General features: G+C 35.8%; 6 protein-coding genes, 1 long non-coding RNA gene and 3 pseudogenes across 8 annotated transcripts; 6 read left to right on the top strand and 4 right to left on the bottom strand.

Moving 5' to 3' along the window:
- The first annotated feature begins 15,475 nt into the window (after positions 1-15,475).
- On the top strand, positions 15,476-18,738 carry LOC143632781 (nifU-like protein 4, mitochondrial). Its single transcript, XM_077101207.1, has 6 exons — positions 15,476-15,672; positions 17,508-17,669; positions 17,750-17,925; positions 18,005-18,108; positions 18,196-18,307; positions 18,388-18,738. Exons 1-6 carry the CDS (start codon positions 15,498-15,500, stop codon positions 18,454-18,456), a joined length of 798 nt encoding a protein of 265 aa, XP_076957322.1. The 5' UTR covers positions 15,476-15,497; the 3' UTR covers positions 18,457-18,738.
- Positions 18,739-55,995: 37,257 nt separating this feature from the next.
- Positions 55,996-57,494, top strand: LOC143632780 (UDP-glycosyltransferase 88B1 pseudogene; annotated as a pseudogene).
- An 885-nt stretch (positions 57,495-58,379) lies between these two features.
- Positions 58,380-59,840, top strand: LOC143632856 (UDP-glycosyltransferase 88B1 pseudogene; annotated as a pseudogene).
- Positions 59,841-72,175: 12,335 nt separating this feature from the next.
- Positions 72,176-73,895, top strand: LOC143632779 (uncharacterized). Its single transcript, XM_077101206.1, has 3 exons — positions 72,176-72,283; positions 72,395-72,470; positions 73,408-73,895. The coding sequence occupies exons 1-3, from the start codon at positions 72,275-72,277 to the stop codon at positions 73,797-73,799; spliced, it is 477 nt and encodes a 158-aa protein (XP_076957321.1). The 5' UTR covers positions 72,176-72,274; the 3' UTR covers positions 73,800-73,895.
- Positions 73,896-85,635: 11,740 nt separating this feature from the next.
- On the bottom strand, positions 85,636-90,067 carry LOC143632811 (putative expansin-B14). The gene is made up of 5 exons (XM_077101231.1): positions 90,059-90,067; positions 89,680-89,771; positions 89,503-89,584; positions 86,776-86,919; positions 85,636-86,690 (listed from the first exon to the last, which is right to left on the bottom strand). Exons 1-5 carry the CDS (start codon positions 90,065-90,067, stop codon positions 86,445-86,447), a joined length of 573 nt encoding a protein of 190 aa, XP_076957346.1. The 3' UTR covers positions 85,636-86,444.
- A 1,770-nt stretch (positions 90,068-91,837) lies between these two features.
- LOC143632778 (uncharacterized) lies at positions 91,838-93,061 on the top strand. The gene is made up of 3 exons (XR_013153575.1): positions 91,838-91,943; positions 92,026-92,147; positions 92,887-93,061. It is a non-coding gene; the product is annotated as an uncharacterized LOC143632778 (long non-coding RNA).
- A 4,733-nt stretch (positions 93,062-97,794) lies between these two features.
- On the bottom strand, positions 97,795-100,273 carry LOC143632777 (expansin-B15-like). The gene is made up of 5 exons (XM_077101205.1): positions 99,942-100,273; positions 99,597-99,714; positions 99,318-99,508; positions 98,926-98,986; positions 97,795-98,082 (listed from the first exon to the last, which is right to left on the bottom strand). The coding sequence occupies exons 1-5, from the start codon at positions 100,073-100,075 to the stop codon at positions 97,795-97,797; spliced, it is 792 nt and encodes a 263-aa protein (XP_076957320.1). The 5' UTR covers positions 100,076-100,273.
- A 5,273-nt stretch (positions 100,274-105,546) lies between these two features.
- On the bottom strand, positions 105,547-106,586 carry LOC143632776 (ras-related protein RABA6a-like). The gene is made up of 2 exons (XM_077101204.1): positions 106,147-106,586; positions 105,547-106,065 (listed from the first exon to the last, which is right to left on the bottom strand). Exons 1-2 carry the CDS (start codon positions 106,368-106,370, stop codon positions 105,627-105,629), a joined length of 663 nt encoding a protein of 220 aa, XP_076957319.1. The 5' UTR covers positions 106,371-106,586; the 3' UTR covers positions 105,547-105,626.
- Positions 106,587-129,194: 22,608 nt separating this feature from the next.
- LOC143632855 (RING-H2 finger protein ATL10-like) lies at positions 129,195-132,761 on the top strand (annotated as a pseudogene). The gene is made up of 3 exons (XR_013153585.1): positions 129,195-129,690; positions 131,873-131,970; positions 132,242-132,761. The product of XR_013153585.1 is annotated as an RING-H2 finger protein ATL10-like (transcript).
- Positions 132,762-138,637: 5,876 nt separating this feature from the next.
- On the bottom strand, positions 138,638-140,367 carry LOC143632854 (cytochrome P450 77A2-like). The gene has a single exon (XM_077101278.1). The coding sequence runs from the start codon at positions 140,350-140,352 to the stop codon at positions 138,847-138,849; it is 1,506 nt and encodes a 501-aa protein (XP_076957393.1). The 5' UTR covers positions 140,353-140,367; the 3' UTR covers positions 138,638-138,846.
- Between the last annotated feature and the right edge of the window lie 3,812 nt (positions 140,368-144,179).

Raw genomic sequence — 144,179 nt, 5'->3', positions numbered from 1 at the left:
CACAACAGGAGCAGCAGGCAATGCTTGCTGTACCACAGATGGTGGTTGGGAACCAACAGCCTGTTGCGGTGCCGGATCCCGAAACTCGTCCCCACGAGGAGCAACATACGCCGGGTTGATCAAATAACCAAAAAGCGGAGTATGTCGTGGACGAAGCTCTGGTTTACTTCGAGCACTCGACGCTCTGCACTGTGCGAATATCCTCTTGCTAACGCTCTCTACATATCGAATGGGACGGCGCTGAGGTAGCGTAGGTGCCACATGATTCAAGATCATTTGTAAGAATCTTGGATACATCAAGAATCTTTCACGAGCTACCGCACGTCTCTGACGGTCTATCTCATAAAACACCATCTGACTGAAGCTGTAACGCTTGTTGTAAGTCAGTGCTGTCATTGCCGACTGCATCGTCGCACCCATCCCGTCCGTACCAGCCTTACGACCCGACATGCATACGATCATCACATTCATAAGAAAACGCCATTGATCCAACAAAAATCCCTTACGTCTCTGAGTGTCACCCAATGGACCAGAATAGCCCATTCTTAAAAAAGCGCCATCTCTGAATGGAGCAACAAAGTCTGTAGGATCATCTCTTGTCTCATTCCCAAACTGCAAGGCGACCCTTATCTGTTCCGATGAGAACTGCACCTCTTGATTGTTAACTGTGGCGCGCATGACTGGCGGTTCGACTCTACAATCGTATTCAACCGTCTGCCAGAAGTCTTCTATGTTCGGTAGAGAAATGGGCAGAGTTGTAGTAATAGCATGGAAGATACGCGAGCGAATGAGAAAAGTGATGATCTCGCGATAATCATCAACACCGCTAGCATCCGGGTCCAGTGTTATGTACATATTGTGCCCCGGAAAGAACTGACGGTCGTTATTACCACCTTCGTCACCACCAGCACCACCGGCTCCTGCTACAGCTGCCATATCTGCATAACAAACGGACTAAGTTAGAAAATCGTCAAAGCAAATCATAACTTCGCCTATTACCATGAGCGAAGTTACGAGAAAATTTAGTGTGCAGGCGAAGTTAGACATAGGGCGAAGTTGAGCACAACTTCGCCTATACAATAACTTCGCCTGACAACAGATTAACTTTAAAATAATATGAAAAGCACAAGGCGAAGTTAAGTCTAAGGCGAAGTTAAGGATAACTTCGCCTAACCATAACTTCGCCCCTTGAACAACTTCGCCCCTGATTAGTTAAAATTAAAGCAGCAGGCGAAGTTAAGCCTAAGGCGAAGTTGTTCTCAACTTCGCCTAAACTATAACTTCGCCTGAACTGAAACGGCGACAGTTTAATAGGCCACTCGATGCTTGTTTGGTGAATTTGGTGATTGTGGACAATAAAAACATGTAACTAAAGAGATCTCGACGACCACATTAGTTACGAACACGTTAAAAAGGGTTTGCAAAGTGGGTGTTTAAAGGTTTGCATGAACGAGATCTCGAATCGGACCGAAACGGCATCTAACTAATGTGATCGACATGAATTATAAGTCATCCGGACCCTACACACCTTTAACAAGGATTGAAACTGAGATTAACAAAACGAATTGATTCGAGAGGTAACTTCGCCGAGGGTTAGTATGATAACTTCGCTGGGTTTTGAAAAATTATGTAAAAGGTTTGACTAAGTTGACCCTTATATAGGGCTGAACATTACACAGGCAAAGTTAGGGTTAACTTCGCTTACACTTAACTTCGCCCTGTAACAAGTTCGCTTAGTATTAAACTTACAAAACAGACCCTTATAAATTTGAACAAAGTGCAACTGTCTTTCAAAAACTTCCGTTAAAGATTTAACGTTACGTTCAACTACCAAGTAACCAAGTTTTATACCATAAAATGACATGTGCAGTGAAAATTTTCGAAATAAAGTACACGGGATCAAATTTCAGTCTTGACAGGGACTAGCATGTTTTAGAAAAGATCCGAACAGGAATCATACTAGTTAAGTGACTGTCACATAGATCCATGTTCAGCGGTATTATGACTTAAAGAAACAGGTTGTAAGCAGGTAAACGACTTAGTATGGTTTTCATTGCTTCTGTGATACGGATTAGGTTCAATTAAGCTCAAAATTTAAATGGACAACACATCAGAGATTGTGATGCCTCCCATCTATTCTCAAAGCTTATTTGACTTTCCCCGAGTCACCCCGAGTTGACCTCGACCCGTAGTGTCTGATTAAACAGTAAGTACATCTTGATCTTTAGAGTCTTTTTCCCATTCTCTTTCTTGCCTCTTGATTGATAAGTATAACATAATAGGCTTTAGAAGGCTTAACATCATCATTTTTTTTTCAAATAATAAAGATTTACATAGCTTCAAACAGTAGACTACTGCAAGTCCCGAATCTGGATCACTGCAGGTACTTGACACACTATCTTCTTGGGAATCAGAACACTCATGGGCTCGTGTATGACTGGGTAATCGCTTTTCTGCCTATCATTCGGAAAGATGTATATGGAGACATACACAACTCTTAATGAGTCTTCCCTTTAAATCGAGAAGATTTAGTTAGTATCACCTTAACTTTTAATCACTATAAAAAGCTACCATAACATACAATGACTGTTCTAGAGTCTTTTAGGCCTAATAACTTCACTAGTTAAGCACACAGAATTAGTTTGTGTATCACTTTCCAAGGTTGGATCAATTTTCTTAGAAACATTGTATTGAAACTTCTTACGAAATTGTAGACTTGAAAAATTATATCATCTCCCTAAAAAAATTTTAAATTCTATCACCCCGATCACGTCAAAGTCTTCAGGTAAACGGCTATCCTGAAGATCCAATGGATCAGCTGGACCGACCACATATGAATATGTGTCCTTCTAACTAAGTATGAATGACTATTTTTCAGCGAAAGAATAAAAACCCATCATAAACCGCCCCGGTCACTTTCAGTCATCTGGTTAATGGCTATCCTCATAATCTACTGGTAGAAGTGAGGACCAAACACATCCGAAGATATGTCCTTCAAACTGAAGCAACCGACATAATTTTAAGCGATAGTGACGTTTTTTTTTAAGTAAAAACGAAAAATATGGTTACTCGGGATTGATCATCCCATTAAACTCAACAAGATTTTGAAAACGAGTTCTGTCAAACGCTTTAGTAAAAAGATCAGCGAAATTATCTAACGAATCAACCTTTTCGAGCACTATTAATTTCTTCTCAGCACAATCCCGTATAAAATGATGACGAATGTCAATGTGTTTGGTTTTGCTATGTTTTACAGGATTGTTAGTTACTGAGATGGCAGCAGTGTTATCAATACAAATAGGAGTTTGAGTGAAATTCATACCATAATCGCGCAATTGCTGTTTTATCCAAAGAACCTGGGAGCAGCAGTTCGATGCTGCCATGTACTCTGCTTCGAAGGTGGAAATGGCTACATAGGTCTGCTTCTTGCACTGCCATGAAACCAATCTTCCTCCCAGAAACTGACATCCACCGGTTGTCGATTTCCTGTTCTGATTGCAAGCTCCATAGTCAGAATCTGTGTAAGCGACCAAATCCAAGTCTCCCCCTTTCGTGTACCACAATCCCAGCTTAGGCTTGCCTTTGAGATACCGCAGAATTCTCTTCACTCCCTTCATGTGAGATTCCTTTGGGCTTGCCTGAAATCGAGCACAGAGACAAACAGCAAACATAATATCAGGTCTAGATGCAGTTAAATACATTAAAGAACCTATGATTGCCCGATATTGGGTGGGGTCCACGTCTGCATCACTGTCTGAGTCAGCACCCAGTTTGTGGTTGACGCAAACTGGAGTATCAAATGGAGTGTTGTCCTCCATCTTGAAGCGTTTGAGAACGTCTTGGACATATTTAGTTTGATGGATGAACATCCCATCTTTCTTCTGATCAACCTGCAATCCTAAAAAGAAAGTTAATTTACCCATTGCACTCATTTCAAACCTCTTTTTCATGACTTCTTCAAACTCCTGACACATGACGACTTTTGATGCAGCAAATATGATGTCGTCTACGTAGACTTGAACTAGTAGAAAATCTCGCCCTTTTCTCTTGACAAACAGTGTGCTGTCGATCTTTCCTCTTTCGAACCCATTCTCAAGTAAGTAATTTGATAAGGTTGCGTACCAGGCACGAGGGGCCTGATGTAGTCCATATAGCGCTTTACTCAGCTTGTATACATGATCAAGAAAGTCAGGGTCAGGAAAACCTGGAGGCTGTTCAACGTATACTACCTCATTGACTTTACCATTAAGAAAGGCACTCTTCATGTCTAATTGGAACACCTTCATTTCATTGTGTGCAGCAAATGCCAAAAATAGTCGAATCGCTTCCAATCTTGCCACAGGAGCAAACACTTCATTGTAGTCGATCCCTTTTTGCTGATTAAACCCTTTTACTACCAGCCTTGCCTTGTTCCTTATGATTATCCCTTTCTCATCTCTCTTAGATTTGAAAACCCATTTGGTGCCAATAGCATGAACATTTTTCGGTTTTGCAACCAATTTTCATACTTCCATCTTCTCGAACTGGGCTAACTCTTCTTGCATGGCGTCGACCCACGAGCTGTCCTTTAGAGCCATTTGATAGTTCTTTGGTTCAATCTGGCTGATGAAGCAGGTGTACAAGCATTCATTTAAGATACCCGTTTCTTTAATGCTTGCGTAAACACAAGTGTGCTCATTCAAGCTTCGTCTTGTTTGTACACCGTCAGACAGATCACCTATCAAGTTCTCCAAAGGGTGATTTTTGTGAACTCCAGTAGTCGGAACCGAACTGACTTGCAGATTGTCTTCCAGGTTCGAAGAGAGTTCATCAATGGGCGATTGTTGTTGAGAGTGAAATGGATTGAAAAATTCGTCTTCAGTAGGGGCAGCAGGGGTATCAGCAGCAGTTGACGAGGAAGGTTGACATTCATTGTACTGCGGACGTTGCACAAAATTTTCTTCCTCATCATAGAGAATCTGTGTAGCAATTTTCTCATCAACTTCTGCAAAATCCAAATAAGGCATATTAAAGGATTTGAATAGTTTATCATAGTCAAAAGCTTCAGCGGGTCCCGTGCTAGGCATTGGTGGTTTGTAACTCGTGATGTCGGTGTTACATACCACTTCAACCTTGCTGCTCGATAAATTAAAGACTCTTCTGTTGGGTGTCCCAACAACATATCCGACTAAAATACCTTCGTCGGCTTTCTCACCAAATTTTGAGTTTGTCTTTAATATCGTACATGGGGACCCGAATGGTTCGAGACCATTCAAGTTTGGCTTTCGACCATGCATAAGTTCATAACAAGTTTTATTTAGCCTTTTAACAGTTAAAACAAGATTAAGGATATAACAGGCTGTGGCAACTGCTTCATCCCAGAACACCACGGGAAGTTTAGCATCAGCCAGTATGGTTCTGGCTCCTTCAATTAGCGTCCTGTTCTTCCTCTCAGCCACTCCATTTTGTTGCGGAGTATACGGGGCGCTGTACTGGTGGTCTATCCCTTTCTGTAAGCAGAACATCTCCATCTGGTAGTTCTTGAACTCTGTCCCATTGTCACTCCTGATGTACTTAACCTTTCTTCCCACAATATTTTCAACCTTGGTAATCAGGTTAATTACTAACTGAACCGTCTCATCTTTTGCCTTAAGAAAGTATACCCAAGAGTATCGAGAGTAATCGTCAGTTATTACCAAGCAATATGATGTTCCACCTAGACTTTTTACATTCACGGGACCGAAGAGATCCATGTGAAGTAGGTCTAGGGTACTGACTATTGAATTAACCTTCTTGGAGAGATGGGGTTTCTTGTGTTGCTTTCCCTTCTTGCACGATAAGCATTGGTCTTCAAAGTTGAAATTCTTCAAGGGAACACCAAGCACCAGCCCATTCTTGACAATGTAGTTCATTTTTCTAAGATGTATATGCCCCATTCTTCGATGCCATAACTCAGACTCTGATTCAATTGCTTTTGACAGAAGACATGATTCTTCTGTTGCCATCTCAGTTGACCTCATATCCATTACATATGTGTTCTTTTCTCTTGGAACTTTCATCACCACCCATGCCTCTGGTATCTTAAAACCAGGATACAGAACTATTGCTTCTTTTTTAGTAAAGTGCACCGTGTACTCTTTGTCACAAATTTGAGATACACTCAATAGATTATGCTTCAACTCCTCAACAAAATTCACCTTTTCCAATTTCATTTTTCCATTTGTCACAGTCCCATTACCAGTAATTCTACCACCACTCTCTCCAGCAAAACTTACCCTACCTCCTTGAACAGGTTTCCATTCGTGTAACAAATTTTTGTTACCAGTCATGTGCCGGGAACAGCCGCTGTCTACAACCCACAGATTGTTTACAACCCTGTTCAACTGTTCCTGCACAGTTAAAGAAAGAGATTAAAATCTAGGGACCCAAGACCTACTGGTCTTGGGTCGATTAAATCTGTTAAACGGCATCCTGTACTTTGGTTGCCCAAAGTCAGTTTGAGAATGATTTCTGTAAGTTCTGAAAGGATACCTTCTTGAGAATTGACTATGAGGCCATCCAAACCTTAGTGGATTAACTGAGTTATGATGGTAGGTTTGGTTGTTAACTGGGAAAAACTGAGATTGATATCTTTGAAATCTTGGTTTAGTCCAATGTCTTAACTTTGGTGAGTTTGCATTTTTACCATTATAGTAATTACTATTCGTTTTATTCTCAGTTTTCGGAGGCCACATGCCTCTGAATCTCTTATTAAGAGGGCAATCAGCAATCAAGTGTCCTATTTGATTGCATCTGAAACAACTCCTATGTTCAACTTTCGTCTCAACAGTTGTTTCAGATGTTGAGGTTGCATTACTACCCGTTTGTCTAACATATGATGGGACAAACGGGTTTAGGGGAGAGTTCTTTTCAATTGGCTTATATTCCTCCCCACGTTTTAGTAACACTACCTCTTCCTTTATCTCACTTGATTCGGATGTCTTGTCCGAATTTGATGAGACAGAACTAGGAGCAGAAATCTTAACATTTGAAACAGGCTTACATGTTTCGCTTTTACTAACTTCAGGTTCTTTAATCGAAACTTTGACAGGAACTGTTTGACTAATTTCAACATCAACAGATTTCTGATTACTAGGATCATACGTATAGATATGGTTATATGGTGGTGGAACTTCAGAAAATCCAATTCCCCCTTTGTTAACTGGGGAACGTTGAACACTTACGATGTGATCAAGCATTGCTGAGGAGTTTCTAAACTGTTCAAATTTTCTGTTTAATTCCACCACTTTTACCTGGTAATCAGCTATCTGTTTATCCCTTTCAGCAATTAGTTTGGTTTTTTCCTCTAACACTTCATAACTAAGATCAATAACTTGTATTTTCTCAGCTAGACTGGCTTTAAGACTTCTGATATCCTTTTTACTAGCTTTTATTTTTACTGAGTAACTGTTTTCTCTAGTTTTAGTATAGTGATGATCTTCTTTTAACGTTTTAAATTGAGCGTCCAAACTAACAAACTGATCAGTTATTGTTTTCAATTGTTCAGACAGATTTTCACATTGCATACAAGGGAGTTCAGAACTTACCTCAGAAAGCTGATCGTTCACTTCTGCCATATAAGCTTTATTTTCTGCCGTCTCTTTCTCACTCCCTCCAGTTTCGATGTTTACCAAGTTAGCCTGTTCGAACACTTCCTCAACTTGCATATTCCAGTTGTATCCCCCATGGTGTCTAGATACCATAGCCCTATTCTCACTACCTCCCCCATTTTGTTGTGCATGCCTGTTCTGACTACGTTCAACTCTCTCATTTGTACATTCCTTGGCAAAGTGACCATTTTGTTGACAGTTGTAACATCTAACCTTTGATTTGTCAAAACCTGGTCTTTCGCCAACGAACTTTCTACCCTTTTCTTCATGAATCTTTTAACCCATCTTACTATCATAGCCATCTGCCACTGCAGATCCATCTCTTCTAGATCATCAGCGTCAATCTGATCATAGTCTTCATCCAAAGTTGCGGGATCGACTATTTTACCTTCGATGTAATTCTCATAAGATGCAATAAAAGATGCATAGAGAGCCAACTGTTGTTCAGCTGATTTAACACTCATGGGCATCTGTGAGTAGTTGTTGGTTGGAACATTTGATGAACAGTTACCAGTTGTGGCTTGAGGTTTTGAAGAATTATTTCATGCAGCTACGAAACATACATCACCATCCATGTTGAGAGTCACATGACCATCCTGAGTTGAATTTGAGTGTGAGTCTCCCTTTGAGTAATAAGCAGAGGATTCTGACTTTGAACTTGAACTTGAAGTAGCTTTCGCACCATACATTCCCGGATCCTGAACCTGATCAGTTGGTGTCTCTTTCCGAACCATGTTAAGTTCAAAAGTTCTTAATTTATTGACTGTTGTTTCCAAATCGATATTGGCAAACTTTTTATCTTCTCTCATCAAAACCGTGTACATTTCCCATTTCGGTGGAAGAGCATCAAGAAGTTTCTCTACTATCTCCTCTTCTTTGTATACAATGGAGTAATTGCTTAGTTCGGTCATCAGGTGATAATATCTTGTGATGATATCATCAAGTGATTCATTTTTCAAATATTTGAACACTGAGAATTGGGTTTTTAGTAGCTTAATTTTGGATGCACGTATCCCCACATTACCTTCATATCGATTTTCTAGCGCTTCCCATAGCTCTCTAGCGGTTTTGTATTTCCTGAAGGTGTGAAGAATCTTTTGTGGAAGAGCCATGGTGATCGCCGCATGAGCTTTACTCTCTGCCTCATACATTTTCCTCTCCTCCTCATCCATCTTACTGTACTTCTTTATTTGATCACGACCCTCAAACAAGGCCGTTGGTGGAATGTATCCTTCTTGTATGCACACCCACATCTTAGCATCTTGATATTTAACATACTGTTCAAACCGATCTTTCCAAGCAACGAAATCGGTACCCTTAAGCATTTTTGGGAGCCTTAGTTGCTGAACCGGCCTCAACTTCCATTTTCACCAGTTCCGTAATGTTTATCGAAGTCATCTCTGAAAGAAACGCGACTTGAAAACACACAAAAAGTTTTTTTTTTATTTCTGAACAGTGACCAGTAGGCGAAGTTATGCTTAACTTCGCTTAAGCTTAACTTCGCTTCCTAACTTCGCTTCTTTCTTAACTTCGCCTGATGTTAACTTCGCTTAATTCAAGCGAACTTGTGAGACAAGCGAAGTTAATGATAACTTCGCTTAAACTAATATCTTCGCCTAAACCCTACGAACAGTGACGGCAACTTCGCCTGAAGAACACAAGGTTTTTGCAGGTTTTAATTTGACGTATTGCGAGGTATGCGAAGGTGTAATGGGTTATATTTGATAGTGGGAGATGGGTAGGACACAAAAACTCGGTATTTCAACGTAAACTCGTCCCGCGAAAAGTCGAACAGAACGATTTCTACACTCGTGTGATAATCCCGAACCACACAATCACGAGCAAACGCTCTGAAACCAATTGTAGGTTTCCAGCCGGATCTACACGAAAGTATCTCGTACTACGTAGGTGCGGAATCCCTACGTAAGACGATACGAGTGTTCGATGCGATATACGTTAAAACCAAGCACAAATACACGTTACAATACTCAAAAGACACGTTGTATTGCAACTCTTTAACACGTGATATTCAAAATCACAATTACACGTACAGGTCAAAAACTTATCAAACATAAGCCGTAGCCAAACATATATAGTTATCGACAACTTCGCCTAACAGACTAGGCGAAGTTGTCAATAACTTCGCTTGTCCACAAGTTCGCTTATATCAGGCGAACTTGTGAGACACCTTAACTAAAACACAAAAACAAAACAAACTAACACGATTACAGACACTAGATACTGAACTACTGACATCATGTACCAACAGAGTTTAGTGTTGATGCAATTGTTTGTATTTTATCTTGAACAAGTTGTATTTGTGATTATTGAATGAAATAAACGAGTTGAGTAAATAGTCACTTTAATAGTGTCATAGTGTTTTTGAGCAATCCGTTGCACCCCGGCATGTTCCGCCGCCTTTGGTCGGAGTGTGACATCAATGTATTTGTTTTAAAAGTCATCAATTTATATCATGTTCAATGATTTATAGTTCATAGTCGTTTACTTTCTATTCATATTGTTCAGTTAACGAATCTTCGAGCCTTAAAAGTTAATAAAATAATCAAGTTTCAAACTATTCGAGTATAAAACGTAAACAATTTAAAAATAGTAAAGTATATCAAGTTTTGTATATTTTCAAAGTTCAAGGTTCAAAGAATAAATAAAGTTTAAAATAACAACTCATTAAGGCTTTAATAGTTAAAGGGCCAAAAGTGTGACACTTAATTTAAATAAAATATAACAGCCCAACCCTTCCCGTCTCCTCCCTCGTGTGTTTTTTCAGCAACCCTTCGGCGGCCGGAAATCGACGTCGGAGGTAAACCAAACATTGTTTTACGCTTTGTTTGATCCGGTAAACCATACCAAACGATTTCTCCAATAATTATGAACATTATTACTTGATTAATTATCATAATTTAACACCTAATTAACACCCATTAATCTCCAAACCGTTCGGATTATAATCAACACTCTAATAACTCGTATTAAACATCAAACGATTCAATTGAATGTATTTATGACCCTAATCGTCATCTAAACATGCTTCAAACATAATATTACACAAACAAACTCTCTAATATCCCCAAATTGTTCATCCAAGTTTCATTCCGGCCAAGTTTCGTTTACCATCATTACGGCACCAAATCAGGTAAGTAAAATATGGATTCTCATTGTTTTTAAGCGTCTAATAAAAACCCTAACTTTGATTTAACAAACATGGAACGGATTAATGGAATTGCAATCTAGGGTTTATGAGGAAGATGAAGATAATTATAATTTGATATTTAACTTTTGTTTTGTTACATAAACACAAATCAAGCTTGGTCTATTGGTTAGCACATGAGTGTTTCATAGAAAAGACCCGGGTTCGAACCCGGGTCAGAACATATCATTTGAAGCATCTCCTTTCAGGTTATCGATTTAATAGTCATACATGTGTCATATTCTTAGCTAATTTATTACTAATACGATTTGTTCAAAGAAATATAATGTTAATATTAAAACTTTGAAAAAGTTTTGTTTAAAGGTTACCTTCGTAAGAATTCTAAGTGGATTTTGTGTGAATATGATTTGTCATACTTCGGATTTAACATACTATATTCATACTCTTTCGAAATTAAACGAAAGTTGACTTCGTGCCGGTAAAGGATGAAGTAGTTTTATATAAATATTAACTCAAAGAAACGCTTTGATTTGAAATATATATATTTAGAAACACGTTGGTTTCAAATATGGTTTTATAGACTGAGAACCCACCAACCTTTTTGTTGACAAAATTTTTAAACGTGTTTTTCAGTTAACTAAGACGGAAGCTTCGTTAAGGAATATGGCAAAAATGGGTGTTGTTTTCGAACCCAAAAGGTTGGACAAAAATGTGCTTTTAATAAATGTGTACTAAACTCATGTATAATGATTTTATATTATTAATAAATGTCCAACTTGTGTAAATATTCATGTTTGAATATATTTGGCTAAACAATGTTTGTCACCATCCAAATTAATGTTAAGTTTTCCGTTGTTATATTAACGATTTTGGGATGTGACAGTGCTAGCATGACTGGCGTTAGCATGACTGGTGTTGGCTCTAAGCTCACAGATTCAGCCCATGACTGGCCCTTTTGTCAAATGGAATTTGTTGTCTTTATTTTCCAAGCCCTCAATTATTAAGATTATTTCAAATGATCTTAGTATTCCTTCTTTTTGTATTTTAGCTCTGTCAAATGATAATAGATTAGAAGGAACCTTTTGAAAAAAAAAAGTTGTTGCTTATTAATTTAATTAGATGTATTTATATTTTCATTGTTAGATTGTTTTAAAACATACCTTTCTCTCCCTTCTAATAGTTTTTAGAGGCATTTCTTCCGCGAGTCATATTTTCATCTTATAATTTGTTATTACTTTGTGTTGATCGTCATACTTTATTGGTTTTCTTCTTGGTGATTTAGGTTGGACTTGTACCACGTCTTCATAAGGAGATCCATCATCATCTGCAGTATGCGACCTAGCAGGATGCACACCATTGCCCATCCCTTCATTGTTTATTGGAGAGGAATGCATGTCATTTTTGATCTCATCATTGTCCATTGGATCGTGAGGCATATAATCCTTGATCCTGTCTGATCTTCATTAGTGTCCATTGGATCAAAAAGGTTCTAAAATCAGCATTTCATGTGCTCGTCAATTATTATTAGGATTGTATATGTCTTTCTATTTGCTTCTAGTCAGTTTATTACGTACTTAGTACGTTTATTTTGTACGGTAAAGCCCATCGGTAAGCCCACTTGGGCCCATGAAATGAAAACCTAGAAGAAATGGAGACGGTCACTTTCACCCATTTCACCTAACAACACACTTTTCAAAAGTTCATCTTTCTCAAAAAGGTTCTTTGTCACTTATAGAGCACATGAAATTTTGATATAGAGAAGTGCAAAGATTTTTGTCTATCTCCACACCCGTCACCTCGAACTGCGCTTATGTGAAAGTGTTTAGACTTTAGAGGATATGATGTCATGGAAGCCGTTAAAAACTCTCTCTTAACCAACGTATACCACTTTAACATGAAGGCTTCCTTTTTTTTGAAAAGATAATAACCCAAATATCAATAAAGTCTAAAAGACTTTAGTCTAAAACCAATAGATCGGCCTAAATCTGAGTTTTTCAACCGAATCTAAGCTAGGACATAAAAACCAAAAACACTAAAAACTTAGAATCGATTATTTTCAGGTATATGTAGGATGTAAAGCACTTCAAAAGTAGTGGGTAACATGAAGAACAAACTCAAATCTACCAAAAACTAAAATCAAAACCCGAAAAGTTTGATCCAAAAACCACAAAAGTTGAGCCGAAAGCTCTGATACCACTTGTAGGTCCTCTTTGGATGGATCTAGCAACTTTACTCGGATCAATCCGTGTTGTTAGCTAGCGAAAATCACTAACAACACTCGGATCTTAGTTTTGTAAACAAAAGAAAGAAAAGATAGAAAAGGTGAAGTGTGTGAGAGAGAAAGTTCTCTTTATTTCCTTGGAAGTGTGTAGAGTTGTTGGAGAAATGGGTTAATTGTTAATTTATATGGTCCTTATTTCTCCAACTTTTACATTTCTTCTTACAAAATAAACGTCTTGAGTACGAATACACCGACTAAAAGCTAATATAAAGAAATACACAATCCTAATACTAATATAGAATATTAGCCCTACACTTGGATATCTCAGATTATGACGAACTCCATGGTGTGGGAGCTTGTGCTCCACCGCGTAAGTTCCTTGACCGAAAATTATTTGGAAACTTAAAGAAAGGTCCTTCGATGAGGGGGCCTTCATCATGCACGTTATGATTTCCAATTTCAAGTTTACATCACTTTGCTAACTTTGTTTAAAAGTCGTTTCACCAAACTTCATCGAGTAAGCCTATGGAAATAATCAGAGTTTGTGCTAGTGGCTCGTTTGGCTGGTGAGGTCCCATCCTCCTCATTTGTTGATGAAAGTGTTATCTTAAAGAAGATCAAGCTGATCCTATTGGAAGGCTTTAACATCATGAAATCTCAAGATACACACATATCTCAAAGAGGATATAGAATTTGCTAATAGCTCCTCATCTCAATTCACAAGCCTATGTTTTCTTGCTTTTGTTGACAAATTTTGAAGAATCTAGAGGAGTCGATGATGAGGCAGGTTATGCTGTGTTGTTGGGTTTTTCCTATCTTTTATATTACTATCATGCTTTCAACTCTTCCATGTGTGTTTTTATCATTTGACGTGCTATGTAAAGACTTTTGAATGCTTCTTAGAGCTGAGGGCTCTGTTTAGACGATCTTATGGTTTAGTGTCGCTAAACTTTATATATGGAATGCTTGGATTTTATTTTTTAGATAAATTTGTATTTTTTGACCTTTACGTTTGTAGAATATGTTTTAATCTTTAACAGTGCCAACACAAAATAGACGTCGTCTTATTGAAGAAAAGGAAGATGTTGCTAGCAGAGCAACATTACTATTTATATATCACAATTCACAAACTTTAACCGTAGGAAATTTTAAAAAGTAACCCTATCCCTATACTTCTATAAGTTGCCACTAAGGTTTACACAGAAGCAAATTTAACTGAGAGTGTGTTGCTTTTACAAAATTAAATTTTAATGTATAACATATTTTAATTTCTTTCACATATCTTAACTCACTAAAATCTATTTACGGAGTGTTTGAGATTGCTTATTTATGTTCCTTATAACTTAGACTAAAAAGGTAAAAGTAGTTTGGACCGAGTTGTTTCAAAACCCCCTATTTTGCTGTTGGTTAGTTTTTATATGAGATTGCTTATGGGGTGTTTAATTATGTCTTTTGTGGCTGGTTAGTTTTTTTCTAACCAACATCTTTTATAAAGCCACTTTTTGTTTAAAAAACACTTTTTAAAAAAGTTAATAAGTTGATAATGTGTTTAGCAAAGTCATAAGACATTTTTTGTTTTAACTTATAAATAGTGTAAATAAAGAGTTTTTGATAAGTTACAGGATTGTGACTTTTTGGAAGGTTAATAAGTAATTTTGTCAAAACTGCGTTTGGACAAAATAAGAAATCCCAAACACACCCTTAGTTTAAAAAAGGAATATCTCATAGAATAGTAATCAACTTTCAAAAGTGTTCCAATTAGGTCACTCATGCATATTTTTCTCAAATCAGGCCACTAAATTTTCAAATCGAGTCTCACCGATTTTTTTGTTTGTTAAGAAAGAAATGGAGGATAAGATGTGGGGGTCGGAATTTGCAATATAGGTAGTTATATTTTAAAAAAATTAAAAAAACGTTAATTATATTAAAATTCAAAAATAAAAAAATCCACGCCGCCATTGCCGGTCTAACTTGTAATCCGATTTCCAGGTCAAACCGCAAATCCTAAAAAACCCAGGCCGGTCACATAAACACAACATTGGTTTGAAATTAGATTACGACACCGCTAAGGCCGAGCATAAACTATGTAAGACCCGCAAGACCCCACACAGATCAGACCCAATTATTTACAATAAAGCCAGATCCTGAGTCTTGAGAATATTACTAAACGGGTCAGGTCCGAGTCAATTTTCATGAGCCTGATCATTCTCTCTTTACATAAACCGAGTAAGACCCGTGAGATCTAAACTAATCAGACCCGATTAGATAGTTATTTATAATTGGGTCAGGTCCCGGGTTATGAGAATACCACCATACGGTTCCGGATCAGGTTTCGTGGGTCTGACCCGTTTCCTCACCCCCTAGCCACGCCATCACTGGCATCAACCAATTATCAAAGAAAAACATAATAATATTCTTCTGTTGACAACCAAACCAAAACAAACCATTTCTAACTGTTTGAAAGATATTATTCGCGGCGGTGATGAGGGGATTACGGAGATTGGTAGCCGCGCATAGACTCAATCCTCGACCGAGATTGGAAGCTGCACGCCGTCTGTTATATGTTTCTTCTTCTTCGAATAATATTATCTCTCGTTTCACTTCTCCAATTTCCACACCTTCGTCGTACACGTCATCTGGATTAACCAGTTTTCTAGGTTAGTTAGTAACGTTTTTTTCTATATGCTAATGTTGAAATTGATTTTATATTTAATGATTAATTGTGGTAACTTTGACCTAGAATTTGATAATTGAAGTGAAATGATTGGGATATGATTAATAAGATGCATATTATTTGATGCTGTAGTAGTTTTAGGGGTTTAACTGAATTTAGTTGCTGAAATTGGATATGTAGAAGCTAAATAAACGCCAATTCAATACCGGTTTTTAATGGAACTGTGTGGTTTAGCTATGAGATTAGGCTTGAATCACTAGCTTAAACGTTTGAGATTAGATAACGGTCCGTTTTGAGATTGGACATGTTTAAAATAATTATTGGTTTCATATAGTGTTAGTTATGTGTACACATGCTAATTGAATGCTTGGTGGAATGTATATTGAGCTTTGGACTTGTGAGTAACTAGTTTAGGGAAGGAAAAGGATATAACTATGTAAAAAGGAATTTTTGAAAGTGGAACTCACTTCTAGGTGTGTAAACGTGCCGAGCCGAGCCCGAGTTCAACTAGGCTCAAGATCGGCTCGTTTTGACTTACGAGAGCTCAGCCCGTGAGTTGTTTTTTCAAGCCTGGGCTCGTTTATTATGTCTTAGTTAGTTCATATACGTTTTAAATATTTTTATATAATTTGAAATAAACGTTTACAAGCTTAAGCCCGGCTCGAGCTTGGTTATGCAGTGTAAAATTAATACATACAAGTCAAAAAGAGGATAACAATAAAAATACACAAGGCGTTAAGGCTTGACAAACCTAAATGAGCTTTCCTTACAAGGCTCGAGCTCGGGCTCGATAACTAAACAACCTTTATTTGAGGCTTGAGCTCAAAAAATTTCCGCTCGTTTCAAGTTTTTTATCAATCCGAGCTCGAGTAGCTCACGAGCGGCTCAGCTCGTTTGCACTCTCGCTTCACTAGTTCACTTGCCTTACCTTTAAAACTAAGATCATTTGATGATTCTCATGATATAGATTGCATACTTCTTTGTTAATAGTTATATATTGATCTATTATGAGAAAATAACCTTACTTTTCTCAAGAATAGAAGCCAATGAAAAAATGATCTTTTTCTTTTTTTTACAATTGGATTATTACCATAACTTTATATGGATATAGATTGTGCTTTGGTGCATGTAGTGATAAGTCATGCTTTACGTATTGGTTGTGTTGATATGGTAGATTCATGGCGTATATAAAATGGAAAGCATGATGCCACCTTCAAGGCAGATTTTAAGTTAATCAACAAAACTTTCGTAATATGTCATGCTATGTGAAGCTATAACTAATGGGGATAAATACTTTTTCAATGGTTGTTATAACTTATAATGGCTCGTGGTAGTGGTCTCTAGTGCAGTTACTATTGGGTAGGTGATATATTTTTATCTTTTTGAATTTTACATGCTTTATTTTTTCTGTTAGCTATCTTGAGGCTTTAATGATTAGTTCCCCATTGTTATTTGAAGTACATGCTCACTTTTATACGTGTAAATAGTGTCGTTGTCTATAATGACCGATGTATTAGGTATTGATCACAAGGTTTATTTTCAAGCTGGACTGGTTATATAAGTTTTAACTGATAGTTGGATACTTGGATCTATATATATAATGCAAGTTACACAACATACTTTATAATTAGGGATGGGCTTGATTCAATGTCTTAGAGAAGAATGCCGGTACAAGGAAATACAGTAGTTGATTTTTTCATTGAATCTCACAATAATTAGGAATATATTGATGATTGGTTGCAGATAATTTTATTTTGGTTAGTTAAATAAAAGGTCATCTACTCTTGCAAATTGATGCATTCTGACATCGATTGACAGGTCAGAAGAGGACGATGTTTATTCAAACACAATCCACTCCTAATCCTTTATCATTAATGTTTTATCCCGGGAAGCCAGTGATGGAAATTGGGAGTGCAGACTTCCCAAATGCCCGTACAGCTATGAATTCACCATTAGCAAAGGCCCTTTATGGAATTGATGGTGAGGTCATCTTGCTATACTATTATTCATGGTTATATAGATGACCTAATGACATTAACATTATTATGCTGGTGGTGCAGGAATTACTCGTGTGTTCTTTGGTTCAGATTTTGTAACTGTAACAAAGTCAGAAGATGCTTCGTGGGATTTTCTAAAACCTGAAATATTTGCAGCAATTATGGACTTTTACTCATCTGGGCAGCCACTCTTTCTGGATGCAGCCACTTCAGCTTCTATGGATACAGCCATCCATGAAGTAACTGTTTTTCTGTTGCAGTTATCAAGTGTATATTTGATCTTTAAAGTTACCAATCATTTGTCACATGATGTTACAGGATGACTCAGAAACTGTTGCGATGATTAAAGAGTTATTGGAAACTCGGATACGACCTGCTGTGCAGGACGATGGCGGGGACATCGAGTACATAGGATTTGATCCGTATGCTTCTTTGATGATACTCTGGTTATTGTATATTTAACTTAAATATATATGATATCGTCTATTTAACACTTTTAAGTTTGACAGAGAATCTGGAGTTGTGAAGCTAAAAATGCAAGGAGCATGTAGCGGTTGCCCAAGCTCATCTGTCACTTTGAAATCAGGAATCGAAAATATGCTTATGCATTATGTGCCAGAGGTAACTGTTATTAATATCTGCTGCTTGTTTTCTTGTTTTGCTTTTGGCCCGTTTGACCGTTTGACACACTTTTTTTGCAGGTTAAAGCAGTGGAACAGGAATTTGATGCTGAAGATGAAAATGGAGAATTAAGGAGCCAATTGGACTGAGGTAACTGTAGTTTGCTTGTTGATCAAGTGAACACCCAATACGAGTAAGAAACACAAAAATTTGGAACCAAGTTTTTCAAAGTTGGTTTTGTGACCATTTTATGCAACTTTGTTTTGATCGATAGATGTAACTTTTAATAATTGTTCACATATAGGCTATAGTAGCAGCTGGTCCATGGGCGTTTTAGGTTTATTATTTGACTTTTTTTCATTTGGACTTTGAAATTTTTTCTCTCCTTGAATAAGCCTTTGATCATAAAACGCAAGGGCCCGTTTGTATCTTATTGCTGTGTTTTGAGTTGTGTTCTATTTGGAGCCCTGAAATTGTTGAAAAAACTTGATACTAATTCCTTTAGAACCAGCATATTAGGTTGCAGGTAGAGGCGATTGTTTCAACTAGTGATATATGAATGAGTCCATTCACGTTGTGACTGTGTTCTGGCAAAAAAATAAAATAAAATAAATTGTGTGGTTTGTTAAACGCTTAAACCATTACCTGTTTTTACGGAGAAGTTAGCGAGTCTCATACTTATATGACAGTTCCGTTTTCACTTTTTATTTAAACTACTGCACTCAGTCTTAAAGAAATGAGTTATAGTCATTTAAAGTTTATTTTTAGCATGTAAACCTAAATAATAGTCCTAGTGGCACTGGAATAATTTGAACTCTTGTAATCTCATGTTACATCAATTGTGTATAAGATAAGAAAAGCTAAGATGGTGTTTTGGTAAAAGTCAAACGTGTACAAATATTACTCGTTTTGACCTGTTACATAACCCACTTAAGCGCGCCTGTTTTCATTCCTCTGGTACCAGGATTTTAGTAAATGAAGCAGAAAGAAGTGCGTAAATGTTGTAGGGTGTAGAAAATATCCGGGTTAAACTTGTTTATCCAATAACAACATATAATGTTTGAACCTAAACCCTGCGGGTAACCTGACCTGTATAACAATATTGCTGAATCATTTGAGAGGGACTTCACACTTTACATGCTTAGTACTTTGTCCGGCTCTATAGTTAAGCTTCTTCTTTTTTTTTTTCTTTTTAATTATTTTTTTTATTTTCATACATGTTGCATGTCTTATAGAATATATTTTTACCAAGGACAAAGGTATCCATTTGATTCTTGTTTTATTATGGTTGAGAAGTCACAATCATGTCAGTATTTTGGGAACTTTTGTAGTTTTATTTGGTGAATATATTTTAGGAACTTTTGTAGTTTTATTTGGTGAATATATTTTAGCAGAATGATTCTCTTTAAAGGGATGTGATATTGACTTTACATGATTATACGACACCATAGGTTATGCGTGGTTGACAAGTGTATGAAGTGAATAAGAAAACAACTTTTTGCGGTCTATACGAGTCGTATAGGGCTTCAATAACTCGTTTAGAGCCTAACATAAGTAACATAAAATCTATACGAAACGTATAGGGTCTATACGACCGTATATAATCCTTTTGCAGAACACGTTAGAATGCACTTTGATTGATTGGTACGCGTAGCATGATGAGGGCTATATGAGCCAATACCAGCTGCATAGCCTTATACGACTCGGCCCGTATTGGCAGATTTTTCAAATTTCTAAGCTTAAAACATGAAAGATTTATGTGATGGTTTATATTTTTTAATGTTATGCCGAAAGTAGTTTGACTGAATATAATATTTGGATTTGAGCTTAAAATGTGAAAATTTTGTTTGACGGTTTATAAGATTCTACCGACAGTTATTTGACTTAATGTAATGAGTAAAGTGCCATTTTCGTCCTTGTGGTTAGGCAAATAATGCGAATTTAGTCCAAAAAGTTTATTTTTTGCATATGGATCTTCCACGTTTCCCAGTTCCTGCCAATTACATCCAAATCACTAACCCCGTTAAATTTTATCGTTAAGTCAGGGGTAGACATGCCTTTTCACTCTTTCTTTATTATAATACTTATTTAGTGAACCGCGGTTTTCGTCCCTTTGGTTTGTCCAAATCTGCAGTTTAGTCCAGTAGTTTCAAAATTGCAATTTTATTTTCTATGGTTTTATTTCACTTGCAATTAAACATGAATTCCCTAATCTCGTTAAGTCTGGTCATTAACCCATTTGCGTGCCCCTCATGTGACGGTCAGTTTTGTCGTTTTTCTCCACAAATAAACTTCAGTCCTAATTCGCAACCCCCTTCACGTGAGGGGCTGTGGTGTATTTGGGGAAAAAGGAACAAAACTGCCCCTCGCGTGAAGGGCACACTAATGGTTTAATGACCAGACTAAACGAGATTATGGAATTTGAGTTTAATTGCAAGTGAAATAAAACCATAGGAAAGAAAATTGCAAATTTGAAACTACTTGACTAAAACTACATATTTGGATAAACTACATATTTGGACAAACCAGAAGGACGAAAACCGCAGTTCACTGAAATAAGTAATATAATAAAGAAAGAGTGAAAAAACATGTATACCCATGACTTAACGATAAAATTTAACGGGGTTAGTGATTTGGATGTAACTAGCAGGAACTGGTAAACGTGAAGGGTTCATATGCAAAAAAATAAACTTTTTGGACTAAAATCGCATTACTTGTGAAACCACAAGGACGACAATGGCACTTTACTCTAATGAAATATTGGGATTTAAGATTTACTGAAAATATATAAATAGTTGTATGCGTTAGTTAACTTTTATCGTTCTTGTTCTCGGTTCTCTTATTATCTAGATTAATGTATTAGTATTATAAGTTTTAAACGAATGGAGTATTTTACGTTGATCTTTGACGAATATTATCAAGAAAGTAACTTTGGTGAAAGTTGTGGGTTGATGGTGAAAATTGTGGAGTTAATGGCGGGGAAAATTCTGGACTTGTCGTTAGTGAAAATTTAAGCAACATATCCGTTTTTTCAACCGATAAGGCAACGATAGGATGTTTCGTGCTATATGATGTTTTTCAATATACCAGTGCCATTGAGGATTTGGGGATGGATTGAACAAATTTAAATTTAAATTTAAATTTTTAACATTCTATTAATCTTAAGTCTTGAGTAGAAAAGAAACTGCTTGCAAGCCGCAAAAATCCCGATAGTAACAGAAAAGAAAAGAAAGAAACCAGCACAACATGAAAGATACTCCAAGTGCAAAACAAACAAACACCCAAACAACAAAGGAATAAGAAAATAAAACTTGCACCAATTTTTTCCACTCTATGTGTCTACGGCTCCCTTTCATGATACAAAGAAAAGACTTCGTCTGGATATCTATCACCGTCTTGTCCACCGACACCAGTTTATTATTGCATGAATTTGCACGATCTCTTCTTCGTTGCATTTGCACTCCTTTGGGTAATCCAGTAGCTTTTTGACTTCATCTATACGAGAGGGCACAATTAGTTTAATCCAAGAATGGACTATGCCACACAAAATGTTTAAATTATTTTACTAGTTACTTATAATTATACTCCTTTGGCGCCACTCTCCCTCTACGCATAATGGTGATTGGCGCCGGCTTGTGGTGATGTGGAAGCGGGCTAACACCTACATGGTCTTAATTGGTAGACCGTTGCAGGTGAGGCTCGGAGGGTGCGCGAGCCGCACCATCGGCCGGTGCACATAAGTTTTATGGGCACAAACTTTTTTATACATATTACATGTATATGTTTTTTTGGTGTTAAAAATAAGGTTATTTGCAATGGTTTATGAAATAATTACATTCAGCTTATAATTAATTGGTCGATAAAAATTTTATCCATGTACATTAGCGAATAAAAAATTTTCATTAAGGCCTACAGGCTTTTTTATTTTGGCTCGGCCGATGTATTTAAATTCTCGGAGATGACCCTTGACCGTTGTTACTATAAAGTAAATGATTAAGAAGAGTTAATTTTGACAAATGACCAAGTAAAAAAAATGTATTCTGTATAATTTATTTTTCTCGTTGAATCTCGAAATAGCTAGAAATATATTGGTTGCAAATAATGTGATTTTGGTTTGTTATCTAGAAGGTTATCTAGCATGATTGAAATTTGAAATTTCTATATCATAACATTTCAAATTTGTGAACAGTATTTTAATTGTGATGGGGTTTGTTTGTTTCACACGTCTTCATCTAGATATTTTTCGGGTAGTCTTCATCTAGGTATTGTCGCTTTTAATCTTGGGTTTGTGTTGCTTTTGATTCGTTATCGGTTATCCTATCGCACACGAGAAGTAGAATTGAGATAAGTCGTTTGTGTGCATTTATTTGATACGTAAATAGGTTTTTAAGCAATAAAATAAATAAAAATGCGGTTACGTAAGTAGTGACACATTACACAAATTGATTATTTTAACCACATATATTACTCTGATTTCTAAGTTTTCCATTTTCTTTATTACTCGCATATTTTTTTAACAATTTAATTAGTTTCATCTAGCAATCATCTTTCTATTTCTAATCATGAAACTCACTACTAATTTGACTTTGCTTGAATAATGCAATTTAGTGACTCATCACATACGATGATTCAAAACAATAATATATTTCCTTAAAAGAAACAAACAATTTTTATCAGGTCATATAAAATAGATGTTCATTTGAGAAGATTGATAAAAGAATTTTTTTTATATCCCTTTTAAACGTTCTATTTTATATGGTATTTTGCAGGACTAAAAAATACAGGGTTGACTACAAAATATATTTTCTCTCGTCGTTTTTTTTTCTATAAAAAAGACTATTAAAACTAATAAGAAAGGCTTCGAATCATTATGAATATTTCAAAATTCTTAGTAAATAGCTAAAACATATGACCACCATTCGATGGCTGCAAAGTCGGGAGTAAGAAGGATACTCAGAAAGCAAAGGTAATTCAATAAAGTGTGCGATTATAAAGAAAAAGGTATCCCTTTTACAAAGTTATTCCTTTTAAAGAAATAAGCTAGGTTTCGGGGACGAAACCTCTTTAAGGAGGGAAGACTTGTAACATCCCAAAATTTCTAAAGTAATATTTATTATATTATTTTGTCGGGTGAAATAAACGAGTTAGTGGAACGATAATAATAATAGCAAAATATGAAGACTTAGTAGGATAATTAGATGGGATTAGATATGGACCAAAAGGAAATATGGGCCTTCGGTCCATGGGCTTAAGGGAGTATAAATACCCCCTTAAACCCCAATCCTTTCCATTCCATCCATTTATCCATCCTAATCTCTACACACTCCAAAACACACACAACCCGAACCAAGATCCAAAGGCGAGGACCCGAGCTCGTTGGTGCTAGATCGTCGTGACGAACCAAAGCAACAAGACCAGCTCGTGTTCGTAGTTCGACTCATTTACGGTACGTTTATATCGAGAACTTGTTCGTTTAGGTTTGGATTAGTATAGAAATGATAGATCTGTGTTTGTATGGTAAAAACGAATCCAACAAAGCTAAACTTACTGAAAATGGATTTGATTTGATGGGTTAATCGATTGATAAAAGAACCCGTAACCTATATGCCTAAATCGCACCCTTTAAACATCGATGTTAGGTCGATTTGATGGTTGGGGTTTGTAGGCGCTGGTCAGACGATTCCGTGGATACCTAAATCGAGTTATTTGGTTAAGAAACGAAGATGATTAAGGGATTTAGGGACGAACAGTACCTGCAGCTGGACAACTTCGCCTGCAAGCTAAGTTCGCTTGATGAACTTCGCCTGCAAAGCTAAGTTCGCCTGATGACAACTTCGCTGCAAAGCTAAGTTCGCCTGATGACAACTTCGCCTGCAGGCGAAGTTCATCAGGCCTGCAAGCTAAGTTCGCCTGATGAACTTCGCCTGCAAAGCTAAGTTCGCCTGATGACAACTTCGCTGCAAAGCTAAGTTCGCCTGATGACAACTTCGCCTGCAAAGCTAAGTTCGCCTGATGAACTTCGCCTGCAAAGCTAAGTTCGCCTGATGACAACTTCGCCTGCAAAGCTAAGTTCGCCTAAGGTTTAACTTCGCCTAAAGCTAAGTTCGCCTAAGGTTTAACTTCGTCTAAAGCTAAGTTCGCCTAAGGTTTAACTTCGCCTAAAGCTAAGTTCGCCTAAGGTTTAACTTCGCCTAAAGTCAAGTTCGATTAGAAAATAAATTAAAAACGATAAGTAAAAGTAAGCTAATACTAGGCCACCAGATTAAATCAGGCGAGTATTGATACGTGTAACTTATACAGTCAGCCGAGCTCAGTTAAAGAAGGGATTTACAACTATCGGAGGAAGAAGCAGAGTTCAGGTGAGTTCTAGCCTCATTTATGTGTTATGTTTTCGGGGCTGTGTGCATACTCGATATGTTTGTTAATACGCTTATCATAAGAGATAAGTGTATGCCTTATGTGAATGATGTGATATGTATGAATGATTGCTTGATGGTACGTGAACGATCTTCGGATATTGCATGTACTGTCAGGTTGTAACGCTATGTATAAGGTAAGTATGATATGTATGCTTATGTGTATGAACGTGATAAAGTTAATAAAAGAAGGCAATGATGGTTGTATGGTTGTATGGTTACGAAAAGGGTACCTGTAACACCCCGACCAAAGGCGGATTATACATCGGGGCGCCACATATTGTTTCATTACTCGTGACACTATTGGGTGTCAATATTTAATAAATATATTCATTCGCGCACGCGCAACGTAAACACAAGATAACATAAATCAACATAAATCAATATATTATAAGGCAAAATATACGAACAACAATAACTTGTCTTGATACATTTTAATCTAGGTCCAAAAGTAAAAACGTCCTACGTGTCCACAAGCTCCAAATGTAGCTACAGCAAACCTGAACATGTGTTAAAATAAAACGTCAAACACTTGCGTGTTGGTGAGAAATCAAGTTTAATAGATAATAGGTAACAATAAATCTGCGCGCAACATGTGTATGTCTGGTTTTCAACAAGGGTGTAATCAGATCGGGACCAAGTCTAAGATTCATAGCTCATAGTCAATCCGTGCTCCCAATTGAGCACAAAAACAAGAAAACTGTGCAAGTGTAAACAAAAGAGAAAATCATAAACGATAGTTCTCCCGTGTTCATCTAATGGTACCATGACGGCAGACAATCTCCTTGACATAAAGCTGCGCAAGTTGCTCAACACGGTAGGTTTCACGAATGGGCAGAAAGTGAGCAGACTTAGTCAAACGGTCCACTATTACCCAAATGCTATCATGTTTGCTTGCTGTCAAAGGTAACTTGGTAATAAAGTCCATCGCTATACCTTCCCATTTCCACGTAGGAATTTCAGGTTGTTCGAGCAAACCAGATGGGCGTTGGTGTTCAGCTTTTACCTTAGAACAAGTCAGGCATTTGGCTACGAACACAGCAATATCCTTTTTCATACCGGGCCACCAATAAGTAATGCGCAAATCTTTGTACATTTTATCAGCGCCGGGATGAATAGAATACCGAGATTTATGCGCTTCACTCAGGATATCAGCTCGAAGATTCTCATCAAAGGGAATCCAGATGCGATTTAGATAGCAGAGAATTCCACTCAGATTAGGGACAAAGTGAGCTTCCGCGCCACACGCTAACTCGGCGCGAAGGTTACCATTACTGATGGATGCGCGCTGCGCGTCACAAATGCGTGATTCAAGATTGCTTTGAATCGGCGCGAAGTGAAGCTGCGTGCGCGGCAAGATACAGTTAAGCTGGCAGGGTTTGCGGCTGAGCGCATCGGCTACCACATTAGCCTTACCAGGATGATACCGGATCTCACAATCGTAATCGCTGATGAGTTCGTTCCATCGGCGTTGTCTCATGTTGAGTTCCTTTTGATCAAAGATATGCTGAAGGCTTTTATGGTCAGTGTAGAGGATACACTTAGTAGTGTCTCCAGATCTTCAAGGCAAATACCACTGCGCCTAGTTCGAGGTCGTGAGTTGTATAATTCTTTTCATGAATCTTGAGTTGCCTTGATGCGTAAGCGATAAGCTTGCCTCGTTGCATAAGAACACAACCAAGACCTTGGTTGGATGCATCGCAATACACGACAAAATCTTCATTACCCTCAGGTAGCGCAAGAACAGGAGCTTCACACAACAATCGCTTGAGCGTCAGAAAGGCTTCTTCTTGCTTCGAGCCCCAAATATACGGTTTGCCTTTGTGCGTTAAAGCTGTTAAAGGCAAAGCGATCTTTGAGAAGTTCGAAATAAATCGCCGGTAGTAACCAGCTAAGCCCAAGAAGGAACGGTTTTCGGTAGGAGTGGTTGGCGTAATCCAGTTCTTGATTGCTTCAATCTTGGATGGGTCGACATGGATGCCCATCTTGTTAACAACATGACCAAGAAACTGTACTTCATCAGACCAGAATTCACACTTGGAGAGCTTGGCAAATAGCTGCTCGGCTCTAAGCTTTTGCAACACCAACCGAAGATGTTGCCCATGCTCGGCCTTGGTCTTAGAATACACCAGAACATCATCAATAAACACAATCACAAATTTATCCAAGAAAGGCCTACACACCCGATTCATTAGATCCATGAAAACGGCGGGTGCGTTGGTTAAACCGAAGGACATGACCAAGAATTAAAAGTGGCCATAGCGAGTACGAAAAGCAGTCTTGGGAATATCTTCATCGCGGATGCGCAACTGGTGATAGCCAGAACGGAGATCGATCTTGGAGAAACAAGAGGCACCTTGGAGTTGATCAAAGAGGTCGTCAATGCGCGGTAAGGGATACCGGTTCTTAATGGTGAGTTTGTTCAACTCGCGGTAATCAATACACATGCGAAACGAACCATCTTTCTTTTTAACGAACAACACCGGAGCACCCCAAGGCGAAGAGCTAGGGCGAATGAATCCTTTATCGGTCAACTCTTGAAGTTGACTTGCCAATTCTTGCATTTCAGCGGGTGCAAGACGATAAGGAGATTTGGCTACGGGGGAAGCACCAGGGACAAGATCAATACGAAACTCGACTTCACGAGCGGGAGGGATACCAGGAAGATCATCGGGAAAAACTTCAGGGAAGTCACGCACAACGGGGATATCGCGAAGCTTCTTCTTTCCTTCATCAGGTTTAACCACATGGGTTAAAAATGCAATACACTTCTTCCGCATGAGTCTTTGGGCTTCGGCGCAAGACATAAGTTTAAGACCACTGGAGGGTTTCTCGCCGTAGATATGAAGATCACCATTTTCTCGAGGAATGCGAATCAACTTCCTGGCGCAAATAACTTCGGCGCGATTATGCGAAAGCCAATCCATACCAATGATAACATCAAAACTTCCAAGAGGCATGGGGATGAGGTCGATTAGAAAATCGTTTTCATTAAGGTTAAGCGTGCAATTCTTAATCACGGAGTTAATTAAAACAGTTTCGCCATTAGCCAATTCAACTGAAAAATTTTCTTTTAAGTTATCGCGCGGTCGCGCAAGCTTCTGCTCAAACGCGCGAGAAATAAAACTTCTATCGGCGCCAGTATCAAAAAGTACGGAAGCATAATGTCCGTTAAGCAAAAATGTACCATTAACTACGTCATTATTCGCTTGCGCTTGGTGCGCGGTTATGTTAAAAGCTCGTCCGCGCGTCACTTGGTTCGAAATTTGGTTCACCGGATTCGCTTGTGTGATTTGCACTTGTAGTCTCGGGCACGCGTTCCGGAAATGACTGGGATCACCGCAGTTGTAGCACGACCTGGGTCGTGGGTTTGGGTATGCTGGTTGCGGGTTCTGCAGGTAGGCTGGTGGTGTTTGCGCGATTGGGTTGGCGGGAAGAACTCTACAGTTTTCCGCCATGTGACCAGCGCGGCCACATCGGTGACAAAGTCTACATGGGACTTGAGGTGGGTGGTGAAGTCTACAGGTTGGGCAGAAGGGGTGGTTTCCTGTGTAAGGTTTCTTAGTTGGCGGGGCAGGGAGTGCGGGACTGGTTAGGGCATAGTTATGGACTATAGGGGGAGTTGGGTAGGCTGACAGTGGGTTATGAGCGTATACTGGAGGTTGGTAGGTGGGTTGCTGGACAATGGGCGGGTTGGTAAGCGCATAAACTTGTCTGCGCCTACGCTTCGGGTTGTTATGGTGTGAGGGTTCAGGTTTGGTTTCTGTTGGTTCAGGGACAGTCTTGGTGAGTTTGGTCTTTTCTGTTCCCCGCAGGAACAGGGTTCCTGCTCTGACATGATTGTCGCTGAGCACAGCGGCCAACTCAATGGCGTCAGAGAGGGTTACTGGGTTTCTGGCCCATACAGAATCTTGAATTTCCATGGGGAGACCCCCAAGGAATTTCTCGATGGCTCGGCGGGAAGGGGTAACAAGGTGAGGGACAAGCAGGCTTAGTTCATGGAAGCGCGTCGCGTACTCGCGCACTTCGCCACTGTATTGCTTCAAGTTCCAAAATTCTTCCTCCAGGCGCTTAACTTCGTTGGGAGGGCAGAATTCTCGCGTCAGAATTTCTTTGAATTCCTCCCAGGGCATGCTAGAAGCAGCTTCTGCGCCACGCGCATGAGCTACTCCATTCCACCATGTAAGCGCTCTAGATTCCAGGACACTGGAATCATATAGGGTTCGTCTGTCAGGAGGGCATTGGGTATGGAGGAAAGTGTTTTCAATCTTCTCGAGCCATTGGAGCATCACGGTGGCTCCTTCAAGCCCTGTGAATTTCGGAGGGTTACCCGCATTAAAGGACTTAATGTTGTAACCGGAGGTATTGTTTTGGCTCAAAGCTTGGGCTATTGCGGCGGCCATTTCCTGGGAACGTTGCAGCGAACGTCTGAGCGAGGCTTCTCTCCTCTGATGACGGCGAGATAGCGGAGGCATTCTATAAAAGTTTTAATTTTGTTAATATCTTAGCGCAAAGTATAATCTTATAAAGCTTGGTTTCGCGGGGTTAGATACCATCAACAGTTAAAGTAAAACATGAATTTGAATGCAAACTTAATACAGATAACAAATTCGAATCGAGAATCGACAATTCATGTATCACCATGACTTTCCGAATTCTCAATTTAAAATGACGAGTAAACGAGTATTGGAGATTGACGATTCATGTATCACCATGACTTTTCAATCCTCAATATAAAATATACAAGAAAATGAGTATTGGAGGTTGACAATTCATGTATCACCATGACTTTTCAAGTCTCCAACCTCAGAACATAATCGTAAATGGAATTTGGAAATCAACTATTCATGTATCACCATGACTTTTCGGATTTTCAATCCCAACAAACGAATATGTAAGTAAAATCAATAAAAATCGAAGTTCAGCAAAAATCGAAATATCGCGAAATAAAACATAAAACCATACGCTGCGTCTGCGCAAGCATATTTATAAATAACGAGTAATTAACAATAAGCGCGCAAACATGAGATTTCTCTCATGCGCGAGAAGGGACTCTTAGGTATTCTAGGCCGTTACGTCTAACCACCTATCCTAAAGTCAACGAGCTCTGATACCAATCTGTAACACCCCGACCAAAGGCGGATTATACATCGGGGCGCCACATATTGTTTCATTACTCGTGACACTATTGGGTGTCAATATTTAATAAATATATTCATTCGCGCACGCGCAATGTAAACACAAGATAACATAAATCAATATATTATAAGGCAAAATATACGAACAACAATAACTTGTCTTGATACATTTTAATCTAGGTCCAAAAGTAAAAACGTCCTACGTGTCCACAAGCTCCAAATGTAGCTACAGCAAACCTGAACATGTGTTAAAATAAAACGTCAAACACTTGCGTGTTGGTGAGAAATCAAGTTTAATAGATAATAGGTAACAATAAATCTGCGCGCAACATGTGTATGTCTGGTTTTCAACAAGGGTGTAATCAGATCGGGACCAAGTCTAAGATTCATAGCTCATAGTCAATCCGTGCTCCCAATTGAGCACAAAAACAAGAAAACTGTGCAAGTGTAAACAAAAGAGAAAATCATAAACGATAGTTCTCCCGTGTTCATCTAATGGTACCATGAGAACTGCGGAATAGACCGATAAGACGGTTAATGATCCACACATACAAATAAACAGCCAAGTCTACGTCCTCAACACATGGGATACTGCGCGACTAAAGTTCATAAACAAGTTTAAGACTCTAAGTTTGTATGAACACATGAACATCCCAAAACATTAAAAATAAAAAGGGATTAGGTACGAGATTACTCACTTGATAAACGGTGCGGTGTAAGATAAAGCAAGAACCAACTCTTAACAAGCAAAGTTATCCTATAATTAAAGATTATCGTTTTAACGATTGGTTTTAAGTCTTGATTATAAGTTAGCATAATTAATAAGTAAATTATTATATATAATATATATTACCGGAAAAGCAGGGCAGAACAGGGAGGAAGACGGAGGCAGAGAGGGAGGCGGCTGAGGAAGAACAACGGCAAGAGAGAACAGGCGGCTGTGTAGTGTTAGGAAATTAACATTATTATTTATAGGGAAACCCTAGGGAACACAATCCCTAGAAAAGGGGAAAAGATCTTCAACAGGATCAAGCAAAAGATAACAAAAGCAAAAAGGTTCCAAAAGCAAAAGATATCAAAAGATATGGCAGCTACAGGGAACAAGGAAAAGCTGACAGGTAACAGTAAAAGCATGGGCGGGTCAGATAAAGGTACTGGTCAAGCATGGAAAAGCAGATCTCAAAAGATAATGTCAGTCACTTTTTCTGTCAACCAATGGGGTTGGTGCGCATGCTGCGCCAAAAGTGGCTTTTCAGACATAAGATAGGTCAGGTCAACAGTACAAAAGATAAGATATCAAAAGCAAACAAGCAAGACAAAACAGAAGAAAGGACACAAGACAGCGCGAGAAAGCTGCGCGCGCGAGAGGCTGCGCACACGAGAAGATTGAGCGCGCGAGGGCGAAGGCAGACAGAACAAACCTTAGCGCGCGCCGCGGGAAGAACTACAAATTCACAGCGAGTCGCGGGAGGATCTACAATCCTTAGCGCGCCGCGCGAAGAACTATAGTTCTTAGCGCGCCGCGGGAAGAACTACAGTCCCTAGCGCGTAACGCAGGAACAGTCAATCTTCGCGCAGGCTTCCTTGTAAGGAGTCTGGCGCGTGGAGCTGCGCAGACAACCTTAGGCGGGAAGAAACAAAGGACAAACAAAGAGAGAAGGGGGGGGGGGTTCAAGGCTTAAGGGCGGAACGACGACAAGAGAGAGAAAGAGGCGGGACGGAAAATATTATTAGTAATATATATATTTTAAATGTCAAGTTTTAAAAGAAAATAATTAAATTTTAAATCATAAAAAGAATCGGATCAGAAAACGGGTACCTGGGTCGGGTCGGATTCGGGCAGATGCCACAGTACCGAGCCCTAATAATACTCGAGGTATGATGTATGGTTGTATGGTAACGAGGAGGGAATCGAACCCTACTAATATTCGAGAACTAGGGAACCGAACCCTACTAATATTCGAGGAAAGAGGGTACCGAGCCCTAATAATACTCGAGGAAGGAGGGTACCGAGCCCTAATAATACTCGAGGTATGATGTATGGTTGTAGGGTAACGAAGAGGGAATCGAACCCTACTAATATTCGAGAACTAGGGAACCGAACCCTACTAATATTCGAGGAAAGAGGGTACCGAGCCCTAATAATACTCGAGGAAAGAGGGTACCGAGCCCTAATAATACTCAAGGAAGGAGGGTACCGAGCCCTAATAATACTCGAGGTATGATGTATGGTTGTATGGTAACGAAGAGGGAATCGAACCCTACTAATATTCGAGAACTAGGGAACCGAACCCTACTAATATTCGAGGAAAGAGGGTACCGAGCCCTAATAATACTCGAGGAAAGAGGGTACCGAGCCCTAATAATACTCGAGGAAGGAGGGTACCGAGCCCTAATAATACTCGAGGAATGAGGGTACCGAGCCCTAATAATACTCGAGGAATGTAGGGCGTAATGCTCTTTATAACGTAAGATATGAAAGTAAATTAATACAAAAGAAAGTATGAAAGTATGAAAGTATGAATGAAAGAATATAAGTTTATGTGTATTGTATAGTGTATGATTAACTAGAACTCACTCAGCGTAGCTGACTTTTAGTATGCACGCAAGTGAGTAGAATGAGACAGCTAGCTTGAGCGGGCACATGGTGGGCGAATAGGAGACTGGCATCTGAAGACTCAAGATGTTTTAATGTAATTGACGTTTATTTTGAAAGACAAGAATGTTTAAATAAGGCAAGTTTTGGATTGTTGTAACGTTTCATGAAAGTTTTTATATTTCGCGAAAGTTTTAATGAACTCTGATTTGTAAGAACTGTGTTTATGAGTAAATCCGACGCTAAAGTAAGGCTACCGGGTTCGGGGCCTTACAAGTTGGTATCAGAGCATAAGTTCGAGAGATTTAAGCATTCTACATGCTTAGACTCGAACAGAGAATGAGATTTATAATGAGAAAGAAAGATGATGCCAGTTCAAGATAGCCATGTGTCACTCAAGCAAGCTCAGTAAAGGTAAAGTGTATGGTAAATGGTGTATGTTAATGTTGGCTTATTTGCTAAATGAAGAATGAGTGCAGGTTAGGGATAGGATTAATTGATCTTAACTGATTAACTGTTTAAGAGTATAAACAAGCACAAGTGAAATCATGAAGGGAAGTATGTAGAACCTGAGGAGTAACGCAAATAGTTAATTACACTTGATCAACGTCATTAACTACTTACTTTACAAATCATGTGCTAAATAATTCCTAGAGTGATGACGTTTGTGTTTTCCCTTTTAGAATACTAATGGCTGGAACTGGAGAAATTATTGGAACTGGAGGTCGCGCTGGACGTCGTGGCAGGCCTCGTCTTGTCCGGCAACCCTCGGTAGAAGAAGCTTCCAACACCGGAGACGAAGGAGGCGCAGCTGGAGGAAACTCGAGCAACAACGAAGGACATCAACTTGACCCTGCTGTTCTAGCTGCCATTGCCCAAGCTGTGGCAACTGCCATGAAGACTGGGAATCCCGAAGGATCTGCTGGAAGAATTGCTGAAGGATCAAGAGAGAATGGTAGGAAGGATGGTGAGGGAGGGAAGGGTGACTCGAGTGAAGCTGGATCTGTCAAGGTTAGTGATGGAAAGAGAGGTCGAGGTGGGTGTAACTACAAGTCCTTCAAAGGATGCGACCCGCCGAAGCTGACTGGTTTGGGAGACGCAATCGCTACTCTCCAATGGATAACCACTATGGACAAGATTATCCGCATTAGCGAATGCCGTCCCGACCAAGCTGTGGGTTATGCTACTCAGTCATTTGAGGAAGAAGCTATGTATTGGTGGGAAAGTGTGGAGCAGAGAAAGACTAGGGATGAGATCAAGGCGTTGAGATGGGACGATCTGAAAGAGTTGGTGATGAAGAAGTTTTGTGCAGATGCCGAGGTTGAAAGGACGGAGATGAAGTTCCTGAATTTAAAGGCCGGTATGATGACGCATCGTGAGTATACTACTGAATTCAACCGACTATCTAGGTTGGTACCTGATATGGTTGACACTGAGGTCAAGAGAATCAAATGTTATGTGAGGGGATTGCCACAAAAAGTCCGCATGTTAGTCAGGGCAAATAAACCTGCTACTTTTGACTCTGCTGTTGAACTTGCAGAAGTGGTTTATGCTGACCTGGCTGAGGACGATGTGGTGGTGGAGGAAAAGAAGGAGAAGAAATGGGCTACCTCTGCTAAGCGGTCTAGCGAGATGGTGACAACAACTGATGGGAGGAAGGCCAAGGTTGGGAACAAGGATGCATGTAAGACGTGTGGGCAAGTGCACCAGGGAGAATGCAGGACTGGGACAGACAGGTGCTACCGGTGTGGAAAGAGTGGGCATTACTCTCGAGAATGCCCTGATCGTCCAAAGTGCTTCAAATGCGGAAAAGCTGACCACATGGCTAGGGATTGCAAGGAATCAGGGGCGGGAGGTGCGAAAGGATAAAGACTTGGGGAAACTGCAGAGAGGAACACTTGATGAAGGAATAATTGCTCATGCAATGGTTTTATTAAATTACATTTGCTTAAGAACTTGTTTTGTGTTAAGGTTTAAAACTTATGTTTATCAGTGACGTGTAATATATTGAGTTTGGTTATGAATTATTATTATGTTATGATGAAATATTGTTTTAGACAATAGTGTTAAAAGTACTAATCGAAGCCTTGGAAGGATGAGATGAGTCTTGGTACATCGAGGGTCTCATGGACAAGCTACCTTAAATAGCTAAAACACATGACCACCATTCGATGGCTGCAAAGTCGGGAGTAAGAAGGATAACTCAGAAAGCAAAGGTGATTCAATAAAGTGTGCGATTATAAAGAAAAAGGTATTCCTTTTACAAAGGTATTCCTTTTAAAGAAATAAGCTAGGTTTCGGGGACGAAACCTCTTTAAGGAGGGAAGACTTGTAACATCCCAAAATTTCTAAAGTAATATTTATTATATTATTTTGTCGGGTGAAATAAACGAGTTAGTGGAACGATAATAATAATAGCAAAATATGAAGACTTAGTAGGATAATTAGATGGGATTAGATATGGACCAAAAGGAAATATGGGCCTTCGGTCCATGGGCTTAAGGGAGTATAAATACCCCCTTAAACCCCAATCCTTTCCATTCCATCCATTTATCCATCCTAATCTCTACACACTCCAAAACACACACAACCCGAACCAAGATCCAAAGGCGAGGACCCGAGCTCGTTGGTGCTAGATCGTCGTGACGAACCAAAGCAACAAGACCAGCTCGTGTTCGTAGTTCGACTCATTTACGGTACGTTTATATCGAGAACTTGTTCGTTTAGGTTTGGATTAGTATAGAAATGATAGATCTGTGTTTGTATGGTAAAAACGAATCCAACAAAGCTAAACTTACTGAAAATGGATATGATTTGATGGGTTAATCGATTGATAAAAGAACCCGTAACCTATATGCCTAAATCGCACCCTTTAAACATCGATGTTAGGTCGATTTGATGGTTGGGGTTTGTAGGCGCTGGTCAGACGATTCCGTGGATACCTAAATCGAGTTATTTGGTTAAGAAACGAAGATGATTAAGGGATTTAGGGACGAACAGTACCTGCAGCTGGACAACTTCGCCTGCAAGCTAAGTTCGCCTGATGAACTTCGCCTGCAAAGCTAAGTTCGCCTGATGACAACTTCGCTGCAAAGCTAAGTTCGCCTGATGACAACTTCGCCTGCAAGCTAAGTTCGCCTGATGAACTTCGCCTGCAAAGCTAAGTTCGCCTGATGACAACTTCGCTGCAAAGCTAAGTTCACCTGATGACAACTTCGCCTGCAAAGCTAAGTTCGCCTGATAACTTCGCCTGCAAAGCTAAGTTCGCCTGATGACAACTTCGCCTGCAAAGCTAAGTTCGCCTAAGGTTTAACTTCGCCTAAAGCTAAGTTCGCCTAAGGTTTAACTTCGCCTAAAGCTAAGTTCGCCTAAGGTTTAACTTCGCCTAAAGTCAAATTCGATTAGAAATTAAATTTAAAACGATAAGTAAAAGTAAGCTAATACTAGGCCACCAGATTAAATCAGGCGAGTATTGATACGTGTAACTTATACAGTCAGCCGAGCTCAGTTAAAGAAGGGATTTACAACTATCGGAGGAAGAAGCAGAGTTCAGGTGAGTTCTAGCCCCATTTATGTGTTATGTTTTCGGGGCTGTGTGCATACTCGATATGTTTGTTAATACGCTTATCCTAAGAGATAAGTGTATGCCTTATGTGAATGATGTGATATGTATGAATGATTGCTTGATGGTACGTGAATGATCTTCGGATATTGCATGTACTGTCAGGTTGTAACGCTATGTATAAGGTAAGTATGATATGTATGCTTATGTGTATGAACGTGATAAAGTTAATAAAAGAAGGAAATGATGGTTGTATGGTTACGAAAAGGGTACCGAGCCCTAATAATACTCGAGGTATGATGTATGGTTGTATGGTAACGAAGAGGGAAGCGAACCCTACTAATATTCGAGAACTAGGGAACCGAACCCTACTAATATTCGAGGAAAGAGGGTACCGAGCCCTAATAATACTCGAGGAAAGAGGGTACCGAGCCCTAATAATACTCGAGGAAGGAGGGTACCGAGGCCTAATAATACTCAAGGTATGATGTATGGTTGTATGGTAACGAAGAGGGAATCGAACCCTACTAATATTCGAGAACTAGGGAACCGAATCCTACTAATATTCGAGGAAAGAGGGTACCGAGCCCTAATAATACTCGAGGTATGATGTATGGTTGTATGGTAACGAAGAGGGAATCGAACCCTACTAATATTCGAGAACTAGGGAACCGAACCCTACTAATATTCGAGGAAAGAGGGTACCGAGCCCTAATAATACTCGAGGTATGATGTATGGTTGTATGGTAACGAAGAGGGAATCGAACCCCACTAATATTCGAGAACTAGGGAACCGAACCCTACTAATATTCGAGGAAAGAGGGTACCGAGCCCTAATAATACTCGAGGAAAGAGGGTACCAAGCCCTAATAATACTCAAGGAAGGAGGGTACCGAGCCCTAATAATACTCGAGGTATGATGTATGGTTGTATGGTAACGAAGAGGGAATCGAACCCTACTAATATTCGAGAACTAGGGAACTGAACCCTACTAATATTCGAGGAAAGAGGGTACCGAGCCCTAATAATACTCGAGGAAAGAGGGTACCGAGCCCTAATAATACTCGAGGAAGGAGGGTACCGAGCCCTAATAATACTCGAGGAAGGAGGATACCGAGCCCTAATAATACTCGAGGAATGTAGGGCGTAATGCTCTTTATAACGTAAGATATGAAAGTAAATTAATACAAAAGAAAGTATGAAAGTATGAATGAAATAATATAAGTTTATGTGTATTGTATAGTGTATGATTAACTAGAACTCACTCAGCGTAGCTGACTTTTAGTATGCAAGCAGGTGAGTAGAATGAGACAGCTAGCTTGAGCGGGCACATGGTGGGCGAATAGGAGACTGGCATCTGAAGACTCAAGATGTTTTAATGTAATTGACGTTTATTTTGAAAGACAAGAATGTTTAAATAATGCAAGTTTTGGATTGTTGCAACGTTTCATGAAAGTTTTTATATTCCGCGAAAGTTTTAATGAACTCTGATTTGTAAGAACTGTGTTTATGAGTAAATCCGACGCTAAAGTAAGGCTACCGGGTTCGGGGCCTTACAACCTGCCACCGTGTTAGATGACACAGTGGTGGATGAGCCAGACCAGGAGGTGGTTGTGAAACCGCAGCTGAAGAACAGGTGCGGGTCGTGCAGGAGGCGCGTGGGGCTCACCGGGTTCACGTGTAGGTGTGGGTCCACGTTCTGTGAGACCCACAGGTACCCGGAGCAACACGCGTGCACGTTTGATTTCAAGACAATGGGGAAAGAAGCGATCGCTAAGGCGAATCCGGTGATCAAGGGTGAAAAACTGGAGAAGATTTGAGATGATATCAGCCGTTGATTTGGGTGCAGGGTGGGGGATTGAGGGAACTGGTCTGATTGAATGAATGAATGTTTATAAGAATATTTCTATATTATTGTTATTGTTAAATGTTATATATATATTATTGTTGTGTAGTATTAGTATTCTTATCTCCGTTCATCTTCAACTAAAGAATTGTGAACATCATCATTATAATTAAGTATGATATAATGTAACCTTAGACGTATTCACAAAGTGCAACAAAAGTTTGTTTACAAGTTAGCTATGCGCTTTTAATACCCTATACCTTTCTTGGCGCGTGCTACATCATTTATGTCTTTTGCTAGGTTTCTCGTCTTTTGCATCATACCTTTGTTCCTCATAAGGAGGAGGTAAAGTTTTCTTGTTGCACCAATTGTAGGACCGATCGTTACGATTTGCTTTGGGAATAACCGGTTAAGCGACATGGTTTTTTTAATCATTCATTTTTTTCTAGTTTGCAAAGAATACCTTGTTTTATTGTTCATATACATGATGCCTAACGTTGTTATACATGAGACCACTTTATTTATTATTTCATAAACTTAGTGATTATTTCTTGGACATGGGAAAAGTTTTGTGTGTGTGCTTTGTTCTCATACATCTCTTAAATATAATCCTAAATGCTAAAAACAACAAGAGCAGATGTATATATAACACTGCATGTGAAGTAACTAATATACATGTGAATTAATGTTTGTATGAACCAACATTGATTATAATGAAAAACAAATAATAGGTTACATGTGAATTTGCATTGAGTTTTAACTAAGGCTGTCACTCATGTCAGGTTAATGAGTTGAAGAATTCGGCTTTACTAATTGAATAAGTGATCAGAAAATACATCTATGTTAGTCATGTAATAAACATCAACATAACACATACAAATTTAAAATCGTGTCGTATTTGAAAAGAAAGTTTATGAGTTTTGCTTAGATGGTAACCTTGGTTTTCAAATAAGCTACATGGTGGAGCCGATACTCCTGTAGCCGGCCGATATATCATCGTCTTGGGTAAGATTCATCATCACCATGTCATATCTTTTACCTTTCAACGAGCCATAGTCTTTTTTAAGCTCGATATCCGGTTGACTTAAGCTAGTGGCCAAGTCTGCAACAACTTCCCGCGGGTTTGACCCTATAATTATTTTCAGGCCATCGAAGTTATCCACAAGCGCCGACGTGGAAAATCAAACTATGATATCCCAAAATCCAAGTCTTCCACCACTCTTAACACGTTAGTGCCAAAGTGTTTTTGCAAAACCCTTTCCAGCACGCAAGCGCTAGCAATGACTCAAATAGACAAAACTTGAATATCGGTATCCGGTTTTACAAACTTTGCGGTTAAATGGGGGTTGATCACCTTCAGCCTTCGTAGCCTTCGTATGACACTCTGCCAACTTATCTATGTTTACCACTTAGTTCAAGTCAAGTTCAGATTTTAGACTTTGTAACTCTCCAACAACACGAACACCGTTTCTTTCAGCTACTATTGGGCATTCAGCAAGAAATTTTTTTTGGGATATCTCAACTCTTACTCTCATGCGGGTATCAAGCTCCATTGTACCATCTTTTTGTTGGAGTTAGAGATCCTCAACAACAACATTATCACTTGATGTGGTGCCAGCTAAAACTGCACGCTTAGCATATAGAAGATGGTCTTCATGGGTAATCAATACTGGATTGTGTATTCCAAGACAAAGAAACCTAATTTCCCGAGGTGCTGCTAATCCCATCTTGGCATTATTACGCTCAATAGTGATGATGCACTCTCGAACATAATCTTCGCGTGTTTCACCCACGTTTGACAACACTATAAGTCATGAACTTGGGTATCTCAATATAACTCTTCGAACACCTTGGGATGTCGCATACCTCCAATGTCCTTCACTACCCCTTGGAACAAAAAGAATTGCAAGCAAGGAGTCTTTCCCGACTGCGAGAGAAAAATGATGAATCAATGACACAAACGTCGATCAGGTCAGTGTCAAGCAAAAACGGGTCCCTTGCTGGATTTTGGATTGTGAAGTATTCCACATTTGTCCGATCAAATATTTGAAGCTTTTCGTATATCTCTATGAGGTGATCTGCAAGAAAACAAATGTAATATCAACAATACGCTAACTTATATAACTACGTAGTTTGAAAAAAAATAATTATTAAAAGACAAACAAGTTTAGACTTGAGACCTTAGTCATCTTTATACAAACAACAAAGTTGTAACAAACATAATCAAGATTAAGACAAAATAACCTAAGTTTTAAAACATAATTCACATTTAAGCAAACTGAACTAACAAAATACAAACAAGTTTAGAGATTAATCATCTTCATACAAACAACAAAGATTTAACAAACATGATGAAGATTAAGACAAAACAACCTAGATTTAAAAATATAATTCTAATTTAAGCAAACACAACTTAGTTTGGAACATTCACATGTAACCAGTCACTATGGTAATGAATACTACATGTATATTATTGGCCAAAAAGTATAGGAGGCTACAAAGAAAAAATGAAAATTAAATATCAAACATAATTCATTATGTAGTTATATTGGCCAAAAACTATCTTTTTACCATCCAAAAAAGGGTAGATTCGTCATTTCGCATCCAGGTCTTTGTAAAACCAGGTTTGAGCCCTAGGGTGAGCTTAATATCGATTGCACCTTACCGATTCTTCAAGAATTTTGCATCGGTGGACCTTGAGGTATCGATTTCTATTCTGTATCTTCTAATCAGAGGTTGTTTGCTTGTAATGGACGGTGTATTGTGGAGGGTACGTCTACCCAAGTAGGAGCGTATTTCACTGTTCGACCCTTACTCTATGTATGGTAAGTAGATTTTGATTTAGTGTAGAGGTTAATTGTTTAAAATGATCATATCACCCACAGTAGAGGTTAATTGTAATTTTATTGAAACTACAGGTGATTAGCATAAGACGCTGTTACAGTTAAGGTTTTTCACAGAGGTAATTTTAATGCGTATCATAGTAGGGAATATATAGATGATAAGGTATCCTACATTGATAGTGTTGATACTGATGAATTTGGAACTAATGTATTGCAAGAAATAGTTAATTAAGGCTTTAGGATATGCAAATGATGGTGTTTTGTACTTTCACCCTTTGCAAAAATTGATAAATGGCAAACGAGCCAAACCAAGCTCAAGCTTGAAAATCTACTCACGATCCCAACTTGAGCTTTATAAATAGAGCTCGAAACGAGCCGAACTCGAGCTCTGTGTAATATAAACGAGTCGATTTGCACCCCTATTTCCATTATCACCCAACGAACACCTTGGGATTTCGCGTACCCCCAATGTCCCTCCATGCCCCTTGAAATAACTAACACTGCGACCAACATACATGCCAAGGGGATCTTCCGCCTGCGAGAGAAAAGGAGGAACCAACAACAAACACATCGATTGGGTTAGTGGCCACCAAAAAAGGGGTTCCGGGCTGGATTATGGATAGTAAAGTGCTCCACATTTACCTGATCAAATGTTTGAAGCTTTGCATAGATTGCTTGAAGCTTATCAATGATAGAACATGTATAAGAAAAAGGTTAGAACTAATTAAGTTGCATCTCTCTCTCTCTCTCATAAGGAGTGAGTTTCTATCTCTCTCACATATAGGTTAATAGTTATTTATGATTAAAGTTTAAACTAGGTCTATAGTAAGAAAGAGACCCTGGTACGGATAAATATAGTTTTACGGTTTTCATATACCTTCAATAGAAAAAGAAAGAAATTTTGTTTTCATCATAAGCACACAAGTATGTATCTATACTATATATAATAATGAATGAAACAAAAACACATTAAGACATTTGATTTTGATTTTAAATGTATACATAATTTAATGTATAAGGTACATGTATATAAGGGAGGCAAACTTGTATTTTAAACACATTTCACACATGAACTCAAATCTTCAAAAAAAAAATATTTACAATTTTTCAACTTTAACTTTAGCCAACTTTTGTTAAAATAAATAATATTTACAAGTCCCCCCCCCCCTCTTGAACCACATTTTATTTTATTTTCAATTTTTAACCAACATCCAACATGATTCTTAAACAGACATAACTTTTTCATACTCTAAATTTTTTGCAAAAAGGTTGCACAATGAAAACGAGAATTTTATTCTCTTTAATTTGAGTATGATATTGCTATAGTTTTTCAACAACAAAAAATTAATATGTTTCGTATGGGTATTCACGGTTGGTTTTAGTAGTTTTTAAGTTAAGCTTGTGAGCTCAACCATTACTAACAATTATTTAAACCGTTGAAAATTGAAACATAATTGTTACTAACATGTTGATTCTGGTTTGGTTTAATATGTTTTAAACAATGTTTAAAACGAACAACACTCATAATTGTTATGTGATTAGCAATGTCTATTAAAATACCCGTTGCATCGCGCGGGCATTTGTCTAGTTGTTCCTAAAAGAAGGTGTATCGAACCACAACCCCTAAATGCCATATAAAATTAAATCAATTAAACACTAGCTTATATAACTACATAGTTAAAACACATTTATTTAACAAAAGACAAGCATGTTTAAACATTAATCATCTTTATACAAACATCAAGGTTTTATGTATATGGATTTGGGTATGGTGAGACCATAGATGACTTAAAATGATCATATTGGAACATCAAAGTGATCGATGGTATTAGTATGATGTCTTTGATCTTAAAACACGCAACCGCAAACCCTCAAAAGAGATTTTAGTTTTGGGGTAATACAGACATGTTTCTAAATGGCTTTATGTATTAGACAACATTATCTTGTTTTGGGTTTTAGGCTTTTAATGTTAAGGATATGGTATTTTCACACAGAAAACCACTCGGCATGTCAATATATGTCAACAATGTTTTGGGATCGCTTGACGGCCGATGCCTTTACATACTTAACAGACATGGTTGTAAAAGTCCCGACTAAGCGCTGATTAATCCCTAGTCCTTACCCCACCGTCTGACTAGCGACTACCGATTACTACAACACTGTAATAATAGTCTAGAGATTCGATTTGTGGGTGAACAAAGAGGAAGGCTTTGAGATGTGATGGTTGAAAGCTCGCTCATTCACATATTCCGTTGTTCTTTAAACGATTTCAGCATGTTTGTATTTTGGGAAACGGAAAAATTCTTTTCACAACACAATGCAGGTATTTATGTACGATACATCTTATATAAGATACTTAATGAGTTGGAACCTCTTGTTGGAGTTAAGCGTATGTAAACCGTTCCATTGTGTCAATAATATACACGCCATCAAGTACGTGGAGAGTTTGGTTTAGCCTTATGATATACGTTCTTACTAATATCTTTACATCTTTTATGTGTTGCTGGGATTCTATAATTCCCTTTTTGCTATTTGAATATGAAAACACATGATCGTCTTATGATTTGAGTAGCTATTAGATAATTTACCACGTTGATGCTTATGCCAAGCCAGTTTACCCTTTGGATTATTCATTAGTATTATTGTTCTCATAAGTAGTTATTAGGGTTGTAGCTTGTAAACAAACCGAATGTTCATTGAATTCTTTGATAACTGCTCAGAGAGAAGTTTGTTTATTTTCGTTCGTTTAACAAATGAACGAACTTAAACAATGAATTTCGTTCGATTGGATAAATAAATGAACACCAACATATGCCATGTTCGTTCAATTGCGCTTATGTTGGCTAATTTTGTTCATTATTTTATTTTATTTTATTTTACCTTTTTTATCTTATCATATAGATTTAAACAAAATAATTAACTACAATACAAAAAAATACATATGAGTATTATGTGATTAATCTATATGTAAGTTAACATATGAATAAAAATGTTAAAAAAAACACCAACACAAATTTGGTAGTTGGGCCGAACCATTGACACTGACAATTATCGGTTAGGAAAATTGAATGAACAAGGTTATGTTCATTTGTGTTGTGATTCGTTCATGAACAAGTTTATTTCCTTAATTAAGGGACACGAACAATAAATTTTGTTCGTTAAGGTGTTCGTGAACCGTCTATTTGTCCGATAAAATCTTCACGTATGAAAATAAACAAAGCCTTGTCTGGGTCGGTTTGGTTCGTTGATAACCTTGGTAGTTATCTTATAGTTTTTGCATTTCAAATAGATTGTCAATCGTTTGATTAAATGCATTCGCATGGAATTGTTGGTCCATTCCCATCAAATGCTAAGCGACAACACACTCTGGATCAGCCTACCCAAGTCAGTCCAACGGGCTTGGGCCTAGTACGTGATGATAATCATGATATACAAATAGGTGATAGCCATAGGACACATTGCATGTACACTTCCATCACACTCAACAGCTCCACTACATGAAGTGTCATTTTCTTCACGTACCATTATAAAGTTGGACATTTTTTTATGTAACATTACAATACAAATCAATGACATTCAATACCAATAACATCTTACTTTGTTTAGAGACAATATTATAACTTGGACCAAAAGATAGTGCAAGACAATATTATAATCTTAAATAAAAAAAACAGGTACAAACTGAATTTCTAAAAGAATTTTTACATATATTCCTCCTTATGAAGACCACGAATTACATATTTTTCTATACCTAAAATTTATTATATATTTTCTCTTTTCATATCCAATTACTAATTTACCCTCTGATAAATTTGCAAGATCAACATACCCATCCAATTGAAATCAACCATTGTAGTTTTTCTTTTAGTTAAAGTTAACTAAATAAATACACTATAATACAACTCAAAATCAACCATCTTTTACACCAAAAATTTCTTTCGTTTGATTCAAAAAAATCAAAAGCGCTTTGTACTAGAAAAATGAATGTTGCTAAAACGAGGAGTAGTCATTGGCCCTTGCTTTGGTATATGTTAGGGCCAAATGTACAAGTGTTCAAGAACCACCTCATGATATTTGGATCACGTTAAGGATAGATTTGACAAGGAAATGTGTTCATCCGAGCATACGTGGGATCAAATATCATTAGAATGGAGTGTATCGGTAGCACTTGAAAGGTTTCAGACAATCTACTGCAAATGATGGTCAATTTGGGAGATTATCAAAACGGTGAGAATGTTGTTGAAGAATCATGTGTTGAATATGCACGAGTTCATAGAAGACCATTTGCCACGTTAGCAATTTGGGAGATTTTAATTTAATTAATACACTTTTAAGTTACAATTTCAAATTATTAATTTATTTTTTAAAGTTAAAATTTGTTTACTTTAAAGTTAAAAAGGTTGTTTAATTTTAAGTTAGGATTTTTTTTAAATAATAACATTAAATAAACATAAAATTCTTTTATTTATTTATTATTAATTACACTGAAACATGAACTTCGCCAACGATCATGAACCGCATTTACGTCGTAATGATATATACCACTATCACCACCCGATTTTGCTTTTCCAGAATATGAAGTTTCTTTTAGCATCTTAAAAAATATCATCATGGTATTATTATCTACCAATCGTGCTGTTGTTTTTTACTGTTTGAAATTCGATATTTGCTTGGTTACATTTGCAAGACCAGAATGTGATGAACCCACGGTTTACCAAAGAACAAAAAACTAATTGTAGAAGGCATTGTATCCTATGCCAAGTTTTTCGCCTTTCAATTGGACAATTTGGATTTGGTGTTATCAATTAGCGGATTCCAATTTTCACGTTTGCCCCTATCAACAAGCCCAATAACAAAATGATAATCAAAACACAAACGGACACATAATTTAAGAGAAACACTCTTATTAAAATAATCAAGAAATTATGTGGTGGGGGGGGGGGGGGGGGGGGGGGGGGCACTTACATATTTCCTCCTCCATAAACTTTTAAAAACATATATATCCAACTCATAAATTCAATTGCATATTCTCCCCATGCTTAATTATAAAATTGACAAATTTACCTATTTTGATTTATTTTAATTAGTAATAGTTTATGTAATGACTATTTTACCCTTACTTTAGTGTGATTTCAACCAAAAAAAAAAACAAAAAACAAAAGGCCTACCCCCCCCCCCCCCGTTTATAAAAAAACCTAAAGTCCTAAAAAATCTAACCCTAAAAGTTAAATTAAACCCAAAAACTAAACCTGAAGTCTAACCCGAGTTTTTTTAGAACGAGAGATAACAGATAAACATTTTGGATTTTTTTTTTTAAATTTTGCATATCTTTGTTTGTTTTTTTTTTTGTGATGGGTTTCCTGAATTGTTCGAAATTAGAGGTTTTTAAGGTATGAAAGAGAAATTTTGTCAATATTAATTTTCATTAAAAGAAAAGGAAATATGCAATTAAATTTATGAGTTAGATAAATATGCATTTAAAAATTTAAGAAGAGGAGAATATTCAATTGATCGTATAATGAGTATAACACTTTTTCATTAAAAAAAGGAAATCAACTTAGACCATAAAATAAACATGTCAAATATAAGCTAAGTGCAAATATTCTACTAAAACCGTAACCTTTTGCTGATCCATCCAAATGATCAACGATCCATCAGACCCACGGAAAAGAAAACCGAATAACCCAACATAAATATCCAAATCAAACAATATAAAAAAACATAAATGTTCAGAACCAGACTCAAAAAACCCGAGGGTGTCTTAGATAAAACACATAGCAAAAGGTGAAACGAAACTTTCCACATACTCGATGGAGCGTATATCCTTGAAATAAAAGGTCCAGTATAGGCACTCGAACTCAAAAATCCTAGATATCCTTTCGAAATGATCAAGAGTTTTGAAACTGTTGAGCATTATAAATGAATTTTTTGATATGTCATAGATTACAAGTTGGACAGAGCTATTTGTCATAAGAATTTTATCGGTGTCCAAGATACAAACAGGGAGGAACTCGTTGCGGAAACGTTTGTCTTTCCAACCAAATGTGAATGAATGTAGTTTCACCCTCGAGTTGTCATCAAAACTGTTGTTTCATCAGCCACATATCAAATGTAGTGGTATCGACTTTAGTAATCATGCAAAGGCATTCACCTGCGGATTCCAATAGAAGCCACGCGTCATCAAGTCTTTTGGGTACTTGTTTTAAGATCAAAGACATCCCGTTTAAAACATAAGGCCGGCATGGGAAATAAATTTGAATCTAACAATCTTAAAGTCTTCATGGCCAAACCCAAACACATAGGAGTACTTATATACGGAAAAATGTCGCAAGTACCCTGGATGCACATGGTAAAGGATTGTATATGATTAAGTCACAACTAAAGGACTCATAAGAGCCAAAAGCACAATGTCGTTGAATGTTTCAACTATGGAAAGTTGTAGGCCTTCATGGTGTTGTCGAGGAGAAGCTATTCTGACCATGGAATGATCGACTGATGGGTCTATAACAACAAGAGGCTTTAGGAGAGGGAAAGGGACCATTCGACGTGATCTAGACTTCATAAAACAGCGATATGAAACTAGACCATTCCAATGCTTTGACACACATTTGAACCGTAGTAACGACTTTCCCGGGAGTCGAGCAAGTATGTTGTAAAGAACGTCACCTCCTATATGGACATTCGCCATAGATCCAATATTGTTAATTTTATGGCATGCAACGGAGGGAGGTCCCAAAGCTTCGCCTTTTGTCCGGTGGTCTGCCTCTTTATTGTAATCGTTTTGAGTTTAGTGAGATGCCACATAGTGAATTTAAAATAAAAAAGAAATGTTATTGTACATACCATACCTTATTTCGAATGGAGATCAGACGATAATCACAACCAGCGTGCTCTCAATCCTCGCAGATTGATGATGAAAACGAACCATGCGGTGAGTGAGTTTATAAATCACTCTTCCACAATAGCATCATGTCATTAACCCAAAAGGGTGAGGGAATGCCCATTTATAATTCAATCATTGAAATATATTAGTCACTATGTTAGATCCAGTATAATACATGGGTTGATAAAAAAATAATATACCAATTTACATAAGTACAAATGATTGACATTCATGTGTACTACATGAGCTAAACAACCAAATTGATCAACTTAATATGACTTTACAAATTTTGAATGAATGAAATTATACACACAATTTTAATTGAATGAAATTAAAGATGTGTGTGGGATTTAAAATTCTTTAAATATAAATGGTAAAAATCAAGGCACATAATCGATCAAACACTTTATTACTTTTACAAGAAAAATCTGACTCAAAAACTCATTACAAACTTACAATAATGCTCTATCGATCTCATATCTAAAGGCTCTAATCAAACCTTATATTTATAATCTAACCCTAACTTAGTTAACAAAACATTACCATAATAATCATATTACAATTAGGAAACTAAACCAACTTGTTATATTAGGTCCTTTCATTTTTACGAACGTGTGAACACGGTCCGGAATTACCAACAAAAAAAGTTATTATTTTAATAAATAAATATATTTTTTGTTGCAAAGAGAATTTGTTTCAAATATGTCATACAAGACAGTTTCTCAAGCATCACCTACAACTTTAATCCTAAACATGAAATTATTAAACCCGACCCAAATCACTAAACCATTTAACCAACTACGGAGTAATATTCAAACTAAACATATTATCTCAGAAAAAAAAAAAGAGTAAACAGTTAACTGATCGCTTCATATTGCAAATTCTTTAATGTGAAACATATTCTGAAAAAACTCCAATCAAGATGAATAATAATGCTTTCAAAATCAACTCTTTTGACTCCACTGCATAAGTAACTCGTTTTACAGAAAACTACATTACCGTATGGGTTTGATATTTTGACCACATACTGACATACAGATTCGGCTCAATTGTAAAAATAACAAGTTTTTAAGTAATTACAGTTTCAAGCATGGTAACAGTTATATATAATTGATTAATTTTACTCTTGAAGCAAATGACATATGATGCAAAGATAATGAAACTTCCTGAAATAAAATGGCTTGGAGTATGTCCTTCAGATGTTGCAAAATTTTGTATTCCACAAGTACTCCTTCCTACAACAACCGAAGGTGTACTCGAGTACTTCCACATGCCTAAAGTTATGCATGTAAACGAATCAAACGTTTAGTAATAAATGCACGAGCAAGAACAAATTATTTCGTTCGAACGAACATAAGCACATGTCTCGTTCATTCATTTATGTTTAGAACTTTATGTTTGTTTAAGTTCTTTATTTATATATTAATTCACTTAAAATATTTGGTCCCATTACAATTTATTTCAGTTATATGAAATTAAAATATCACCTCTTACAATTAAGTCTAGTTTCATTAAAGTTGTATGCATAATGTATAGGTTTTCACGTTCCCTTTTTAAATTGGTGTTTTGTTGGTCATGCTCGTCATCTATGTTCAAATATCTTTGTCTGTTTATGTTCGTGAATTGTTTGTTCATACCATTAATTAAAAAACTTACATAAACGAGCACGAACATGCTTTTTTCTAAGTGAACAAACACGAACGAGAAAACTCCATTCGTTTAGTTGTTCGATCATTTGTTCGGTTATATACGAACATGCTCGATTCGTGTTCGTTTGGTTCCTTTACAAGCCTACCTAAAGTTATATTCCTGTAATATTAAATTAGCTCAATCTTTGAAGTGTTATCGGTGCACTTGCTTACCTTCTTGTGAAAACAATATCTACCGTCTTAAGGTTGATGGTAACACTCTAAATATATTATTTAAAGTTTAAAATATTGGAAACGACATTATTTTAGAAGAATATTGTTACATTGATTATTTATTTTAGAAGTATATTGTTACATTGATTATTTAGTTTTTATTCTGGGAGTTGATAACACCTTCCTTGTTGGTAATAAAATGCATGATCTTGGAAAACTAATATAATAACTAATTTCCCAAATTAAAAGATATCGTCTCTGCATATATATATATATATATATATATATATATATTGGAGTTCCTCTTATTATTATTATTATTATTATTATTATTATTATTATTATTATTATTATTGTTTGTTTCATCGTCTGAGATATAAAATTTTCACCATGGCTTGTGCAGATACGGTATAACCTTTTGATCCATATGTATATACTGATAGTAATAATTATGCACCATATATATGAACTTTATTTTATTTATATTTGAAGGAATGTACAATGAGAGTCCACTCCAAATGCGAGTGCTGTGTGATGAAGGTGCATGACGTTTTGCGTTCGGTTCGTGGTAAGCTTTTATTTTATAAGTATGTGTGTGTATATATATATTATTATGTTTATTCTAGTCACATAGTAAACGAGTACTTCGTATTGGATCGTTTTGTTCACATTCGCCAAGAGATCGATATGGCAAACGTATTAGGTTTGATTCTGTTAGCGGAAGCTTTCAATTTAATAGATCCGATCAAGTTAGCGATTGTTTTTGTTAGGGTTCAATTTAAACCCGACCTTCCCATTCACCTTGTGGTTTTCAAATACATCAAATCAATTAAAAGTAATAGAATCAATTTATAATTTTGAGCATTTACGTTTATATTAAAGCAAATTAATATATTTTAGAGATTTTTCTTATAATTTATTTACAACATTTATGTTTGCTTTTTCTATTTTGTTCTTTATTAGAATTTGGATTTTGAAATTGGTAAATTATGGTTTGAATTGGGAGCATCGAACTGAACTGTACCAAACCCCTACGTACTGAATACGCCCCCCCCCCCCCCAACCCACTAGGGAATTGCGTTCCATGAGCGAACCACAATCTAGGGGCCTATAGAGTTTATTCCATTAGTGTTTGATGTAATGATTCAAATGTTTAGGTGTTTATTCGGTTGCATGGGATCTTGAAAAACAGTTGTTTACAATATCGGGAGAAGTGGACCCGAGTATATTATTAAAGGCGGCTTTACGAACCGGTGAGCATGCAAAGATGGTAACAGTTACAATCATGGTCCATACGGTCCCATCAATGCTGGTTATAGCATGCCTTATCATAGGTCAACGGCTAACTATCCTTATTATGAAGCTAATGGCCCTTATAACCCTTATATCATGCCACGCGTTCGTTATGATCCGCCTCTAGTTGAATACCCGTCTTCTTATGGCTATAATCACGGTTATAGTCACAATAATGCCACCACCAGTGACCACATACATCCTCTGCCACGGGCCAGTTACGTGCCATCTTACCCGTACAAAGAATATGGCACGTATGATAATTTTGATAGCATTAGTCCTTGCACTATTATGTGAAATACGTTGTTTTTGGTTTAAGTGAAAGTCGAACATGAACTGAGTTCTTGTTTGGTTGTTTTGAGGTTTTCCAAACATGTGTTGATTATTATGAGATGATGTTGGTTGGTTTGTGGAATATATTCTTCTTTTTTTACTAGTTTTTTTAATCCACATGCTTCACCTAATGTCTCAAATAATATTATAGCGTATAATTATTTGTTTGTAAGACACATATCCTTGCCACTAGTAGTGGCGAATCTTGAAAATTTTTTACAGTGGTTGGAAAAGTTTTTAGTCGGTATTCAGGTGGTCATCGCTACATAATTTTTTTCTGATCCGTTTCGGCCGCCTGTGTCAAGTAATCGGTATATAATTTTTAGGTCCGGTTGGGCCCTCCTATCGGCTAGAATTGGGTCGGCTCGAGTAATATAGAAAAAAGATAATCAAACAAAAAATTACGTGAAACTTCATTATAAATGCATAAATAAAATGTCATGTCTAAAATTGTTCTTTACGGGTTTTCATTTTTTGAAGCTTAACAAAAATATTATATAGTACACATGTCTTTTTCAATAAAACAAATACAACTATTGTTTAAATTCTTGTCACCCATATTATTACGCAAATCAGATTTCACATAAACGTATTTTCAACGTTTGCGGTTGAGACAGGTAATACGAGAGCTAGCTTCGATAAACGATAAACCAATAGAAATGAAGTTTGGTGAGCAAACCTACGTATGTAGGAATTCGAAACATTTTCTTTGAAGATTAAAGCACTTATAATCCGTTGAACTCACTTAACAAATTACTTGCGTCATTGTAACATTTTTTAATAAGTTAGATGTATATTGGGTTGAGAGTTTGGGGCTTGGACTTAAAACTTAGGAATAGGTTGATTAAGTATTTGGGCTTAAATTTGTTTCAATTAAACTCAAATTTAGTTATTTATATACATTTATATAGTTATAAATGTAAATTTGTAAGTTTATTTTTTATTATGGCCGGTCTCGAAATTTCATGGGAGTCGTTCTCAAACTTTCACAGGGTCCTTTTGTCGTTCACGAAATTCCACAGGAGTTGATGTCAAAATTTTACAGAGTCGGTCGATATTTTAACACATATATACCACTAAAAAAATTTCTCACAGGGGTCGGCCGACCCCCGGCTCTAAATGTAGATACGCCCCTGGCCACTCGATCAAATAAACTAGTGGTTGTAGTTATTGGTGGAATACTGAGAGATGAGACTAATTAGTTTACCTCGCATGTTATACCTAGACTAAAAAAGGATAACGATCATCCATCGTATATGTTTATTAGGTTTTAAATGTCATAGCATAAATGCAACCACCACATAACCATTCAATTATATCACATTACCATGTACAATTATCTTTCTATTAATTACAACTATTAATTACAACTATCAACTAAAAGTTTAAAATATTTATGCCTACCTACTTGTAAAGAATAGAGGTTGGTTTACGAAGGAAGGTATTGACATTAATCGTTGCCCTCTTCTCATTGTCAAATCAAGATATTACTCTCAAATTTATTAGAGAGAAATAAAGTAAAAAACAAAATAATTTATTTTTAGCATTTCGAGGGTGTTAGTTCCATTGTTGAGGATGTCACGTGGTTATTGAGGACTATACGGACACGTCACTGTTGGGTTGGTGCTCTAAAACATGGACACAATTGCTCTAAAATAATATTGGTAAGGGATGTGTTATTCATACACCCCTCCTTATAGGGTGTATATATATAAATATGGTGTGTGTTAAGAGGGTGTGAATAACTAAAAAATGATGTATGAATAACCATTACCTATTGGTAAACATTTGCTATATATAATGTGACAAATAGCCAGAGTACATGTGATGTACACTTTTATGAATTTCGAAAGTATCACCAATCTATACGTCTCGCTCTGTATAGAGTTATACGAGGGAATATATGTCATGTATAAAGCTATAGGAGCATTCTCATTCGGTCCTTTATCTCCATCTGTATAATTACACTAAAATACACTATATTTTTTTCTCATGTTCAATTAAATAATATTTTTTATACTTTTATCATTACAGTTTTCTCTCTCCTCTACTCACAACCAATTCAACAAACATTAAAAAATTTAAATAGAGGCAAACTTTTTTCACTAAATTTACAAAAAATCACTACATTTTCTCTCTTCACTCTATAATTTACACTCATAATCACACAAAGCCCCGCCTTATAATTTACGAACTTTCACATAAATTTAGGGGATGGGTTGGGAATGCTCTAAGGGGCATATAGGGCCCCTGTATAGCTTATATATATATAGGGACGTATAAAGGGTATTTGGTTTCCCTAAAATTTTCAAGATCAAATGGCAAAAGAAAAAACCAAAACCAAAATGAAAACCGAAGAACAAAAACCGAAACCGAACAGTTTTAAATACTCCAAAAACCGAAGTTTTGGTTTTCGGTTCGGTTGTAACAAAAACCGCACCGAACCGCATCACGCACGCCCTTAGCCTAGATAGTAATCGTAAATTTTTATTTGTTGTTATTATTATGTTTCTTAATTTTCAGTATTAATGAACCTTTCTGTATATAAGCATTCGTTAGCATCAACATATAAATAATAATTTTATAAATTGGATGTGGCTCAATGGTAGAACACTCACTTTACTAGTGAGAGGTAGGGGGTTCAAACATCACTATCACCAATTTATATGGGAGATATGAGGGTTGACCCTGCCTTGCTAGGGTTCGAGTTCTGATCTCACCCGATTTTAACGGCTCCTCGCTGTCGTGCTGTTTGGCGGGCGTGAGATTCGGGTTTTACCTGGGGAATCTCTCAATAGGTGGACCGCTAGCGGCTCTGTCCGTCCGGACTCGTGGCCGACTCGGGCTACCTTTTAGCCAATGGGGGGGGGGCGTACAAAATACCCAACGTTACTTTTTTTTTGCAAGGTAAATTTCATTAAAACAACCACGAGCGTCCTCAAAGAAAGGACCCCCGGGCCACAAACCGAAAATTACACCATGTCTAACGGATATTTACACCAATCAACCCAAAGTAAAATTTTCAACTTAGATCTATGTTTAAACCAAAAATACGATGACATCTTGATACTCTCAACCACTTCAATCGGCCGCCGCCGTTTGCCTTTGAAAATTCGATCGTTACGCTCAATCCAAATGGCCCATATAACGGCATAGATAATGCCACGAAGAATATATTTAGCTGTTTTAGAGAAAGGCTGAGAGCTTGTGATCTGCAACAAAACAGCAACACCAAAGATAACCAGAGGTTGCAAACGACACCAAGCCTCCACCCGGTTCCAAACTTCAGCGGTAAAAAAAGCACCATGTGAATAAGTGTGTATTCGTTTCAACATCCATATCACACAGCTCGCATAAATGGTTTTGCAAGATCACCCCACGTTTAGACAACTCATCTTTGGTCGGCAACCGATTAATAATAGATCTCCACACCAACAGCTTACATTTCATAGGAGTCCAAACCTTCCAATGCATCTTAACCTGACTGATAGGACTAGGGGCAGCAGCGAGCAGCTTTTTAACATTGGAGACAGAGAACTCACCGGTTGAACAAGCTTTCCATTTCCATTTATCTATACCACCTTTCCATTCGAACTCATAAATGGCGTCCATAAGATTGAATAATTCTGCAACTTCTGCAACGGTTGTTGGGTTCGAACGCCACTGCCAATGCATATTTTTAACGCCATCCACAACCTTCAGTCTATCCGCAATCAGAACCCACTTATGCTTTTCAAGTCTATATAACTGTGGGTACAAAGATCGAAGAGGGTCTTCAAAAAGCCACGAATCAACCCAAAATCTGATCGAAGAACCATCTCCTACAATACCTTCGAAATAACTCTCCAAAGTATTACCATTCCAAATCTTTTTCCCACAAATTTTAGTTATTTGTTTCCAGCACCCACTAGCAGAAGTGGTACAAGGAAGCGAAAACCAAGATCTACCAAGACCATGACATCCAATAATAACTTTCTTCCATAAACAATTCCCCCCGACTTAAATCGCCACGCCCATTTAAGGAGGAGCGCATCATTAACGTCTTCCAATTTTGATAAGCCAAGACCGCCCGTTTTCTTAGATGTCGTTATAATGTCCCAAGCCACCCAATTGATCTTTTTATCCACACTACAACCAGCCCAAAGAAAACGTCTCATAATCGCCTCAATACTCTCTATGACCGCCTTAGGGGCTTTATATAGAGAAAGGTAATAAATGGGTAAGTTCTCTAAAACGGACTTAATAAGAATCAAACGACCACCCATGGAAAGGTGTTTCGTTTGCCAACCGGTTAAACGGCTCTTGATGACATCCAACACCAAACTCCAATTGTTGATTCTAGTCATTTTTGTTCCAACTTTAATCCCCAAATACACAAAAGGAAAAACCCCTCTTCGACAACCCAAAACATCCAGCATACTATCCACTTCCCCATCTTCCGTACCAATCCCGAATAAGTTAGACTTATGAATATTGATACGGAGGCCCGAGCAGAGATAGAAAATTCTAAGGATTGTTGAAAGTGAGTCTCATAAATGTTCTAATTTTTATAAATTTCAGTGTCAAAAAAACGTCTTAGACGGCTTCTCTTACTTAACAAATGTTTATTAGACCAAAAAGCTGCAGTGTTATGAAGTCGAGGGGCTAAATTAAACATGCCTATTTTATAAAAATTATGGTCAAACTTATTTGTTTTTGGTAATTTTCTCTAACTTTTTAAGAGTTTTTGAAAATAAGAATTCGACGTAAGTCAATAACCATTAGGTTGGTGCTCTTCAGTCTTCACACATGCATACCGTTGCTCTAACCCAATTTTGTACTTTTCATACACAATATAATATAACAAAGAGCTAAAGGACACGTCAAGTACACTTCTATGACTTTTTATCTCCTTATTTATGTGCCCAATCTTTAACTGTTATTTCCATCAACCAGGAAATGGAATCCTCTACAGTGATTCTGTATCCGTCTCCGATAATCGGCCATCTAGTTTCGATGGTCGAGATTGGTAAACTCATTAACACCCACCACCTGTCACTCAGCGTTAACATTTTAATAATCCCGGCACCATACGAAACAGACTCCACTGATAAATACATCAGTACTGTCAATGCCACCACCCCGTCCATAAAGTTCCACTACCTCCCCCATACCCCTATTCCCCAAGGCTTCTCTACTGATATCCTAGACCTTGCTTTCGGGATCCCCGAGCTTTACAACCCGGTCGTGCATGATACCCTCGTAACCATCTCCCAAAAATCAACCATCAAAGGTGTCATCTTTGATAACTTTACACACGCAGCGTTTCAAGTCACTAAAAGTCTTGATTTACCCACTTATTACTTCCACACGAGTGCTGCTTCTGACCTTTGTGTGTTGTTACATTTTACTACTATCCATAAAACAACATCTGAAAGCATTAAAGATCTAAACATCATGTTTAATATTCCTGGGACGCCTCAGATACATTCTTCCTACATGCCCGAGGCTATGTTTGATCGCGAAAGTAACCATTACAAATATTTTTTAAAAGCTTCTAGTAACATAGCAAAATGTTCGGGCATTATCGTAAACAGCTTCTCCGAGTTGGAGGAAAGGGCTGTCCAAGCTCTCCAGGATGGTAAATCCATCACTGACGGTCCAAGTCCGCCTGTATATCTTGTCGGGCCTTTGATCGCCAGTAGCAATGAACTGAATGCTGATGAAAACGAGTGTTTTAAATGGCTTAATACACAGCCTAGTAAAAGTGTGGTATTTTTATGCTTTGGGAGTTTGGGCGTGTTTAAAAAGGAACAATTGGTGGAAATAGCTGTCGGATTAGAGAAAAGCGGGCAAAGATTTTTGTGGGTGGTGCATAAGAGTTTAGGTAGTAAAGAGTTTGATCTTGATGAGATTCTTCCGGAAGGGTTTTTAACCCGGACTAAGGATAAGGGTCTGGTGGTGAAGAACTGGGCGCCTCAGCCGGCGATACTTGGTCACAAGTCTGTGGGTGGATTTGTGAGTCATTGTGGGTGGAACTCGTCTCTTGAGGCAGTGGTTAGTGGGGTGCCAATGGTGGCATGGCCGTTGTACGCAGAGCAGAAGATGAATAGAGTGTTTATGGTTGAGGAAATGAAGGTGGCGCTATGGTTGGCTATGTCGGTGGATGGGTTTGTGAGTGCCAAGGCCGTTGAGGAGACGGTTAGGCAGTTAATGGATGGTGAGGAAGGGAAAGTGGTGAGAGAACGAGTTTCAAAGATGAGTGAAAGGGCAAAGGCTGTAGTGGAGGACAGCGGTTGCTCTCGTGTTGATTTCTTGAAATTAACTCGACCATGGACCGACCTGTGACTCGGTGACCGATACTGTTGATCATTGCGTAACTTTAAATAATAATGTATTCTTTTCGTACCTTTAAATTAGATGTTTGGTCTGTTGCGGAAGTAGAAGTTATCCTTGATCAATGATATTGTATTATTTTTTTAACGTTCTGAATTATTTAACATTGGAGACTGTTAAATATTCCATTGATGAGGAAAACACATAATTATGCTCGTGAGATCAGTGGCGAAGGTTGGACTAAGACACCGAGGTGGGCAGACTCAAAATGTATAAAAAATTTCACAAACGAAGGTGGCCGGGCTCAAATTTTCGGGGAAAAACAGCTAAATTTACACTACATATTAAAATTTTGCCCGAAAACGGCTAAATTTTACACTACGTATAAAAAATTTCGACATAACACGGCTAAATTTTACACTACGTATAAAAAATTGCGGCCGAAAACGACTAAATTTACACTACGTATAAAATTTTTCGGACGAAAACGAGTAAATTTACACTGCTGCGTCAAAAAATGGGGGGGGGGGGCCTTGGGAACCTTCGCCAGATAGTTAATAACCTAAAACTATGACCGCTAGGTTCTTTTCAGTTAAGTCAGTTGTGTTACCGAACCCCAACTAAAAGTATTATATAACAAAAAATCAAAAAAAGAAACATATGTTAATCAATCATATGGTTTGGATTTGTTGATACTCCGTTCTGATTCACTAAACCGGTTTTTGTAATGGTCCTTATTTAAAAATATTAATAATTCAAATAGTATAACTAAAAAAGCCCATTATTTATTTGTGAGATACAGAAGTGACGGGAGAGAGGGTGTTAAGATTTGGTAGCCTGTGTGCTCTAAAACATGGACACAATTGCTCTGCAACAAAATCGTGTACTTTAGCTCGTGTCACGCACAACTTTTATGACTTTTGAATTTTTGATCACCTTATTTATTGGACAACTCTGTAAGCAGCTATTTTCATTAAACACAACCACTAGTAATGGCCCCCTCTACGGTGATTTTGTATCCGTCTCCGATAGTCGGCCATCTAGTTTCGATGGTCGAGATTGGTAAACTCATCCACACCCACCACCCGTCACTCTCCGTTATTATTCTAATAATCCCTGCACCATATGAAACAGGCTCCCCTGATAAATATATCAGCACCGTCAGCAGCACCACGTCCATCAAGTTCCAACACCTACCCCGCACCCCTATTCCCCCCAACATCTCTCCTACTGGTCATTACTTAAGACCTTGCTTTCGGTATCCCCGAGCTTTACAACCCGGTCTTGCATGACACCCTCGTAACCATCTCCCACAAATCAACCATCAAAGGTTTCATCTTTGATAACTTCACAAACGCAGCGTTTCAAGTCGCTAAAAGTCTTGATTTACCCACTTATTACTTCAACACGAGTGCGGCTTCTGACCTTTGTGTGTTGTTACATTTTACTACCATCCATAAAACAACAACTGAAAGCATTAAAGATTTAAACATCATGTTTGATATTCCTGGGACGCCTCAGATACATTCTTCCTACATGCCCACGGCTATGTTTGATCGCGAAAGTAACCATTACAAAAATTTCTTAAAAGCTTCTAGTTACGCTGCGAAATGTTCGGGCATTATCGTAAACAGCTTCTCCGAATTGGAGGAAAGGGCTGTCCAAGCTCTTCGGGATGGTAAATGCATCACTGACGGTCCAAGTCCGCCTGTTTATCTTAGCGGGCCTTTGATCGCTGGTGGCAATGCTAACGATGCGGATGAAAACGAGTATTTAAAATGGCTGAATACACAGCCTAGTAAAAGTGTAGTGTTTTTATGCTTTGGGAGTTTGGGCGTGTTTAAAAAGGAACAATTGGTGGAAATAGCGGTTGGATTAGAGAAAAGCGGGCAAAGATTTTTGTGGGTGGTGCGTAAGAGTTTAGACGGTAAAGAGTTTGATCTTGATGAGATTCTTCCGGAGGGGTTTTTAACTCGGACTAAGGATAAGGGTCTGGTGGTAAAGAATTGGGCGCCTCAGCCGGAGATACTTCGTCACGAGTCTGTGGGTGGATTTGTGAGTCATTGTGGGTGGAACTCTTCGCTTGAGTCAGTGGTTTGTGGTGTGCCGATGGTGGCATGGCCACTGTACGCGGAGCAGAAGATGAATAGGGTGTATTTGGTTGAGGAAATAAAGGTGGCGCTATGGTTGCCTATGTCGGCGGATGGGTTTGTGAGTGCCAAGGCGGTGGAGGAGACGGCTAGGCAGTTAATGGACGGTGAGGAAGGGAAAGTAGTGAGAGAACAAGTTTCGAAGATGAGTAGAAGGGCAAAGGCTGCAGTGGAAGACGGTGGTAGCTCTCGTGTTGAATTTTTGAAATTAACTCGATTGTGGATCAACATGTGACTCGATGATCGGTATTGTTGATCATTGCGTAACTTTAAATAATAATGTATTCTTTTCGTAACTTAAAATAAGAATAGAAATTTGGCAATCTTTAAAAGAAGAAGGGTATCGATTAATCAACTCAAAGAAGACATCAAAAGACATAGTTTTCTTTGGATAAAAAATAGAGGGGAAATGATGGAGTTAGATTGGGAGAAATGGTGTTTGTTTTCTTTTTAAAAAATGTAATGTAATGATGTAAAAGTTATGGGTGTGTAGGTTATATCTTGTCTAGCTTCTTGCTAGCTTTGTTCACATTCATTCAATAAAATTAGCTGTTAAAAAAAAAGTTAGGCAGCTCATGTGGTCTTAAAGAAACATGGACACAATTGGTCAACAACAAATCGTAAACATTGGCTCGTGTCACGTACATCTTTAATGACTTTTTGAGTTTTGGTCCCCTTGTTTATTGGACAGCTCAATTCATTAAGCTGCTATTTTCATCAAACACAGTTACTAAAAATGAAATCAGGAAGACAAGGCTGATTGATTATTTCATAATAATGCATTAAAGTATCCAGAGAATGAAATACATCCGTTAGAACCTTAAGGTAAACTCATGGACTCACACTAATAATATTCATGGGCGGCTCCACCTACTAAATGGGTGGTTCCTATCTAAGCTTGGAAATAATGATATATTATTATATAGTATAAAGAACAACTTTGGTGCCGCCATGACCCTATTGGGTCACTTGATGGCACCTTAGTGGTCGACAACTTTTTTTTTTTCTTGTTTTTTAGTTCTAGTACAGTAACGAATGTAACGTAAAAATCAATCAAATGTCGGTTTTGTGTGTGTGTGTATTTTGTTTGTTTCAATACCATAAAGATTGTGAAAGAAAGCAACTGAATTCGTGTAGACTCGCCACATTTTTTTAGTTCCAGTATTGTAACAAACGAAACAAAACCCGACCGAATGCAAAATTTGTTTTAGTTCCGATATCATAACAAACATGGTGGAGACCGACCGAAATTGCATACACACACCGCCTCAACGGATGGGATCAACAACACTCGGGTTTTATCAACACCCGAATTTTACAGGCTGACGCCACCCCATTAGTCCACCTCAATTTTGTATATTTTTTTGTTTTATTTTTAGTTTAGTTCCGATACCACAATGCACGTAACTGAAACCGACGGAATTCGTGTCGACTTACTGCTTCAACGCTTGCGTTTTAACATTACACGTGTTTTACCGACCTGCTCCGACGCAACACGTTGGACGAAACACTAGTTATTATATAAAAAATAATAGAGTGAATCGTTTTATAAATTAGAAAGAAACCATCCTAACTAGAATATAAGCTATTGGTTTGTTTATAAGTCTCTAAGTTAGTTAATTGAATGTCATGGGTTTAAATATGTTTAACACTACTTTTTTTTACAGTCTTTTATAGTTTAAATCCGTTTTACATTACTTTTATTTATTTTTCTTTTCTATGCAGTTTTTTATGATTTCATAAACCAAAACTCTTAAACAAAGATCCTAGGAGTGTTCTTCGTGCTCGTTTTTCGGGTTTCGGGTTTTTCGGGTAGGGTTCTTCGGGTTTCAAAGTTTTAAATCTTGACCCGAAACCCAACCCAAATCTTTCACGGGTTTTTCGGGTTTTTTCGGGTTGGGTTAATTGGGTTCCAAGTATCCCAGTCCTAGGAAAAAAAACACAAAACCAAATTTTTTTTAAAACTACAATCCTAAAATTAAAACAACATATTCTTCTTTGCTTATAACATAAATAATCAGATAATAAACTAACCTAACTTGATACAACAATTCAAAAGAAGATTAAAACTAACTCGAACCATAATCGTATTCAATATGGCATGTTTGGTTGTTCGATTACGGTTGCTATTAGTAATAAACGGAAAACAGAAATTAAATAAGCAATCGATCCATAATAGTTATAATGACAATAGTCGATTAGAGTCAAATTCTGATAGCTTTAGTGGCTAAGACTTAGCTTATTATACATATATATATATATATATATATATATATATATAATTTCAAAACTAAAAGTTGATTCGGGTTTTTCGGGTTGACCCAAATCTTAAAAATCAAACCCAAGAACCAAGCCAAGTTACTTCGGCTCGGGTTCGGGTTAGTCTTTTCTCGAGTTCGGGTTCTTCGAGTCGGGTTAGTTCGGGTTCGAGTTCTCCCTCTCCACCATGATTACGCAGGCACCACACATCCTTCCTTCGATAGTCTGGGTATCCGGTGAACGATCGTATTTATATAATGCAACGATTTCAAAAGTTTTAGACTCGTAGAGAAAAAAACTATATATATATATATATATATTTAAGGAAAATTGGATTTTAATAATCCCAACTTAATGCAGTTGGCCGACAATAATCCCAACTTTGAAAATAGCCGTCACTGGTCCCAACTTTCACGCTATTTGTTTTCATTGGACCACCGTTAAAAAAAATTAATGACGTTAAGTTTTTTCCAAGTTTTAAATTGATGTTTTAGGGCTTTTGATTGGAATGAGAATACGAGACGATTGATGTAAAACTTAACTCGAAACGACGCTTCAAACAACTTGATTTTTGCTAATTAATAGTTTAAACACCGGAACTGAAGCATCCTTTAGTCGTTTGGACCACTGATTGGAGGTAAGCTTTACATCAATCGACTCGTATCCTCATTCCGATCAAAAGCCCTAAAATATCAGTTTGAAATTTGAAAAAAACTAAACGTCCGTTAAGTTTTTTTTAACGGAGGTTCAATGAAAACAAATAGTGTGAAAGTTGGGACCATTGACAGCTATATTCAAAGTTGGGATTATTATCGGCCAACTGCATTAATTGGGATTATTAAAATCCAATTTGCCTATTTTTAATTCGTAAAGACCATTGTATTTATATTATGTGTTTTTAATTTTGAATGACAGTGTCATTTTTATTATTTTATCTTGTTTGTATTATGTGATGAACCAACCTGTAATATTTATATCTGATTCCAAATCGGTATCGGTACCGAATACGATCATCCCTATCCCTATTATGTAACCATCTCCCACAATCGACCACCCTGTTTCGCTGGTAGAGATCGGAAAACTCATCCACACCTACCACCCTTCACTCTCCGTTATTATTATAATAATCCCTGCACCATAAGGGTGTTCAGTATTCGAATATGACTCGAATAACTTAATATTCGATTCGACTCGCATTCGAATTTGACGGTTCAAATTCGATTTTCTCATTCAAATTTGACGGTTCGAATTCGATTTTCTTATTCGAATTTTCGAATTCGATTCGATTCGAACTCGATTCTAGTAATCAAATTTCAAATCAAACACGGATTTATGATTATAAATTCGTATTCCATACTAAATTCGATTCAAATTATACATTTTACTTTTATTATATATACATACATAAGTATGGAAAGATAAACTATACAAATCTTTTGAGTTATAGAGATTTAAATAGAAAGTCCATTATTTTGGTTGTTAATTAATGTAATTAGACATTGATAACTTCAAATGATTTATTTATTTTATAGACTTTTGTTATTAAAAAACTCAAATTTAGAGTGGTTTTGAAATTGAAATATATTTTTTAACTGAATTCGAATTGATTTGAACTTCAATTTCGAATCGAATCGAATTTCGAATAAGTTATTCTGAATTCGAATCGAATTTGTCGAACCTATTTCGTATTCGAATCCAACTTCAAAATTTCAAAATTCGAATAATTCGATTTGAATATTCGAAATTCGATTCGTTGAACACCACTACCGCACCATACGAAAGTGGCTCCACTGATAAATACATATCATTGTGTACACCACCACCAACACCACCACCACCACCACCACCACGTCCATCATGTTCCAACACCTCCCATGCACCCCTCTTCCCCGGGCTTCTTGACTGAATTCATAGATCTTGCTTTCGAGATCCCTAAGCATTACAGCCCATCTTTCATGAGACCATCGTAACCATCACCCAACAATCAACCATCAAAGCGGTGATCCTTGATTTGATTTCTTTTCAAATGCAGCTTTTCAAGTTTTGTTTTGAAAAGTCTAGTATACCCACTCACTATTTCCAGATGGGTGCCGCTTTCAACCTCTGCGTGATGTTGTATTTTGCCGACTATCCACACCACAACCTCTAAAACCATTAAAGATCTAAATATGTTCTTTGATATTCCATGAGTGCCTCAGATTCGTACTTCCTGCATGCCCACGACTGCCTTTGAACACGAAAGTAACTCGTACAAAAACCTATTCAAAACTTCTTAGTAACATGGCGAAATCTTTAGGCGTCTGTTAAACAACTTTTTAGAGTTAGAGGAAAGGGCAGCTCAACCTCTGAGGGATTGTCATGTTAAACAAATTTAGGCGAAAGTAATTTTATGCTTTGGGAGTTTGGGCGTGTTTAAAAAGGAACAATTGGTGGAAATAGCTGTGAGATTAGAGAAAAGCGGGCAAAGATTTTTGTGGGTGGTGCGTAACCCGATTTTAGGCGGGAAAGAGTTCGATCTTGATGAGATTCTTCTGGAAGGGTTTTTAGCCCGGACGAAGGATAAGGGTCTGGTGAGGAAGAACTGGGCACCTCAGAGCTTTCTCATCAGTCGGTGGGTGGATTTGTGAGTCATTGTGGGTGGAACTCATCTCTTGAGGCGGTGGTTAGTGGCGTGCCAATGGTGGCATGGCCGTTGCACGCTGAACAAAAGTTGAATAGGGTGTTTTTGGTTGAGGAAATAAAGGTGGCATTATGGTTGGCAATGTCCGAGGATGGGTTTGTGACCAGAGAGGCGATGGAGGAGACGGTTAGGCAGTTAATGGATGGTGAGGAAAGGAGGTTGGTCAGAGAACGGATTTTGGAGATGAGTGAAAAGGCAAAGGTTACGACGGAGGACCACGGTTCCTCTCGAGTTGATTTCTTGAAATTAACTCGAACATGGACTGACCTCTTACTCAAGGACTCATGTTTCCATATGAGCGTTGCTCGTTGTGTAATTTTTTATTATTATAATAAATTATTATGTATCTTTTTTGTAATTTTATACGAACTATTTACACCTCTGGTGAGATTATTTTAACCTTGACCTTTTTACGTTATTGTTATTAGGTTACGTGTACATAAACCTTGCAATTTACTTTTGTGCAAAAGGAGTTTTGACTAAGCAACATCTTTTAAATGGCTAAGTGTTATATTTTATACGGATTAAACCCTGATCTTATATTCTATTGACCACCTTACATGTATTAGGGTGTGTTAGTTAATTTGTAAATGAATTAATATTTTAGAGTAAAACCTTTTCTTTTTCTAATTGGAAATCACCTCTAATTTAGTTTTCAATGGTCCACTATTTTTTAGGGGCAATTTCATAAAATAGTAACCAAGTTTTAAAAGTGTTTCAATTAGGTCACTCAACTTTCAAAAAGTGTTTCAATTAAGTCACTCAAATTTCATATTTTGTTAAATTAAAGGATTTAACATGTTTTTTAGCGTTTTTCTTTTTTGTTTCACATTGGAAATCTTTTTATCTTTTTTTTATGTTAACGTTGAGTGGCGACGTGGATTTTATTTTTTATTTTTGAATTTTAATATAATTAACGTTTTTTTAATTTTTTTAAAATATAATTACATATATTGCAAATTCCGACCCCCACATCTTATCCTCCATTTCTTTCTTGACGCACAATTGAGTTTAGAACTGCCCACTCCCATTAATCAAATTTTAAGCCCCCAATGTTTCATAGATATGTGACTATGGTCACCCAACGTTACTCACTTCTTGGTCACTTGTGCGATGGTGGAAGGCTTAATTTAATGGTGGGCTGGTGGCATCACCAAACACCACTTTAGATAGTCACTTGGTGATGAAGCCCCATTACACATGATGTTAGCTTCTCGGAGTTAGAAGAAAGGGTTGCTCAATCTCTCAGGGATGGTAAATTCATCACTGACTGTCCAAGTCTGTCTGTTTATCTCATTGCCTTTGAAGTACGCTAGTGGCAATGATGGGGATGCGATGTAAACGAGTGTTTAAAATGGTTGAAAACATAACATAGTAAAAGTGTAGTGTTTTTTTGCTTTGGCAGTTTGGGCGTGTTTAAAAAAGAACAATTGGCGGAAATAGTTGTCGGATTATAGAAAAGCGAGCAAAGATTTTTGTGGGTAACCCGAGTTTAGGTGGTAAAGAGTTTGATCTTGATGAGATTCTTCCGGAAGGGTTTTTATTATGTCCAGAGGATAAGGGTTTTGTGATGAAGAATAAGGTATCTCAGCTAGCAGTGCTTTCTCATGAGCTGGTAGGTGAATTTGTAAGTCATTGTGGGTGTAACTCGCCTCTTGAGGCAAGTTTGTGGTGTGCCAATGGTGGCAAAAGCTAAATAGGGTGTTTTTGGTTGTGGAAATAAATGTGGCATAATGGTTGGCAATGTCGGTGGATGGGTTTGTGACTTGAGAGGTAATGGACTAATGGAGGAGACGGTTAGGTAGTTAATGGACAATGAGGAAGGGAGATTGGTGAGAGAACGGGTTTTGGAGATATGTGGAAAGACAAAGGTTGCGGTGGAGGACCATGGTCCCTCTCGAGTTGATTTCTTGAAACTAACTCGACCATGGATCAACCTCTAACTTAGTAACTCATGTTTTTCTTGTGAGCATTGCTTGTTGTGTACTTTTTTATTATTATGTATCTTTTCCGTAACTTTATATTAACTATTTAATTGTTTGGTGGGATTTTTTAACCTAGACTTTTTACATTACTGTTATTAGTTTATGTGTAGCTAAACCTTGCAATATACTTGTGGAGTTGTCAGAAAGAACTTGACTTTGCAATGTTAAGATAAGCAAAAACTTGTGTAAGAGGTTCAAAGATACTATGTCGCAATAATTGATCATCACTAGATTTTCTTTGATTTATGAATAGACGAATTCCTATAGAATATTGCTTCATAGTTATTCTATCTTTGTGAATATTGAACCCATGACTAAGATATGATATTTTAATGGGAATCAAGGAATTCTTGAAGAGAAAAGATGGGGAATAATTTGATTCTTCTTTTATGGTTTAAATGAGTTCACAACAAAATTCCACATTTTGCCAATTTGAATGGTCGATCATACACCAAATTAAAATCGTTATCTTATGAACCCTATGAAGTAAAGAAATGTATATTCTTATAATGGTAATACTTTTTTTCCATGGCTCTTTTAACATTATGACTTTCATGTCAACTAGCCTAATGTATCGGTGTATATACATGGTGGCGTTTTCTCTTCTAAATTGAGTTTTGGTTCTAGTTTTAATGAGGATAAAGATGTACATATATGGGCATAATTAGTGGGTGTGTGTATTAGCTATTTTGAAAACAAATAAATCAAAAATGATTGTTAAGATGTTTCCTACATTACTCATAATATGTAGAAGTATCAACGTAATGTCATTCTTTATAGAGTAATTCGGTTTGAATGCTATGTGATAAAGAACATAATCCAGATTATGGAACTGGAAGACATGTAGAAGATCATAGCATGAGTAATTCGACAGATTTTGATTTTACCGTTTGTTTTGTCAACGAAAGCTTACAACTTTACATTATTACTTACATAGAGAATTCTCATTAGGCACTACTTCCGCCAATCAAACTTTAATGCCCAAAACGCGCTTGTGGCATTTAAGTTTACACGAACGTCGTAACATCTTTCATGTCCATGGTCGATGCGATATATCTTATGCTTTTACAAATGGTCAACACAACAGTTGGTTTAATTCCTTTTACTGATAAGTTCAAACCCATTACAAAAATCAGGCACCAGATTCTTAGACCATGCTTTTACCAAATATAATGTGGGAAGATGTTCAAGAAAGCGAATTCAGAATCAATTCGGCAATTTGTTGAATAATATGAAGAAGGACCCAAGTGGGCATGCTTTATCCTTATAAATTGTGCCTATCAGGTGTTTGTTATCATTCAAGATAAAGCTTGTATAGTATACACAGCCAAAAGTAAGCAAGCAATGTCTAGGCAGCTCATTTCCGGTGGTAGTCGGCAAACAATTGAGGCTGCACCACCGAGACTGATTCGCTTAGAGCGACGGCCAACCATGGAAAATAAGTTACCTACCATTAAAGAAGATGAGTGCATAAGTGGTGATCAAGGCAACCAGCTTCAAAACTTCCATGGAAATCGCCCTTCGAAACCCTTTATAGTACCAAACACTCTGCTTGTAATTAGTCGAGTTGTTAACTATCAATAAGGATGACAAACCTTTTTCCGCTCATAGTTTCTACTCGTTCGTCTTGAAGTATATGATCGTGTTTGTTTTTTCTTTCGTTATACGTTGCTTCTGTTGGAAGTAATTTCCGACTTAATAGGCCTGTCACGTGTTGGTGACCGGGTTGGATCTATTGGGCCTATGAGATTCATTAATATGTAATGGGTTTATGTGGTTACAATTAGGGTTTTATTATATTTGGTAATGTCTTGACTAGCAAGTTAGGTTAGTCTATATAAACCGGGTAATTGTTAGACATTAGAGAGGTGAGTTTGGTGTAACCGAGTTAGGGTTCATCAAGAGTCAAACCGAGTTAGGGTTTGAGGGTTTGTAATCAGTTTTTAGAGTGATATTTTCTAATTAATATAAACGAGAGTTATTCGTTTAGTTCGTGTGTTGATAATCGATACGGGACTTGAGCTTCAAAGCCTAAACTTTTCATAGTCGAAGTCATGACAATTTCGTAACACACTTTGGTAATTCATACATGCTGATTAGTGACGAAAAAACATGAGAAAAAGGGGTTTGTTCCTTTAATGCTTTTGTTTTGATTGTTTCATTTTGGCAGTTTAAAAATGGGTCAAGCATAGTCGTCTTCTATTTATTCGGTATAAGTCTCATAGGAATTCTGGTCTATTTCAAGTCGTTTCCTATAAATTACGTTTTAATTAGGAGGTGTCGAAACAAACATTTTTTTTATAGGCAAGAAGAAATTCATTCCATCAATAAAAACTAGCAAGAAGCTAGAAAACACATCAAAACATTAGTTTCTTTGTTATGATAAATATAAAAATTTGTAAACTTTAACTTTAGCTTTAACAAACCAATTCAACAAGCAATACGTGCATGTGCCTAGTCGTTTTATTTCACCTTTGTTGTAAGAGAAAAGCATTAGTAAAAGTTATGGCACACTTCCTTGTCTTACCAAAAGAAAAAGGAAGTGATAAATAAACTAGCGAGTTTACTTTTTAATTCATACATATAATCAAGCCTTTTATACTACTAAACACAAAGTGCCTATATTGCTATACCTTAACAAAATATACAACAAACGTAACCAGTGAATCTCCCCCCCCCCCCACCACCACCACACACACACACACAAATATTGGTAGAATTTGAAGAGCATGTGACGTAGGCAAGCTTTATCTCTATCTATGAGGATATAGATACTGCTTCGAGAGACACCCCCAACCTCAAAGCAAGCAACATACAAAAATACGTGTACCAATAACAAAGCAATATAAACAAGTCAAATCATTAATTATTTCTATCGTATAATTTGAAAATATATACACTTGAATCTGGTCAACGCTTTTGACCCGTCCCGACTGCTATAAAAATACTTAGATTATTTGTTTCTTAAACCAGACATGCATATTTTATAAATTTTTAAAAGCATATGTTTTATTTTCGATGAGACAACCATTCATTCGTTTATATACTTCTATACTTGTGTTAAATATTGGATTTTTGTATACCAAATCAAATTATTATTATTATTTCGAATTTATATAACTTATTATAAAAAAATAATTAGTAAAATAATATTTTATACAAATTAAAGTGTTGTATAAAAGACTAAAAGAGTGAGATTCGTATTGGTGTGGTGTATCTTATCGTCCACGCATAGAGCACAAGTTAGTTTAGTGGGACGTGGGTCCAAAAATAACCACATGGATGTATCTTGCGTGCATTGTACGACAAGGGATATAGAAAGCCATTGTACATATGTATTTTGTACTGCTAAAACCAATGTACGTTGTTCTGTGTAAAAACCAATGTACGTTGTTCTGTGTTCTTTAAGTTCGTTATTATTTATGTTTACTTCCTCAACCCTTCAACTTGTATTTATGTTTACAAATTGATTTCAAGTCTATATTGGTGATATGAAATTGATGAGTTTAATCTCCGGATTAAAACCCAGGGGCCAGTGGTATATCTTAATACTCAGGGAGTTAAAGTTGGGTTGACAATGATTAACGCGTGACATACCGCTTCCTTTGTGGATTAAGGGGCGTTAAATGCAATGTGGATTAAAATGTTAACTAGCTTTAAAAACCTCTACACACACATACACACAATAATTTAAGAATCAATTTTACATTGAATAACTAGAGGTAAAGGGGGTTAAACAATTTTCTTGGGGTGAGACGGAGTGAAATGAGTTAAAGTATGTGATGTGACGCCTACGTGGAGTTAAAAAAGAGGAATGTATACATCATGGCCTAATAAAAAGTAATCTAACTTAATAGAAATTAATTGTGTGATAGATACTTATGTGCCACGAAAGCACAAAATATAATAGAGAAGATTTCTTATAAAATTTTGATTAAAAACCGAATGAGATAAACAATACACAAGGTACCCCTTTAATGGTTTTTAAAATTTAACCGGTTTTGCCAATTTTTCAAAATTACAAACTGACTCGTAAATATTTAAACTATGACTGTAAGTAAAGACGTAAATTATTATTTGTGTGTTTATGTTGAATATGGAAAGGAGATAAAGCATGCGGAATTTGAGGACAACTTTTTATCAACAAATTTGGACCTCTAAATGGCACGTAAAGGCTTTTCGGTCAACTGCAATGCCCATTGAAAGTTTGGGTATTTTTTTGCTCTGTTTTCCTTTGTCTGGCATATCAAAATAAAAATCCGTCAACTCTTGAATCAACACCCCATCGGTTCATCTTGAGCTGAGTTGGTTTAACATGTATTGTCAATTTGTCATATATAATTCAACTTTTAAGGATTAACAAATTTATGTTACTTCAAAACTCCATTAGAATTTTGATGATATATAAACGGTGAATGACAAGGATTTCTTACTTTCTTACTGTATAGTGTATATAATAATCATATTCCATTAGATATGTGATAATGTGTGGCTGTATATGTCACATTCTATTATATTACCATCAGTTAATTTTACTTTATTTAATAAGTACTGATATTTTTTTATTATTTACGTCCTTTTGGGTTTATCGCCATTTTATTTTAATTAATATATATATTTGATGTCAGTTTTTTATAAGCTTTACAAAATCAAATTTTTTTTGCTTAAATGCTGGTATAATTATTCCCAATTACCGGCTTGGTTCAATGGCATCAAAACATTTGTTATAATGAAGTCCCTCTAAAATGATGAGGTTTAATGTTTGTGACATTGTGTAGATGAAATCCCTCTAAAAGAGTGAGAAGATGGTCACGGGCCTTGTAACTCTAAAATGTTTGGTTTGATGCCGGTACCATAAGTAAAAATTTGGTAAATACTGGTATTGATCTTGAATTTCTCAAACTTAATTTTTCTTTTCAAATATTTGATACCAGTACTGGTTTGAAATGCTCGTTTCAATACCAATTTTGCTCATCCTTATAGGGCTATTAGGGGGGCAGTTGGTGTAATAATCCCGCTTGGGCCCATTCAACTATTGTGTTAGTTATATAGCATTATAGCTGATTCCACCTAACGGCCTTTTGATTTCCTTAACGAATCTCAAGCAAATTTTCATATAATTTTGTTATAGAATTAGACTTGGAAAAGGTTAGTTATCTTTTTTTTATTGTCTAATACAATCAAATGAACAATTTATATGATTTACCTTAATTCCTATATAAGTTTCACCAAACAAAATTTACCTTAAAGTGTCACCCCTTGTAAACAATTTTTATAATTAGATAGCTTAAATATTCGTAATTTTATTAAATTCCGCTACCGTTTTACAACATTTCCAAAAGTACATATGTGTTTTCAATATAAATGAAAGTATAACGCTCAAAAGAAAAGAATATCTCTCTTTTTTGAACGGCAAACTAACATATTTCTATTAATTAACGATATCTTATACTATACAGGATTTAAAGTCTTCACCTCTAGGATAGAGAAGAGACACCTTAAAACCACACTATGTCCTTCGGGCCAACTTATATGTCTAAAAGACTAAAACACATGTCCCCTTAACTTTATAAATAGAAAAATTTATAAATTATTTGTAAAATTAATTAAAATTGCTTTTATTATATTAATTAAAAAAAAGAGTTATCACATCTTCAAAGTTTGTGGGATCTGACACCACCAAACAAAAACGCTGATTCAGACTCCAAACTAAAACGTAAAATCGAATCCTCCTTTTTCCCACTATTTCAACCCATAAATTTGCCCCAAGTTTTGTAAATCATAAACTCAACATACAAACTCAACAATGTCTCAGGTACTTACTTCTCTCAATATCATAATTATTATTTCTTTTTGTTACTTATACTAATATTTTTGTGGAGACAAATATAACTTACAAAATGATTTGTGTCACGATATAACTTAGACCGTTGTTCTCAAAGTGGCCATGTCATGTGGAGGTTGCGCGGGTGCTGTCAAGCGGGTTCTTACTAACATGGAAGGTTTGTGATTTGTACTTTATCTTTCTATGATTTTAGAGTTTTAGAAAATCTCATGTAACAATGAATTAAGTCATGTAGATAACTAAGTTAATTTGTTTAAAATGCTTGAAGAGTAATTATGCATCTAATATTATATAACAATGAATTTAGTCATGTCGATAAGTAATTTAATATCTTAAAATGATTAGAAAATAACTATGCATATAACAATGAATTTAGTCATGTTGATAACTAATTTAATATGCTAAAAATGATTAATAGAATAATTATGCATCTTTAGACTTAGATTAATTAGTAGCATCAGTACTCATGTTTTAGCTTATTTTGGAATGTTTAGACCTTTAAGTCTAGATTTAAAACAAGAACTAGAAAGTATATGTTTTAGGGACTAGTATGACATTGCTTTTTGAGTGCATGGAGTCGTTTTTCGATCCAAAATTCGTTAACATATGAATATGATACCGTTTACTGATCGAGTAGAATCGAATCGTGTTATGTTTTCCAACACAAAAGTTCTGAGTTGGATGAACCACAAAAGTTTAGCTTTTTTATTGGAATAACTTTTCAAAGAATCTAAGTTCCACTTTCTATAGCAATTCTTAAGAGCTGGTTAAGTGCAATAAAAAAGTATAACCTGCTTTAGATGGTTTCTTTTTTAAGCAAGAAGATATCATTAAAATTTATAGAAACTATAACTATAGGTAACCAATGATTTATTTTTTTAAATTCAAGGTAATGAATCTAATTAACTGGTTAAAATTGATAAGTGTCATTTTTTTACCAACTAGGTGTCATGTGAAATCTATGTTACATATCACATGGCTTTTAATAGATATGCGGGTGATGGCTATTTTTTGACATGTTAATAATATATTAAGTTCTATCAAGGCAAGAAGTATTTGACACATGGATTATGTTAAAAACTAATGTTGATTAGGTGTGGAAACTTTTGATATTGATCTTGAGCAAAAAAAGGTAACGGTGAAAGGAAACGTTGAGCCAGATGCAGTTTTGCAGACTGTTTCCAAGACCGGAAAGAAAACCGAGTTTTGGCCAAAAGAAGCGTCTTCATGTTGTTGTGGACCGAAAAAGACAGTGGAGCCTGTGGCTGCACCAGCTGGTGAAGCCGGAGAAGTGGTGGAGACTGTGGCTGCACCATCTTGTGGTGCTGGAAAACCAGTTGAACCTGTGGCTGCACCATCTTGTGGAGCTGCGAAAGCGGTTGAACCTGTGGCTGCACCATCTTCTGAGGCTGAAAAGCCGGTGGAACATGTTGCTCCAGCACCATCTTCCGAAGCTGAAAAGCCGGCTGAACCTGTTGTTGCTTGATCTTTAAGTAAGGGTTTTAAAAGTTGATATGTTTGTTTGGAACTTTGGATTGTAAAATTTGGCTGTTGGAATAAATCTTGGTACTGCAATAAAAATATAGAACTCGTTTAGTGATTTATATATAAGAAATTTGGCTATTAGACCATATCACCAGTGTATTTGGCTCTAGCTGGTATCCTTCTACAAAACAGCTCGTCAATGGCGGTATTTCTGTAAGAAAAACCAAAGACCAATCTCCTACATGCAGCTCGTGAACTACTTTAGATAGGCTCGTTAAAAACTCGAATCGAGCCGAAGTTAAACAAGCTCGAGCCCGAACTTGAGCTTTTATTGAGGCTCATTTAACAAACAAGCTCGATCCCAAGCTTCACTTTTCAAATTCGAGGGAGCCTAAATGACTTTTTATTTAAATAATTTTTAATTTAATTGAAAATACGTGTATAATAACTATTATGCTATTATATATAAAAAAGTAATTGAAAATATATATTATAATGCATAAAAAGTTATAATTATAAATGATATGTATGTAATTAAATATATACATAGATTAAATAATTAATAAATAATAAACCAGCCAAGCCCCAGCCGAGTTCAAGTCTTAGAACTCCAAATGAGCTGATCTCGATCTGAACTCTCGTAACAATAAACGAGCTTGAGCTTGGCAATGCTCGTTTACACCCCTAGCTAAGAGACAGCTAGAATAAACGACAACCAAAAATAAGTTACACCAAAACATCTCCAATATTAAAGTCACCCAAATTAAGCCATACTAAGTTATGATATTTGGATCTGTTCTTCATCCAAATGAAAGTGTCTGCCTTAATATCCTCCATAATCTTGTAGCTTGACATCCCTTTGTTGTCGAACAACTCGATGTTTCTGTTAAGCGACAACCTCTAGCCGGTGGCCATGTAAACAGCACTACAGATCATCCTGTTGTTCTCCATTATCCAACATCTGTTTAATAGACTGGAAATTTGTTAGAATGGGGATTCTAGCCACACACACCTGCCACCAAACCATATTTGCAAACACACACAAAACTAAGACGTCCGTCTCAGATTCCAATGTAGGACCGTCACTTGCTAATAATACATACAATTTCACAGGTAATTGATAAAATTTCATACAGGTTATGCAATGGTGTATTGTTGTTGTAACTACCACCACCTATGGTTTTACATAATAATACGCTTTCAGTCTATTACTTCGGACTAATCTAGTACTTGCCAAACTTAGAACAAAATCAAAGATTATGCTAACAATCCCCCCTTAATTCGGATTTATTCTTTCATGCCTTCATAATAGTGTTGAAATGACATCCTAAATGAGACGGGATTCGTGCACGTTTTATTTCTTTTGGTCCTTCCATTTGGTGCATTTGTTTGCAAAGTGCAGCGTCTTCAAATGGAATATTATCTATTTCAGAATATTGCTCGATACTTGCCACGATCGGTAAGAACTTCCATGGAACTGAGGTAAGTAATTTCCTCACAAGTCTTTAGCCCACAATCAAACACGTCTTGGCCCGGATCCAATACCCTCAATACAGCATGAAATACTAGAGAAACAAAACAAGTTAACCAGCAATTAGAGGACACATTATAACATATGTTTGATATTGAATTGAGAGATATACATATATTTCAACAATAACGAGAAGCTTATTGTTAGGGTCAGAGATAGGATCGCTTATTTAAAAGAGAAGACGTTGGCCGGTCACCTGAACTGTTACTCATTCCAAGAATGAAAGAGATTTTTTTCTTTTTCAGGATGACACTACTTGTTGGGTCAACCAATTTCGAGAAGACTACACTATTAAAAGCTCGTAAGAAGTTACTTTGTGGTCATGATATATCAGTTTATTCCTGAAATAACATCCTTAATGAAAGCCACAACAGTCGTTGGTCAAGAATCTAGTTAAGTTTTATCTCAATGCCTTGGTTTTTAATTGTGTTTTTGTAGTTTCTAAAGTTAAAACACAAACGGTGTGTCAGAGCTAACTTTAGAAACGTACCATGATTCAGAGCTAGCAGAAATAATCTACGATTAAGTATGTAAGAGCCAAGGCAAATAAGAGATTAAAGAGAATGAAAACATGAAAAGCACCACAATAGAAACCGAAAACATATATTCGGGATGTGAACATTCCCCCTAACGTTAGAAAAGCATTCCTACAGACGGTTCATTGATTTGTGTATTAGGAAGAAAAACTAAGACTTAACTTGAGATAAGCTAAAACATGGAATTTGTGAGTGATGAGGATTATTTGTGCTTAACTAAAAATGCCATAACTTGGCTGGTGAATCGTGCTAACAATGGTTTGGCATGTATCTACCGTCTTTCTGACTGTAAGCGGTCCAATAGCAGCTAGTGCATCAAGTCCTTATGTCGGCTCGGAAGAGTATCGATGAATTAGCAGCAAACTCTACGATAATTGTAAGTCACGTTCTATTTTCTCGAGAGCCCCGTCTACTCCTAGAAGGCCCACTAGTGTATTCTTTAATGGGCTTACTTATATTAGATCCATGACTCACTCCACAAACATCTGTATCAAAAAATGGTTTGAAATTAGAGATAACAAGATTGGCCTTTTGACTCACTCATGATGAAACACAAACCAAAATGACCCTTTCATAACTAGATTGCATGCACTTGAAAAACTTACATGGCATGCATGTGAGGTTATAAATAGTTAGAGTACGCAAGTGACCTATAAATAGTTACATGGCATTTAAACAGAGTACGCTTTGTTCATTTTCCACATGTCACTATTCATAGGTCACTTGTGTACTCTGTCTGGTTGCGTCTTTCTCCTAGCATAACCTCACAAGCATGTCATGTAAGGTTTTCAATTGCAACCATTCTAGTTATGAAATGATCATTTTGGTTTGTGTTTCATATTGAGTGAGTCAAAAAGGTCAATTTTGTATCTTTAATTTCAAACCATTTTCTGATTTAGATGTTTGTGGAGGAAATCATGGATTTAATATAATTAAGCCCATTAAGGAATACACTAGTGGGCCTTCCAAGAGTAGAATATATAGGCTCCCGTGAAAATAGAGATAGTGACTTACAATAACGGTAGAGCTTGTCGCCAATCCATCGATACTCTTCAAGGACAAGCCCACATCAGGACTTGGAGTAAGATCTGCTGCTATTGTAATGCGTACAGTTAGAAAGACGGCAAAGGCAGGCCGGACCGTTGTTTGCACAATTTGCTAACCAAGTAATGACATTTTTTAGTTAAGCTCAAACGATCCTCATCACTCACAAATTCCATGTTTTAGCTTATCTCAAGTTAAATCCTAGTTTTCTTTATTTATTGTAGCCAAAGCCTAATGCACAAATCAATGAACTGACTGTAGGAAAGGTTCTTCTAAAGTCTGGGGGAGTGGTCACATCCGAGTATATGTTTTGGGTTTGTATTGTGGCAATTTTCGGGTTTTCACTTCTCTTTAATTTTTTATTTGTGTTAGCTGTGACATACCTAAATCATAGATTATTTGTGTTAGCTCTTAAATCATGGTGTGTTTGTAAAATTAGCTTTGGCATGGCATTTGTGTTTAACTTTAGAAACTACAAAAACTCAATTAAAAACCAAGGCATTGAGATAAACCTTAAGAACACAGACTAGATTCTTGACCAACGACTGTTGTGGCTTTCATAAAAGCATCAAGATTACGAAACCATAAAACGTTTTGTTTTATTTTTATAATCTGATGCATAGTTGTATCTTACCACATTACTTTTGAACCACAAATCAAAATTAACTCAAAATGACCGGTATTCAATTTTGACTAAAATGACTTTTGTCATCCTAACCAAAAATATCTCAATCTCCTGACCCGACCCGAATTTTTATTTTGCAAAACTTGACCCATTTCAAAATGCTCAACCAATGATCAAACTTTAACTCGCAACTAAATTTGATCCAAACTGATCTCGATTCAAATTTGTAATAACTTTTCTTTCAAAAATAAAACCATGACCAACCAACACGTATTGAAAACCGTTTGAAATTTGATTGGATGTAAACAGAATTTGCGGTTAATTGTTTTTAATAATTTAAGTCTCAAACGCGCATTTTGTGACAAAATTACCCCCCTGCAGTTAATTGTAATCAGTAGCTGCACTTTCGATATGCACCTAATCTTAAAAATCAACCCATAAACAACAGCAAAATGATCCCGTTTACCAAACTTCCATCCCGAAATCCGCAACAAACTTGACATAAACATTGCAGCAAGCCAAAATCAGCAGAAATAATCATAAACATAATAATAATTTAAAAAGCTAAAATTTATGAGCATTGAACCCAGATCTAGAGGATTGACTCAAGTCTCAAAAACACATAATCAGACATCAGATGAAACAATTTAAGTTAGAAAAGTACCCACTCACTCCAACACTTGAGATCGGAACATCAGTCAGTCAGCCGCTAGAGAAACACTGTAAGACTTGAAAGGAAAAAGTAGTTTGGTTGGATTTTCTGGGTTGAATTTAGGGAATTTGGAGTGTGGAAGATAGATTGCAAAATTTAGGATTTTGTTGAGGATTTTGCTTTTGTTTTTTGTTTTTTTTTACACCAGCATGTACAAGGGGTACGAGGAGGAGGAACAGTAGTTATACATTATTTATTTTTTGTTTTTAGTGTTTTATGCTTGACTTATGATATTTAATTTAATTATCAATTTTTAAATATTATCTACATTGTTAATTTTAAGTAGAAAAATATATATAATTTTAAATATATATTTAAAATATGAAAATTGTATTAGATAAAAATGAACAATAGGAAATGAAGAATGATACAGAACGAGGAGAATGATTTGTACCCAAGGTTTAATAGTGATGTCGAATTATTGAGGAAAAACTGGTGTGACGAATGAGAGGGAAATGACAATGACTTAAATGAGCCATACCCTTTAGCTTAAGTAAAAACTCTTCTAATCTTTCAATACCTAAGTTTGGATATCGACACACGATATTGAGGATGAAATAGGAGAATTTATGTAGTTTTAATTTTGAATAATGAGATTGCTATGTGCTTGGGGTTGTGCTTTATTTCCCTTGTTAGTTTCTTTTATTTTATGTACTTTGGGGCTAGAGTTCCTTACTCGCGTTGTTTTCTTTTATATATTTGGCTTTTCAAAAGAAAATCAATTTGAAAACATCAAAATGCAACCATAAGTAAAAGTTAAACCTTTATGAGTCGATCATGAAGTATAATTGATATTCAATACCTCGGTAGTTTGGTTAGGTCTCCTATGGATCAGTAATATATATGAGCAAATTCGAAATGTGTTCATGTGATTCTATAATTCTGGCCAAGCTTAAAAACATGAACACAATGAAATAGTAGTGGAGATTTAACCATTTTTTTAAAAGTCATCGAGCAATCTCTTAACTAGGTAAGCTTTACATGTAACTTGTGATTTAGCTAGTCATATTATTTTTTTAAGTTTTTTTAAAATATCGATATTACAATTAGCAATTTAGCACCATTATGTCAATACATATAGTAGATGGCTCCGACGTTCGAGTTCAATATACGTGGAGGAGTAAGGCAAGGCGACCCGCTTTTCGTCATTCTTATTTATCATAGCGATAGAATCATTGCACTTAAGCCACTAGAAAAGCTTAATTGTGAGATTGGTATAATTCACGGATTTAAGTTGGCTAATACTGCTCCGAGCTTATCACATTTGTTCTTTGCGGATGTTGTGAGGTTTATACTTGACTGCCGAGTGACCAATTTCCAAAATCTATCGGACAACAATGTCATTAAGAGTTTATCGTTTGTGTCGGATTTCGTTTATGGTATTTTGATGGTTGTTTTTATTCGTGACTTATGTACTAGTTACACGCCATCCCTAATGATTTGGGATGTTATAATATGATCGGAAAATAGAATTTCAAGAATGTTTTATTTGGTGAAATTCTAGATTTAATCGATTGGGATTATGCAAGAAGTTGCGTTTTGCTGTACAAATCTTAAAAGTAAAACTAAATTATTTATTATTAAATTTATCTAGATTTAGCAAGTTTTCATATTATCACCTTACATGTTATTCATATAACAAAACTATTTATTACTAGGTTTATTAAGTTTTAGTTCGAAAAAAAAACATATAACCAAAAATCAAAGTGGCTACACAAATTGTCCATACGCTCATCCTTCATTCGTAACGAAGGTGTTCCCCACAAAAAGCCACGTACAGTTGGACCAATGCCATACGATGTGCGTGGCTTGTTTAGTCGTTTATCCGTGAGTACCAAAAGGCCGGGCTACATTTCAACGTGGTTCTCAAGTTAAACTGCACAAGCCTTTCGCATGCTCGTGTCCTATGGTATCAGGCCACTTAGGACTGATGTTCGCATCTTTAGTCAGCTTGCATTTATGCAAATGATGGTTTTCACGACTTGAACTAAAGACTTCGTATTAAATTACATAAATAAATTCCAGATCATGCATTTGTATTAGTTTTCCTTTAGAATGTCGGTTCATACACCCTCAATAAAATAAAGATCCAGTTACAACAAAGAGGCGGGTAAGCGGACAACAATCTACGCCGCAACCCCTTTTTAAATAACAAAACCGATCCCACTGAAAACAAAGTAATAGTAGTTCTTCGCCGATACACTCTCTACTCTACTCTACTCCTAAATTACACCATATATTTTTTTTATGCTCATAAACTTGAACCTACTCATTGAAAATGCAAAAACCTTCTCCAACAACCAGGGCAAACACTCTCTGGTCTTGTGTGTTCGAATAGTAAACCAATAACAATACACAAAACCTAACCATTTGTTTATTTATTTTGTTATGAAACCTAGATAGTAATATAATGAATACCATGTTCTGGTTTTCATAATCCCATTGTTCACTAATTAACTATTATATATATATTTTAGTATAGTGTAAAAATCAAGAAAAAGATTTTGGTGGCGGGACGGCACCGTCCTCCCCGGCCGCACCGGCAGTAATTAGGTTTGTCATTAGCCTCTTTAATGCCCACTTTCTCACTTTTTTATCATTTTTTATTGACCCCATATTGAAGGAACACATTACGCACTCACACTCACTTCATTTTATTATTATTTTTTTCCTTATAATATATACTAAATAAAACACTAATCTATTGAGTCTATGCTATTTAAACAAACTTTATCGACCGACAGATCCGGATTTGTAGCAAAATAACCTTTTAATTGTAACAAAAACCATGCACTATCGAGCCACCCTTTGAATATAATATTAACTAATTATTAAAAAAATATTAAATATTAAACGTTGACTATGCAAAGAGTCTGATTATATATAAGGGTGGGTTCCTGATCATCATAACTCATACATAACATTATACCTCGTATCATCAAAGCTTAAATATCAAAATAGATAACATGATTTGTGTTGTATATGAAGGATATGGATCCTCCATACTCACACATATATTCATTACATGCATATGGTTTCCATATTTGCAAATTAAACATGCATTTCTACACACCCTTTCTATTATCATGGCCTTCATTCATCCACATGATGATGATCAACATGTATTTCCCAACATCTACCACCTTTCGGATGTTCGGTTCCACGATTTGCAAGATGTTGAGGGAGATGATGCGGAATGCACCGTAAGATCGGTAGATGAAACTTGTTCCATCTGTCTGGCTGAGTTCCATGGTGATGATACAGTGAGTCAACTCGGTAGGTGTCGTCATGTGTTCCATGCATGCTGTATCGAAAGCTGGCTCGGACGAGATCAGTTCACTTGTCCTCTTTGTAGGTCAAATTTGTTATGCATTAATGATGTAAAAAGAGTAGGGCTGAATCAAAACTTAGATGAACATTTTGCACCTTATTGGCAATGGTAGTACTTTTGATAATAGGTTTGTTTGAAAACCGAATTAGCATTGTTTCATCAACTTCTTGGACATAAAATCAGAAGTTGAAAGGAATGATGTCTCTACAAAAGTTTAAGTTTCTAGCTTGTAGAATATGTATGATATATCTTACGTTCATAAAAAATCTCTTAGTAATTGATTGACCACATTTCCTATGGATGCTCGTTAGTTTAATTAGTTAGTTATATATATTTGAAATTGGTTATGCATAAATGAAATCTATAGAATGATGTAGTGGTGTAACATCCCGGTTTTTATGATATAAAGTTGGAATATCTAATTGCATTGGCAAACAATCTTTTATGATGTGACAACGATTATTAACTTTTATCATTCTATAAGTAGACCAAAATGTTTTGGATTATATAGGACTACAAGTGTAAATTTATAGTTTGGTGATCAAATGCCATCTCTTAAGACTTGAGGGACCTGATGTGCACAAGCGATAACTAGGTAAAAGCTTGATCAAGTGAAGAGAAGCCTCAACTAGAGGTGCGCAAATCGGGTTTTTCAAATACCTGATTCCGGGTATAGAATAGGTTTGGTATGACTGGGTGTTAGGGATGAGCGTGAGACAGTACCTATATCTGTACATGTGACTGTATCCGATTGTACCAGTAACAAACAACCTGAATTAGACCGGGTATCAGTATTTTCAAAGGTACGTGACGGGAAATAAATTAGTACATGTACTAAATTGGCCGTCGATTTAATAATAAGATAGTATTGAAGAATCCTAATTCGGTCGCCGACTTTAAGTGATTTGTTTGTTGGTTTGAGTCTTGGATGTTATATTATTTAATTTTGAAGAAACGTTTGGTACTTGTTCAATAATAACATTGTTGGAGAAATTATTTTATATATTAAATATAAAGAATCTTTAATCAAACCTTTATATACTCCAAACATGTATAAAATACCAAATGTACCTGTATCATACCAGTACAAGTACCCGATTGTACATGTACCAAAATTCAACAAAAATGAGTACCAATACCCGTACCGAATAGGCTAAATCGATACGGGTACAGATACGTGTATGGGTACGAGTATGGGTATTTGGGATAAAATGTCCATCCCTACCGGGTATTGAAAAATTGGGTATTGGTAATACCCCGATCGGGTTCGGGCCCAGGTACTGTCTCTAAAAACCATACCTTATGCATCGACTTCGGGTCGGGTATAGAACCGAGTATTCTAAAACCGGGTATTTGAATACCCTATTTTCGGGTGTTGGAAAAAATCTATTTTCTGATTTTTTTCAGGTATAGATTGGATTTTTTATAGGGTTGCACTTTTAAGGGTATTTTTTTAGGTATTTTTCGGGTAATTTCGGGTACATATTGGGTTTTGGAAAACCCGGTTCCGGGTATGGAACCGATTCCGATTTTCGGATATTACCGGGTATATATCACCAATTCTGGGTACGGGTTCTGGTACTTAAATGCATACCCTATCTATACCCTACTGGTAGGATCGGGTATGGGTTCGGATATTAAAAACCCAGGTAATAAAAAATCAGTTCCAAATATGTTTTTCGGGTGTGATTCCATATTCAGAATTTTTTTTCCATCTCTAGCCTCAACCACCCAAAAATAGAATGCATGTGTACCAAAGAGTTTCAAATCATTACAAATCCATGGTCCATTGGTAAGCAAATCTTAATCCCAATTCATTACGTTTAATTTTCTTAAAATCTTATCTTAATCTTTTATATATATATATATATATATATATAAACAAAACCTCCTTACATTATCTCAAGTTATTAAATTGTTTTAAATAGAATGCATGTGTACCAAAGAGTTTCAAATCATTACAAATCCACGGTCCATTGGTAAGCAAATCTTAATCCCAATTCATTACGTTTAATTTTCTTAAAATCTTATCTTAATCTTATATATATATATATATAAACAAAACCTTCTTACATTATCTCAAGTTATTAAATTGTTTTATTTGTAAATTTAGGTTTCTAATGCATTTGACCCGAATTCATTGGTATATGTCTCACCAAACCAAGATAGCCCTTGAACGGGTTATAACATCTTATTTAGTTAAAAATTAATCACACCAAATATTGATATGAAAATTGTATAAAATATGGATATACTAAAAATTTATATCTGGTTTAAAAAAAGGATATTATTTATAATTTAGAAACAAAATATCGTAAAAAAATAAGCGAGTCATGAGTCTCACCAAACTCAAATAACTTTTGAATCGGGTAATAACATCATTTTTTTTGTGAAACCTTTTCATCATCAAATCTTAAGTATATTATTAACTTTCTTACAATAAATAAAATTAAAATTCAAAAAAATATATAAATATTAAAACAAATAATGTAAAACAACCTCTTAATACGGAGGATAAAAACTAGTTTATCTTATATATTCAAGGGTTTGAATCTACAATTTCATATTTGTGAGAAGGACATGATAACACTAAACTAATAGGTGATCATGAGTCATTATTTTTTATCTAACATGAAGAAAGATGTCAAACATTGTTCTTAAAATAGCCTAAAAACATGGTATATATTACAGTTGAGTCTTAAAACTTCTGATCTAATGTTGATGTAATATCGTAATTTATTTTATTGTCCAACATTTTTGTAAGGACATAAGATAAATAGATGTGTTATTGCCATATCGTATCTAAAGTAACTCATGAAGTAGCTCAAATACATGTTGAAAGTGATAAACTAATTTTGCCCTTTATTTATTAGTGCATGTTTTTATACATTTTGTTCCTAATTGCTATTTAGTCACATGATCATTATAAAAAAAAGTTTTGCATGGAAGGGATGTGCTAAATTCCGTTCCAATCAACGTCTATGCATCATCGATATCATGTAGGATTGTAAGCGAACAGGACGTTCGCCGGCGGGAAGTTCGTCTATTTTCATCCATTTAATAAACAAACCGGACATGAACAAAAAAATTGGTCCAGTAAGCTTAACGTACGGAAACTAGATAAATGTTGTGTTCGTTCAGTAGTGGTTGTAAACGTTCGGTAATATTCGTCCGGTATCATCCGTCCGGTAATGCTATTTACTTCAGGCTTCCAATAAAAGAAAAACAAGGTAAAGCTATTTCTTTTAAACTAATTTTCATTTTCTTATTAATATGTAATCCTTTTTTTGTTTGATAACTGTAGGAAAATGATTATAAATGATTTTGTGTATGTTGAAATTTTTTGAAGAAGGAAGAATTTAAAACTTATTTATGGAGAAACGCCAGAAAACTGTGAATTTTGAACTTCAAGACATTATTTTGATATGACTATATTTTTGTTACTATGTTAAGTGTTTTTCTTTTATATATCTTGTGGTGTAATTTCGGATTTTTTGGTGAACTTTGTGGATTTATGATTATTCTTTTTGAATTAGTATGTAATCTTGTATGTTTATTTGTTGATTAGATTCGTTTATGTATGTTTGTCCATTAATGTTAATTGGTTTCCGTTAGTGTTCATTTGTCCATTAGTATCCGTTGACGTCCGTTTCTAACATTAACGAACGGTCACGAACAAACTCAATTCCTTAATGAACCGGATACATGCACGAATTTTCCTTTGGTAGAGTGTTTGGTAACAGTCCGTTTTTTCGAAAAAAAACTTAATGAACGATCACAAACAACGCCATGTCCGGTTCGATCTGTTTACACTCTATCATGTGATTATTGTTTTACCTAAAAACAATATAAATGAGTTTATTTTCATTATTATTATTATACCAAAAGCTTTGTTTCATTTAACTTATTCTTATATTTTGCATAAATATACAAATGACAATTAAAAAACAACATTGTAAATGCAACTTTTAATACTGTTTTTTCAACTTTTTAAAGAGGACGAACACTAAAAATATGTGTGAATTGTTCATCGATGTAAATATGTAGAGTTGATGATTTTATTAGTTAATAGATAAGACATATTCAATCACATTTTGGCTTTAAAATATATCTATCGACTCTAGCAACACTAGGCTTGTATAATCTTTAAGCATATCATTAAGATCATTCCGGTTTTATTCTAGCTTCGAAAATTGACCAATGAGTAATAACTTTTTCCAGGCACAAAACCAAACGGTACAGCGTTGACTGCGATAACCGGTTCATTGTTTCGAGAGGTGAGTCTGAATGAATACGGACCGCGAAAAGATGGATCAATATGTACTGCCCAAACCGCACCCCAAATGTTCTCCATCGATCTAAATTGTTGTGAACCGAATGATGCTATCTCTATCGAGCTAAGGCCACCATCTCCCGCACAAAACTCCACTGCCATCAAGAACCAATACGAGTTAGCCATTTGATCCGTCTTGAACGCTATTTTGGTAGTACCGTAGTTGCATGGCACCCTAAACATAATACACCATGTAAAAGATGTAAAGAAGCCACAATGAAAATGTTACATTGTAGAACATTAGAGGTTTTTGTCATTGTTTTCAAAACCAGACAAAACAGGTTGGACCAGATTTAAGAACCGAATTACATTATATATAATATAAAAATTCAAACTGTATAGGTATATCCAATACAGATCAAAATTTTAAAAACAAAATTGTGTGTTGGGGTGAACTTTATATTTTAGTTCAATATTAAGACAAATAAAATAAAATATGAATTCTAATAAATGTATCATGATAATTTAAATGGAAGTTTTGATAAAATAAAATAAAACTTTGGATCGAAATCAAGTCTGGTTCACCGGTTTAACCTATAACCAACTAGTTTGTTCGTGAAAATATTGGGTTTTACGTATTAACATGAACCTTCGATATTGAACATCAACTCGACCAAGGTTACGTAGATTATCAGCTTGTCCTGGACTTGACATTGCACCGAATGCGGTTCCACTTAAATCAAAAGCAAATGGTACATTGTTACATGCACCCGGACACTCATCAGTTATGGTCACGGTAACAGGGATCATTGAGCAGTATGGCACTCGTGTGCATAAAATCTGAAGTAGTAATAAAAATGACTTAAGGTGAATATTAGATGAAGTTATTTAGTTAGAAACTTTTATTGTTGTATGTTTAATATACCTGGTAACAATTTCCACACCCTTTTCCTTGCAAATATATATTTGCATTTCCTGCGGCAATCATAGATGAAAATGGAGGTGATTGAACATCATTGGACCATCCGCAAGCTCCTCCTGTGTAATCAACAATTAGAGGTTGTAAGTGCTATTTAAGATGTTATGAAAGAAGTATTTAAATTAATATTCAAGATTAAGATCTCGGCTAGAGAGGAATCAAGTGATTTATTACCATTGTACCACCCATGATGGTTTGATACAATCGAGCTTAAAAGCTCTTTTTAACGTAAGTGTATACATAAAATGACTACGTATCATAATAAGCTTATTGGACGATATAATTACCACTTCCAGCACCATAGGGATCTCCATACCAAGTTGCTAAAGCCGGTGAAAACCCTCCTAGTTCGTTAGGTTTCGCGAGAAGCTTACATGGAGACATCAAAACAAAGATCAACAAGAAATTTTGAATGTGTAAGGCCATGTCACTTTAAAAAGAACCACTAACAATTTGGAGAATGTTGTTGATTAAAAGGTTTACCACTTAATTTTGATTATCAAGATGGTTAAACCCAATTTAGAAAAATCAACTTGTTTTGTGTAAGAAGCTTAATATTTCACTGCAACATATACACATTAGTGAAGGTATTTAAACACTCTTACTTGAAGACTTATTTAGTCAACAACACATAAATCGGAAAACTTTAAGGATATATTTCGAATCAAACTTCTATTAATAGTAATATTTCAATCTTGATCCATATTTTATTACATCCATGTGAAATAGAACATCTAAACTAAAGAAGAATAAAAAATTTATCGGAACACTATAGGCTTTTGTTTCGCATAGGGAAAAAGTTGTTTGACCGCGAAATTATATATGTATTTCTAATTATATATTGTTTTTTCGAATTTCCTTTTGGATTTCCTATATATTCGTATTTGGTTTGATTTTCGATTTCGAAATCACTTCCAAAATAACCCAATTCAAGGAAATTGAAAATCAATTTAATGCTACGAACCCGGAAGCACTACTTAGCGTTGGATTTACTCATAAACTCAATTTAATACAACAGAAGCGCATTTGAATTTGCAGCGGAAACTAAAACATTTACATTTAACTTCATTCTCTAAACCAATCTTCAATGTGGATAGCCTCATACGCACTCCAAGTTTGTCACGTCACCTACAATATCTACATGCATACTAAAAGTTAAACAATCTTTAGCTCACTCTTATCCCTCTCTTGAACCTCACCACTTAAAGCCACCATCCACCGCCAAACACCACCACCCACCACGTACCGACTTCCGCCCTCGCCTCTCTCTATCTGTTTCGGTCACCACGGCTCAACCCCGACACGCCTCCATGACCCCAGTACACCAAATACGGCTCCAAACTAGAGCTGAGACAACCTTACGATTCGTTATTAGACTCGAAACCGACCTGAAACACTCCCTGGTCTCTTCCCAAAAACCGAGCACATTGAACCTATGCTGCCGATATATCAGTGATATATCAGTTATCGGTCCCTTGGTAAAATATCGGTACCAATAATATCGACGATATTGACCGATATATCACTGATATACCTGATATTAGTGTTTTAAGTCTTAATTGTCAATTTTTAATGTTCAGCTTTAGTGTTTTAAGTCTTAATCAGTTCTTTCTTGTTGTGATTGTTAGTGTTTTGCAAGTTGCAAAAGATTAATTTGTTAATGGTAGGAGAGTATACTTAATTATTAGTGTTAAATTGCTATATATACAAACTTTACATGATATTAAAATTACCGATATCCCACCAATATCTCATCGCGATAATTGGTATCTCAGATATCGGTCAAGGATGATATCCGATATTTTTCCACATTAACTGCTTAGCACTGAACCCGTTACCAGTTTACAAACCGGTGCAAACATTTGGAGTGTTAAATTGTTTAAAGAGAGTATGACAAGTTATATTGAGGCTCGCTTTTTTAAATATTTCAGTTGGGTTCATGCTATTTTGGGTGTGTTTGGAATAGCTTATTTAAGTGAGAAATAACTTTTTGCTAAAGTAACTTATAAACTTAAGAATTTTTTAAAAGAAGTTTTCAAAAAAATGTTTGGATTAACTTATATGTTGGGGGAAACCAAAATGACTAAAAAAGACATTCTTTTTTAAAATGAGTGTAATGGGTTTTGAGGGTTAGAGGGGTGTAATAGGTAATTCAAACCCATTAAATTAATAAGTTACACATTCTTAACTTTTCAAAGCCCCTTTATTTTGCCTTGTCTAAAAGTTAAAATCCAAAAGGCCTTATGGTTTGCCAAAAACATTATATCCCTTTTTAACTTTCAAAAAATTTATAAGTTATAAATTAATGAAAATAAGGAATCTCAAATACCCCCTTTATCTTTACTTTTGTGTTATTAGGCTGAGGGTGTGGGGGGCTCTAACGGGGGCGCGAGTGGGGGCTCCAGCCAATAATATTGTGACGTGTGGCAGAGAGAGAAACTGGATAAGATGGGTGATGAAGCCCCCGCTGGAGCCCCTGGCCCTGGTGTGGAGGGGCTCCAGCGGATTTTTTTTTTATTTTTTTATAGATATATTCAAAAAACGTATTATTAAAAAAACTCATAAATTATTAAAAAAAACACACATTAAAAAAAAACATTAATATCTAAAAAAAAAGGCAGAGAAAGAAAGAAATAATAAATAGAATAATTCCCAAATGTATATCAAATATGCCTCTTGAATAGCTACAAACCACCATATCTCACTAGCCCAGTTCCACTGGTCCCTGCACATCTCCTCTATCCCATTCTCCGCCCTACACCCATCATCAAATCAAATATAAGTATGTTAATATATTTTTTTTATCTTTTACAAATAAATAACCTTGGCAAACTGAAAAAGAAAACTTACTTCCAGTTTAAGTCACGCTCTGTTTTCGCTGTCGAAGCATATACCACCTCAGCATCACCGGGCCGTCTTCCAGATATTACCAGAGGAATTTTCTACAACAAATAAAAATTAACAGGTGTAAAAGTTGTAGCTATTCAACGGCTCTTTTGGGACACACCACCAGCTTTTTCTCTCTCTTCTCCCGCGACCACAGCCACGCCTGTCTGGATTTCCGCGCTCGCGCCCCGCCTAGCGCCCCGGTGGTGTGGGGTTAGCGCCCCGAGGCGCGAGCGGAGGAGCTCTAGCGCCCCGGTCAGCGCCCCACACCCCTCAGCCTTAATGGTGATGTTATTTTGGTAATTTTACAAAGATAAAACCCTAAAATTGAATTGCTATTCACCCTTTCCATCGAGAATGTCAGCAGGCGGTCGTCCCTTAAACGCCAAAGCTGCAACGATGAATTTCGAGAATGAACTGGTTGGAAACCCAAATGCTATCGCAAGTCTTAAGCTCGAAGGTCAATTGGGTATATTCTACCCCCGCAACCTGTCCGCTCGTACTCGTACCTTGATTGAAATCAATTTCGACAACATTCGAGGAGCCTCTCAACGCGTGTTGCGAATTGTTCTCACTGAAAATAAATCCAACGCTCGTTATCCAGTTGAAGACTTAGTCCTCTATCTCTCCAACGCCATCTGTCTCATGACGTATCTCAAACTTCACAACCTCAACTACTATGATCTAAGTGTGGCAGACCGCTATCGTAGAAAGCCAAATGTCCCCGATCCTTTCGAGATCCCCTCTCCTTTTGCACTCGCCATCACTCAACTTGGAGCCATTAAGCTTAGTGGCATGACCCGACAACTTTATCTCTCTCTGTCTGTCCCGGCTGGATCCGATTCCAATTTCGGATGCCAGTCAGATTTTACATGGTCACCTTTTGTTTACCTTGAATACGTTGCGCTAGCGAAGAAACTTGGGTTATAGTTCTCCACTGTAGACGTGGGAGTGAAGCTAGGTTCAAGCTGGTGGCTGTATCGTCCGACTGCTGAAGATGAAGCCTTCCGTCTGGAATGTCCCTACCCTGAAGAGAATTTTACTCTGAATAATGCGGTTTTAGCAACGCTGTTTACAAATACAGCCACCGGTGGATTCAACAATGCCATAACTGATACCGCCTCTCTCGGGACAAAAACTTACGGTTCGTTTGTAAGGAATCCCCCTCCGGACATCAGCATCCAAACCTACTATGCTATCATTGAGGAGCCAGAAGTCATCCTCTGATATATTAACTATCATGCATTTTGATATGTAGCATCTAAAAGACAACGGTGACATTTGATTCACATTTTGTATGTTTAAACAATCTTTATGCTTACTTTCGTTTTATTTGTGGAACTTTTATTTTTTGTTGCATAAATGGGGCTGAATATAGAGCCTGTGTGTAGTGCCTTAAACGAGCCAAAGCAACTGTGCGGTATAAAATTAATAAATGGAGGTGAAGAGTAGTTAAAAATTTAAGATACACAACGCACGCTGAGGTTTTACGAGCCGTATAAGGTTGGAGCTCGATGAGGCTCGGCTCTTTCCAAGATTTTTTGTGAATTCGATCTTGAGTGATCGCAAGCAGCTCGGCTTGGTTGCACAGTGTTTTGACACATATATATTATGTGCATATTGGATTTGAGCTAATCACAAGCTTGACCAGGCTCGTTTCAATTTATGAGAGCTAGAGCCCGGATAGTGAGACTTTTTTTAAGCTCGAGCTCTGGTCGTTTATTATTTACTAATTTATATACAGTTTTACTAAATTTTATATATTGTGAGAAAAGCTTTAAACGAGCCAAAGCTTTACTCGAGATCGACTGTGCAGTGTGAAATTAATACTTAACAATCAAGTTAAAATTCAAAATACATCATGATAGCAATATCGCTGGTAATGAATACGAAATTTGATTCGGATATAAAACGGATAGATCAACGGCTCATTTTCGGATACAGATAGACCACCGAACCAAACCGAAGGGCATCTAACACATGTTTAGGATACATAAATCACCACCTAATGGAGCATCGTTGAATGTTAACGACACTTGCAACTTTATGTGTTCACATGTGGCGAGAGGGGACATTGATATGATCAGACGGGTTTTGTCATACGTTGTTGACCCGAACTCAAAAGGCTATGATTTTAGAACTCCACTTCATGTTGCAACATCACAAGGATTATATTTAATAGCAAAGTTGCTAGTTGAGGTTGGAGCTGGTGTTCTATTGAAGGACAGGTATAACTTTGTGATCAGTGTTTGTTGAGTCTTAAAGGCTGAATGTATAACATACAATAAAACTTACTGTTTGAACGTGTAGATGGGGTAACACTCCTCTTGATGAAGCAAGATTATCTGGTAACAAGATGTTGATAAAGTTATTGGAAGAAGCCAAATCTTTGCAGTTGTTAGAATTCCCTTCATGCTCTCAGGAATTAACAGGTATTTAAGTTTATTAATCTAAGACCATGTGTAGTCATAAAGTCCCACCTCCAGGCATTATGCAACACGTGGCGCCCATGGTTTTATACAAAAATAGATTGTAGTCATAAAGCCTCCATAAAGCCATAAGTGTAGTCATAAAGCCTCCATAAAGCCATAATTTTATTATTTTATTATTATTTTTTTGTCTTCCATGCATGTTATGTACAAAACGCCCAAAAAAAACATAAGCCATAATGCCGGGAGGGGGGGGGGTGCCCCTGGCGTTTTAGCCCATAGCGCCTCTATAAAGTCTGCACTACGCTAGGTCTAACTATGTCAAATGATTGCATCCAATCAAAATGCGTCATGTGTATAAAAAATAGTCACTTTTACGCAAAACTTAATGAGGTAGTTTTTTGTGCAAGTGTATTATTGACTGTTAGTCTAACCATTGCAGAAGTAGTCGACATTTGTGCCAATTATGACACGTGCCAATGTGCTATTGGGTGTTAGTCTAACTAGCGCAAAAAAACGAAGTTTTATGTAAAAGTAGTCCACGTGTCGATATATATTTGATGAAAAGAAATTGTGATGGTGAAATTTATAACTTTTAAAATAAGTCCTGTTTAGTTAGTATATTTAGTCAACATGGGCTATTCACGTGATTGTTCCTATTTATAACGTGTTTATTAGGTAGATGACATCGTTTCCTTTCTTTTTTATCAGTCATTATTACTAAAAATTAATTTGTGTTTAGTGACAGATAAAATGGCAAGAAAAAAATGTACCATATATCCATTTCAGCCATGGGAACCAAAGGATCAAAAAAAATTTGGGATTGTATTATGGGTTCTAGACTCCATCGATGAACTCAAGAAAACAACTGTAGATAATTTAAAGATGGACATTCCTCCTACTTCTAATTGCATCATAATAACAGAAGATGCAGGCCAAATTTCTGATGTGGATATGATTAATGATGGACAAAAACTCAACTTAATTACTACTCAAGCATGAGTTATGCATCATTGATTTCACCATGTCATGCTGCAAAATTTGTATTTATGGCGTTACATATAAATTGGCATAATTATTTTATATGTTTATGTGAAGACGATTAGTTATTTTATATGTAAAGTTTCCAATTTAAAATGTTTTATAAAGCTTTTCTATAAAAATGATAAAGAGAGAAAAAGAATTTAAACCTGTTACTTTGATAAGCTTTTTCTAGACACCTTACCTTTTTTTGCTTTATGCTTTTATACACTGAAACTTGATGCCTATCTTTATGATTGTTCTTTTAATCATGTAAACTTGAATATTCCCGTATATAGAATGTAAAGAACCGGTATTTGATTAATAATATGTATCAATTACAAGAGAAGACCTGCTCCTTATATAGACTTGGAGAGGGACCTTTAAGGAAATACAAATAACATAAAGATACATATACTACTAACTATTTACAATTAACACTTCTCCTCAAGTTGGAGCATAGATGTTAATCATGCCCAACTTGTTACAAATAAAATCAATTTGAGCTTTTCGAAGAGGTTTAGTGAGAGTATCCACAAGCTGAAAAGTTGTCTTAATATGAATCAGTTGAATACTTGAATGGATGGAGGATAGGTTTGAGTGCCTACTATTCGATCTCTGATTAGATGAAAATCATTCTCAATATGCTTCGTCGTCTCATGAAATACTTGATTCTTAGCTATACATGATCGACTATCATAATATAATCACATCAAGTCATCTGAAATAACCCCAAGTTCTTTGGTATAACAAACAAACCCAACCTGTGGATATCATCATGCATGCATGGGCGTAGCTTATGAGAGGGCGGGGTGTCCCCGGTCCCCCTAGTTTTTTTCGCTTCGTAGGTAAATTTTCGCAGTCGAAAACTATTTATATGTATTGAGCCCGGTCACCCCTATGACTTAGCCCAAGCTTCGCCACTGCATTCATATTAAGTTCGCGTCATGACAGAAATTAACACCCCTTAGAGCATCTACAACAACAAACCTTCACAAACCGTCATATCACTGCCACGTCAGATTCCAAACTTGTATTAAAAACTTAGTATTTTTATACAACAACCCCCCCCCCCCCACTTTATCAAATAGTATTATAATAATACAATATACATATGCATGTCAATATATAAGTTTGTGATTGTGAGAGTATGGCCCCACCGTTTATCCCCAGTATGGTTTGGATAAACTTTATAAACAAACTTTTAGTCCACAACAAGGTCTCTGTTGTCCATTAGAATCCACATCATCTAAACCTATTCAAACTTTGGATTTCATACCTTATTCTGGATGCTCTTAGTTGACATGAACATGACTCGTTAAACCCATTTTTTTTCTTTTTTTGATTGATAGTATTCTAAAATTACAATATTACAATCAAGAGTGCTAGCATATATAAATTTGATTTTAAAAGCTTTATCTCAATTTAAGTTTCTCCTTTTCAATACCTTGGATAAATATTCAATCAGATTATAATTTTGCTTTATAAATTAGTACTTGTCTTTATACATTTGGTTCCTATTTGCTATTTAGTCACATGATCATTAGGCTATGTGTAGTGGATGGGCTACAAAATGGAGTGATTTGTGTCATGTGGTGTTCAGTAAGCAAAGGACATATTTTTTGTTTTTAGGGTGTGATGATGTTGTAGCCATACACACACACACACACACATATATATATATATCATACTCACAAACATATATAATATTAATATATACAAACACAAGCCAGGTGAGGAAAACGCATCGCCCCCCCCCCCCCCCCCCCCAATCGCCCCGTTTATCGCCACGAGGGCGGTGTTGAAAATGGAAATCTCCCCAAAACCGTCATTTTTCTTGCCCACTACGGTCAGCATTATAAAAAGGAGTTTTGAATGGAAGGTATGTGTGAGGATGCTAAATTCCGTTCCAATCAATGTCTTCGCATCATTGATATCATGTAGGATTGTAAGTGAACTGACGTTCGTCGGAGGGAAGTTCGTCTATTTTTGTCCATTTAATAAACAAAACGGACATAAAAAATCGTCCGGTAAGCTTAACGTACGGAAACTAGATAAAGGTCGCGTTCGTTCAATAGTGTTCGTGAGTGTTCGATAATGTCCCTCCGATTACGTCCGGTAATGCTATTTGTATCGCCATTACTTCATGCTTCCAAAAAAAGAAAAACAAGGTATAATGCTATTTCTTTTAAACTAATTTTCATCTTCTTATTAACATGTAATACTTTTTTTCTTTGATAATGGTAGGAAAATGAATAAAATGATAGTGTATGTTGAAATTCATTTAAGAATGAAGAATTTGAACCTTATTTCACGTGAAACACTAAAAAATTTATGAATTTTGAACTCAAAGGCATTATTTTGATATGACTATTTTTTGTTACTATGTTAAGTGCTAAGTTTTTTTTGTATATCTTGTGGTGTAATTTCGGATTTTTTGGTAAACTTTGTGGATTTATGATTATTCTTTTCGAATTAGTATGTAATCATTGATGTTTATTTGTTGATTAGAGTCGTTTGTGTATGTTTGTCCAATAATGTTCATTAGTTTCCGTTAGTGTTCATTTGTCCATTAATATCCGTTGACGGCCGTTTCTAATATTAACAAAGGGACACGAACAAACTCAATTCCTTAATGGACCGGTCACAGACACGAATTTTCGTTTGGTAGAGTGTTCGTGAACCGTCCGTTTATCCGTAAAAGCTTAACAACGATCACGAACAACACAATGTCCGGTTTGATCTGTTTACACACTGTCATGTGATTATTGTTTTACTTAAAAACAATATAAATGAGTTTTTTTTTTCATTATTATTATACCAAAAGATTTGTTACATTTAACTTATTCTTATATATGCTTAAATATACAAATGACAATTAAAAACAACATTCTAAATGCAACTTTTAATACTGTTAATTTTTTAAATTTTAAAAGAGGACGAGCAACAAAAAAATGTGTGAATTATTCACCGATATAACATCCATATTTATATATCTACTAGCTTTTAGCCCGCGTGTTACGCGGTTTACTTTTAGGGTCTTTCTAAAAATTTAAATTATTATGAATATATATGCTTCAAGAACTTATATTAATAAATTTTCAAGACTAAAACATGTCTTTTGTTTACATTATTATCAGGTGGATTTATGCTCGAATGACAGTTCTATTGTCTGTATTCATAATTACTATTAAAGGGCAAAATTCCATGTGGTACTCTATTGGTAATTATTGTTAATTCTAATAGTAAATTTTAGAACAAAAAAGTTTGCCTTGCTTGTAGTACTCTATGACCATATTTAAGCATGACAAAATGGATGGACCGGGTTGGATGGGGGCAAGGGGTCAAAATGGGTTATAAGCAGAATGAGTTTGAATTGAGACATGTTTTTAAAAAATATCAATTTTGTTCGGGTAAAAACAAGTTTTTTTTAATCTTGGGTGCAGGGTATTTATGAATCATGTTGGTGACTTAAAATTGGGTCACACTCAAAATGGGGAAATCGTCTTTGGTCATGGCTCATTTCCTGGTCAAAATTAGAAATATATTCAGTGATGACTTTTCAGTCTGGGTTGACATTTTTACTCTGTGGATCTTTTGGATGTGACCAAAAATTCAAAAGATATGATCAGAGTTACTTTGAGTTTTAAGTGTTAGATAATGAATAAGGAGAATATGCTTGAAGTCGGAATTTAATACTATGTTGCGCTACAAAGAATGCGAAGAGAGTTATATTAGGAGTTGGCCATGATTATAATTTTTCCCGAACTAATATGGTGTTATTAGAGTATGTGAGATTCTCTTGTAATTTTTACTATTAACTTATAACCTTTCCGTGCTAAATTTAGGGATTCAAAATCTTACGGTTAACATATTTATATTATTGAATTAATGGAGTCACATTCTCGTGTTGATATTCCTGTCTACCGGACGGGAAAAATACTAGTTGTATATATTATAGTTGAGTCTTAAGACTTCTGATCTAGTGTTAATGTAATATATCTTTGTCCAACATTTTGGTAAGGAATTAAGATAAATAGATGTCTTATTTTCCGTAAACGTATCTAAATTAACTCAAATACATGTTGAAAGTTATAAATTAATTTTGCTTTATAAATGTGTACTTGTTTTTATAAATTTTGTTCCTATTTACTATTTAGTCACATGAACATTATAAAAAAGAGTTTTACGTAGAAGGTTATGTGTGAGGATGCTAGATTCCGATCCGTTTCAATCCATATTTATGCATCATCAATATCATGTGTTTATTGTTTCTTTTAAAAACAATCTAAAAGATTTTTTTTTCATAATTATGATACCAAAAGCTTTGTTACATTTAACTTGTTTTTATATTTGCTTAAATATACAAATGACAATTATAAAACAGCATTGTAAATGCAGCTCTTAATACTGTTTTATTCAATTTTTAAAGAGGACGAGCACCCAAAAAAATGTGTGAATTGTTCATCGATGTAACATCCATATTTATATATGTATAGTTAATGATTTTATTAATTAATTGACATATTCAATCACATTTTGACTTTAAAATATATCAATCAACTCTAGCAACACTAGTCTTGTACAATCTTAAAGCATATCAGCATATCGGGATCATATTGGTTTCATTCTAGCTTTGAAAATTTACCAATGAGTAATAACTTTTTCCAGGCACGAAACCAAATGGTATTGCGTTGATTGCGATAATCGGTTCATTGTTTCGAGAGGTGAGTCTGAAAGAATACGGACCACGAAAAGATGGATCAATATGTACTGCCCAAACTGCACCCCAAATGTTCTCCATCGATCTAAATTGTTGTGAACCGAATGACGCTATCTCTATCGAGCTAAGGCCACCATCTCCAGCACAAAACTTCGCTGCCATCGAGAACCAGTACTGGTTCGCCATTTGATCTGTCTTTTTTTTTTTTGATTAATTGATCCTTTTATATATAACACAAACCGAACTACATCTGGATAATGGGTAAGCGAGCAACAAGCTGCGCCGCTATCCCCTTTTGAATCGCAAAGCCTATTCTACTAAATATAAATCCTTGGTTCCTCGGGCTCTGCGAGTCACTGTGGACCACCTTCTGCACCCGATCCAAGAAGCGAACCGCCTCGGGAGCTAGGGATCCAAAAGTGTCGAAGGCAAATGGAATGAACACGTGCTGATTCTCCAAACACGATGTCTCATGCTTAGCAACCTTCCTAGACTCCGCTCTCAAAACCGCATGTCCCGGTACGAAGCCACTGTCTCTCAGCCCCACCAACGGGGACACCCCAGTGAGGTTAACACACGCATGCTTACCCCCTGCCCAGCCAAACACAAGAACATCCGCAGGACGCATGGTAGATCTACCCTCACGCGGATCAGTCAAAAAGTTAACAGGTGCCTCTTTCTTGGCTGAGATCCCGGCACGTCTAAGCACATCTCATAACACATCTCTAACCCAGTCATGACAATACTTGAATCCCGGCAATTCCTTACAGTGGAGGGCATGCTCACCGAATCTATCCAAACAAGCTTTTTTACAAATGGGGCATAATTCATCTGGAGGGAAAAGGGGAATCATAAGCCGGTATTTAAGGATGGCTCTGTATTTAACTACCGACATCCGTTGCCCAAGACCTTCAATGGGCACAACAGTCAAAAAATCCTGGGCATGAGCCCCCTTGAAACAAGCTAAAACTGCCTTTTGTCTCGGGGTCATATCGAATCGTTCCTCCAAATCATGTACGTGTTTACCATAAAGAGCACTCGCCAAGGTTTGTTGAGGTTTCTTGGGGGCAATTTGGTAGTACCGTAGTTACATGGCACCCTAAACATAATGCACCATGTAAAAGATGTAAATAAGCCAAAATGAAAATGTTACATTGTAGAACATTAGAGGTTTTTGTCGTAGTTTTCAAAATCGGACGGAACTGGTTGGACTAGATTTAAGAACCGAGTAACATATATATAATACAAAATAAAACTGTATAGGTATATCTAATGAATTCTAATAAATGCATCACAATATGAGAATTTGAATGGAAGTTTTGATAAAATAAAATAAAAGGTTGGATCGAAATCAAGTCTGGTTCACCGGTTCAACCTAAAATCAACTGGTTTGGTCATGAAAACATTGGATTTTGCGTATTAATATGTACCTTCGATATTGAACATCAACTCGACCTAGATTACGTAGATTATCTGCTTGTCCTGGACTTGACATTGCACCAAATGCAGTTCCACTTAAATCAAAAGCAAATGGTACATTGTTACATGCACCCGGGCACTCATCGGTTATGGTCACTGTAACTGGGATCATTGAGCAGTATGGCACTCGTGTGCATAAAATCTGAAGTAGTAATAAAAATGACTTAAGTTGGATATTAATTAAACGAAGTTATTTAGTTAGAAACTTTTATGTTATATGTTTAATATACCTGATAACAATTTCCACACCCTTTGCCTCGCAAATATATATTTGCATTTCCTGCGGCTATCATAGACGAAAATGGAGGAGATTGAACGTCATCGGACCATCCGCAAGCACCTCCTGTGTCATCAACATTTAGAGGTTGTAAGCGCTTTTAAAATGTTATGAAAGAAGTATTTAAACCAATATTCAAAACTAAGATCTCGACTAGAGAGGAATCATGTGTTTGATTACCGTTATACCACCCCAGAAAGTTTGATAATATCGAGCTTAAAAGCTCTTTTAACATAAGTGTACACATAACATGTCTATGTATCATAATAAGCTTATTAGACGATATAATTACCACTTCCCAGCACCATACGGATCTCCATACCAAGTTGCCAAAGCCGGTGAAAACCCGCCTGGTTCATTAGGTTTCGCAAGGAGCTTACATGGAGACATCAAAACAAAGATCAACAACAACTTTTGAATATGTAAAGCCATGTCACTTCAAAACAAACCGCTAACAGTTTGGAGATTGTCGTTGATTAAAATGTTTACCACTTAATTTGGTTATTAAAATGGTTAAACCCGATTTAGAAAAATCAATTTGTTTTGTGTAAGAAGCTTAATATTTCACTGCAAGTTGTACACACTAGTGAAGGTATTTAAACACCTCTTACTTGAAGATTTATTTAGTCAACAACACATAAATAGGATAACTTTAAGTATATATTTTGAATCAAACTTCTATCAATAGAAGTTTTTCAATCTTGATCCATATTTTATTACATATGAAATAAAACATAAAACATCTAAATTAAAGGAGAATCAAGAATATTATCGGAACACTGTGTTTTTGTCTAATTGGAGTGAAGTTCGTTGGACAAAGTTGTTTTGACCATAAAATTATATATATGTATTCTAATAATATATTGTTTTTCGAATTACCTTTTGAATTTCCTATTCGAATCCGGTTAGGTTTTCTTTATATCGGTTTCACTTTCAAAATATCCCAATTCAAGGAAACCGAAAACCAATTCATTAATGGAAGTAAGACGGCGAACCCAGGCGCCCTACTTATCGTTGGATTAACTTATAAACTCAGTTTAATACACTACTAGAAAAAGTGATGTTTTTCTACAACCAAATTGTAGGAAATTTGTTGGAAAAATCTAGTTTCTAACAATTTTCTAACAAAAAAGTTGTTGGAAAAACACATGCTTGAAAATCGTTTTCAACCGTTTTCCAATAACTTTTCTTACAAAATTGCTACAAAAACATGTGGTTGTAAACTTCCTACAACTTTCCTACAAAAACTATTCATAATGTTTATTAGATAATATTGTAGCAAAGTTTGAGCTTATTTTTTTGTTGGAAATCTATTGGAACTACTTGTCGTAGGAAATTTGTAGGAAGTTTATGTGAGAAAATGACTTGTTTTCTAGTAGTGATACAGCGGAAGCACATTCGAATATGTAGTGGAAACTAAAACATATACATTTAATTTCATTCTCTAAACCAATCTTCAATATAGATAACCCCGTACGCACTCCAAGCTTGCCACGTCATCTACACCACTTGCATACATAATAAAAGCAGCTACACACTGAGTGATTTCTAGTTTTGTTTTTTTTTTTAAATATCTTTTCTTCATTCTAACTCACGGCACAATCGTATCCAAAGATGCTCCTGCCATACTTTACTTACATGTACGTTCTTGTTCATTCATAACGTACTTTGCTTAATTCAATCAAGTACGCACGACGGCACACGCACAATATTTATGAAAGAAAAACTATTTCATATCCATTAAAGGAACATCTCATATCTATAAAAGGAACGTCTGTCCAAGTCCACAGAATGAACACCTTTGCATACCCATAGAAGGAACACCTTTGCATATCCATAAAAAGAATGTGTATCCATATCCAAAAAGGAACGTCTATTCATATCCATTAAAGGAACATATGTTCATATCCATAAAAGGAACGTCTATTCATATTCATAAAAGGAATTTCTAGCATCTAATCATAAAATGTGAACTCATATCTGTTGAAAGAACAATAAAGCGTAACCATATAAGGAACACTTAACACGTAACCATACAAGGGACGTTATTACATAGCCATATAAGGAACATAAATTGCTATTACAGAAGTAACAACCCGAACGAGGAAATTCTAGTCAAGTCGAGGTACTTACCAAGTCTCTTTAGCAGTGCTAGAAGTCATAGCAAATATCCCCTAAATCGTGTATAAGCTTGGAAGTAAGGAATGATATCCCTTAACTTATTTAAGTTCGTTTTTATACGTTAAGCGAGTATCCAAGCTATTATCATTCAAACCCCGAACATAACTAGTTACAAAAGTTATAGTAAGTGTTTTAAGAATGTATAAAGTTTTAGAACGTATTAACTGATGTCGCAATGATGTCAAAACGACTTTTAGCCTTAACGAATCAAAACAGAAGATTAGACGGACCATATAACCATGATACGATCCGTCTCAACCCAATCTTGAAATGGATCAAAGAGTTTAAGTAAGACGGCATGTCAAACAATTATATGGGGCCGTCTCAACCATGATAAGGTTCGTCTCAATGAAATGGACTGCCTCATCTTTGTGACACCCGTCACAACAAAGGTTCGGTCAACGAGTCAAACTAAGATGATACAGACCATCTCATCTTGATACGATCCGTCTCATATTAAATTTTATTATTTATTTAAAATTAAGTATTTAACCTAAAACCGAACCGATAATTATAAACGAGGTTTGAAACGATAAAAACCACGCCAGTATAGTCTGCAACTGGATCAAAGCATAAGATCTATGTATTTATGTAAACCTATTTATGATAGTTTAAGCATCCGAAAATGTAAATGTTATCGTAACAAGTTCACCGACATGGCAAAAAGGTGAATACGTTAAACTTATTAAACAGTCATACTCCTGTGGAACTGATCGGTATTTATTCAGAAGAGTCAAAACATATTTAGAAATGAATAATCTTTAAACAGATTAACCGACTGAGCCGAAAGGTGAATATGTTTAATTGTTTAACAAATTAATTTTTACTTTGAAAAGACACAAACGATATTCGTCATAGAGTCGAAAAGACAATTATATTGTTTATCTTAAAGAGCCTGAAAATGTTTATAAAATGTTATAACACAAGCTAGAATAAAAGCGCTTAGACTAAATGCACATGTGTCTAGATTGAAACATAATTGACAAATAGTACGCATGCTATGCGTCAGACTCAAACCGTATCTCCAATTGGCACAGTTCTCGGAGATATTGTTGACTTGTGTGTGTATTCTAGTGACGCCTAGAGAAAGAGTCGATACCCTGATGAGCTGTACATAAAACAGTCTTGATATTATAACAATATTAAAAACAATATTTTAGAGTCAGTCAATGATTCACTAGCATATCGTGACGTAATTCTAAATCTGTTTTTCAGGAATCAGATAGGTTAGATCACGCATATAGAAGATTAAAGATATAGTCATTAGATGTTGTTATTTGATGGCTCAAATATTTGAAATTAAAATAATGTAAAAGTATTTGAAAAGACATTTTTTGTAATATTAAACCGGTATTTAAATTCCGACATTTTATAAGAAAGAATATTTTAAAAACTTCTGTTAAAAGACGCAACTTTGGTTTATTTTCAAAACCGATAACAACTATTGGTCTTGCGTATAGACCCTGAGGCCGAGTGTGACAAAGAGCACTCTCATTTGTAAAGAGCATTTCCATTCGCAAAGAGCATTCCCATTTGCAAATGGGTATCACCAATGTCCATTGCACTCACATTGCATAGATTAGCCCATACGCATTCGCAAAACAGCCTACATACCCACCCGCATTCTAAGATCAACCGTATTCGCATGGATTTGTAAGTGTTGGCCCATTTGAATAGACTTGCGGATGAGAACCGAGCCTATTCTAATGTCGGTCCTTTCTCTTCCTAGGGCAAATATTTTCACATTTAAATTAAATGGATACTTGGACAACGAGCAAATGCTGAATACTTAACTCAAATGGAGTTTATTTCTAGATTTTGCTCCACAACTTTATTGCCTTAAGCCGTCTTCTTGCTTTCTTTCCTTATATCATTAATTAGCTTTTGAACTCGTGTATTACACCTGATTTGTCAAATAATAAAAATAAATAAGGTCTGTTGTTTAAATATGATGCTCAAAATACTTATGAATTAATTTAATGTAGACTTAACGGAAAAGGCAAATTGGGTTAATGAAAAATACAAAATACCATGATTTTGGAAATGTCAGGTGTTGATTTGCAAAAAAAACTTTAAAATAAGATACTAAATTTGTGTAGTTTGTCAAATCTCAAGTATAAAAATGAAACTTAATTCAATAATGAATAAAATCCACACTCACTTGACAAAATGTTTTTGACCTATAACCTATGGATAGCCAGAATGAATGAAATGAGAGATTATGAATTAGGAAAAATATAGACTTAACACTTAAGCTTTAACATTTTCTTTTATTAGTATAGTAAAATTTAAGGTTCCAATATGGTCTTGGACTCTTGGTATGATTAACACAATTTATTACAAGGCATCATGCTTGGTGTTATTCACACTAGCTCGTTTATGGCTAAATTCCAACTAAAAGGGCATGTTTTAAGGGCTCGTTAAGACAAGTTTGTGACTTTCCAAATCTACTAAACCCAATCTATTAGCATGCCAAGTTTTATCTTGAAACGAGCTCATTTAACAAATCTTTTAAACTACAACTTACCTTGTATGAAATCGGGTTAAATCTTTATTCTTGAACCAGCTTAGATCCTTGTAGATTCCTTCTTGTTCTTGATGTAGGTAACACAAACAACCTCCAACTCTTTCTTTGCAGTTTTTGTAAATTAGAAAGAATGGAGGGTGTGTGATTTTCTATGGTGTGGGTGAAAATAGAAAAAGTATTAGATCTATGGTTTTATAGAAGGGTTTATGGGGTATTATACTACACGTCCATAGACTCTCCAAGTCCATTTAATCTTATGTCTATAAAATCTTTGAATCCCAGCTCTAATTAGTTTATATTAATGTTTTTTATTTAAATATATAATAACTCCATAAATTCAATAATAGTAAGAACTTGATGCCGGTTGGCCTCTCAAGTTCGAATGTTGATGGCGCTCTTGTGGGCGGATAACTCCTGTCAAGTGGCAGGAGGCTCGAAATTTTCTCGTGGAACGCATAGCCAAACTCGGATGCCAAGCGTGGGCCCGGTTAAGACAACATAGTCTTGACCCGAGTGGGGCGGTTGGGGCTCTCTCCGAGAGCCGTGGCTAATTATTCAACCACTATGAAAGTCACCGTTCAAAAAAAAAACAACAATGAATGATATACAAACATGAGTGACATATACTACTAAGTACCAATAAAGAAAAGTCCCCAAGCCATTATATGTTATTCCCATTGCATGCACTTGGGGTGTGTTTGAGATTGCTTATTTAAATGAAAAGGGACTTTTGTTAAAAGGACTTATTAGTTTATGAATTTTTTAAAAGAAGCTTTTAAAAATTTGCTCGAATTAGCTTATGTGTTGGAGAAAACCAAAATAACTAAAAAGAACACTCTTTTTTTAAAATGAATGTGATGGGTTTTGAGGGTTAGAGGGGTGTAATTGGTAAATCAAACTCATTAAGTTAATAAGTTAGAGATTTCTACTTTTCAAAACTCCTTTATTTTGTCTTCTCCATAAGTTAAAAATCATAAGGCCTTATGGTTTGCCAAATAACTTATACACCTTATTAACTTTTCAAAAAGTTTATAAGTTATAAGTTGATGAAAATAAGGAATCCCAAACACCCTGATAACAGTTAACACCGTGTAAACTGTAAAAGGATTATGGTTTTATATAACATTTTAAAAACCGTGTCTAAGTGAAGGACTAAAGGTTAATAATCACATCCTTAAACAAACTTAAAATCAGTAAAATTGACTTATAAAATGTTGATATAACATATGGAGACACAAATCCTAACCTTGATGTTCTAAAATAAATGAAGTTCACTCAACTTCGACAACAACCAATGTGTTTATTGGGAGAAACTTCATCAACATCAACAACAATAATTTCCTTCTTCCCTACAAGATTTGGATTTGACTCATTCTTCTTGGCATCAAGACTCTTTTGACTTGCAATTTCATATATATTGGTGATCATTTGAAGAAATGCATCTTCTACATTCAGATTATCCTTTGCAGATGTCTCCATGAAGCATAAATTCTCTAGTTGTGCAAGCTTTTGCGCGTCTTCAACGTCAACTTCTCTCAAATCCAACAAATCTGACTTGTTGCCCACAAGAACAATAACCATGTCACGATTTCCAAATTCGCGAAGTTCATGTAGCCATTTCCTCAAATTCTCAAACGTCCCACGTCTTGTGATGTCATAGACCAACATCGCGCCTAGTGCTCCTCGGTAATATGAACTTGTTATAGCTCTAAACCTATAGCCAAGGTATTTTAATTCGTTACAAACTTTGTTTAATGGAATTATAAACAAAAAAAAGATAAAGAGTCAAATATACCTTTCTTGTCCCGCGGTGTCCCATATTTGAGCCTTCACTGTCTTGTCACCAACCTTAGTGTTCCGGTAAGCGAATTCAACACCAATCGTTGGCTTTGAATCCAAATAAAACTCGTCCTTAGCAAACCTTGACAAGAGATTGGATTTACCAACGGCCGAATCTCCTATTAAAACCGTCTTAAATAGATAATCACATGAGTCTTCATCAAGAGAAGTATTAGCCATCTAATTTGTTTGTGTTTGTAGTTAAAACTCTCGAATATAAAGCAGTTAAGAGGGCAATTATTAATAATGGTGCACAGTGTGTACAAAATGGACAGGAACATGATGAGTGTCGTTGTTACTTAGTTTTTGAGGAAGGCATGCTCTGCTAAATCGAAGTTTAGGATGGGGTGGGACCAATGGCGTTCATGTTTCATTGGAACAATGATGGGATAGCTTAATCTACTCAATATTTGTCGCATGAATTATTTTATTATTACTATTTTTTATTGTAACAAGTATAAAGAACATGTTTTATTATTAACGTTCAACTAATCATCTAAAAATGCTACTGGTTAAATTCACCATATCCGGATACTCTCGTCTTTTGATCCGGGAAAACCCTGACATAAGGCCAACACCCGTGAACACTCGCCCGAAGGCACGATAGTGCTGCGAGATAAAACTCGTTAAGTTCAAGAATCCAACTACTGAAAGTCACTTACTCGTCTAGTCTCTCATCATCACCCTGATGCCTCTGAAACTAAATGTTGGGGTTCCGGGGGGGGGGGGGGGGGGGGGCATGATCGAACCACTAGCGCAGCATGCTGTACATGTTTAAACTATATAATGAAGAGAGTAATTGAACTTTTTTTTAAAGGAAAATTATATTTAAAAATAAACTGAAAGGTACTCTCATAAGAAGCCAGAGCCCGAACAACAAGAATTACAAGTACAAGAAATAATATCGAACATATTAAGAATCTGATTGACTAAAATCGGTGAACATGAGAAAAGAATGATATAATTTATTTTGACCTTGAACATTAACAAATCTTCATTCTTATGTTAATTAGTTTAATAATAATAATAATAATAATAATAATATCTATATTTATGATATAGTGTATACCCAATCATCTAAAAAGAAAGGTTTACCAAATTAATTCCACCATTATATGCAACAAAATGTCATTTCAAGGTATGAATTGCGTTTAAAGTCTCTAGCTTGCTTAAAAGTGAAGACTGATCATGACCCATCCAATACCATCTACTTTTTGTATGAGTTTACTACAATATAATTAAGGTTTGATTTTTGAAAGTGCTAATGGAATTGAAGTGTCAAGTGCATATAAAGAACACAAATATTACTGAATTCGATAATCTCATTAAACAACTAGAAGGCTTTAAATAGCCAAAGCATTACAACGTACATAAACAAACTGGAACTAAGAAATAGGAAATCAACTACAAACTAGGAAGACTCAACAACCTTCAGAGACTTAGTTGCCCACTACTCTATAACGTAACCATCCCTAAGACTCGGACTTATTGAACTGAAATAAAGATAATGACAAAATAAAATAAAACTAATATTCATACTCTCATGCATACATGTGCATGTTTTATTCTACGTAGTTCCTAGAAACTCCTCCCCTTTAACAAGACTATCTTCAAATATCTTGTTTAACAACACACAACCCCATAGTATCACGAATTGCTTTGAATGTTTCTTCTTCGACTGCTCTGGTCATTCCATCTGCCATTTGCTGCTTGGTGCCACAAAACTCCAACCTGACCACTTCTTTATCAACCAGTTCCCTCAAATAATGGTATCGGATATCTATATGCTTGGTCCTCCTGTGCATAACTGGGTTCTTCGATAGCTTTATAGTAGATATATTATCACAGAAGATAACCACTGTTCCCGTCTCTACTTCCATCTCTTTTAGAAACCCTTTCATCCAGACACAATGGCAAGCACACAAGACTGCAGCCACATATTCGGCTTCTGTTGACGATAAAGTTACAATTTCTTGTTTTCTTGAACACCAAGATACTGCAGCACCACTGAACAAGCAAACATAACCTGAAGTACTTCTTCTATCTTCAAAATCTCTAGCATAGTTGCTATCTGTGTACACCACCAGCCCTTCTCCTTTCTTTCTTTTATCATATTTAAGCCCATAACTTAGTGTGCCTCTAATGTACCTCAGAACTCTCTTTGCAGCATAAAAATGGTCCTCCTTTGGTTTCGCCATGAATCTTGAAACAAGACTAACCGCATACATAATATCAGGTCTAGTAACATTCAATACATAAGACTGCCAACTAGACTTTTGTAGCTAATCTCATCAATCTCCTCCCCTGATCCAAGCTTTGTAAGAATTGCACCTGGTACCATAGGTATGTGTACTGCATTGGCCTCCTCCATACCAAACCTCTTCATTAATTCACCTGCATATTTCTTTTGGTTTACTTCAATTGCATCTTCAGTTTGGATTACTTCTACACCCAAGAAGTATTTCATTTAGCCCAAATCAGTCATATTGAACTCCTTTTTCATTGACTCTTTAAATGCTTCACAAGTTTCTTTGTCACTTCCTGCATAGATCAGGTCATCTACATACAAACTGACCATCAAAAAAATTTCTTTACCTTCTTAATAAACAAAGTGTGATCATAATTACTCTTTTTGAATCCTTCTCTTTTAAAATAGGCTTCTATCATGTGATACCAAGCCCTGGGAGCTTGTTTCAACCCATATAGAGCTTTCTTTAGCCTATATACCTTATCTTCTTCCCCTTTCTTGACAAAACCTTCTGGCTGCTCAACATGTATTGTTTCTCTTAGCTCCCCATGTAGAAAGGCACTTTTTACATCCAGTTGATAAACTATCCAATTCCTCCTTGCTGCAACTACTAGAAATATCCTTATTGTATCCCATCTAACAACAGGAGCAAAAACTTCACTGTAATTAATCCCTTGTCTTTGAGCATAGCCTTTCACAACCAACCTTGCCTTGTACTTCTCTACCTCTCCGTTTTCATTCAACTTAGTCTTGTACAACCACTTTACACCAATAGGTTTAACACCAGAATCTCTATTTACCAATTCCCAAGTCTCATTACTTTCTATTGCATCAATTTCAGCTTTCATGGCAGATCTCCATTTCTCCTCTTTCACAGCTTCTTCACAGATGATGGGATCTTCTGTGGTGCTATACAAGGCCATCACATCTTCCTAACCAAGCAGGTGTTTTCTTTATCCTGCTGGATGTGTGTACCTGCCAGCACATTTGTAGAATTTTCATTTTCTTCTTCTTCATCATGTGCTTCTTGAACATTTTCTTCTTTAGAGTTCTGACCAGTCACTTGATCACCTTCTGCATCTTGACCAGGAGGGTCTGCTGGCTCATGGACATTATCAACTGTGCCTTATTCCTCAATGACAAGTTCTTGAGCATCTTCTTTGGTTATGTTCCAGTCCCACTTCCCTTCTTCATCAAAGGTTACATCCCTGCTAATTACCAATTTCTTGGTGACGGGATCATAAAGCCTATAAGCTTTTGATTCCATACTAACTCCAAGAAATATACACTTGTGACTCTTGTCATCAAGTTTGGTTCTCAGCTGTTTTGGCACATGTGCATAACCAATGCAGCCGAAAACCTTAAAGTGAGCCACACTTGGTTTGCTACCTGTCCACAACTCTTCTGGCACCTTTTTATCAAGACTTCTGCTAATTGTTCTATTTAATACATGGCAAGCCCAAGCAACAGCTTCTGCCCATAAAAACTTAGGCAGTTCTTTTTCTTTTAACAAGCATCTAACCATATTCATGATTGTTCTATTTCGTCTTTCTGCCACCCCATTTTGTTGAGGTGTGAATGTAGCTGTTAGCTGCCTTTTAATTCCTTCCTTTTCACAAAAATCTTTGAAATCTTGAGAAGTGAATTCTCCTCATCTATCACTTCTCAAGTATTTCAAATTAAGACCAGTTTCTTTCTCTACCATCACTTTAAATCTTTTAAAATATTCATATGCTTCCCCTTTTAAACCCAACATATAGACCCAAGTTTGTCTAGAGTAATCATCAATGAAGACCAAGACATAACTCTTGTTTCCTTGAGATATGGGTTTGATTGGCCCACATATGTCTGTGTGTATTAACTGCAACCGATCTAGCGCACGCCACCTGCTTTTCTTTGGAATCTCCACACGGTTTTGTTTACCAACAGCACATACTTCACAAACTTGGGTTTTTTTAGCCACCTTGGGTAAGCCTTCAACCATGTCATTGAACTGCATGGTCCTTAGTGCTTTATGGTTTGCATGTGCAAATCTTCTATGCCATATGTCTTCCCATGTGACTGCTTGCATACACCTGTGTGGTTCAACTTGTGCAGCAAATACAGGGAACATGCGATTTCTGGTCATTCGAGAAGTCAAAAATAGGCCTCTCACGGGATGATACACTTTCCCTACTCCTTCTTTGAAGATAAATGTTACACCTTTATCCTGAAGTTGTCCAACACTAATAAGATTAGATGTTAGATCAGGCGTATAATATACCTTAGTAATGACTTGAGTCATCCCATCAACAATCATCTTCAAATCTCCAATTCCTTGTACCTCCAATATTTTGTCATTCCCTAGCTTGACTGAGTGCTTGAAACTCATGTCAAGCTTAGTGAACCATGCCTTGTTGCCCGTCATGTGGTTTGAACAATCCGAATCTAAAAACCAAATACTTTTCTTTCCATCTTTTGAAAACTCAACAGAGTCCATTATTATCTTTTCCTCCCGCTTGTAATTCTCCATGTCTACTGTTGCCATCAACACAAGTTCCTCACTTTCATCATACTCAGCATAATTCACTGTCTTTTCTTCAATGGGACACTCATATTGAAAATGTCCCATTTTATGACATTTATAGCATTCAACAGAACTTTTACAAAACCACCTCGTCCTCTTCCTCTACCTCTACCTCTACCTCTGGTGTAGCTTGATCTCCCTGTTCCTCTTCCTCTGCCATATGAATTCTCCTGTTCAACTTTAAGAACTTGTTCTTCCATTGGCCTCTTCATAAGCTTTTGCTCATGAACAAGTAGAGAGCTTTGCAACTCATCTACTGTCATAGCATCCAAATCTTTCGACTCTTCAATTGTACACACAATATAATTGTAGTTTTCAGTAAGTGTTCTCAAGACCTTTTCAACGATCTTCACATCATACATGTCGTCTCCACAATTTCTCATATCATTAGCAGTACTCATGACTCTTCCCATGTAGTCATTCACACTTTCTCCTGTCTTCATCTCTAGGGTTTCAAATTCTCTTCTTAATCTCCGCATGCCCTCTTGACTCTTGCATTCCCTTGATACTTGATCTTCATTGCATCCCATACTTGTTTGGAAGTCTCCTTATGTGTGATTGTTTTCAAAATTGACTTGTCTATGGATTGGAACAAGTAATTCAGAACCTTCAAATCCTTCAACTTATTTTCCTCATAATTCTTTCTCTGAGTTGCTGTGGCTTGTTCTCCTGCCTTGATCACCGCATACCCATCTTCTACCACATTCCAACATTCTTTCGATTGGATGAGATTCTTCATGACCATTTGCCAATGATCATAATCTCCATCAAATTTCGGTACATGGGTTGACTGAAAGTGATGTGTCTCTTCTGCCATCGGTCTTCTGGTAGCAACTGTTTTCTCTTTTCAAACTCTCTATCTGATCTCACTCAGCACTATATTGGATCTCACAATTGTGCTCTGATACCACTTGAAGTGTCAAGTGCATATAAAGAACACAAATATTACTGAATTCTACAATCTCATTAAACAACTAGAAGGCTTTAAATAGCCAAAGCATCAACGTACATAAACAAACTGGAACTAAGAAATAGGAAATCAACTACAAACTAGGAAGACTCAACAACCTTCAGAGACTTAGTTGCCCACTACTCTATAACGTAACCATCCCTAAGACTCGGACTTATTGAACTGAAATAAAGATAATGACAAAATAAAATAAAACTAATATTCATACTCTCATGCATACATGTGCATGTTTTACTCCACGTAGTTCCTAGAGGAATTAGTTTAATTAATTACTATTTTTAGTTTGAAATTTCGATTACATACATTTGAATTCAAAAGAAAAGGATGCATAAGGTTGCTTATTTATGTAACTTGTTTCCTTACACATTTAGACCACCTCTGATGTATTTTTATTATTTTTGTTACGCTACTTGGACCAACAAGTTAATATTTGTTAGGACGTCCATCGATATATGATTTCTTTTTTTGGTAATTTTGACAGGTTTTGCTGAATTACTTGAATCATAATATAATATTGCTTCTATCCAATAAGATCATTCTCATTTGGTTGTCTATTCTCAAGAACATCATTAAAATTCTAAAAAAGTTTTTTTTTTCTTTATTTCAATTCACATGTGGCTTAGTGATAGGAAATTTGAATTTTTTTTAGTGAGACTCAAATTTGATCTCTATTTATCTATCTTTTGGTGAATTATGACAAGAAGAATTTAAACTAAACTTTACGAGGTTGTCAGTTTAAATTTCAAGTTTATCGGGGGCTTTCGTTCCATCATGTGTTATGCATGCCAGAGTACTTTGCTATAGTGATGGCACATACCATGAAGAATTCTTTAGTCTTACATCCTTACAAGTTGAGTGAAAGCCATCGTAGTATTCTGAATAGAGGGAGTTACTATTTTCCGGCCAATTATTTTTTTTTTTGTGTGAGGATTTGTGTAAAAAAAAAAAAAAAAGGTAATAAAATAATAAGAAAACAAATATTATTTAGTTGAATATGAAGAAATGTAAAGAGCAGGATGTAAAGCTTTTTAAAGAATTTTTTAAATTTTAAATACAAATGTGTTTTTAAGTTAAATTTTAAAATGGAACATGACGATCAGTCGATCACGAATCTAATAAGTCTATAAAACCACATGTAGTTGTGAATAGTGATGGTGTCCCCTCACCACCACTCTATTAGTTGGGCCATTAAAAAAAAGGTGAGTTTGGAACGCTATGTATAAAACGCTCAAGCCATTTTTGCCCAAAGCGCCTCTGTTAGCCCCCCTAGGGTGGTGTGCCAGACACTGCGGCATTTTTCTCCTCTAAACGTCTCACCACGTTTGGTTTAAAACTTATCAATCTAAATAAATTTTATTTTGTGGGGCCTAGTACGGATGAGATCGGTACCGTACCTGTACCCATACTCGTAGGGATGAGCAAATTCGGTACTGATACCGATACCGAAAGCGGTACCAATTTGGTATCGTCGGTACCAAAGTTTTGAGTTTCGGCGTCGGTACCGGTATTTCCCGATTTTTTTACCTTCAATACCGGTACTTGTACCAAAAAATTACGATTTTCAAGACCGGGACTCGTCGGTACCGGTATGGTGCCGATCTCATCCATAAGTACCCGTACCTAAAATCAGTAAATCTGGGTACCCGTACTCTTACCCATTTTTATGGTCCGAGTACGAGTACATGTACTTTCAGGTACAGTACTTGCATTGGTACCACTTTGTTATTTAAAAATATATATATCCACTAAACTTGGTGTGAAATATAAAATCCATTTAGAATCAAGTAATGAATTCCAAAACATACAAAGTCTCCCAAAAATAAATGTTTAAAACAAAATTAACTTATGCAAAGAAAGTTAAATTCGTTTAATATTCGCTAATCATCTTTTCATTTTCCTTTTTTTTTGTTTATTGATTCCTCAATTTCTATAGAAAAAACAAGAGAGAAGGAACTGATTCAACTGATGCATATCATGTTTTGAAAATCTTGTTTGAAAGTTAAGTCATGACTCATGATTGTTGGAAACCTGATAAAAGTCTTTTTTTTATATATTCTAAAAGGGTACCCATACCTAAAAAAAGTAAATTTGGATATCCGTACCCGTACCTGATAGACACATACGGGTACATATACCTGAACGGGTACGGGTATTCGAATAAAAAAAATATCATCCCAAGTCCCTAATGCCTTCCCACCGGATACTAAGGAGTCGGGGTGATAAAATGTATGCCCTTTTGGTAGTGGCCTGGTGCTGGTGGCCGGTGGGTACTTCCTCCTCTTGGGCTGTTTACGCAATTATGGGCCTGAAGTGTTACGAGCTCAAAATTCAAATACCGTCGAGTAGCCTAGTGCCTCAGTCCATCATCAAACTAGAAATTCGGGCTTAGACACTTGTCTTTTTGTTTGGAACATATGGCCTTTTGAAAGAGATTTTTTTTTTTTTTTTTGCAAGTCACAATTATTCTATTCTCCTGTCTAAAACATGATACAATGTTGTATTTGACGTTTAGTTTAATAAAAGAAGTTGTTATCAACTTATCATAATCAAATATTAAATAACTCTAAAACAAGAATATGAAATTAAATTATGGATCAAAGTATACCAAAACACTTAGTTCACAATTACCTTTTCTTTAACCAGAACAAGCATTTTCTTTTCCTTTTCGGGAACAATTAAATATTCATTTTGCACTTCTATATAAAAAAATTGAAAAAAAAGTAAGTTGTTTAAAACTGAAAGTCATGTTAATAATGGGTTATGGGCTCAAGAAGAATTTTTGAATAAAAAAGTTGAAAAGTAACCCGTGTTCAAATAAAAGTTATTTTTGTTTTGTTTATAACCCGGTATTAAAAGATGAATTAGCTGTTCAAATAAAAAAAAAGAGAAATTAGATTTTGATCTTTAATCCAGAATAACTTTCATTTTTGTTGTCATCATGTATTTATATCTGAGACTTAGAGTTGCACTTGATCTCGCACACGCAAATGATTACAAATGAAATGAGAACATGTACAAACTCGTGAGTGGAAATCAAGTGCAACTCCACGATAATTATGAGTGTGATAATCTTTTGGCAAAGAAAATGAAAGTTATGAGCGTCACTGATAGATTTATATCAACTAAGAGACCATAATTTATAATTAGTTGTTGTCCAACCAGACGTTAAGTACAGTGTCTGATTCTTTGTGTAGTAACCGAATTTTATCATTTATCAAACCAAGTGGTAAAATTGGACTCTCTTTAGTCTTCACTTTATAATTAACCCTTCTCTAGATAATACAACTCAGGTTGCAATGACACTCGCTTAGACGCGTCTAGTGCTCGAACTTGTTTGTAACATTTTCCTCCTGAGACGCTTGAACAATCTTGTTACTCCACTTCCAAATGCTCCACATCACAATGTCGTATTAGACATATTACTTTTATTTTTGCTTGTAGTTTTTTTTCACAAATATCATATTGGGTGACAACCTATATTCCATCAAAAACCTATTATTAAAATATCTTAATACGTATACCTTTTAATTTAATGAATCTGATAGACCAGGATTCTTATCCAACTTTCTATAGAAAATATATATATATATATTAAATAATGAACCAGATATTTCCCCCCTGATGATGAACAAGAACATGACATTCGTAAAAGTTATAATAATAACAACCATGCAGACTTGTTTACGATTATTGATGTATTGATGATTTGATGGCTTTTAATAAGAATACATAGCCTTAAATTTATCACTGACATGTTATAAAAGTCATTGTCGTATTTTAATTGGTATCGTTAGATTAAAACAAGTTGCTTAATGTTTAGAAACGGAGGGAACCTCCTTAGATTTTGAGGAGGTAAACGATAACAATGAATGATGTATTTTTTTAATAGATATATGACTCTATTGATTGTTTGAATTCAAATATAAGTGTTCTTATGCATTGATTGCATCAAAAAAAATTTATGTTGAATAACTTGTTTGATGTTTTATCATCTCTTTCACAAACCAGCCATAAAAATGTCATAAAGGATGGTGATTAAGTGTTTTTAAGGTTACTTTAGTTTAAATTGTTTAATTAGATTGCTTGATATAAAAGATAAAGGAGTGTAAAATTGTCATAAGTTTGAAGGTGTGGAATAGATACTTTTACAAGATTATACTCATTTTCTACCACTTTGATTCTTTGAACCATGTGGTTCAGAAGAAGAAGCACCTAGGGACTATGGGTCGAGGAAAACACCGTTGGTGGGGTCCAAGGTGCCTCAATGAAAGTTGATTTGGATTTACATGATCTATAAATAGTTATATAGAAAATAACGGTTATTGAGAACAAATAGTTAACTAATCTCGTCACTGCAAACTGATCTCATTTCTGAATTTACGAATAAAAATGTTTAATATACAATATTAAAATTAAAAAAATTGTGAATAGTGACTTTCTGTATAGAAATTCAGTATTTCAAATTTAAAAAGTTGATGATAAAAATGGGGATGGAGAAAAAAAGAATAAGATGATTTGGAGATGAAGAAAGATTTCAATTCGAATGTTATTAGATATTATCTTTTACATTCTTTTTTTTTAATATGGTTTAGTGCTATTTATTAAATTTTTTATGAGATTTTATTATACAAAATAAAAATAAAAAAAGTCTATCCATTTGCTTTTTGTCCCCCAATAGCCCCCAAGTCTTCAAAAGGAAATGATTGTAAAAACAATTGATACGTAGGGATAACTAAAGATAGTATCAAATTGCGGTAAAACTACACTTTCATCATGTTGATTAGTTCATGGGCACACAACCATGACTATGACATCCACTTCTTTGAGCTCGCTAATAATCACACTTTTAAGATATTTATCAACTCATGAAAGTGGTGTACGAAATATCTCTTTCCATTGCCATTTTGTTTTTCTTACAATATATCTTTAATTGACTTTTTTTAATATAATCTAAATCTTTATTTATAACTAAATTATGTAAGTTGTCTATAGTGATGGACCTAAACGTGTATCATTAAATAATTAAAAGTTAAAAAATCGTTTTTCTTTTAACAAAAAAATTTCATTTTTACCTTGCATTTGTAATGATATAAACCTGCAATCTTATATTTATGAGTAGACGCATCATACCACTAAACAGTAGGTCATAGGCAAAGAATTAGGATTTTAACCATCGATCATATTGACATATGAGTAAGAGTTCCTTCTCTATCTCTCTCACACTACATACCAATCCTCACTTTCTCCATTTTATCGATAAAATGATAAAGAATAGTGATCCTTGAGTTCTAATTATTAAAAAGAATATATTATTAGAGTTTATTGTTATAGTATGATAGTTAAATGATCTTATTAATTAGATTTTTTGTTTGTAATTATTCTTATTGCTGCTTGTGTGATGAAGTTTTTCTCTCTTCTTCTCACTCTCATCCTCGCTTCACACACATATTAGGTTTTATTTACTTTTTCATGGCATTGTTGTACCGCCATAGTTGTAGCTCCCTCTATCGCAGGCATAGCTCATATCTCCATGCCGGTGTTGTGTCACAACAATCATAGCTCCCACCAATTATGTCATAACTACCTTCACCGTAGGCATGTCATACATTATATCTCATGTCAGTTGTCGCTGCTACTATGGCCATAGAGCAGTCACCTACATATTTATTATTTTTCACTCCAATCTAAGCGTTCAATATCTTTTCACTCCGATTGTGAGAGAGTATTAGAGAGAATATATTATTAGGATTTATTGATATATCTTAACACAGCTATAAGATATAATCTGGGTAGATTTTATCTTTAACTATTTTAATCATACGTATATAAATATTTGATCAATAAGACTTAATATCTTATGAGGTTTTTATCAATATTTACTCATTATTTGGTAGATACGCACATACCGATGGTTGTGTTAATTGTAGCCTTACACTACAACCGTGTATTGTACGCGTATGGATAATATTATAAAAACGATACAATCTTGACACCCACCATAGCGAATATAATCATAACTACCACCATTTATTTAGATCCTTCATAGTAAATTCAACATCCAAATTTGAAAACCCAAAAGCAAGAAAAATATCAAATTAATAGATAATGAACAAATTATGAAGGAATAAAAGAAGAAAGTGACTTGAGGGAAAAAGAATTGGTACGAATCAAACATAGAACATGGAGGAAATTAAGACCGCATCTTTGTAGTTTGGAATGTTCCAAAATTTCCAATCCTTTCCACTCCTCATGAAAAATTATCCTTGTTGTCAATCAAATAAAAAAATACTTAGCTTTAAAGAAAAATATAATAATTATAGAGGTGCGTATTATTTTATTTTATAATGTATCAAACCAAATCTATTTTTTTATTTAAATAAGAATACGTTTATAAACAATATCTGTTTTAATATTATAATAAGAATCTACGTAAAGCAAACTTTATATATTTATATATTTACTAGCTTTTAGCCCGCGTGTCACGCGGGGTTATTTAGATTTTTATTTTTAATTTTTTTGCAATTATATTTTTATAATAACATGCTGAAATAAATATCAAGCAAAAAGTTGATTTATTTAAAGTACATACATATCGTTTGAAATTTAAAACCAAATTTACGTACAACATATAATAAAAAGAATATACGTGTTGCTACTGTTAAAGCCTACTTGAAATACATAGATAGGAATCATAGTATAACAATAAAAATATGTATAGTTACAGAAGATATGATAACATAGTTAGCTGCTCCCATAGTTACAAAAGAATGGCGTTGGTTTTTCTAGCTACTATTACCAAACGGTTATAACTTAGGTACAAAAAGTGACTCCACTTCTGAATTTATAGAGTTAGTATTAGGTTGTTAGTGCATATTCGGCTGATGCACATTCACTTCAGCAGTCTGTTCATCTCCTACAAACAAAGCATAACTGCAATTTAGTCAATTAACAACTTAGTTCAAAGGGAAATTTAGGTTATTGATTTAATTTCTTTTCTTATTCTTATAATTTAATTTTTTGCTACCGTTTCAAAGTTGACCAAAAAAGGTCAATTTTGAAAAAAAAAAGTCATTTTTAACCATAAACGTAATTTTGATTTTAATATTCCCCAAATGCGTAAAACTTCCAAAAGAATATGCTTGCAATTAATTCTTATAGTAACTTCTACCAACTTAATTGTATTCTGTTCACTCAAATAAAGAAGACTCATCCAGACAGTTATTCACATCAGGGATTGCATTTTTACCTTTCACCGAATATCCCGTTCCCATCAATAGCGTACACTGAGTGAACGTCTAAGGCACTTGGCCTTATCAACCAGCAAATCACTCGCTTCACTTTGCATCCAGGTGAGCTTGTCTTGAATTTTATCTTGTATTAAAGATTAAAAAAAACATGTCGGGTCAAACAGGTAGTGATAACAAAGTCACATTAAATACAATTGTCATTTTTGCACAACCCATTAATATAACCTATTGACCTTAAAAAGTCAAATCACATTAGCTGCACAAATGAGATACACATGTGTAATCTTTCTTAATTTCAAATAACCAAATGTCTTAATATTTGCAGGTGTACAAATGAGGTAAAGCCGTAAAGGCATGTAACGTTTCTCAACTTCTGGACGTTCCAATCAAAGATAAAGTCACATGTTTTCATACTTATTTATAAAATAAAATTTTAATCATAAGCCAATGTGCCATCATCGCAAGATTCAGACTTGCTCGCTGTAAACGTATTAATTATTCTATATTGCTATGTTATGATTTGAACAATTTTAACTTTTTATAAGATATTATAACCCAAGCCAAATCACATAACTTTAAAATCATTACTAACATATTAGTTGATGTTTTATCATAATAGACTAACAAACAACAACCAAAATAAAAATAACTCAATACTCACAGCCATCCAGAATTGAAATCAAAATCACGAAGGAGCCAAAAAAAAGTGTGTCCACACATCGATGCCATAATGAAGGAAAACACAGTAATACACATACACAGAGTCTAAATCTTGCGATTTAAATATTGTTTAATAACAATTTTTAATAATTTAAGAATTCATACGTTGAATAAAGCAGTTTGTATTCCATTCATTCAGAATGTCTATTCCACTGAATTGTTTATTATATAGATAGTTGACCCCAATTTTTTTAACCACATTTTTTCTTTTGACCTGTACGTTTCCCTTTTAAGTGGAAAAGGGGAATAGGGGATGGTGTAAAGAAGAAGCAAGTATTTTACATAACCGAATAGCCTACATTAACAAACTCTAACTGTCAAATATTACACAATCCCTAATAATATTAGAATCAAGGCACATACACATTTCAATGTAATATTTAGATCACACTTTGAAATGTCTCAAATTCTACGTTTAACATAAGAATTTCAAAACATGCAGTCATACCAACATAGAACTTCAAAACACGTATACTTATCATGCTAAACTTAAATGATTAAGAAAACTGGGGGCAAGACCATGTAATGCCAACTCAATCGTTAATTAGCCACGTGCCAACCTTCAGAAAAATATTAAAACTAATCTGGTTACGCAAGAACAATGCCAAATTAACTAAAAATCAAACCCAATCATAAACTGGTAGCAAACTAATTTGGAAAAACAGACCAAATTAATGAACATTAATATGAAATCAACTCATTAATTAGACAACAAAATTGCAAAATCATGTGGTACTAAACAATTATGACTAAGTCTTACCATTTTGTTTATGAACTTGTTAAATTTATTTATAAACAAATTAATTTAAGTACCAGAAACTTGAAAGCAATGATGTTTGAGTAAGATAAAGAATACGTTATGGTACAACGACATCTAATTCTAATTAACCACAACAACAAATTAAACAAAACATCACATTATATTCACTCAAGCATTTCTTCAAACACCTAAGGTGCATAAACTTAAGTCAATAATTTCACCAGAACAACGTGCATAAACTTAAGTCAATAATTTCACCTGAACAACACGGTGATCTTTGCGGTGACCCAAACAATACGAACACGGCGCGGTAATGCAACAATCGGATTGCATTCATGTTTATAAGTTTATTAGCATCTCCATGGAATCGACAGGTTACAAAGTAATTCAAGAGACAATCAATTTCAGAGTTGCGATCCTCTTCGGTTCCTTTCCTCAAAAGTTCAACAAATTTCTTCACAGATCAAATACATAAACAAATTAATTTTACTCTGCAAAAACAAATTGCAAATCGAATTACCTGTTTCCGCAAATGGAAAAGGAGGCGGTGATCGTGGAGACGTAAGAGATCAATGGCGGAGCCGATGTCACCGTATTAACCTGACCATTAAACAAATAGCTGATTGGCGTAAGACATCAGTGACATATTAAACCAAGTACCTGAAACTGATAATTGACGGCCACTACAACCGCATAGTTGAAATCAATATTCCAAGGCAGATTACTCAAATCAAATAACTGATTTCAGCAGTAACAAAACACAAGTATTATAATTTGTAAGATAATAAAGATTGACCAATTGAGAGTTATGGAGAAGAATTGTAATATATAATCCAAAGGGAATGGGAAGTGAAGACCTACTGATACAGTGTGTAAATCAACAAAACGATGAATTGGGGAGCTACCGAATCTCGTGTAAGTAGTAGCGGAGTAGAAACGATCTGGATTTGCGAGGCTGCCCTACCCGTCACCATTGAGGAAAGGGTTGTTATGACCCGTGTATAATATAAACGGGTCTAAACCGGGCTAAATCAATCAAAGAGCTCCATTCAGAATTCAAGCAATCTTGTGATTTTAAAAGGGGTGGAGAGCGACGTGAGAATGACACGTAGGATTTTATGGTAGTTAATTATATAGATAGTTAGATATATATATATATATATAACGCTCATCAAACGCATAAGACTAGATAAACAACCAGTTGTTGAGCTATTGTGACATCTGCCCTGATCCGACCCGACCCAGGTACCCGTTTCTCTGACCCGATCTCTTTCTTTTATGATTTAATATTTATTTATACTTATATTTTACTTTTAATAATAAAAATATATATTTCCTTCCCGCCTTTTTCTCTCTCTTTCTTTCCGCCGTCCCCTCCCTCTTCCTTCTCTCTTTCCGCCTTCTTTTCCCTCTTGTCGCCGTCCCGCCCTTAAGCCTTGTTTCCCTCAACTCTTTGCTTGTCCTTTGGTTCTTCCCGCCTAAGGATGTCTGCAGCTCCACGCGCCAGACTCCTTACATGGAAGCCTGCGTGAAGACATCTTGTTCCTGCGATGCGTGAAGAGAACTCTTCTCGCAGCGCGCTAAGAATGCATGTTCTTCCCGCAATGCGCTAAGAATGTATGTTCTTCCCGCGATGCGCTTAGAATTCTAGTTCACGCAGCACGCTAAGGATGTGATTCTTCCCGCAGTGCGCTAAGGATTGTTGTGCCAGCCTTCGCGCTCGCGCACTCAGCCTTCCCGCGCTTAACCCTTGTATCTTCTGTTTAAATCTAGCCGTTTGCTTTTGTGTTGTCTTATCTTTTGAGCCGTTGACCTAACCCATCTAATGTCTGAATAGTTACTTTCGGCGCAGCATGCGCACCAACCCCATTGGTTGACAGATAAAGTGACTGACATAATCTTTTGAGATCTGCTTTTGCCATGCTTGACCAGTACCTTTATCTGAACCGCCCATGCTTTTTTTTACTGTTCCCTGACAGCTTTATCTTGCCCCCTGCAGCTGCCATATCTTTTGATATCTTTACTTTTCAGAACTTTTTACCGTTGATATCTTTTCTTTTACTTTTTGAGATCTTTTCCCCTTTTTCTAGGGATTATGTCTCCTAGGGTTTTTCTATAAATAATAGTATTATTTTTCATAACACATCACACACAAACACTTAATCTCTCCTGTTCTCTTGCTCCTTGCTCTCTGCCGTCTTCCTCTCTGCCTCCGTCGTCCTTCCTGTTCTGCCCTGCTTTTCCGGTAATATATATTATATATAATAATTTACTTATTTAATTATGCTAACTTATAATCAAGACTTAAAACAAATCATTAAAACAATAATCTTAATTATAGGTTAACTTTGCTTGTTTAAGAGTTGATTCTTGCATATCTTTCACCGCATCGTTTATCAAGTGAGTTATCTCGTATCTAATCCCTTTTTATTTTAAATACTTTGGGATGTTCATGTGTTCATATCAAACTTAGAGTCTTAAACTTGTTTATGAACTTTAGTCGCGCAGTATCCCATGTGTTGAGGACGTAGACTTGGCTGTTTATTTGTATGTGTGGATCATTAACCGTCTTGTCGGTCTATTCCGCAGTTTTCATGGTACCATTAGATGAACACGGGAGAACATTCGTTTATGATTTCTCTTTTGTTTACACATGCACAGTTAGTCTTGTTTGTGAGCTCAATTGTGAGCACTGGCAGTCTTGTCTCTTAGAGTTGGTCCCGATCAGATTACACCCTTGTTGAAAACCAGACATACACATGTTGCGCGCAGATTTTATTGTTATCTACGTATTGTATTAAACTTGATTTCTCACCAACACGCAAGTGTTTGACGTTTATTTTAACACATGTTCAGGTTTGCAGTAGCTGTTTTGGAGCTTGTGGACACGTAGGACGTTTTTACTTTTGGACCTAGAATTAAAATGTATCAGGACAAGTTAATGTTGTTTGAATGTTATAACTTATAATATATTGATTTATGTCTGATTTATGTTCTTTATTTTCCCCGCTGCGCGTGCGCGATAAAATGTGTATTAATAAATATTGACACCAATAGTGTCACGAGTAATGAAACAATATGTGGCGCCCCGATGTATAATCCGCCTTTGGTCGGGGTGTTACAGCTATCACAAATAAGCTTACTAAACGCTTGTCAAACGCTCATCAAACGCTTAAGACTAGATACAAAACCAGTTGTTCAGGCATCACAAACAAGCTTACTAAACGCTCATCTAACGCATAAGACTAGATTAAGGTTAATTGGACAGATCCAGTTGCATAGTCATTACAACACACGCTTACTAAACGCTCATAATTACATTCACATTAAGTTGACAGATTCATATGTTGAAATCATCCCAAACGATTATCAAACGCTTACAATCACAAATTAATTGACAACGTAATAACCAATAATTAAAAACACATCATACAATTTAACCTAAAATTAAAACCTAAAACGATTACATTTACATATTGTTGTCAAATGCTCATGAAAACAACGGTTAAAACCTCTCTAAAACCTAAAACGATTACAGGCATAATAAACAAACACCTGATTTATTAGTAATCTCAGGTTTATCTTGTTTTTGCTTTGATCTTCGTTCCTTGCTTGAAGCAGATGAGTTAGGGTTATTCTTTTTATCCATCTTCGTTACGATTGAATGTAGTATAGTTCAGTTGATTTACAGTAGTTTTCTGAGTTCGCTTAATCGTCGCCGGAAACAGTTGATTAGAGGTTGATTATTTGCGAGTGATTTTAGGGAGAGTAATGGAGACTATTTTTGACGATCTTACCCTTTTTGAAGAATATAGGCGCGTGTTTTAAAATTTTTGATCGACGCTCGAAGTGTCGCATACGGTTTGTACGATAAGGAATTAATGTACGATAACCGCTCTCTATATTATATTATAAACAAGGGGAAGAAGATCTCAACCGAGAGTCCTGCAAGCAAAGGTGGGCATATTCGTCATTCGGTGGAAAAATATATGTAAGAACTTATTGTAGTGTGGTTTAATTTGTTTGCTTTGCTTGACATTAGGGCATATGTGTGGCGTGCTAAGTCTCTAAGGTATGTGTGTGACGACTGGCGTTATGTTTGAGTAATACATACCATATAGTCCATTAATGAACGTGTTGAGCTAATTATGTTGTGGCATGCAATCTAATGGATCACAATACCATATAGTCCATTAATGAACGTGTTCAGCTATGTTGTGGCATGCAATCTAATGGATCACAATTTGGCATGCAATCACATACTTGTGTAAATTTACATTGGTGAATTTAATTATGTTGAAAATTAAGATCACTAAATAAGAATGGTCATACGAGTCACAAAGGAGTAATGTGACCCATAGTAATGACAAAGATCTAAAACTTGAGTTTATATTATTGTTTTAGGTGAACTAACTTGAACTTCATTATAAAATAATTTTTATATGTAACTAGAAGTGTACCCGGCGCAATGCACCGGACAATTGGTTGGTATAACCCGAGTGTTATGATGGAAAGTCAATGCGAATTCGATCAGTATCAGTTATGGTCGTTATGGTATAAACAACGTTGAAAATCCAACCGTTAAAACCACTGAATACAGATTCGTCAAAATTAATATATAAAAACAATTTATTTAAAACGATGTTTATTTGGTCGGTAAAACACAAGCATTGCGGTCCCCTGTGTTGCGGGGGTAGGTCGGTAAAACCCATGCACTGGAAAATCAGAGCATTACGACTGAAAGTCGATGCGAATTTGGTCAGTTTCAATTACCGTATAACCACGTTTGTAAAACCCAATCGTTAAAATTCAAAAAGTAAATTCGTCAAATTAACAAATAAGAAATATATATTTAAAACAATGTTTATTCGGTCAGTAAACCCAAGCGTTGCAGTCTCCAGTGTTGTGTCAGTGAGTCGGTAAAACCCAGACGTTGTCGGTGCCGCGCATTTCGGCGGTAAGGAGACACGAATTCGGTGGTTTTGGATACGTTTGATATGGTACCAGGACTGCAAAAATAAATAAAACCCCAGCGTTGGTAAAAACCGAGTGTTGTCAGTTCGAGCATTGCGGTGGTGAATCGATAAAACTTGGGTGCTGGTAATACCTGAGCATTGTCGGGCCTGGATATTATGGCGGTAAGTCTACGCAATTTCGATCGATTTTTATATATTCGTTAGGATATCGGACTAAAATAAAAAAAAAAGAAAAAAATTTGGTCTGCCTTAATGGTACGATGCCACTTGGATCAATAGATGGCCAAGCGACACCAAACTTCACAATTATATATAGTAATAATAGTATAATGTGTATTGAAAAAGTTTTGGTAAGTTCTTTTAGAAATAACATATTAGCCTTATTAGGTATGGTATAGTCATCATTCTTTATAAATTAAAAATTTGCTAATATTTGTTTAATCAAATATAGATTATGATTGCTCATTTGCTCTAAATTCCCAACAGAAATTTTCGTAAAGAAAACGATGGTTGATTTCCGCTATTATTAGTTGGATGTCGTCGGAGTTTCGTCGACCAAATTTAGGTAGTAGCTGGGGAAGACAACCGGAAATGCAGAAGCGAAGGCGGCTGAATGATTAATGCTAGCTACGGTGAGTTGGTTTAAGAGTTATCATAAGTTTTTTTTTCTGTCCATAAGGTTTGATCACACTTTAATCTAAAATGGTAAAATAATAAAAATACTCGTGAGCTAACATTAAAAAAATAGACGAGCTTACCGATATAGGTGGAAATGCCAATACTTGTTATATTGAACTATTAATAAATTAAAAGGAAAAAAGTGGATGTCTATTGCAGAGCATCGTGCTTTAACCAGCAAAACCAATTCCTTAAAAAGAATTTTCCTTTTTGTGATAGTTTACATACCTTCTTATACACGTTGAAGCCGGAAAGTATTTGTTTGAAGTACTATTCTATTTAAAGTGAACTTAACATAAAATTTAACATTTATTCATTTTAGCTTATATAGATATGTGTTTTTATCGACTTTTAATGGAAATGAATCAACATCAAAAACGATTTCTCAACACGTACCTATGGTTGGAACTTGCATAACATTTGTATTCGATATAAATTTCTTGTCTTTTTAAGACCCGTAAAGGTTTACCTTTGCAATGTATCAGTCGTGTTTCTTTTTCGTTGGAACTCCAAATCAATTATGATAAGTTTTTAGGTAAAGTTACATAAACGAAAAGAAACTATATATATTTATTCTTTGATAAACTGGGATATTTGATAAATAAAAACATATACGAATAACAAATTAACTTTTACTTTAATGAATATTGAGGGTCAAGTGGGCCATCTTATTGACCAATACATACGAAGTTAGAATAGTAAAAATTATATGATAAAATATTAACAAACTTTCAATAGTATACTTTTTTTTTTGAACGGCAAATTAGGATCACTCACGGACCACTGGAGTATCATCGTGTCACCAGCAGAACCACACGATCATATTCATCTCCACTAGACAATAATGCCTAACCACAAATTCAGGAGGAAACCCAATAAATCTTGGGAAAACCCCCTTGTAAGATTCGAACACAGGACCTTATGGTCCCTAAGCCTTATCCCACCACCAAGATGCCACTAGGCTATAAAGCCATGGACATTTCAATAGTATACTACACTTTTTTTTTTCTAAACTAAAAAAAATATTCAAGTTCCAATTTTATTTCAATTTTTATAAAAGTAAAACTTTTAAGATTAAGTGATCTAAATGAAAATGTACTCAACTGATTACTATTTAGTGTTTTTTTTTTCAATTAGTTTTTTTTCCTATAAACAATAACTCATACATACACTCAATTAGTCCACACTTCAAGGTTTACAATGAGCTGAGCCCTCGACCTCTAGATATAAATTTTTAGCATACTAAGATATCATTGGGTTAAGTATCACTGAGTTAAAAAGTAATATTAACGAAAGTTGGCTACTATCTAATGAACTTTTTTCTATATTATCTTCTATTTTAGCTTGAATTGAAAAATAATCATTAAATTGTAACAGGCTTTAATATATCTTTCATTTAGTGAGTATAATGAAAACATGGAATGTTTTAGAAACTTACTTAATGTTTAGGTGAAATAGTCTTCGAAGTAGATAAATAAATAGTAGTTTCAGTTTTAAAGTGAAATAAAGCGTTGTACAAGTACAAGTTACAACTACTTCGACTCGTGTGAAGTATGGACTTTATTTTGTTAACTTAAAGATACATGTTTATCGAAATATATAAATATAAACTTAAAATATCAAAGTAAAAATGACATTAAATTGTTAATAAATAAGAACAGAGGAAATAAAATATTAATTAATTTATTCTTTAATAGTAGTATCACAATTATGTTAGTAAAAGTATGCACACTTGGTCACTTGCATAGTTGACTTTATCACTTGTATGTGAAATCATCACTATTTTTTAAAAGGTTTAACAATATACTAAATGCTAATCTCTTTAATTTATAGTTAGATGCATTTCTTGCTTTATACTATAACATAAGTAAGCTGTCTCGTTTGTTAATACTCATAAATAAAATTCGATAAAAAAATCTGCTTAAAACATTATTAAGAAATTTATGTGAAAAAAGGTTTTTTTTTTAATTATTTTTTCTTTTGAGTTTTTCTAAGGATTTAAAAAAAATAGCTTAAACAACAAATTTCATCCCTGTCAAAAGTTACATTGGCCTTAAGTTCATTCATTACACCAGGAGTCCCTACCTTTACTGCAAGTTTGTGCTTTGGTCCCTAGCTTAAATACTAGGTAACAACATATCGTTAAATAATCATTTTTATCATCTTAATTCTCAACATCAATTATCTAATTAGTATAATTGAGAAGTTTGTTGACACAAAGAAGTTGTTTAGACATTTTATATATAAGATATATTTTTAAAAATGAAGATCATGACTCTTTGATAGTGTGACATGTGTGAATTTCCTTAAGTTTGTTTGTGCTGGCAATGCCATAGTTCCAATACTACTCTAGACATATATGTAAGTGTTTTTTTTTTTCTTTTTTCCCATTAGAAAATTAAAGTGACAAAATTGAAATTATAGTATACTTGTAAGTTTTAAACGACTTTATGTAGTTCGAATCCTACTATAACTCTAGACATGTGAATGTTTTTATTGTTTTGGCTTGTTTCTACTAGAAAATAAAAGTGATAAAACTGAATGAAAGTATAGAATACTTTTAACTTTCTAACAACTTAACTTTATGTAAATTAGAAAAACTTGCTTGCTTTCTATAAACAATTATGCTTATGACATAAATAGTATATCACACAAATATTAGCTTATGTGATGACTGATGTCACCCTACCAATCTACCAGTCATGTAAAAGTTTATGTTTTTTTCACCTTTTTATGTCATTAAAGATACAAGGACTAAAACAGAGTCTTTTAATAGTGTTAGCATTCAATATGTAAACAAGTAAATGATAAAGGGTCTATTAAAACCCCCTCTACAATAATAATAATATTCTCTCCTTGTAAATCCAGTTCAATTCCACACTCCACTTCCAATATCCAATCCTCCATCACAAACCCACCATTTCCTCATCAAAATAAAAAAAAAATCTTCAATCGTTGTTCAAACAATCCCAATCCAACGTTACAAAACATCCAACCTCTCGATTCGTCGTTTGTTCATGAGACAAACAATGAAATATCAACAACATAAACACACCACAACTGACAAACACAGAGTGCTTATAAGTTCTAGAGAGAGAAACATCACATGATTAGTTTTCGGTTCAGTTGAGGAATCTTTAGAAGAATTAGATAGAATTTTATTAATTTTTTTTTGGTGAGAAATATGATGACACCTGGGATTAATTTGGTGATGACTGTAATCGGATTTACAGTGAGTACTATGTTCATCGTGTTTCGTGTGTAGTAGACTTATATGTGCTCGTGTTCATTACATATCTTCTAGAAGATCCTTCCGTATGTCTTCTAGATCTGATGTAAGTAGTTATATTCTGTTATTTGATCTCCGTACCTGCTTTGTTTGTTTTAAAACATGATTATATGTTTTTACTTTTGACTTCACATTTAAATAAGTTATCATTTAATCCTACTTTTTTAAAAAGTGCCCAAATTTAAAGTGTCAAATTTTAATCTCGCTTTACTTTGTTTTTTACGTTGATTTTATTGGATAACAGAGTATTTGACGGTGAATTTTTATCATGGTTACTAATAGAGACGGTCCGATATTGAGAGGGGTCCATAATTTTTTATCTATATAAAATTATATCTATGCATATAATTTTTTACATTAACAGATGGATAATTCAGCCTTATAATAGGCCCTTTTAAGCACTTAAGTTCACACTAGGTTCGGTTCAAAGTAATTCAGCCTGGTTAAGCAATTAAGTCCACAACACATAGGAATTATGATAGTCTCTCGATTTATTTAACTTCATTTTTTATTTGTCTATCACTACAAAAACTTTATTTTTATTTATTGTTATCGTAACATTTTGAGAAAAAACTTAAATACAAGGTTTTTTCTAGTAGTCGTCCGGCGCATACCAAATCTCAGAAATAGCCCTGATTGTTATAATAAATTCTCTAATTTAGTACAGGTGTCTCTAAAATCAGTTTTAAATTTGTAGCTTTCTAGCTGTATATAACTATTTTGGTATAGTGGATATGGGTATGTGACAAGTGGTTTCAAGCAATAATTTTAGGTAAATGGCCTGACAAGAAAAGCAAAAAAAGAGGCCAAAAGTGTCCATAAAGGGTCCTAAATATAAAAACTCTGGCCATTTGATTATGAGAAAATTCCCTAAATGATTCAAAGGAAGAAAAAGAAAAAAAAGATCTTTTTTTAGTCAAGATTCCCAAAACAATCCAAATAATATGGACTGAGGTGACATCTTGAAGAAATAAACGACGAGATTTTTTAACCATACAAAAACTGACACGTGTAAGGACTCTGACACACCAAACGAGATTTTTAAAAATCTCGTCTGTTCCGACCATATTTTATACTTAACTCACTTTTTAAAAAACCGTCTCTCCAGACGGTTTTTTTATGTTTCTCGTCTGGTCCGATCATATTATTATTATTCATAACTTTATTTTCATCTTCAGTCTATTCATCTTCTTCATCTTCATGAAACGAAAGGGAAGTCACACCGTACACTCTTCATCTTCATGACAGCCGGAGGTTCTCCGGCGACTTATTCGAGCGAATCTCAACCGGACTCAGCGACCTGCAGCGCGTGGAGTCACACCGCGAAGGGAAGTCAAAACACGCCGCCATGCGCACCGGCGGCCAGGACTGCATTAACGAGAGAGTCCGGTGCGGTGGGTTGTTAAGTGGGTTTATGATTACGTCATCCTCTTCGTCTTCTTATTTTGTGGCTTCAAACCCTAAGGTGACATCATCGGTGCCGGAACGGATCACGGTGAGCAGCATTCACGGAGCTGGAGCTGGGGGTGGGCGTTAGCAAGTCCGATGAGAGCGTTCAGTAAACCATCATCATCAGCTTCATCAAAAGCTTCAAACAAGAATCAAACACCAAATTTGAATGCAGTACCTTCATTGTGTATGTGAGAAGCTAAAGCTAAAGATATTAATATTATTATTATGTTTTTTTTATTTTCGTTTCATTTAAGTTTAGGAATAATAATAATATGAACGGAACATACGAGAAACATAAAAAAACCGTCTGGAGAGACGGTTTTTTAAAAAGTTAATTAAGTTGAAAATATGGTCGGAACAGACGAGATTTTTAAAAATCTCGTCTGGTGTGTCAGAGTCCTTACACGTGTCAGCTTTTGTATGGTTAAAAAATCTCGTCGTTTATTTCTCCAAGATGTCGCCTCAGTCCATATTATTTGGATTGTTTTGAGAATCTTGACTTAAAAAGAATCTTTTTTTTTTCTCTTTCTTCTTTTGGGTCATTTAGGGAATTTTCCCTTTGATTATTCTTGAAGTGGTAATTGTGTTGGGTAAAGGTATGATGATATGGGGTCCAATCAATAAGACTAACATGTTAGGCATCTAGTTTTGTTTTCTATCAACTGTATCCCTAAAAAAGATGATTGTGTTAGATTATTGGTGTTTTCATTCATGTTTTTTCTTTGGTTCTTGTTGCTTTTTTATCTAATAAGTTTTTGCTGTTTTTATGTCATAAGTTGGAGCGTGGCATACGCAGTGGTGAACCTTTTGTTGCGGCAGGCTTTCCTACAAAGAAGTATAGCGATCCGTTTTTTTCATGTGTAAAGGATGCTCAGTAAGTAGATATTTTGAGTTTTTTTATATTACGTATTACCAACTTACAACTTGAGTAGATATTTTGACTTGAAAAAGTCAAACCTCTTATGAATGGTATGATTCATTCAAATTAGTAATTAATTATCTTTAATGAGAAGTTATGAAATGCATATTATCCAACATATTCCATCTAATGAAGTTTTGGTCAACTGAACTTAATGAGTTACACAATCTACAATGTGTTGACTTTTTTACTCGTTGACTTTTGACCCTTCTTTTGGTTCTTGTAGATGTATAGTTTGCCTTTCAGAATACCACGCAGATGACACGCTTCGTATTCTGCCGTCATGTGGACACTGTTTCCATTCGTCGTGCATCGACATATGGCTGCAGCAGCACTGCACGTGTCCCGTTTGTCGGGTCTCGTTGCGTGAAGGTTTTGACAAAAAGTGGTCAATGCAACCCATGTTCAATTCAGCTGTCAGATTCTCATCTAGACCCGATGACACTCGTAGGATAGACCCTATCACTGACGGTCAACCAAGGTCAACTGGCAGCATACAAGAAGTGGGACTTAACAGCTCAAACACGAATGAGAACGAGCCCGCTGGCTCAAAAAGTTCAGGGAACAAACAAGTTGAAAGCGCGTCGGATGTTTAAGATCACATTGATGTGATCGTAGTTTGCAGCATTGAGTGATGGTAAAATGTGAAAGATGTCAGGGGTATTATTGTCCTTTTAGGATTTTGTTTGTTTTGATGTGCTACTAGTATTTGTATATATTGAAATATCACAAGAGTTTGATCAGTAGATTGTTGTTTATAGGTTTATGCATATATAGATAGTAGACCTTTTGTATTGGCAGTTCATGAACTATGTAGTTTTAATGGTCATGTCATGATCTTTTGACTTATTATATTAATCTAAAGGACAAGTTTGATAGAAAGATAGTGGGATAAGCGGTTACATGATCGTTTTATGTATAAAGAAATAGAAAAGTCACAAGTATTTATGTAGTTACCGCGTCTTTATATTTAAAATTGACGATGTAATGAATGCCTCAACATGAAATCCAAATTGGTTGACTGAATTGAATGATGTTTTTGCGGTATTCATAATCCGTAAGAGTGTGCGTACAGCTATAAAATATTTTGGCTCGGTTTTAACCTATGCCGAGCCAACCTCGGGCATCACAGCTCAAATGTTAAACTATGTCGACTTGGCTGGGTTTTAAAATATCTGGACTCGGTTTTGTTCGGTTAGATTGTTAGAACTTAAAAGAAGGTTTTGATGGGAAGTTGATCGTATAATCACAGAAAGTTGAACTTAATACATTGAACGCCTTTTAGTTGGTCTATAAAATATTAAAAGTCGGTGTTACTTTAAGCTAGCCAACCTTAGCCATCTCGGCTTGGCTCGTTATAGACGTGCACAAATCGGGTTCACCTGAAAACCCGAACCGGTTCGGAACCGGTTTTTTTCACACCGGGTTGTAAATGGCACCGGTTCCAGTCAAGAACCGGTTTGGTTCCCGACCCGAACCGATGCCCAGATATGCTAACTTTTAGGAACCGGGTAGGGTATGAACCGGAACCGGTTTTTACGTAAAAACCGGTTCCACCGGTTTTTTTTGAAATTCAAATATTATAGCCGTTAGGAACCGGTTCCAACGGCTATATAGCCGTTTTTGACCGTTGGAACCGGTTTTTTAACTATAAATAGGTTATTTTTTTACTCTAAATAGCAAGGTTTGTTTGTGTACTTGTTAAACCACTTCCAAAAATATAAAACACACTCCAAACCACAATTAACCTTAAACCGACAACAAATGGCAACTAATGATGACGTTGTTATGGTGATCGAAACAACAAGATGCCCCGATGTTTGGGTTCATTACGATTTGTGTCTCATGACCGACTCACATGAGATGGCACGTTGCAAATATTGCTCGAAGTTTCTTAAAGCAGGGTCCAACTCGACATTACGAAGACATACGAATAAGTATTGTCGAGAGAAAAGAAGTTTGGATGCTAAAAAAACGGAAGTGGGAGAGTCGTCCGGCTCTACAACCCAAAAATAAGTATTCCCGGATTAAAACGATGGACTTTGTTTTTTAAGTTTTAGTTGTTATGTTTAGTATCGTTTATGTTTTAATAATGTTTGTAATAGTTATTGTTTAAATAAATAAAATGTTCGTCGTTATTAAAAAAGTAACAAAAAATTAATCATGAGTAACAAAAGTAATTATAATAAAACAAATCAAAACTAAATATTAGTTGAACAAGTTACATATAATTTTACTAAAACAAATAATTACAACTCTTCTTCGTCTTCATTCTCGTCTTCACCCTCGTCTTCGTTATCGGAAGAAACCCCGTCCTCCGCCTCCTCATCATGAATATGACGCTCTATTGGTATTTCGTCTTCAAAGTTCGCCTTGTGTTGTACACGATCCACCGCATCCAAATGGTCCTTTAGGCAAATGCAAACCTCTAGAGACTCGGGAGTTAATTTTGTTCTTCGCATAGATAACACCCTCCCACTAAGAGAAAAAACCGATTCGGAAGCAACCGTTGAGGTTTGTACGGCAAGCAAATCACGAGCCATGGCGGATAGAATGGGAAATTCGTTTTGTTTACCTTTCCACCAAGCCAACAAATCAATATTGCGAATTTCGTCGACCGTTGCGCCCTCAACATAGTTTGCTCCACTATATCGACCAAGTTCGCTAGTTGGTGTGTTTCCTCTTTGCCTCTTAGATGCTGATTCACGAATCCCATTCATCAAGTTTATAAGTGGGTCATTGCACGGCCTACTAGTTGTTTTTTTCATAAAAGACGATCTCGTGCTTGGACCATACATTTGAAAATAATGGTCATAAAGGTCTTGAAGGTTTTTGTTGAACTTGTCCTTCGCTTCCGTCGACAACTTCGGGTCGATCTCGTGCATACCTAAGTTGTCGAATATTTCCTCAATCGTTATTTCAACCCCATTAACATTCCAATAGGGGTTTAATGCGGCGGCACAAGTAAAGACCGGCGGTATGTTTTCAAAATATTTTATGAACTTTTCTTTCATCACCGCAACAATATTATTGAAGAGTTTGTTCTTCTCCGCAAAGCTTTTAAAAACACAAGACATATAGTACAATTCTTGCAAAACCCAACAACTAGTAGGGTAACAGACTCCCGATAATTTTGTTGTTGACTTTTTGAACACGTCAAGATACTCCAACAAATAACCGACTTGGACCCAAACACATTCCGGAAACATATCGGCCTCGCGTTCTTCAACAAGATTGTTATTAAAAGCTTGTAAAGTTTGGCGTTGGGCAAAAGCACACTTTAACATATGACAAGTTGAGTTCCAACAGGTTGGAACGTCCCAATTCGGCCCCAAATACTTTCTTTCAACCGACTTGCAATAGTTCTTATATTCAAGATGTCTTCTTTTACCACTTTTGAAGACATCTTGTAACATAAGTCTAAAGTATTTTAAATCCTCACAAATGTTTTCATTGTCAAGACCTATTTGAACAACCAAGTTGATGATATGTGCAACACATCGAACATGAAAAAAATCCCCGAAACAAGGTGGTGAATATTTAATGATAAATTTTTCAGCCGCCTTAGTATTGTTTGAAGCGTTGTCAAACGAAATCGAAAATATTTTATTTCTCAAGTTGTAAGTCGTTATAACTTCATCAAGTAATTCAAACAATTTTTCGGCGGTATGTGGGAACGGGAAGTTTTCAAAAGCGATGGTGCGTTTCATCAATTGCCATGTCACCGGATCAACCCAATGAGCGGTGACACATATGTATGATTCGGGCAACCCGTGTGGTGCCGACCAAACATCGGTAGTTAAACTAACCATGGCTTCTAAAGAAAGAAAAGACTCGATTAACTCTTTTTTAGCACACTCCTACAACCTGATACAATGACGTCTTAAGGTAGTACGACTTACATGTGTGTATCGCGGTTGTAGAGTTTCACGAATCAACGACGTCAAATCATGGTCATCAAAGTGGTTAAACGGCAAACCTCGTTGAATAACGAACTTTGCCATTCTATCTTGAACTTGAGTCGTGTTGTAACGAAATAGTGTACCATCTTTACCCAAGTCAATTTGATCGGTCGCGCCAATCCCTTTCAACGCCTTGCGATATGGCTTCTCGATGTGCTTTCTCAAAGTAGAGTTGGAATCGTGCTTTAATAGTGAACCACATAGTTTGCAACGAGCCTTTTGATAACCTTCGTCATCCACAATCAAATCCCAATTCTTCCATATGTCTTCGTTGCGGTTATGGTTGACTACCGTAACAACCCTTGGGTCCTCCGTAACAGGCAACAAAAACACTCTTCTTAGCCTTCTTGTTAGTTTTTTTGATGGGTGCTATAATAATATTTAGTTGGATGGTCGGGTAACGGAACGGGTTTGCTAAAGGAGTAGTATTTTAGTTTGTTTTTGAGTTTAGTGGTGAAACAAGTGGTGGAAAACAAGTTATATATAGGTTTGGGCATTAAAAACCGGTTCCAACGGCTGTATTACCGTTGGAACCGGTTACAACGGATCTATTGTCTCTCAAAAACCGGTTCCAACGGCTATATTACCGTTGGAACCGGTTCCAACGGCTAGTTTGACTTTTGTTTGACTCTTCAAAAAAAACCCGCCGGAACCGGTTTTTTCGGGTACGAACCGAACCGGTTACAATTAAGAACCGGGTTGGAACCGATGGGGACATACAAATAGGAGAACCGGGTACGATTTTCGGGTACAAAAATACCCAAACCGGGTATTGGACCAACCGGGTAGGAACTGGAACCGGTTCCGGTTCGGTTCCACCAGTTAGGTTCCGGAACCGGTTTTTTTGTGCACGTCTAGCTCGTTATGAACTGAGTGAGTTTCGAGTGAGTATCGAGAAATGAGCTATTCTTACATATAGTTGATTTGTTAGTAGTCGGTGTTCAACAATCAACATTACATTCAGATAAATCATAATGCTATGAATCCAAAGCCCATTACTTTATTACCTTGGGCTAGGCCCGTATGCTTTCCACATTTGAATTTGCTCCACATTATGACAGTAGTTTATAGAGTGACGTTAGCCCAAGCCTAGTTTGAGAGTAATTATATATAACTTATAAGCCCAAATCTTGTACGTTAAGTTCGCTGATGATGCTATTTGGTACGGGCCTTCTGTTTTGTTTTGTTTTGAACCAATATATTTTTTAATTATCAAAAGCTAGAAATATATTTTGAATTTAATCCATTTTTATAAAATCTGGTTGAATTTAATCCATTTTTATCAAAAGCTAGCAATTAGTATTTTTTTTGTGATTGTAGTCTTTCAACTTCTAAGTTATTGCAAATTAGCCCCTCAAAGTTCTAAAATGTTTTAATTTAATCCCAAACATTTTCTTTCGATAACTTTGTTTAATTTTGTCCTCCTAAAGTATTCATGGTTTTAATATGCTCCATAATTTGTTATTATATATGTATATTTAAGTTACTGATCTTTTTTAATTAATGACCACCATACATAGTTACATTTTTTAGTATGCTGTTACGACATGTTTATTTCATCTATGTAGCACCGTTAAAACGAAGGTGTATTCACAATAAAGTAGATAGTTTCGTTGAAAACGAAATTGTATTCGCAATAGAATATATATATTTTATTGTAAGCTATATAGTGAGTGCAATACCACGTCGATACCGTAATGAGTCGAACCGATACCAACCAAGTTTTCTTTTATACCTTTGTATCTGATAAACATCTTTTTTGTATTGATAATCGTTATAATGTGTTGATATATCTACATTTAAAAACTCGAGTCTTTATCAAGTTTCTCGCGCAACACGCGAAGAAAACACCCTAGTGTATTAATGAACTGAAACATAGGTTCTTATCACAAATAGATGCATGTAGAAGAGAATAAAGTGAGTGCAATATTTCCCAAAAATATATGTTTTATATTAACCTTTTTCATAAACACTCATTCAATGTGAGTAGTTGAAATTTGTTTGCAGTTGTCAGCCAAAGGTTTTAGGTGTTTATGGCTTTTAAAGAAAGCCTCCTTTTGTTGGTAAGCATTTAATGGCATAATTTTCAAATAAATAAAAGTAATGGCATTTAAACCATTGCACTTAAAGTCTTAATCTTTTTTTCCTTTTCTTTTTTTGTCTTATGTAATTTAATTATTTACAATATAAAAAAAATATTATTTTTAATATCCACATACACACCACATTATTTCTACGTGACATGATTACATGTTTGCATAGTTACTACTAACATGTGTATTCATTTAATACGGTAAAGGTTGTGGATGAGATGCCTTCGCCATAAATAATGCATCACATCACAGATTAACTTTATAGGGTAACATTTATTTTGACTGTACCTAGTTGTTTTTTAAAAAATTGTTACTCCACTAAAAGAAAATAAAATTCTATACGCGTGTCGATATTTCTTTTTTCGTATAACATGATTAACAACAATACGCAATGAAAATGTCATTTTCTAGTTGGATTTGTACTAATCTTTGATGGTTTACATAAAAGAAGATAATTAAATTTTCTATTTTTCACAACAAAAAAAAAGAAAGATTAAATAGATAGAGACAACAATTTGTTAGAACAAATTTAACATGTTACATAAAAACATTCTGGTAAGAAAAACAGTTAGAACAAATTTATTATTTTATAACATCCGAAAATTTATATAATTCTATGTTGCAAAAACATAAATCAAAGTATGATATCACACAAACAAATACCTAAGATTCCTATGTCATATGTTGACTTTGCACCGGGTTTGGATCCTCAAATAAAACAGAAACAAATACAAGCTTTATGGATTATTACTTAGCTACTAAATTCACCTTCAAATTCAAACTCTTGGTTTAATCATAGCTCTAAGGCTTTTCTTCATCACCACAGTGAACTCCAATTTCTCACTAAAATCCACCTTGGTATCTTTCGGGTACGAGCTCCATTCGAATTCTTGAACCATTCGCGCAATCATCAAGTTCACATGAACCGTCGCCATGCCCAAACCCGGACAAATCCTTCGTCCCGCCCCAAACGGCATCATTTTAATCCCGGTCACCCCGGTGATGTCAGCATCCTCCCCACCACTCAAAAACCGATCCGGGTCAAATTTAGTAGGGTTTGACCAAAGTTTCGGGTCATCCGCTATAGCGGGTAGGTAAATCTCAACATTAGTACCCGTGGGAATATCATACCCACCTAACTTTACGGGCTCGGTAACCGAGTGGGTCAACGAAAAATACGTCGGCGGGTGTTTTCGTAATAACTCCTTTACGACCGCGTTTAGGTACGGCATATTCTCGACATCCTTCTCCCCGACTTTATTGTCCCCGACGGTCGCCTTGATCTCGTCGTATAGCTTCGACTGGATGCTCGGGTTCTCAATAAACCTCGCGACGGCCCACTCAATAGCCGTGCCAGTAGTATCGGTCCCGCCGTTGAGAAACTCCGAACAAAGCGTAACAATCTCGGGATTCGTGGGCGGGTGTTTCCGCCCCTCGACCGTCAAGTCAAACAAAGTATCAAGGTACGAAAACTCCGCGGCCGTGGGGTCCGAACCCGGATTCTTCACGGCCGCTCGTCTTTTCTCAATAAACGGGACCAGCGTCTTGACCTGGCGGTCCCGCACCTCAAACGCCCGTTTCCTCTGCTTAGAGAAAAACGGGCGTAACAAAGGCAAATAATCATCAATCCTCGGATCCAAAGTAATCAAAACCGTCTTCATCATCTCATCCATCACCTCAATCGTTTTCTCATCCATCTCAACACCAAAACACATAGACAAAAGTATACAAAACACCGCAAACCGCGCATTCTTCAACACCCAAACCGCGCCATCATTTGCAGCCGCTTCGGCCTTCAAACGCTCCACAAACTTATCCATAGCCATAGCCCGCACACCCTTAAAAGTTCTTAACTTACCCGCACTCAACGCATTTTGCACCATATTCCTTCTCAACGACCGCCACACGGGACCATACATAGCCGCATTAACCGTAAACTTATTACAACTAAATATAGTCCGGGTCGGGGTTTCCGCGGGTCGGGTCGCAAAAACCGTACCCTTTTCAATCAACGCTTCATGGACCAACTCCGCACTGGACAATATTATCATCGTCCGTGCGCCCATTCGGAGCGTAAAAATCGGTCCGTACGTGGGTAATATATCTCTAACGTATTGAAAGAACGGTTTACCCGAACCGGCGACTTGAAACAAGTTACCTACGACCGGCCAGCCAGGCGGTCCAGGCGGGAGGTTAACACGCTTGGATTTAGCGGAATAAGTGAGGAGAAAGATGGTGGTGGATAAGATAAGTGTGATAAGTGCAAAGAGAAGATGGTCCATTGTTTGTTTGAAGAAGAGATGAGAATGGAAATGAGTGATGGATAATAATGAAAGAGATGGTATATAAAAGGTGTGAGTGCATGAATTTACAGGTAGAAGAGTAATTAAGAGGTGAATTGTATATTCAACATCTTGCATCTCCCAACTACATATATGATATACCAATTGATCAAGAGTGTTGTGGGCTAGATGGCTGGTTTTTTTAGCAATAAATACGTATTTATTGTATGTGTTTTTTTTTTCTTTTGGGACGACAATGATTTGTATTATGTGTTGTTGTTAGTATTTTTAAGTTGATTTTTAGTAACCTTAATAATAATGAGTTGATGACCAATGATCGTTAACGTTAATGTGCTGATGACAATCTTAACTTTCAGTTTTGTTCTAATTATATATGTATTTTATTTTTCATACGACAATATTAAATTGATTTTTTAGTAAACTTAATAATGATTGTTCAAAAAAAAGTTAACTTAATAATGAATTGATGACCAATAATAAGATGCATAGCAAACGCACTACATGACAATCTTAACTTTTAATGTTGTTGTTAAGATCATCCTATTTTTAATAGTGATATAACTGTGTATGGTTTTGAGTTTCATTTATATCGTTTCAGAACAATCTGATTGAGATAAAACCACTTATTTGTTATTTTGGGGCATAAGAAGTTATTTTTTCGTTAAGACTATAATTGCTATTGGTAATAACGGTATAAGTTAGATTTGTAATTGGTTGTATTGTTGATATAAAATATTATCCACAAATGAATCATGGTTTAAGTTAATAAAATCTAATTATTATTATTATTATTATAATACTAGGTTTTTTAGTTGGCGTATATTTAAAACGTATTGCCTTACCTAAATCTTTAGGTGTATTATATTTTGGACTGGTTGGTCCTTACTAGCTGGTTTGTTGACTATTTTTTGATTGTTTGTTTTCCGTTAATCTTAAATGCACCTCAACATACAACCTTTTTGTTACGATACACGTATGAGAGTTGATACAGTGAAAGTCAAATTCAATGAATAATCCTCTTTTTAAAGTAAAAATAAATGAACAAGCTAACCTAAAAATTTTCAACTATAAGTTATTATATAGGGGCTAAAGAGGATAAGAGGTAAAGAGGGTTTTATACTTTTATGTTTTAAGTGGGAATATATGTGAATTCTAGTTTATTTTTTAAACATTTAACATTTTACTCTTTAATCCGCTTAACATGTCTACTACATGATTTGAACTCTAAACCTTTAAAGAGAAAAAACACAGTTTACGTATGATTATATTGAAGTCTAGTATTTACACGTGTTCGAAGGACACGTTTGGAATAATTCGATTACATAATTACATGTGTCATATTTTTTGAATTCAAGTATTTACATGTGTCATATTTAAAAATGAGTAAGATGTAAAAAAACACATGACACCTAAGAATATCAAAGAAAAAAATTGTTAAATATATTTTGCAAATAAAGGGTTATATATGCATTTAATTAAGAAACAACCCAAATATAAGTTTGTTAAACTAATTGGTCCATTTTCATTAAAGTATTTTTGAAGTTTATTATTATACTATAGATTAAAATTGCAATGTCGGTGTCACAATTCTGCCATGATAGTGTTAAAAAGGATATATTTAATAATAGTGAAAAACAAACAATTATGACACATTGCTCTAGTGGTTAGGAGTAGGATGTGGAACATTGCTCTAGTGGTTAGGAGTAGAACTTGAAAAACCAAGTTTTGACCTCAGCTCAGGTTCAATTTCTATAAGGACCTTTTTGCACATATTATTTATTTGATTTTTTTTGGTATTCTTTTGCAGTCATATGCTTAATGTGAAGGTATAACTCACTTATTTCTGATTATTAGTGTCCAATGCTTTCTACAAACATCAAAGTACATTGTACAAGCTAGAGCTGCACATGAATTACATTTTTTATTATTATTTATATTTTGTGTGTTCTTGCTATTTTAGAACTTGTTGAAACCGTAACGAATGTAACCGACACCAATCAAATTTGTGCTTGTTCGTAGTCGTAACGCGCAAGTTTTTTTCTTCTGCTGCGAGTTTTGTTGTCAATTTTTTTTATTTTTTTACTTTCGGTACCGTAAATTGATACCGACCAAATTCGTGTTGATATCGGCCGAATTCACATCGGTTAGCGGCCGCTAAACGTTGGTTATTATTATTTGTTGTGTTTCACCCCTTATTAATGTTATCGCCTTCTATATTGACAGAATTTGCGTCGTTACGTAGCCACAACGAGCATGGTGTTTTTTTCTGTTTGCCGCGGGGTTTTGTTGTTGTTTTATTTTAGTTTTAGTATTGTAGTTCGATACCGACTGATTTTTTACGGTGACGAATTTATTTTTTTAATTCACTACACCATCAACGGACGTGAAACCTACTTGTCCAAAGCATTTTGTTTTTTCCCGTTCTGACACCGTAACGAGCATAACGGAAGCTTGCTGAATGATAATTTTCTTTTTTCCTTTGTTTTTTTAATTCCGAATCATAACGATTGTGGCGAAAACCAACCTAATCAACGTCTCAACGCTCAGTTTTAACAACGACCGAGTTTACCGACCGTCACCACCACATTAGTCCACTCAATTTATATATATATTTTTTCCTTTTTTTAGCTTCGGTATCGTAGTAGCCAAAACCGACCGAATTCGTGTCCAGTTAATGTTTGGGACCGACAACGCTTGCACCGCCTAAGTTTACCGACAAAAAAAATGTCGTTTTAGATATTTTATTTTTGTATGTTAATTTGATGAATATATATATTTTTGGACGCTAATGTTTTACCAATGATGTCTATACCGTAAACAACGCAAACGATACTGACTGAACTCGTGTCAATTCACCGACGTAGTGCTTGGGTTTTGCCAACACCCAGGTTTCAACGCTGAGGTTTTACCAATGCCCAGGCGCAACACGCCGGGTGAAAATCTAGTTATCATTAAAAGTGGACAAATATATATATCTTACAATATTAATTTGAGTGCAGAGGAAGTTTTGGTTGTGAATAGTAAATGCTTAAAAGGTTTTTTATCTTGGATGAAAAAAGCTAGAAAATTTATAATTATTTATACAATTGGAAGTATGCTTAAACAGTTCGAGTTATCGGTCACTCATGTATACCCTTTGAGACGTGTCAACGTGAAGAAAATGCGTCCTCAAACACCTTGTCGATGGAAGAAAGAAAATATGGTTTGGTTTAACATGTTGCGAAGAGCATGTGTTTTGGTAGCATTTGTAAATGTATACGTGGAAGTCTGGAAGAAACTTGAAAATTTGAGGTAATGTGATTTCACCACTTGGAAGACATTCGTTATAAAATGACCTAAGTACCAACTTTAAGAAATAAATGAGAAAATGTTTAAAGAAGTATAATGCTACACTTATTACTTATTTTCCAATTATTGGTGACATGTTCTATATAACTTGTTCTCTCTTTCTTAAATCATAACTATGATAACATGACTACCTGTTGTAGCATAGAAAGTTGCCACAAAAGAGAATTATAATCTAGACGACAAGATTGTCATCTATGTCGAGTTTCCTTTTAAAATGTATGGCCAAAAATGAGTACTGAGGTTCTAGAAAAGAACCAATTTCGAGAGAGAGGATGCACACGCAATTGATATTCGTGTGATTAGGTTATGGTGTTATACTTGATCTATCCTTTATATACAATTATACACCCAAAGGAAATCTTTTGTTAGCTAGTAAGAATAATATGATTTATCAACAATTACCAATCTAATATATAATAAAGTAAAATTAATTAGTTTGATCTATTATAATATAAATG

The sequence above is a fragment of the Bidens hawaiensis genome, unplaced genomic scaffold (assembly GCF_021521415.1).
Source record: "Bidens hawaiensis isolate Kalapana, Puna unplaced genomic scaffold, B.hawaiensis_p1.1 tig00006534_1, whole genome shotgun sequence".
Classification (NCBI taxonomy): domain Eukaryota; kingdom Viridiplantae; phylum Streptophyta; class Magnoliopsida; order Asterales; family Asteraceae; genus Bidens; species Bidens hawaiensis.
This window is presented reverse-complemented; position numbering and strand designations above follow the sequence as displayed.

What these genes read in the sequence shown, in the direction of transcription:
- LOC143632781 (XM_077101207.1), top strand. Translation starts at nt 15,498, where the DNA reads ATGAGGGGATTACGGAGATTGGTAGCCGCGCATAGACTCAATCCTCGA. An exon ending in GGCCCTTTATGGAATTGATG is followed by an intron (nt 17,670 to 17,749) that starts GTGAGGTCATCT and finishes CTGGTGGTGCAG; the next exon opens with GAATTACTCGTGTGTTCTTT. An exon ending in TTATGCATTATGTGCCAGAG is followed by an intron (nt 18,308 to 18,387) that starts GTAACTGTTATT and finishes CTTTTTTTGCAG; the next exon opens with GTTAAAGCAGTGGAACAGGA.
- LOC143632779 (XM_077101206.1), top strand. An exon ending in GGTTCTTACTAACATGGAAG is followed by an intron (nt 72,471 to 73,407) that starts GTTTGTGATTTG and finishes AATGTTGATTAG; the next exon opens with GTGTGGAAACTTTTGATATT.
- LOC143632777 (XM_077101205.1), bottom strand. Translation starts at nt 100,075, where the DNA reads ATGGCTTTACATATTCAAAAGTTGTTGTTGATCTTTGTTTTGATGTCT. An exon ending in GGTGTGGAAATTGTTATCAG is followed by an intron (nt 99,509 to 99,596) that starts GTATATTAAACA and finishes TTACTACTTCAG; the next exon opens with ATTTTATGCACACGAGTGCC. An exon ending in GTTGATGTTCAATATCGAAG is followed by an intron (nt 98,987 to 99,317) that starts GTACATATTAAT and finishes CATTATGTTTAG; the next exon opens with GGTGCCATGTAACTACGGTA.
- LOC143632776 (XM_077101204.1), bottom strand. Translation starts at nt 106,370, where the DNA reads ATGGCTAATACTTCTCTTGATGAAGACTCATGTGATTATCTATTTAAG. An exon ending in GACACCGCGGGACAAGAAAG is followed by an intron (nt 106,066 to 106,146) that starts GTATATTTGACT and finishes CCTTGGCTATAG; the next exon opens with GTTTAGAGCTATAACAAGTT.
- LOC143632811 (XM_077101231.1), bottom strand. An exon ending in GAGCGTGACTTAAACTGGAA is followed by an intron (nt 89,585 to 89,679) that starts GTAAGTTTTCTT and finishes TGATGGGTGTAG; the next exon opens with GGCGGAGAATGGGATAGAGG. An exon ending in GGTTTGTAGCTATTCAAGAG is followed by an intron (nt 86,920 to 89,502) that starts GCATATTTGATA and finishes CATCTTAAATAG; the next exon opens with CACTTACAACCTCTAATTGT.
- LOC143632854 (XM_077101278.1), bottom strand. Translation starts at nt 140,352, where the DNA reads ATGGACCATCTTCTCTTTGCACTTATCACACTTATCTTATCCACCACC.